At 37.5% G+C, this 144179-nt stretch overlaps 1 long non-coding RNA gene across 1 annotated transcript; it reads right to left on the bottom strand.

Annotated features, from left to right (window-relative positions):
- Nucleotides 1-37606: 37606 nt before the first annotated feature.
- Nucleotides 37607-98918, bottom strand: LOC310880540. Its single transcript, XR_014571753.1, has 4 exons — nucleotides 98781-98918; nucleotides 70747-70832; nucleotides 47506-47862; nucleotides 37607-42898 (listed from the first exon to the last, which is right to left on the bottom strand). It is a non-coding gene; the product is annotated as an uncharacterized lncRNA (long non-coding RNA).
- Nucleotides 98919-144179: the final 45261 nt, after the last annotated feature.

The raw sequence follows: 144179 nt of genomic DNA, 5'->3' as shown, positions 1-144179 counted from the left end.
TTTAATCCCTTTCTGAACCTGCTGATGCTGTCTGCTTTCCTGTGGCAGCATATTCCAGAAATTCACTCCACACTGCGTAACGAAACATTCTTTTATCTGTTTGAAATTGATCTCCTGCTATTTTTATCAAGCACTCCCTGTTCTTGTACTGAGGAATTTAGTGAGTTTAGTTCAGTATTTGTCTTAGCCGCTGCCACCCTGAATTTTGTAAACTTTAATCGTATCTCTTATCTCTCTCCTCTCCAGATTGAAGAGTCCCAGCCTTTTTAGTCTCTTCTTGGGAGGCAGCTGCTTTATTGGCTTACCATTTCATCTGATCTCAAACATTGCTATGTCTTTCTTGACATGCAGAGCAACAGCACAGTATTCAGGATATGGGCACTTCTCAGCTTTATATGACACCAATATGATACTAGCTGTCTTGTTCTCAATATTCTTCCTGGTAACTTGTTGGCTTTTTTGGCTGACATTACATACAGAACTGGTGATTTGAGGGAACTGTTGATGAAACCAACTCCTCTTTCTGGAACTGCAGCTGCCACTTCTGAGGTCAGCATTGTGTAGGTATGGTTTAGATAACTTTTCCCTAGATGTATTTATTATCTTTTGTTCGTCTACACTGAGGATCACCTGATATCACTGTTGCCCACTCACTTTTGTGATTTCCTTCTGTAGTGCCTTTTTACTGCTATCTGACAAAAATGAGCTTAGTAGCATCTGCAGACTCAGAAATTTTGTCAAATCCTGCCTCAAGGAGCATGCAGTCCTCTTCTGCGGTTACACTGCTTAACACAACAGGGAATCTTGATTCTTGGCTGGACTACAGGCACTATTTTAATGATAATAAGTATTTAGGCATGAAGTCTTGAGGCATGAAAGTATGGCTATAATTCTCAGGCTATATGATCTCTCTTGTTCACTTACAGCACAATCTTAATGTGTTTGTGTTTCAGTCTAGTGGCTTGACTGCACCACGTGTAAACATGCCAACACTGTTTTAAAACTAGCTTGCCTAGGGACAGACAGCAATTTAGTCATGATAATTGGGGCTTTCTACTCTCAGCTGGCACCTTACATGTGCCTTTCATAGCTATTGCAGCTGAATCCTTTAGTACTTGATTCTATCTAGAGCAAAACTAGGTAGAATAAATGCAGACAAAGCTGCAGAATAGGCAGAAATACCAAAGAAACAAAATCTGGGTTTACAAGAATATATTTTCACCAATTCTTTAACTCTGTGGAGGCTAATTTCATTCCTAAATTATATTTCAATAGGAATTTAAAGATATGCTTGATACATAATTGATAATACTAAAGGCAGTGGCTTCAATGCATGTAATATGTAACCCGATATTATGTGCTACATGGGGCATCGCAGTGCAAAATTATCTGGCAGTAACAGTGACAGAAGGCAAATAGTCTAACTTTGCTTTAGATAAAAATTACACTAAAAATATAAAGGAAATGCTCCTGAGAAAAAAGTTATGATAGTTTCACCAGCACTTCACATTTAAATACCATAAGTAATAAATTTTAAAAAGAACTAATGTTTTTCTATTAAACTGTCATGACTCCCCTCATCTTTTCACAATGTAATAGTTTGCAAACAGAATACTAAAGACAACTGTGGATCATTGCTAATTCTGTTAACTGGATGATTAAAATGACAAGAACATCTGCAAACAACTGTTGCTAGTATTATTGCTGTGCCTGGAAGCTCTGCTATAGTTAAAGATCTGACAGTGTTTCCATTTTTAAATCTCATTTTAATCCTCATTGGGTTTAAACCTGGCATTCATATTCTCAGTCCAGATGACAGGTTTTGGACAACATTTTGAATTAGCCATATTTAAGTTACAGAATTTTGAGAGAGCCAAGAATGGTTTGTAAGATGCATTTTATGCTTTAGAAGATATTTAACACTCCCCCTGAAATTATTCAAATCGTAAGTTTATTATGATTATTATTTATTCTTGATTATTCTGAATAACAGCAAAATGTTTAAATGATGTGACCATTTGAAGTGGCCAAATACGTGAAGCATGTGGACACAAATTCTGCAAGCACACGTACTTAACTTCATAAACAGGGTTACCACCCCCACCATCTACCCTGAAGTTTTGTAGAGTTGTTCAAGGGCAGAAAATGAAATGAACATCCACATCTTTTTTGGGTGGCCAATAAATTGCCCTGGTGCTTGTACAGAAATATGTTTTAATCTCACTGGAGGCCACACTGTCTGCTAGGATGGAATCATATTTAATTGAAGTTGATGGCACACACTGATTAACTTCAGTATGACCCTGATTTCACTATCTAGGTAATACAAATAATATAATTGGCTTTACCTTCACAGATTGTGCATATACAATTCAGAATTTTACTAGTTATTTTGTCACCCAGCAAGGTGGAATGGAAGTGGCACAAGAGAGACTCCCTGGTAGGTCCCTCTGGGTTTTCCTGCATAAATCCCAGCACTAGGACTTCAAGGAAGGTTCAGCAGTGGGAAATGTGCACTGGAGCTACATGTAGGTCCAAATTATCCCAAAGCTTAAAGCATTGTAAATACTGAAATAAATGTAAGTCTTACTTACTTTTCTCATTAGTAGTAACTGTACATGGTCTGAAAAGTTAGCTGTCTTGCGTTCTTGATTTTCCAGCTGGTAGAATTTTGTAAGCACAGAAATTTCTTTACAAAAAAATGTTGCCAAACATTTCATAATCTGTCTCGTTGAAGTTCAGAAATAGGGTGATGTATTATCAAATTACAGAATGTATTTTAAAATACATTTGTAAAGTGCAATTATCTTTGAATGTCTCCATTTGTGCAAAGTGATCTTGTTGAAAAGAGATTTAGTTTATGATACTGCATGTGTCCTATAAAAATCCAGTAGGGATGAAGCCTGTAAACAAAGTGGTGCCCTTTTTGAATTACATATTTTTAAGTAATGGACTTTCCAGCATAAAGGCATATGAATCTTCTTTTGTTACTTATCAAAATTATCAGTTTCCCAAAGACACTTTTGGGATATATATTGAAATATTAAGCTTCCTTTTTTTTTTTTTTTTGAAAAGAAAAACAATGCAAAACACCACCGCCACCACCAAAAAAAATAGGCCAAGGACATTCCCATCAGTTTCACTAAGCATAGTTGCAGAAATGTAAGTCATCTAAATAAAAAGACTGTATTTTCAGAGCTTCTTAAAACATTAGCCAAAATAAAACTGGAAAAGAGAAAAGACCAATACATTTTCCATTTAATTATTGGCACTATGCAAGAGAAAATAGTTTTTCTTAACTGTTTTCAACTAAACTGCCACATTCTGATATAAAGTATGTACCAATAAGTGATTTTCTGACCACAATATAAACATATGAATTATACTGTAGAACACTTTGTGCTAATAATAGGTTATATGAATCTGAACAGTTTAGACTGGTGTGCAATTCTGTTGCAGGTTTATTTGAAAAATAAGGATTCAAATGGAGGACAATTTGCATTCATTTCAAATGAAAGTTGAGTACAGCTGATATATATACAGAATATATTTGAAAACTATTATTCTAGCCTCATTAACACAGTAACTTAATTCATAAGGGAGTGAAAATATGATTAATGTGTAGTTTTGACTTGCTAAATAATTATGTGCCATAGTTTCATTTTTCAGGCAAATGACCCTCACCTTTTTCTTAAATATAAGCAGCTACTAATGTTTTCTCATGGTGCGACTGTAGCTAATCCCTCTGCTTGCTGATATCATCTAATCCTGATTTTCTTCAATTTTACTATATGCTTCCTAGAAAGATGTTGAGTTTAATCCTTTCTGTTTTAAACTATTAGCAACATCACATAGTGAGGAATCTTTTCAAAAATCTGTAATAAGCAGATTATTCAAATCCAGTTTATTCCAGATGTAATTAGAAAAACAATATTTCAACCATTTTTTTGTTTCTCTACCTCTCTCCAGCTTGATGAATGTAGAATCACACTTCACAGTGGTTGAATTAGGTCCAATTTTGCATTTTATGTTTCAATCAATTTACCTGTTTTCCTTGATGGGATTAAGTAGTATTATAATTGTGGGATTATGAATACTTTTCTGTGAATTTTCTTGATCAAATATTTATAATGAACATTTCTAAAGTTTCATTTTGGCTTTCTTTTATTTCTTCAGCTGGCATAGTTTAGAGAAAGACTAATTTTGTGAGGGAACAATCTAGAAGGAGAAACTAGAACCAATTTTTGACTCTTTTTGGCCACCAACATTTTCTTTACTCTGTGGCTAGCGCTCCAGCACTTCCCTATACAGTGGTTCTTATGTTTTGACCTTGGTCCAGCCTCTCCCACCAGACTTTGTGTAACATGGAACAGCGATTACAAGTATTACTAGTACTTGCATAGGAAAGCAGAAATACATTAATGGTTTTTAAACCTAAAAACAAACAAACAAACAAAATAGGAGTTATCTTCTCTACAGTGAAAAATGTCCCAGGACATTATTCTAAATTGCTTTTTGATAACTAGAATACATGGTAACTAATGTGTTGCAAACAGAATGAAGGTACTTGAAGAAATATAGATTTAAAGGATCTTATTTCATGTAAGTGAGCTACTAAACTGTTTGGCCTTCATTTTGTTATCAGTTGGTAGCAATGAGATGACTTCACAGCAGCTTTGTCATTTAATGTAGTAATATATATTTTTTCTCATTGTTCATATCACTGACTTTGTTCCTAAATGTGAGGAGCTCAGTGTTTATCCACACACAGTCCATCTCCTTGTGTTAGTGGTTGTTCCTGAGAAGAGCAGTAAATGACTGCTATATGTGCTGATGCAGAGGAAAGAGTAGATGGGATAGAAAAAAAAAGGAAAATTACTTAATATATTTTGAAGAATCCAGGATAAACTTGCAGTGTGACAAACCTACACAATCTCTGTAGCACACTGAATTACTGTCAGCAAAGGATTTGCATTGAGGCATCTCAATTCTTTTTCAAGTATTTCATTTTCAAGCAAATTAAAATTTTCAGACACCTGTTTCCAAGTAATGACCTGAAAAACAGAAGTTTTATGAACAGACTTTGTCCATGACAACTATATGAGAAGAGTACACCATACTTCTAATATATAGCTTGGTAGCTTGGTTAACAAATCTCTCACTCTAGGCTTTAGCCCATTTTAGGGAAGTCTTGTTTTATTTATATGCAATTTACTGAGTAGAAAATATGCAAGAATATAGTTTCCAAAATGTAGTCAAATTCATCAAAAAGGCTTCCAGAAGGCTGAGACATATTACAACTGTATTACAGTTTGAATAAAAGTATGCTGGAAACTGCTTGATATCAAATAGAAACTTAAAAAAATTATATATATCTGAAATAGCCTAGTAGAAAAAATCTTAGATAAAGGTGGACATAATTTCAGTCTGTGATCAGGATATGTTTACCAGTGCCAAATACTGTTTTTGGTATTCTGTAAGGACTTTGAAATGGAAGGCATTATTCCAATTTTAAAAATGGTTTGTTTGCTTTGTAACTGCTTTCCTCCACTGTGTAAATTTCTACTGTGTTTTTGTGAATCTGTATGTTTGTTTTCCTATATGTGAAATTTTGTAGTTCAAATTTTATGTATAACTTATCATTACAAGGATCAATATTGCATCAGAAATTGTTATAAAAATATACAGGAGCTTATGGAATTGATAGTTGAAGTTTTATATCTATAATTCTCAAGTGGGAAAAAAAAAGGACCTCAAATATCATCTAAACATGCTAAGTGTTGTATAAATAGTATGACAAACTAACACACAAAACATTTTAGTTTTTGAACAAATACAGAGTTCTTTTTTGAAAAGCAAGTAGAAAACTATTTAATGAACTGTGTATAACTGGATGATCATACTGATTCCCAGTCTCAGCTAAACGATGTTTCCCTGGCTTTGAATATGATGTCTAAAATAAGCGAAGGATGAAACCCACAAAGAAATTCAGACTTAAATTCACACTGATAAATAGAGAGAGTTAGGAGCCTGTATGCCTTTGATCTTGTTTTAATCCACTTTTCTCTGGTCGTCAGATATTAAACATCATGGGGCACATCGTCAGCTGGTGTAATTTGTTCTAGTGCTATTGAAAGTTAATGGAGCTGAAATGCCAGCTGAAGGTCTGCCTCTGTAACACTTCAGCTAATGTACACAAATCTGTAGAGCTGTTACAAGTCTCTTCCTCAGAAATGCCTTTCTCAGACACTTTTCTGCTTGCTTTTCCATTTGTTGTATTGTGTAGGAATTGAGGAAAGAGGGTGGCATCTTCTTCTAATTGTAGCTACCGTACAACCAAACCAAATTGGAATTGAAATGCATAAAAAGTAAATTTCTCCTATTCCTAATCCACCATTCATATTACTCCAATTAATCTCATTTTGCAGACAGTAAGAAGCCAGCTTTAACTTGCAGTGAAGGTCAATGGGAATTGAGCAGGGGGTTGTAGTGAATCAGTAGAGCTCCCCAGTACTTTATGAGTACCTTGTTATGACGTAGAGATTGTGTCACTAGCCCCAGGACTTTGAGAAGAGTAGGAATGCAAAATCTGTTTTAAACTAGCCTCACAGAGTCATGTAAAAGTTGTTTCCCTGGAGGAGCTGGTCATGTAGTTAGATCATGTAACTAGGAACATTGTCTTTTTCCTAAAAACACACTTGGTGTACTATAAGACATCATTTCCTTGTATCTTTTTCTTATATTTTTTATTATACACTTTATACTTGTGAGTGTTAGATTAAAAACCTCTCTGAGTGAAAATAATTTGGTGGTATCCCTCTTTGCATCCCTTTCCTCCTACTTTTCATAAAGTTTAAGATACTCACAGGCCAGAAAAAGTGTGGCTTCTGATCTGATCTTTAGTATCTCATCTTTAAAGTCCATCTTCATTAATGTACAAATGTGTTATTGCTTTGACAGGACCATCATTGCTAAACTTCATGTGTGCTCTTTCATGGAAAAGAATGAATTTTTGATCAGATTATAACTATTGAATCAAAGTAGAGGATTGATTTTTCACATAATGTGTGTGAACACCATTAAAACTTTAAGTATATAAATTTAACACCATGACTGAATAGAGTGATACTAGCAAAGGATTGAGTAAGCTTGTTTTGTGTGTGTCCCATGTTCATTATCTTTAAAGGCATGTGATGTTGATGAAGGCAAAATAGGAAAGAACTAACCTCAAGTGTTTTGTATGTCTTGCTTCTTAGCAGCTCTCAGTATTTTACAGGGAGCTAACACCTTGATAATTAAATTACTTCCACATCTGTGCAGTGGTATCAGCAGGATGCTGCCATATTGCATATGTTTAACAAATTACACCTAATTTGCCTTTATATTTTCATTATGGAAATTGCATTCATATTATTCAACAAGAAGTACCTCCATGTCACAACGAGTCAAGAAAATGCAAAAACAAAACTGGTTTTGAATGTTTGCAAGGTAAATGCATTTTAGAAAAGACAATAAAAATCCTGTATTGGCAAGTTACAAAAGAAATAATGTTGATATTCAGAGGAAACTGATTAATGAGCAAACTATTTACTTCTGTACTGTTGAAAATGTTCATAGCATTAAAAGGTAGAAAGTAAAATCCAAAGGGAATATAAAACTTTAAGCCTTGATGAGGAATGAGACTTGATAGAGCAGCAGTGAACATGCCACAGAGCTTTGGGGCATAATTTGAGTTACTTCAAATTACAGGTTAAATTTAATTGTGATTGTTATCAATTGTTTAGTGAAAACTGTTTTTGATAAGTAAACCTCTATGGGGTTTTTGGATGAATAAGAGAAGTAAACAAATCATCTCAAGAATAATTTTAAACAGTGGTTGGTTTAAAAAAAAAAAAAAGTTGAAAATAAGCTGTCCTCCTGTGGGTATGGTGTAATAAAACTATTTTTCTTCCAGGCAGCCTTACTCAGTACTCTCTGTGTGTAACAGAGGTGCAATTGTTGTTGCTGTTGTTGTTGCTGTTGTTGTTGCTGCTGCTGTTGTCGTCATTATTATTATTATTATTATTGATTATGTTGCTCAGAGTTAATAAATTACATAGATCTGATAAGAACTGCAACACCTTAGAATATAGTTCCTTATAGATTAAGGAATGCTGCTTTGTTTTAGTATTTGTATGACTGCATCCTCTTAATTCTTATTCTATCAATTTGCATCCAATTTAGTGATGCCTCAGGTACTCTTTGATTTCTTTTCCCTGTTACCAGGCCCCATCCTTTCTGGCATTAAATACAAACACAACATAAAAAATGGAGAGTTCCCCACAGGTTTTCCTGGTAAATAATTTTATTACTTGGCATTAATCTACATTTGTAATTAGTGAAGAAATGTACTGATATAGGCAACTGTCTCACAGTAAGGGAAAAAAATGGATAGGTGCCACAGTGAGCACAAGCTAAATTTGAGTGGAGAGAGAGGAATGTCTGATTTTTATGGACTTTCACATTGCTGTGTTGACAGGCTCAAGGCAACAACACAGTTTAACAGCAGCTGAGCAGTGGTAGCTCTTAGAAAGGGAACATAATGGCAAGGATCTTGAGAGAATTTGAGTTAGTATGAGATGGTATCTTAAGAAGTTATATTCTTTTGGAATACAGTGCTTTGTGTCTTAGGCACAGACAATGTCACTGAGATGAGGACTGAATCACAGAATCATAGAATGGCCTGTGCTGCAAGGGACCCAGAAGACCATCTAGTTCCAACCCCCCTGCCATAGGCAGGGATGCCACCCGCTAGATCAGGTTGGCCAAGGCCTCATCCAATCTGGCCTTGAACACCTCCAGGGATGGGGCATCCACAACTTCTCTGAGCAACCAGTGCCTCACTACTCTTACAGTGGAGAATTTCTTCCTAATGTCTAATCTAAATCTATCCTTGTTTAGTTTAAGAGTATTCCCCCTTGTCCTAGCTTTATCTAACCAAGAGTCCTTCTCCATCCTTTTTATAAGACCCCTTTAAGGACAGAAAGGCTGCAGTGAGGTCTCCCCAGAGCCATCTCTTCTCCAGGCTGAACATGCCCCGCTCTCTCAGCCTTTCTTCATAGGAGAGGTGCTCCAGCCTTCTGATCATCTTTGTAGCCCTCGTCTGGACTCACTCTAACAGGTCCACATCCTTTGTGCTGGAAGCCCCAGGCCTGGATGTAGCACTCCAGGTGGGGCCTTACAAGGGCAGAGTAGAGGGGGACAATCCCCTCCCTCGACCTGCTGGCCACTCCTCTTTTGATGCAGCCCAGGATGCAGTTGGTCTTCTGGCCTGCAAGTACACACTGCTGGCTCATATCAAGCCTTTCATCCCCCAGAACCCCCAAGTCTCTCTCCATGGGGCTGATCTCAACAAGTTCTTCTCCCAGTCTGTACACATCTGGGATTGCCCTGAGCCAGGTGTAGCACCTTGCACTTGGACTTGTTGAACCTCATGCGGTTCACATGGGCCCACTTCTCCATCCTGTCCAGGTCCCTCTGAATGTCATCCCTTCCTTCTTTGATATCAACTGCCCCACTCAGCTTAGTGTAATCTGCAAGCCTGCTGAGTGTGCACTTGATCCCATTGTCTAAGTCATTGATGAAGATTTTGAAAAGCGCTGATCACAAGACAGACCCAAGGGACACTGCTCCTCACCAGCCTCTACCTGGACATAGAGCTGTTGTTGACCACTACTTTCTGGGTGCAGCCTTCAAGCCAATTCCTTATCCACCAGATGGTCCACCCTTCAAATCCATTATTTTTCCTATTTAGCGATTAGAATGTCAAGTGGGACCATGTCAAAAGTCTTCCAGAAGTCCAGGTAGATGACACTGGTTGGTTTTCCCTTGTCAGCTGATGCAGTCACTCCATCATAGAAGGCCACCAGATTGCTCAGGCATGATTTTCCCTTGGTGAAGAAACCATGCTAGCTGTCTCAGTTCACCTCCTTGTCCTGTATGTGCCTTAGCATTGCCTCCCGGAGGCTCTGTTCCATGGTCTTCCCAGGCAGAGAGATGAGGATCACTGGTTTGTAGATCCCTGTGTCTCTTTCTGCCCTTTTTAAAAATGGGAGTGATTCCTTTTCTCCAGTCACAGAGGACTTCACATGACTGCCATGTTTTATCAAATGTGATGGAGAGTGGCTTGGCTACTACATTAGGCAATTCCCTCAGGATCTGGGAAGTATGTCATCAGGCCCCATAAATACAAGAATAAAAAGAATGTTACGTGTCTTTCCACTCTTTCTGTATACTTGTATTATTATTATTAATAATAGTATTAATATTGCCGAGCAACTTTACCATCTACCTGGACTTGTGCAAAGTGTTTGACGCTGTCCCACATGATATCCTTGTCTCTAAATTGGAGAGACATGGATGGACCATTCAGTGGGTAAGGAATTAGCTGGATGGTCACAGTCAAAGAGTCATGGTCAACAGCTCAATGTCCAGGTGGAGATCAGTGACAAGTGGTGTTCCTCAGGGGTTAATATTGGGACCAGCGCTGTTCAGCATCTTTATTGGTGACATGGACAATGGGATCGAGAGCACCCTCAAGAAGTTTGCCAATGACACCAAGTTGTGTGGTATGGTCAACATGCTGGAGGGAAGGGATGCCATCCAGAGGGGCCTGGAGAGGCTTGAGAGGTGGGCCTGGGCGAACCTCATGAAGTGCAACAAGGACAAGTGCAAGGTCCTGCATCTGGGCTGGGGCAAACCCAAGCACAAATACAAGTTGAGAGGAGAATGGATTGAGAGCAGCCCTGATGAGAAAGACGTGGGGGTGTTGGCTGATGAGAAGCTGGACATGAGTCAGCAATGTGCACTTACAGTCCAGAAAGCCAACTGTATCCTCAGCTGCATCAAAAGAGTCATGGCCAGCAGGTAAAGAGAGGTGAATGTCCCTGTCTACTCTACTCTGATGAGACTCCACCTGGAGAGAATGTTCAGTTCTGGGGCCCCCAACGCAAGGAGGACATGGAAGTATTAGAATGACTCCAGAGGAGGGCCCCAAAGATGATCAAAGGGCTGAAGCACCTCTCCTATGAAGACAGGCAGAGGGAGTTGGGATTTGTTCAGCCTGGAGAAGAGAAAGCTCCAGGGAGACCTGATAGCAGCCTTCCAGTACCTAAAGGGGGCCTACAAGAAAGCTTGAGAGGGATTCTTTATCAGAGAGTGTAGTGCTAGAACAAGGGTTTTAAACTAAAATACGGTAGATTTAGACTCGATATAAGGAGGAAATTCTTTACTCATAGGGTGGTGAAGCACTGGAACAGGTTGCCCAGAGAAGTTGTGAATGTCCCATCCCTGTAAGTGTTCCAGTCCAGCTTGGATGGGGCTTCAAGAAACTTGGTCTAGTGGACGATGTTTTTGCCCATGTCACGAGGGTTGGAACTAGATGATCTGTAAGGTCCCTTGCAACCCAAACCATTCTATGATTTTAAGAGGACCCCCTGTAGTCATGTCTGGTAGACACTTGACTGCATACTTTTGATTGAGGTATTCCCACTTGAGCCTTGTTTTGTTGCCTGGGTGGTCTCTGTAGCTCTCCCCTTTTCCCACCTTTCCTATTTTAAAGCCCTCTTCACCAGCTTTGCTAGCCCGCTACTGAAGATACTCTTCCCCTTCTCTGACAGGTGAACCCCATCAGCTCCCAGCAGACCAGGTTTCTTAGTGTCCCATGGTCTAAGTAACCAAACCCCTGGCTGTGGCACCAGCTCTATAACCAGTTTTGATTTGCCAGATTCAACTGGCTCTTTCAACCCCCTTCCCTTTGACCAGAAAGACTGACAAAAAAAACTACCTCTGCTCATGAGTGCCTTACTTCTGCTCCCAGGGCTCTCTAATCCCTCTTGATACTCCTTAGGCTGCTCCTGGCTGTATCACTGGTGCCCGTGTGAAACAACAGCAGCGGGTAATAGCAAATGGACTAAACTAGGCGTGGTAGTCTTTTGGTGACATCCCTGATACAAACCCTGAGTAAGCAACACACCTCTGTACAGCGTGGGTCAGGTTGGCATTGGTAAATGGGCACCTTTGTACCTCTCAGAAGAGAGTTGCCTACTACTACCACTCATCGCCTTTTCTTAGTTGTGCTGGTAAACAAAATTTCCTTAAAATGCAACACATTCTGCACAGAAGAATTTGAAAGAATCATAAAATGGGGAAGAAATGATAGTAGTCTGCTGTGAGAGTTATATATTTGAAAATCTTCTGCTGGACCTTTAGTCCTGAAAGATATTCTGATGTATCTTCCTTAGATGCTTAGCTAAACAATTCATCTGCCCCTGTTGAGCCCCACACACCAGTTTTATCACCCTCAGCTCCTCATGATACTTACTATCTCACCACCTCTGCGTTTAGTTTCTTGTGTTCCTCCCAAAGACATCCCTGCTCTCTCCTGTTTTAGCTCTTGCATTCCCTCTATCCTTTTTTTAAAATATGGACTCCAAATTCAGGACCAAACCTTTATCAGAAGGGCATAATATATCCTGCTATGAATTTTGAGAAATGGTGAAGGTAATTATGAGTATTATTAAAATGCTTGTTTTGTGTAGAAAATAGTCTTTTTTTTTTCCTCATTGTTTGAAATTTGTTGAGTTTTGGAAATATCCGGTAACACTAAATTAACCTTTCTTGAAGGTAACTTCTAGAAAAACAGTCCATGAATCATAAAGGAGGTGATCTGGTCTTTGCCCTGTTTTATGGCCCTGGGCCTAAATATTAGGGAAGGTCATCCTCTATGTTTTCCTTTGCTAATGCAAAGTTCTGTTTTATTATCACTGTTCTGTTTTATTAGTATTGTTATTTTCAACTTTCTGCAGGGAAAAAAGTGCATATCTAGATCTTCTTACCCAAATGTGGAGTTCATATGCCAGTGAGGCAGGTAGTCAGAGACTATACAGAATGATCACCCATTTATTCGGCATTGTTGACGCCACATCTGGAGTTCTGTTTCCAGTTCTGGGCTTCAGACTCAGAGGTGTACAGTAAAAAGACAAGAGACAGTGGACACAATCCATCACATGAGAAAATCCCACTCAATGAATAAAAAGAATATACACAAAAAGAAAGGTTAAGCTGTGGAACAGGCTGCTCAAGGCTATGGAATCTCCGTCTCTAGGTATATCCAGAGATTAACTTGACAAAGCACTTAGCAACCTGATGGAACTTTGAAGCTGAAGGATGAGCTGACCTCCAGAGGTCTCCTCCAGCCTAAATTATTCTCTTTGGTGTGGCCATTCTACCTCTTTTCCTATTTTATTATTTAAGGACAGAATAGCAGCTCTGCTACCTACCTCAGAGTAAATTCTTCCTCCCTCCTTCTGGGAACTAGATATTATCCTAAAAAAAGTTCCCCATTGCACCTTGGCAAGAGTTCAGCCATGGAGGTGTATGAAAGGCTATTAAGATATAATTTGAAGCAGATTGTCATCATTATTAATGAACACAACCCAGGGAGGGAAAAAAAACAGAAAAGCAAATTAAATCCAAAATGAACTATAAAAAAACCTTTTTCATTGACTTTGCTCTTTTATCTTTTTTGTGTAAAAAAAAAAGTGAAAACATTGCTATAGCTGTTTGTCCATGTATATTTTTTCCATCATTAGCTACATATGAATTGTGCACAAAGAGAGAAATATGGGACATGCAGCATGATGGTTAACATTTCAAAGAAGGTTATTCATCACTATGGGAGGCGTCAGTCATATTCTGCTCCTCCAGATCCATGAGAGTGAAGATCTGCAGCTCAGAATTCAACTAGAAGCTTTCAGCCTTTGACACTTTGTCTTTATGAAGCAAAATTGAAGGAGTTTAAGTGCTTGTAGTGGATCCCTCTGAGAAGTGGTATAATTGGTATGGCACTGGTCCACTGTCTTCCCTCTGCCTGTAGGGTAACTGCTACATTCTCAGATTTCCCTCAAGATGAAAGGACTTTGGCTGGCAGATGCCCTGTACATGGAATGCATTGCTATAACCCAAGTCTGTATGAAAAGGAAAATTTTCAATTCCCCTGGAGTCTCAAGAGCTGTCAATTGTATATATGAAGAGAAATAAGAATATCTTTCTAGCTACTACTGTAACTCGTTTCCCCTTTCCTTCCATTCACTATCATTGAATCAGTGCCTGACAGAGGTGGAAAGGAAATTGCCAGGAGCTGCATTCCTAAGATGGGTATTCATGTTCATCACCATTTTTATCAATGGTCATCTCTGATTGTCTCCTGCTTTGACCCAAAATATTGTTGTCTGAGTATTGCAGCATTAGGTTGTGAAAGTAGCTGGACAGCGCATGGAATATTTAGCACCTCACTTTGTTAAAAATATTTTATTTTTTCCTGTCCTTCTCTGACTTTTCCTTCCGAACTGTTATGTTTTTATCCAACTGTCCTCCAAAACATACTCTTCATACTAAATCTTACTTACCCACTATTTTCTTTTTAGTTTCACCCATATTTTCCAATCACCTTTTGGTCTTGCTTTTTGCATACTGCAGTCTGATCTCTATTTATTCCTTCTCTTTAGCCCTTTATTCACAGCGTTCTCTTTTTATCTCTATCCATCTTTTTCCCCTTCCTCTCTTTGCCAGTGCTGTGATTATATTTTCCCTTTTTATTTCTAATCTCTTCTCCTATGTGCGAAGCTTCTGCCTAGTGTGACAAGTCTATTTAATATCTTGCCTCCATTTCTCTTAGTTTTGTTTTGCCACAGATCCTTTCTAGAAAGGATGAAAATATTTCAGTTTCCTGCTTTCAGTTACATGTGCTCTGTATGCATCTGTTCACTTCCTATTTTCCAATTCCCTTACTATTAATCTCTCAATATTTCATCTAGCTTGTGATCAATGCAATCTCTAGGTACAGATCAACTATCAGTAAGAATGAAATCTTGATGCTATCATCTTCTGTCTGGTTGGATTCTGTTATATGTGTAGTGAAGTCAAAACATTCAAATAGCAATGCTGAGACATTCAGAGATGATCAAAATGCAGTGCTCTGTTCTGTGCAGCAGTATAGACTGGATCCTGGAATTAAAGTACGGGCAGAGTTTGAATGATGCAAGGAAGCAAATCATCCAATTATCCTGGTATCATTAAAAAAGCTGAGATATGCAAAAAGAAAACCAACTAAAGCAAAGAGGTGCACAAAGTTTGACTTTTTAAATATAATGCTTCTTGCCCTCAAACATTGTTTTATGCAGTCAAATTATATGATCGGTTATTTAAATGAAATGAGGTTTTGTTTGAGTCTAGCTCAGATTAGATCTCTTTCTGATACAGACAAGAAGTTTTCTTTCAAAAATGCCAAGATATACAGAGTACCAGACTGGTAAAAACAGTGATCTCTTTGTGTCCTGGTACTTAATGGAGTGTTAAACAGATCTAATACTGGGAGACCAGCTTCTAAATCTAGTCAAGAACATGTCTCAGATGCACTTCATTGATAATTATTGGATAATTACAGTGGAGATCAAAATGAAAGTGAGAGAAAAAGGAAGATTTGTAGTGACAGGCTCTTTACTGAAGAAAGAAAGAAAGAACAAAGAGTGCATTTCCATATCTTGGAAGGATAGGTCTTACTTTTCTGATTTGTTTTTCCTGAGATAGAAGTCATCTGTTTGTGGTTTAAGTTCCTTTATTTTTTCAGCAGCTTTCTGGAGTGCAGAATTTTTTATTTTTTTATTTTTTTTATTTTTTCCTGAAGTACAGTACACTTTAAGGAATGATTTTCACAGAAGACAATTGGTAAAATTCCATCACTAAAACATTTGCTAGGACAAGCAAAAAAGATCTGGCAGTGATGAAAGTTGCATCATCTATCTACGGAAAGGTATAAGCTGCAGATCTCATGCAAAAAGCTTCCTTCTTATAGTTTCTTTGTTAATTCTAAGGCAATCATTGGATCTTTCATCTGGCTAGTGTGAATAGATAAAGTGAACACAAGCATGTTTTTATGTCTCTGTAGACAGAAGCCACTTTCCATCATACTTGAAAAGTCGTGGCAGTCAGGTAAAGTACCTGGTGTCTAGAAAAAGGGAAACATCACTCCCATTTTTAAAAAGGGTAGAAAGAAAGACACAGAGAACTACTGACTGATAAACCTCACCTCTCTGCCTGGGAAGATCATGGAACAGAGCCCCCTGGAAGCAATGCTAAGGCACATACAGGACAAGGAGGTGAGGCAGCTAGCATGGCTTCTTCCAAGGGCAAATCATGCCTGACCCACCTGGTGGTCTTCTATGATGGAGTGACTGCATCTGGTGATGAGGGAAGACCAACCAATGTCATCTACCTGGACTTCTGGAAGGCCTTTGACATGGTCTCACATAACATTCTTATCTCTAAATTGTAGAGAATTGATTTGAATATGGAATATGGATTTGAACATGGAATATGGATTTCAAGGGTGGACCATTCAGTGGATAAGGAATTAGCTTGAAGGCCACACCCAGAGAGTTGTGGTCAACAGCTCTATGTCCAGGTGGAGGCTGGTGATGAGTGGTTATGGTGCCATCTCACTTACATATACTGAGAAATTGTTAGGCTAGCATTCAGCAAAGGAGCTGAGGCATAATGATGCTCAGCTTAGCATACTAAGAAATTCTTATTCTCCTGCTGTGAGAATGTGACATCTAAGTTCTCTTGAACATGAGACAACATATGATTATAAGAGCATATCACCCAACCTACTCTGAGCTTCTTGCCTTTCTCTCAAAAGCATTTAGAGAACTCAATGAAACTGCAATCCAGAGACTAATGCTACACCTCATACTCAAATCTCAAGATTTTGGTGAGTACATCCAAACTGAATGAAGAGCCCAGAGGCTGCAGACCCCAACTCTAGAACTGATTTCCTTTCTATATAGTCATTGCTAAACATAAAGCGTACACAGTTCTAGGAGGAGGATCAGACCAGTGACATTCATGCTTTCAACTGGGTCCCCGAATTTCTCAATTAAAAAGTCAAGTTCTTCCTGCATGCTTCCAATTTATCCCCATGAGTCTTGCAGCTGGACATACAATGGCCTAGCTACAACAGAAGAGATAGAGAGCATTTCCATTGAAAATCCCACAGCCAGTTTGTTCAGTCAGACTGTGTAACATCTGTATGTTCAAGCAAAAGAGGATCTACCACCCAGATCTCCCCTCTCTAACACTCCTAAGTGCTGGAGTCACCTGGCTGCTAAATAAAAATTTTATGTTCAGAGGGATTCAGAATTTTTCCATGTGTCACAAAGATAGTAATTTATCTCGGAGCATAGGATTAAAGAAGCTTATTCTCTGCTCATTCTTCACACTGTTATGAAAGAGATCTGTTTCTTTGGTAATATCTCCCTTTTTGATCAGTCGACCAGCTGTTCAAAAAGGGAGATACTACCAAAGAATCAGGGTTTAGCCACCACTTTAATTTACCCTTGAAATCTTTTGCCTTTCTGATTCTTTCACCCATCCCACTGGAGGAAACTGAGTGATTGGCTCTGTGTTCCTTAGCTGCCTACTGGGGTTAAAGCACAACAAATACTTTAATCACAATGCACTTTAACTTAAAAATGCAGTTCTCTTATTGAGTGCAAGAGCTTGTAAAACACAAATACGTGATCCTGTCACAATTTAATTAGCGTAACCTTTGTTAAGTGTGGTAAATGGCTGGAATTGCAACAAATGGTTGAGACAAAGGCAGATAAACAACACGGTAGACAAGGAGAAATGAAAAAAAATGCTTAAATATACCAGAAGTGATTTCGGGCTCTTCTCTCTTGTACCTTTGTTTTTCACTCTTTTCATTATCTTTGGTCACTTGTCTAGATCATCGTTCTTAGAGGTGTTGAGGGAACTGGCAGGTCTATTAGTTCCCTGAGTCCATTGATTCCCATTCTTTCTTTAAGGTCACTGTCAGGAAGATATAAGAAATGGTAAAGCTCTTTGGCTTCTGAAATGCTGGTTTAATACATTCTTCTAGAAGATGTCCAATTAGATGCTTTAAATCTACAGCTACAATACCATATCAGAATGGTTTTAAGCCTTTAGCTGGCCATTTTATTTCTTCCTCCCTGAGTGGTAAACAAAAATAACTCTTTGAGAAGAATTGAGAAAAGTACATGTGTACAGTGAAGAACAGTACCACTGATGGCTGTATTTTTCCTGATCACTGTGTCAATAAACTTCTGGAAATGATTTCTATTTCTTCCTCAAACACTCAATGTGCTTAGCAAGGTTTTGTCATGAATCTAGACCTGATTCTTAAGCACAGGATCCTTCAATCATTTCCCAAAGTATTATGTCACACTTTTGAATCATCGTACTGTAAGCTTCTGAGAATATACAGATGTGAAAACATACAGAAAGAACAGTTTTATAGTTTAGGACTCTAATGACAGAATACTGCTGCCCGATCTTCCATTTAAAAATAAAGTTGCAAATGGCTTAGTTACATTGAAGTTTATATTCAAGTGGTCTAAAATATTAATCCTAAAATTAAGAGCTAATTTAATAATTGATTAAATGAGCACATGATCTGCTCCAACACACTAGGAGATCAGTATTTAATACAACGTTGATAATTTTATGTAAAGTCTAGTCACACCCTTCATTAAGATATGTTGACAGAGAAATTCATTTACTTGGAGAGCTACCAGGATTCAAAATGTAACTGTTAAAAATCTTGTATAATACGTTGTAATTTAACAGTGAGTAAGACTGTGGGCAAAGTCATTAACTGGAATTAAGATGTCTGTGCACCTGTAAGACTATCCTACTTTTTATCTGAAAATGAGTACTGCTTTGATGTGAGGCAAAGCATTTATCTGGTAGCTCATGGTGTGTACTGCACACTATAATTAGCAAGATTAATGCTTTGTTTTAATTGCTTCAAGCTTTGCATCAAACTGCAAGGAAAACTACCTGAATGACTGTAACAGGTTTATTTTTCTTGTCATCAATTTATGTTTGGAAAATAGCATCTCACTGAAGAAACCGAAGATGAGAAGAGAAAACAAGGGCCACTTTCTTACCAAATACGTTTGCCTGAGGTAATACTTCAGAAAATACCATGACAGCAACAGTTTTATTCATAGAATCTTATGTAAATGGTAATTTACACAAAGTGAGGTATTCATGTATTAGGCATATCAAGTACATAATTGAATATTTATTTAAAACAGCCACTAATGACTGTTTTTATTTTTATTTTATTTTTATTTATTTTATTATTTTTTGTTTGTTTATTTGACTGGAAATCGTAGTGTTTCGGGAAATCTTGAGTGCTATATATGTGTATATATATATGTTTTGTGTGTTTGTGTGCATGTACAAATTATTATAAGACCTCACAATTGCACAATTGAGGCACTAACTGCAGCTTCACAATTCAAATAAATAACACCTATTATTATGTCCTGCCCCTTTTGGTGATGGCTATCAATTCTTTGGACAAATTGAATATGATCAAAGAGAGTTAAAAGACTGCAATATAATTAGATGAAATTTACATAAGAGCATCCCTCCTCTCACTTAAGCTGCACAAGAATTAAAGAATGAGGAGGCAACAAAAGCTCCAGGAATTTTCCTCAGAAGACTTGTAGATACTTGCTTTTTACAGACCTATGCATTTAAAATAAGGTGAATGGATAAAATCCCCCTGACTAATACAAATCCACCCTGTCTGCTTGGGAGGGAAAAGCTTCCAAGAGGCTTGTCACATCTATTGTGCATTATGTGAAATATTTCACATCTTACTTCTGTGTAATCAAAATAGCTATTGCCTAAATGTAAACCTTGCTTCATTTATACTCTATCACTTTTATTCAAAGCAGTTCTTCTTTATCTTCACTCTATAACAGGAAATAATACAAGAAAATGTAATTTATTCAGGACTGTAACACCAAAGTTTTTAGATCAATAAATTTAGCTTTCATGACTCAATCTAAAAAGGATTTGCTATGTTGCATGCATGAAAAATGCCTTGTTTAATAATCATTCTAATATTATGTTGTTCTAAATGCAAAGCTTGATTTAACTGTGCTATTAAAATCTATTCCAAAGAATATCCCAGGGGTGTCTCTTGTCATTTTTACTGAAGCTTGTGCATAAATTTCCAGCTATAGAGAAACATTCTAAATAGCTGTTGTCTTGAAGCAGCTGAATAGTCCTCATGAGTCCTTCCAAGGTTTATAAAGACAGTTTCAGAAATAACTTTTTTCTAGCAAGCTGTGTGTTATATGAATTCAAACACACAGTTCTACCTATAATTTAGTGAATCTGTACACAGAAGTCCCAAACCCTAGAGTATTTCAATGAAGACCCCATAGATTAGAATGGAATCCTGAGAGCAGTAGAAATAAATTCATTCTTTTTGAGTTTTTATTGTAATTCAAGTTGTATGCAACCTAATTAAATATCCCAAAGGAAACCCCTTTTTATGTACCTAGCTGGGCTTAATCCAGCAAGACACACATCCTTATGAAGTCAAGCAAGATCTCAGCTGACATAAATTTGGAATACGAGTTCTGTCCTAGTATATTTTTAAACAGTTTAAACCACCAAGAATTAACTGTTTATAATTACTTTTCTACATTTTGTGTATGGGATGACACAAATAAGAAACCTATGGTTGTGTTAGCAGTGCTTCATCATCAACGAAAAATGTCAAGCATCCATGCTTACATGCAAGTTACATGCTTTTGACAACAGCGATCGTGAAAACCATTGCCCTCCTGCGGGCAGTGCTGATGCTCCAGCTCCAGCTCCAGGGCTGCCCCTGCCATCCCCGCACCTGCTGCCCAGTGTTGGTGCCAGTGCACAGCCACTGCCAGTGCACAGGCCCTGGCTGTGTGACCCGCACTGCTGAAGTTTGCTTCCCGGGGTCTCTTCCCCCTGATAAATCTTCACATTTCTTTAAGCCTCTTTTCAAGCTGACTCCATTGTTTTGCATTTGCTTGGTTTTTGTTTGTTTATTTTATTTTATTTTTTCCCAAAAATCTATTGGTAATCTCCCTGGTAACTGCTTGATCCACTTGATATTCGTCTTCCTCTTCAACATGACCAGTTTTGTGCAGATCCCCTCCTATGCAGTTTAGTGGATTTGATTCACCCTTGTCTACATCTATATTCTTAACAAATACTATACAAACAGTGCTGTGAATGCACCCCCAATGGGATGTACAAACCATGTTTAGTACAAGGCTTGTCTTCAAGTATAACTTTTAAAACTTTGACCATAATCTCTAGTGACGGTTTTCTCAGAGCCTGCAGGCTTTGCTGAACTCTTGCATATAAGCCTGGCTTCTCACTGCTTACTCCCTAGCCTTCCCTCTCCAAGGAGGCTGGAAATTATGTGGAGCATATTCTTTAAGCAAAAGAAAATTGGTTAGCACAGATTTGTCTGTTTTGAGTAGTATCCCTTTGTGCCTCACTTTTTCTTTCTCCTGTCTATCAGCAGGAGGGAGAGACAGAGAAGTATTTTGTAGACTAATAGCTGGAAAGCTCTGCAAGGAAACTTGGGATGGAACTCACAGTCACACTCAAGAAATAAGATTCACAATATATGTCAATCTGATGTGGTCTAAACAACCATGTGTAGATGTGGCTCATACTGGTTGACCACCTAACGGTTGAGCCTAAATATTATACATCCAAATACATGTAGTTGTAGAAAGATGGAGACACCACTGCTCAGATGAAAGTACTTAACAATGACAATAATGCTAGAAACAGATTGTAAATCAAACAACAAGAAATTGTTAAAAATTTCTGTAAAATAAGAGTTAAAAGGAAACACTTCAGGAAAGGAAAAATAAAGTCCACTGAAATTCAGAGAAAATTTGCAATGCTCATTAAAAAGATCTTGAAGTCACAACTATCCGTTATTTTAACCAAAGTCATGCTTAATTGTCATTAAAAATCGTAGAAACTGAACGATCTAATGGTGATAAAAGCATCTGGTTGTAATTTATGAACCCCATTTCTTAAAATGTCTCACAGTATCTTACTGCTTAGTTAGTCTTTTGGTTAACAAGTTTTCCTGCATTCTCAGGAAACTCTGAATTGACCTGAACTCACAGGTCATTCTGAGTACAAGACAAACGAACAAAAACAAACAAAACAATGCAAAGTGAACAGTTCAAGGTCTCATTTGAAAATAATTATTTTAGACTTCAATCCTGCAAAAAGTTTGTCCATACTTAAACCTGTAAGATTTGAAAGACTCAGAGTTAGTCATCCCTTTTACTCCTTGACCACTAACTGTTCCTATTGTACTTGACCATTTTTAGTGGGAATTTTGTTGTTGCTAGTTTGTTTTTTAATAACATTTTTCTGGGTGGTTGTGACAGTACAGAGTGTTTGTTTAGCTTTTTTATCAGAATGTGCAGATGACAGAGCTAATTCCATTCTGAAACTTTAGTTTGAGGAAAAACACCAGACTCTGAGCATTGACATGCTAAATGCTTGAGAATGATTGGTCACATCCGCAATTTATAAATGCAAGTCATTGCATTTACATTTGGCATTGCCTATCTGTGTTCTGTGCTGTTGTGGAGAGGAATGCAATTTATTTAACTTGTATAAACTTGCAGACCTGCAAGAATAGGACAAATAGCCATAAGATGTAAGGGTAACAAAATGTGTTTTATGCAAACCAATTTAGAATTTGTAAATCTAACTTTAGTTTCTGAAGATGTCAGCATTCTTTTGACACCATTTCAAAGAGATTTGTGTCTTATCAGTTTGTTATGGTAACTTTTACAACTGAATATAACATTATTCTATCTTTGCCCATTTTACGTGGACTGCTCTTTGCAGATACATGTAGTATCTTTCTGATACTTCAGTGGTCTTTCAGTTCTTCCTGAATTACTTAAGACTTTTCATCTTTTTTTTTTCTTTTTAGAAAATATTAGAAAAATATCTACTGAATTTGTGTTTTGGATCTACCTTCTGTGCATTTAGGGACATAGATCACAGCTGTATTTAGAGCAAAGTACTATTTAGCTGAAATAATCTAAAAAATAACTGTGAAGCAACTGCGGGAGGAACTTTTTAAGATGAGAATAATATCCTGGAAGATGTATTGAATGGAGTCTGCAGTAAGATAACACTTGGGTAAGAAATGACATTGAAAAGCTTGTTAAGGCAAACCTATGTGTTAAAGCTTGGGTTGAAAAATGTGGAAAGCAAGAAGATTCAGACAAATGATATACTTTTGACAAAAAGGCAAAAGATCAAGAGGCTGACCAGCCAGGACATGGATAGATGATGTTGTTGATCCTACAAAAGTAGGAAGAATTATTCCAGGTAAATCACACAGAATGGTTTGTCTTTCATAACTTAGCAACCCACAGCATGTAGCAGAAAACATAAAATACAGTACCAAGAGACTAACAGTGTCTCTTGTTTCTTTACATGAGAAATATTTTACTTTCATGGGACCATGCCAAACTGTGCATATAAAGTTCTCTTTTTTTAAGCAAGAACACAAAAAATAATATTCTAACAAAAAATTACTTGGGTAGAGCTGAAATGCTATGTTTTAATAAACAAGGTTTAAGCCTTCATTTTTTATTTTGCTTTTCTTTACATGTGAGTCTGTCTTTAAAAAATAGTTTATCATATAATGTATCATATAATGATTGGATTTCTTCCAATCTTTTAAAATAATAATTGAACACAAAGATAATGAAGATTAAAAATTTATTCGTATGTCTGTTGTACTTTAAAATTTCAAAAAAAAAAGTGAATAAACCATTTGTGTGTAGCACCAAAGGTCATATTATCTGTGAACTGATTGCTGTCCACAGTGCACAAGGGTTTCTAAGGCATGAAGAATAGTTCCTAGAGAAACTTATCATTTTAGTCCTAGCCTAATTCAGGAATCTCTGCACTGTACAACAAAGTTTTTCAAAAGTCTCAGTGCCTGAGGATGATGTTGAGTCTTCCTCAGAAAGAATATTCCTAAGAATATTCTTTGTCTTAGCTGTCCATTGTATTTAGTAGCCCAATTAGTAGTCCATGTATCAATATCTCAGTTAATATCATGATCAATATCTCTCAGTTATGTAGCTGAAAAGAAGATATTTTCAACTGGTGGCTGAACATGAACAGCATATGAACAGACATCTGAAATCCCCAAACTCCAGTGATAAGTATTCTCCAACAGTTGTTGCAACAGAATGATCAGAGTGCAACAGAAAAGTGAATTCATTTGTTTGGTGTTCCAATCCAGAAAATAAGAAGTACATTCTTTATCTTCCATGCTAGGCACATGTAAACTCTGTTTACCTGTGAATAGTCTGGGAATGAATCTTCAGTAATAAGTGGCAAGAATTTTTCAGTGAAAAATTTTCCATTTACCACCTTTTCCTTATTCAGTAGTCCACAGAATGCATGAATGTGTGATTTAGAAAAGTCACACTTGAGGCCTGAAACAGGGACTTGAGCTAAGTCTTGTGTGTTCCAGGAGACTGTTACAATCATCAGTGAAGACTGATGTCTGTAGTGTCTGCATCTAAGACACATTTTACTTTGTATTTTGTGTGATACCAGTCTATTTCTATTTTTAGAGTAGGGCAAAATATTTTTGGAAAAATCCCATTTTTTCCAGATATGAATTCCGAAGTATATGAGCAACAAAAGATAGCAAACCAGGTAATTAATCCCAGCCATCACCCTGACATTAATAAATTTCCAAGTGGAAGGAAGACAGCTACGAAGTTGTTGCTATGCAACCTCTTCCAAATGTGCATAAAGCTGATAGTGCTGCTGTTTGCTTATTTTTGGAGCCAGCTTACTTCAAAGCAAAAAGCAAAAAATGTAGGCCTGGAATGGGTAGGTCTAGTCCACTGCTACCGTTTGACATTATATATATCAAGTTGACGTTTGACATTATGTAGGTGCACTTTGAAGCTGAGTATGCTCCATGTTGAAATTATTTCTCTGGTCAGAAACTGGAGTCCCACTCCAAGTTGTGGCACTGACTTATATGACCTTTGGGTTCAAAGCCTAGTGATTTGAATTCATTTCACAGCAGTTACCCTTTCCCAAAGTGTATACGGGCAGACCCACTCAACTTTTCCAAGCAATTCATTCAAATGCCCTTTATCATTGCAAGGAAACATTTTAGGTTTTGTTTCTTTACTTAAGGGACTCCTCTGTCTCAGCCTGCCTGGTCCAGTATAATAATACCCTTGAACTGTCTCTCACCCTCTTTCAGCCCATCTCTCTCTCTTTTTTTTTTTTTTTTTTCTCATTTCCACAGCACAGTTGTATTGCTTGTGAATTCCCACTACTCGACTTGGCTGAGATCTGTGGTATTTCAGACACTGCAGAGATGGGCACTCAGGAGCATTATACCAGAGTTAATGGCTCTTAGCTGTTGGGAAAATGCAAGTATATATTATTTGTTGGAATACTAACCCAGGGTACACTAGGAGACTTCCATTATCTCACATATGGAGGTGTCATTTGGACTTGGGGCCAGCTCAGAGTCAGCACAGCTGTGAGCAGCCCCTTCCATATGGTGATGCTGGGGACAGGCTCCCAGAAACTGTGGGGCAGTCATAGCCTTGGCTGACCCCCAACCTCAGGGGCTTGCTTTCAGCTGAGGCCCTGCATGATCTACAGATTATGCTGCCCTGCAGCCATGTGCTTGACCATGGACCCACCTGAGCCACAACCACCTGTGGGCTGACAACCAGGCTTGGCCTCAGCGTATCCCCAGCAAGATGTCTTGGCCTCAGCTTATTCCCAGGAAGATGTCCAATGCTCAGGGCTGGAGCAGGGGCTGCCTGCAACTTCCCTGCCAGGGTGGGATGAGTCCTGGCTGCAAAGCCCTGCCCTGCCACTCCCAGGCACTCCCTGCCTCCACAGCTCCCCTCTCCCTGGCGCAATTCTTGCTGTGCTGTAACAAAAAGTAGGACCTCAGATCACAGGATCACAGAATGGCTGAGGTTGGCAGGGACCTCTGGAAATCATCTTGTCCAATTCCCCCTGCTAATGCAGGGCCATGCACATCAAGTTGCCCAGGGCCACATCCTGTGGTGTTTTCAGTCCCTTCAGGGATGGAGATTACACAGCCTCTCTGAGCAGCCTGTTTGACTAAACTTACACTGTTTTTTTTTTTCTTCTTTTCCCTAAATAAATAAATAATGGAATATCCTGTATTTCACTTTGTGCTTATTGCCTCCTCCTAATCTCTCCTCAGATTTTCTTATCTTTCAGGCTTCCACTTGTTGCTGTGACATTCGCTGCTTCATATGCCTGCCTGCTATACCTTGCGGTCTGGAGCCTTTTGCTTGCTTCACAGCAAATAATCTCCTTACACAAAAGGATCTTTATGACCCCGCTCTTAAAAGAACAATCCAAGAGCAACCAAAACAAGTATTTTCCCCTTCATGGGTCAATAACAACAAAATTTGCCTTTTTTTTTTTTTAATGTTCTTGTGGGCAAGAAACACCCATCTTTAAAACGCACCTGCTGGACCAGTTATTTCAGAAAATAAAAGGAGTAAGCCAACCTTAAAAATGCTAACATGGACTGGGGTTTAATACAGGTGCTAAATTGCTGCAAAGCTACCAGGGTAATTCTGTATACTTAGCGTACTTAAAAATTACTAAAATATCTAAAATCTATATCCTACAGATTTTAAATGTTTCTTACTTTCAGATTTAAAGTCTTTAATTCCTTTTTAAAACCTTAAGTCCTTCTATGTCTCTTCCCTTTCCCAAATATAATGCATAAAAAATAATTCTGTGATTATTCATATATATACATGTGTATATAAGTGTCTGTCTGTCTGTTTGTCTGTCTATCTACCTACCTTGTTATTTCTAATTATACTGTAGACTTTTCAGGGTAAGCATTTTGTATGCCTGAGCCAGTAACATTACTTACTAAGCACAGAATTCTGGCAGAAATACTTCTTGTATCCTAAATGAAGGTAGATGTGAAAGTCAAGTGGAAAGGATTGCCCTGGTTTATCTTGATGGTGTTTGTGAATACCTTAAAACAGTAAATTAGCATCAAAAGCTGTGGTTATTGAAAGCAGGTTCCTGTCCAGATAAGGATATAATGCTTTTCTTCCTTTTATTTTCAGAGTTTATAAATCTTAATTTCATATGAAACTATGGTCTTGCAATATAAAAGTTGAAATTAATAACTTCTAGAGAAAGGCTTCTATAGGCCCATCAGTGATAAAAGGAAAACTAGAGAAGTTGTGGGCCCTCTCCATAAGGGAATAGGAGACCTGGTTACCTGGGCTACAGAGGAGAAGGCTGAGGTACTCAATGAGTTTCTTGCCTCAGTCATTATCAGCAAAAGCACTAGCCACATAAACCAAATCCTTTAAAAAGGGGAAAAAAGGAAGACCAGGGAACTACAGGACAGTCAATCTCTCCTGGCAAGATAATGGAGCTGATCCTCCTGGAAACTGTGCTAACACACATGGAAAATAAGGAGGTGATTGGTGACAGCCAGTATGGCTTCACTAAAGGCAGATTGTGCCTGACAACTCTGGTGGCCTTCTACGATGGGGTTACAGCATTGGTGGATAGCGGAAAAGCAACTGACATCATCTACCTGGACTTGTGCAAAGTGTTTGACATTGTCCCACATGATATCCTTGTCTCTAAATTGGAGAGACATGGCTTTGGTGGATGGACCACTCAGTGGGTAAGGAATTAGCTGGATCATTGAACTCAAAGAGTTGTGGTAAACAGCTCAATGTCCAGGTGGAGATCAGTGACAAGTGGTGTTCCTCAGGGGTCAGTATTGGGACTGGCGCTGTTTAACATCTTTATTGGTGACATGGACAATGGGATCGAGAGCACCCTCAAGAAGTTTGCCAATGACACCAAGTTGTGTGGTATGGTCAACATGCTGGAGGGAAGCAATGCCATCCAGAGGGGCCTGGAGAGGCTTGAGAGGTGGGCCTGGGCGAACCTCATGAAGTGCAACAAGAGCAAGTGCAAGGTCCTGCATCTGGGCTGGGGCAATGCCAAGCACAAATACAAGCTGGGTGGAGAATGGATTGAGAGCAGCCCTGATGAGAAAGACGTGGGGGTGTTGGCTGATGAGAAGCTGGACATGAGTCAGCAATGTGCACTTACAGTCCAGAAAGCCAACTGTATCCTCAGCTGCATCAAAAGAGTCATGGCCAGCAGGTAAAGAGAGGTGAATGTCCCTGTCTGCTCTACTCTGATGAGACTCCACCTGGAGAGAATGTTCAGTTCTGGGGCCCCCAACGCAAGAAGGACATGGAAGTATTTGAATGACTCCAGAGGAGGGCCCCAAAGATGATCAAAGGGCTGAAGCACCTCTCCTATGAAGACAGGCAGAGGGAGTTGGGGTTGTTCAGCCTGGAGAAGAGAAAGCTCCAGGGAGACCTGATAGCAGCCTTCCAGTACCTAAAGGGGGCCTACAAGAAAGCTGGGGACTCTTTATTGGGGAGTGTAGTGATAGGACAAGGAGTAACAGTTTTGAACTTAAAGAGGGTAGATTTAGACTCGATATAAGGAGGAAATTCTTTACTCATAGGGTGGTGAGGCACTGGAACATGTTGCCCAAAGAAGCTGTGGATGTCCCATCCCTTGAAATGTTCAAGTCCAGGTTGGATGAGGCTTTGAGCAACCTGATCTGGGAGGTGTCCCAGCCCATGGCAGGGGGGTTGGAATTAGATGATCTTTAAGGTTCCTTCCAATCCAAACCATTTTATGATACTAGTTATTTAAAAAAATAACTTTTAGCAAAGGGAAGAAGTTATGGTGCCTGAAGAAGTCCTATGTAGCCTGAAGCACCAAATGTTGCTCTCTAATCTTCAGGACTCTGGAAAAAGGAAACTATTCTTTCAGGTTACAGAGCAGCTGCTTCATGTCTCTTCCTCACCCAAAAACCTCAAACAGCCCAAAACATCGAGCTGAAGTTAGAGATTATTCTTATCATGTGTGCTGCAGCTATAGGAGAGGAACAGACTTTATCACTAAAAAGCTCCTGGAGATATCACATATGTTTCTGACATAATTTCACTAAAGTCAATGAGAAAGTTTTCCTCTATCTATGGGAACAGTATTTCTTTGAATAATCTCATGAGAATTCAAGATGTGAACAGGTAGGGGAACAAGGTTTTTAACATGATTATCTTATGCACTCACTGTCTATTCCTCCTGAAGAAATAATTTGTACAAGAAAATAATATTTTCAAATATTACTAAACTTTTGACTGTTTGTTACCATCAGCATAAACTATAAAGAAAAATGCTTGTTTGTCATTTCTAGCAGTTCAAGAAACACCAAACAGATTTTTTCCTTCAAATTGCTGGATAATGGCTCAACCAAGATCTTATTTTTAGAGTTTTTTTTTTTTTATTTATTAATTCTTTAAAAGATACCATCAAGACCTTAAATTTTGTTACCAATGTCAAGATATTAACAGTACACAGATTATAAGAACTTAATAAATTTTCAAATTATGCTCTTCAAGTCCCCATTCTTTCTTGCTGTGCAACTGCTTCTGGTTGTTATTTTTCCGTTTATATTAAGGAATATATTTAGCAAAAGAACTGTGTGATATGGTAGCAGGTATTCACTGAGTCAGAAGGATTCTCCCTACAATATATTTCTCTGGTTCAACAGGACATTCCTCTATCTGAGTAGAGGTTTGGTATCTGGTCTTAACCCAGGGTCTGTGAGAAGCTGTTTCTAAAACAAGTTTTCTGAGATATTGGCTAAGTCTATAAAAACTCATATAGTACTAAAGCTGTGAATGCACTAAAGCTGTGAATCTGCTCTTCTTTCTCTGTGGATATTAGCATTTTTAAGATACGGGTTGATATATAACACCTTTGCAGTGTTGCAGTATGCAGAGCATAATTGCATGTTTTTTCTGTGACTGAAACTGATGGTAGGACTAAAAGAAGAGAGAAATCTCTTCCTCCATCCTACATAAGCTCCTTCCCTTGACGTCTTCTCTGAACTTCTTACATTGACTTCAGTGACAAATCTAGCTTGTCATGTGCTTTGAGCTATCTGCTGCAACAGAGTCTTTTCATTGACCAGAATGACACTCACTCTGGTGTTCCCTAATTCATCGTAAGCATTAAGAATAATGTTACATCTGCAAATGACAGTGAATCAGACAAACCTTTTATATACATCACTTATCTACTATTGCAGGCCTTGTTTGAAATGCCCAGTGCTTAACAAAATTCTACCATGCAGACCCGTGTGACATTGAAAAGAGAGTATCAGGATGACTGCACAGATGTTACTGCAAACCCTATACCTTTACCACAGAGGATGGATTTACCTCCTCAATTGATTCTGTGCATAATAAATACAGTTTTGATGATGAATATCTCAAATAACTTAGGGTGATAAGGCTATTTTTCATTATCTTTGTGTTGCCAAAGGAGAAAACTGGGATACATATGGCTTTAAGCTACAGAAGGAAAACTTAAATTCCTATGTTAGTGAAATAGAATCATAGAATCATAGAATCATAGAATATCCCAAGTTGGAACGGACCCATAAGGATCATTGAGTCCAACTCCTGGCACCACACAGGTCTACCCAGAAATTCAGACCATGTGACTAAATGCACAGTCCAAACGCTTCTTAAACTCCAACAGGCTTGGTGCAGTAACTACTTCACTGGGGAGCCTGTTCCAGTGTGCGACAACCCTCTCAGTGAAGAACCTCTTCCTGATGTCTAGCCTAAACCTCCCCTGCCTCAGCTTGACACCATTCCTGCGGGTCCTATCACTGGTGATTAAGGAGAAGAGATCGGTACCTGCCCCTCCACTCCCCCTCGCGAGGAAGCTGTAGACTGCGATGAGGTCCCCCCATCAGCCTCCTCTTTTCCAGGCTGAACAGGCCAAGTGATCTCAGCCGCTCCTCATACGTCTTCCCCTCTAGGCCTTTCACCATCTTTGTAGCCCTCCTCTGGACACTCTCCAACAGTTTTACGTCCTTTTTGTACTGTGGTGTATGTATCTATGGTTTGGTTGCTTTTATAAATACTTTTTAGCACCTGAACATCTATAAAGGCTTGGCAGTCATTCTAAATCACTAGACCTGTTTATGAAGCATGCAAGGAGACAGTGAACATCATTTGATTTTTCTATCCCATTGTGCTATTCCTATCATTAAAGTATCTGACCATCTAAGCATTAGAAAAATGATGTATGGGAAAAATTTGAAATTTGAAAATTCAATTCTGGTGGAAATGCTGAAAATTTTATTCTGGGCTCAGGTAATAGATAAAATAGTTATGTTCGTAATTGGATTAGAAATTGAAGCATTTCTATTGTGATAGAACAATTAAAATATTACTTCAAATTTATTGTATTTTAGGAATGTGATGTCAATAACAGCATATGTCAAAACATGCCAAGGAATATTATGTTATGACATGAGGTGTCATATTCCATTTCATTATGTGACTTTGCCTTGACATAATGCAATAGTTGACATGGTTTAACCATTACATTACATCAAATTAACATAAAAGTTGACATGTTTTGACTTCATTGAACCCAAAATGTTTCATAAGGTCAAAACAAAGTATAGTTACACTACCAGAACTGCTATTTCTGATACCTTTTAAAAAGTAATTAATATACTCTGGTAAAAGCCTTTCATGTCATGAAGTCATCATTTTCATTTTGTTGGAAGACAGCTTTTCCAGCAAAACATTCTCTAACAACTGTTAATATGCATGTGTGAACCAATAAGTGAATGATCACAATCTCCTTTGATTTTATCCAAAATACACCTTTACAACAGCTGAGGATCTGTCCTAGTGTTCCTCTGCCTCCTCTTGTCAGTGGATGTTTTTCCTTTTATCATGATGTAGATAAAGCTAGGTCAAACATCTGAGCTTTACATTTTGTTTGTGGTCACTCTGATCTCCGTCACAGTGAATTTTTTAGTCACAAGCCAGCTGCTGAGAAAACTGTCTGCCATGCTCATGGGTCTTACTTTGATATTTGACATTTCCAGCTCCCCAGAGGAATGCAGTTGTCATGGGAGGTGGTGATCGGGGAGATTGAGGCCATCCTTTAGGTTGCCAAGGCTAGTCACATGCTGGCCTTTCAAGATCAGGACTTAAATGCTGAGCTTCAAATCACAGTCAGCTGGGAGTCAGCTCTGAGAGCAAAGATGAGAGTGATGCACTTTTGATGGTCTGTGCTGCCAAGTGGTTATGGCTTGTTGCATTCTGGACAACATGCAGGTTTGGAAAGAAAAGGTGAAAAGAGGATAAAGAAGGACACTAAACATTTGATTTTTTTTTCTTCTGTTAAGATAGTTGTACTGAGAGGGTACCCTGAGAGCTGAAAGCTCCCTAGGGCTGGGGACCTGGAACCGTGTGGGATGTCCAGGCACTGGGCACCTCCCTGGGGATGGGGACCAGCCAAGGCCACGCTGGGACATGGGCCTGCAGGTGGGCCCAGCTTAGCAGGACTGTGGCTGGACAGGACAGTGGTATGAGGAGCTGGAGACTGACATCCTATGGTGTAGTTGGGGCAGGGACTGATGGCCCTGAGGGAACTGAAACTAGGTCCTGGGCCTTTGGGCCTTGACAGGGTGAGGGGAAGGCCCCAGGGTGGTCTGGGCAGGGACAGTGGCCTATTAGTGGTCTCAGGGCCCTGAAACTACAGTTCAGTAATCTTGGGTTACTGCAGATACCCATCTTATTAATTATAAAGTTGGTATCCCATCTTCACCAACCGACTTTTGGAGGAGAAACCAAAGCTTTCAGTCAACTGAAACACTTTTACTCAAAAACTGACTTGTGTGGAATGACTTGGACAAATTTCAGGGACAACATAAAGAAGGAATTCATTAGTACCCTCTAGATATCCTCAACACTGATATCCAAATACTCTGAGAAAAATCCAAATTTAGTCAAAAACCTTCATGCACCAACATGTACATTATCCTCACAATTTTGATTGGAACACAATTTAATACAACGCAGGAGACAGCTAGAGACCTCTTCATCTGACCCTGTGGCTCACCTGGGGTTCAAAGATCACACTCTGGATGTCACTGCTTCAAAAGAGAAGGTGGAAGTCTAAAGAAATAAGGGTTCCCAGGGTGTGTGACAGACATCAGTAAAGATATTCAGTACTGCAGAAGTCGGGTTTTATTTGTTTATATTTCTAATGAAATATAAATACAATATTTAATATCTCAAAAAGCGTTTCATACAATCTCTCTATTAATGTATTGCAAAATGAAAGGCAGATTTCTGAGAAACTGGACTAAACTGGTTTCTGATTTTAATTGATGGTAGCCATATACAAACTTGTGTCCCATGAAAGTGAATCTTTTTTTACTTATTTACAGCAAAGGTAACTGAGCTTCATGCAGAGAACTTGTGAGGCTGGCAAGATCCTCTTTACAGTGGTACTACACAAGAGACATGTTTTAACATGTTGGATGCAGAATAGCTGTTACTTCTGTGGAAACAAATATGTACTGTTTTCCTGTACAAGTAGGAGCTCTGGAAACTCATTTAAAGTTGCTTTAAAAGTGTAATATTGATCTATTTTTAACTTTCAAAATTAAGTTGACTTTAATGGCAGTGATTTTAGTGCCACATGGAGAAAAAATGACTTTGAACAAGGCATGAATACCACTTTGTTGTCAATAATTCACAGTTTACAACTGAAATTTACTTCTATATCTAATACTCAGAATAAACATAGAATCTTTAGAAAAGAAAAAAGAACAAATTTGAGGAGTGAATACTGCACATTATTAATATGATACAAAGAAACATAGACCTCTGGGAACTATTTTTCAACCCTAAAAATACCAAAAAGGTGGTATGATCTAAGAGTCATAAAAGCAAAATAAATCTAAGAGCTTGGAGCTGACTTTCTAGTGTACAAGAATATAAATTGCTGCTGCTGCTTGAGTTGACATTTATTTACCATTTTCCAGCATGAGAAAGAGACTCAAGATTAGAACAGAGAAAATCAAATTATGTTCTGTTCCTTTGGCTACTGGGAGGACTGTGTTTTAGAGATAGCTTTAAAGGTACATAACTACTAGTAAAGGCCAGTACCCCACCAAACGTAGTTTATTCTTATATGAACTGTTATAGAATCACTGAGACAGAACTAAAGAAATCAACCAATTTTATTTTCTACTAAATAACCAGTAAATAATAAATATAAACAATATGTAGATAATGATGTCACTTTTGGGGCTGATAAGAAACTTCATATTAAAATCCAAAGTCCAGGTAAAGATGTAGCTAAGAAATGAAGCAGTTCCATATTTGAAATAACACAGTTTTAAATTAAGTAAGATTTTCCACAAATAGCACTTTAACGAAGCAAGAATAATTAACGGTGTTTTGAGTAGACTGAATTTCCCAGCTGTAAAGATTCATTGCAACTATTTATAATGTTAATAACTTTAAATGTGTTTTATTAACAGTACTTTAGGTAGATTCTATGTAATATCAAAGTAAATATTCTGACCAAGTATCTTGTGTCTCTGTGAAAATCAGGGGGATGAGAGTGTAATATAAAATGAATAAGGTTATTAAAAGCAAGGCTGCTTCATAGCTTTGATTTCATACTAAGCAGTTAGGTATTAAAACATTTATACCCAGGTTTCTGTCAGACCCATGAGAAATAATAGTTTTCATAGGTGTTTAACTTACAGTCATTTACCCAAAATAGACTGTTTACTTTTATCCTGATGGAAAATATATTTTCCTCCTTACAAGCTTTGCTGAATTTATTAATAGTTTTTTTTCTTTTCTTTTACTTTCTGTCAAGTTCCTATAATCTAAATTGCCCTGAGAGAAGACGGTGTGTGTGAGGGGAATATGTTAAATTTATCAAATAAAGTGTGGAGGTGGAAAATATTAATTAAGTATAAGAGAACTGATGTCATAGAATTAGCATGAAAAATGAATAACATAAAAATGATGTGTAGTATGAAGTAACTAGTGTTTTGAGCAGGGATCAGTGCTAGATAATCCTATTTTCTAGTAATCATATCAGGAAGATTTAGAAAAAAAGCATAACTGAAACTGGGAACCGCAGAAATATATTTCATCCTTTATGCTACCACATGTTGAAAATAAGATGAGTATTATTTAACCGTGGTAAACCTGAATTGGAAGACTGGTTTGTCCCTTAGAAATGTTGTGTCTTAATTTTTTAGCTGATTTTCCTTAGCAACTGCAACTCTTTCTTCTTACTTGCACAATAGGAAGTACCTTTTTGTGCCAGCATGCAGACAGTCACTGCAGCTGAATCAGGATCCTCTGCTTGCATTCAGAGAGACTCACTGACATCACAAGAGCTTTCTACAAGTCTGTATCTTTTTCTATTGGAAACAGTTTCCTGAACTATGTTTTATGTAAAGAGAACAACTTTACAGAGATACACTCTGTAGTGCATCTTAGAAGAGTAACTGTAAAGTCCTGAGAGAGAGCACAATCAATTTTATTGTCTGTATATCAGAAAATATCTTGGTTTTGTGTTTTACAACTCTGCCACATGCAATGCTTATTTAATAGTAGTTTATAAAACATGACAAAAGATAAGCATCCTGGACTGACTTTGCATTTTTTCAGTTGCTGAGGAGAGTTTCTGGGATGCAGTAGCTTCTTTAGTAGCTCTAGCAGAGCAATTACCTTTGAGCAGAAGTCATTCTGATATGGGGCCATATCACTAGATCACTAAACATAGGCAGTTAGTTTAGGCACAGCAATAAGAATTACTACGTCTGGATAAGACTAAATACCCCTTCAGTGCAGAGCCATATCTTTAACAGTAGCCATCTCTAGAAGGATATATATAGAATGATGCTTTCTTAGACATATGCCCTCAGTTTGGAAAAGCTGTAATGCAGATATTTCCTGAGGTGAAAGTTGCTGCATCTTCTGTATAACATTCCCCAGCACACTTTTCTTCAATGATTTTTATAGCTGTCTTTATAAGTATTTGTATCTTTGACATCCATGGCATCTCATCACAATGAGTTCCATGGGTACACTGTATACTGTGTAGTGAAGTATGCTTTCTTTGTTCATTTTGAAGCTTCAGCTTACTTAACAGGAGGTTATGAAGCACTACCACAGGTCGATATAGTAGAGAGATGGCTGAAAATACTGTCATGTAGCAGGGTTTTAGCAGAAGCTGACCTCCAGTGGGCTTTCCTGAGGACTGATAATATGTGCAAGAGTAGGAGGACTAATTCAACAGAATCTATGCTTGTATAAACCTTGCCCATTTATGGAAAAGAAATGAAGGCGAGATCAAAGAAGCTGAGAGAAGGTAGCAAGAAAGTGCGAAAGCAAGACGTGTGAATTTGTATGAAGAGTTTGGCCTCCTTCCACTTCCCTGCTGCTACAATTAAAGCAGAGCACCTGTGTTATGAGGTTGAGTAGCTCTATGCTACTTAGTTTAGGTCAGTATCTACTTCTGTAAGAGCCTTTCTGTGTTCAAAGAAATAGACTTTTCTGTGTTACTAGTAAATAACAATTTTATCAAAAGGATTGTCAAGGTTGCTATAGAAGCAACCAGAAGAGTTCAAATTTTTCAAGTAATCTTTAGCATCAAAAGAAGGCGTATTTTAGAACACCTGGAGTTTCTTAGAGGTTGCTTTCCCATTGTTTTTGAGATAATAATGTATTTATTTGTTTTAGAAAGTTGAAAAAAAAACTTTAACAATACTGAAATTTGGACTTATGCTTTTGATAGCACCAATAGAATAGCACTAGCTACTAGATCTAACTGTACCCCATAAGGAATTTAGAGACAGAATTGCATCCCATGAGTGTTTCACATATATAATGAATTGCAAAACTATTGTCCTGGGTTTCAAGGTGCATGAAATGCTTTGTGATTATTTTATATTCCTTCAGCTCCAGTATTTACAAATTCAGATCTCTCAAGCATTTGTGCCATCTTAAACTTGATAGTCTTCAACACTGTTAAGCACCCAGTACTCTAGGAAATTAGAAATGTAAGCAGCTAAAACATGAAGTCTGAAAATCAGAAATATATGTACAAGCTTATTTACACCTGCTATTGGAATGAGGTGAAAGGGTAAATACTAGAAGTTGGTTCCAGGGTAAAAATAGTTCTGCCCTTTTTGTCTGACATCCAGTGACTGATGGACTTCTAACATTGGCCAGAGCTAACATAGGCTGGAGCTCTGGATAAAGTGAGGAGCAGTAAAGTCACATCTAGGATTCCACTCCTTAGTGTTTCGTTTCTCTTACAGATTTCTTACACAGTAGTTGTTTACCTGAGCTGTGAGCCTGAATTAATAGTTTGTCTCTATTGATATTTTGAGCACCAGGTTTTCGAAAGCTATACAGTGAACTCCATTAAACTCAAGAGGCTGTTCCTTCAGGAGACTGTCAATATTGCAATTCTTGCACTTTAGGCCTAGACTTTTAAATTTAAATGTTTTAGCTTTCTAATGGTATCAGCAACAAAGCAAATCCTGCCACGGGAGTACTAATTTATCCGTTCCTTGGTGTGTGCTCACCCAGCTTCCTCACGTACATCAGTTCACTGAGATTACGTGGGTTTGTATTTTCCAGGTGTGGGAGTAGTGTAGGAACATCTTATCTGATAGCATTAACTGTTTTTTATATTTTATTACAATTTTGATGATTTTCAATGTGTAGAAATATTTATAATGCTCAACTATGTATATTTAAGTTACCAACTTCATTTCTTTTAGGATGTTTCATTAATTTTCATATGCACTTCAGGAAAAATCTGCCTGAGGAGGAGTATAGAAGGGTTAGTTTATGAATTTTAGGGAGGTTCTACATAGTTAAGTTCTGTCTAACTCTCTAAAAGGAGAGGGAAAAGGGGAAGAACAACTTAAAGGAAGTCTGCAAACAGAAATACTTCTGTTGTCCAAGTCTTTACCTTTCTCTACCATATTTAATCTTATTTTATTCCCTAAAAAACTAGCTTGATTCATCTTTATTTTTTTTATTTTTTTTTTCTCTTTTTTCTCCCAGATCATTTACAGTAACGTTACCATGGAATCAGATATTACATTAAATGTAAATAACATTTATGAATTTAAAACCAATGGGTTTTCACATTTATAGATTTAATTTTTGACACATGCTATACACATCTAATACACTGTTTGTATCTGAATTATCTGCATATAGAGAGATTAGAAAAAAGTTTCTTTACAGTTATGAAAAAAATCTGAGATTTTATTTGTCTTTTCTATTTTTTTTCCAAATAAAATTATGTGGAAAAATAGTGTTGTTAACTAAAAAAAGAAAACAAAACAAACAAAAAAAAACCACAAAAAAAGATATGGCTGCTGAAAAACTAATCCCCTTATTTGAACATGTTAATGAAATTGTCTATACTAATTATCCATTGCTAGTACTACTTAACAATCATAAAATACTTTTCATCTTCAAAGCATACTTTATTAAAAGTGTTTGGAAGTGTCTGGAAGCTTTTGCTATTCAAATATAGATTACTATTAAGACACCTTTTAATAATGGGGACAATTAGCTGGTGGTAGAAATTACTTCGGGGTACGATGTATTATCCATCACTTGAAATCTTTAAATCAACGTGGGATGACATTTAAGGAGATACATTATGTCTTACACCAAAACGATGAGCTTGATGCAGAAATTATCACATGATTTGCCTGCTGTAGAGAAGATTAGAATATATTATAGTAATATTTCCTTCTGAGTTTAGATATATAATTTAAAAATAATTAGTAATTGTTTATTTTTAATTTCTAATTAGGGTATTTGTAACAAAGTGTCTAGGATTTTGCTGTGTTGCTGAGAAGAAAGTTCAAGCCAGATTAGGAGTAAATAAAATTCAAGTTTGAGCACTGTTTTCAGAGTTTAAATTTCTACCATATCACTATTAAGGTCAGTGCTTGAAAAAAATTATTTATATTGATTTTTTTTTTGCTCATTATGACACTCTAATGCTTAATATGCTTCTATATTAATTTTGAGTTATTAGGTATATTTTAAAATAATTTTAAAAGTCTCTATCACCACAACATATGTGTATAAAGCAAGTCATTGCTGGTTCTGATGAGTAAGATAGCTTCATTTTTAAGGGCTTGATCAAACTGATCCAACAAATGGCCCAAATCCATGGGGATTCCCAAAAATGGGAAACAATGACACAAGGCTCCTAAGATCATAACTTGGGATTCCAAATACACACAGATGCCAATCAGCTCATTGAAATAAAATAAAATAAAATAATTCTGTTTTCAGAGAGAACACTCACTGTTGACAAAATTCCCATGTGTATCATGATTTATGCTAAAAATGTCTTGTATTCTCATTTTTTCAAAGACTATAAAAACGCAGCAACAGAGCGCTAGCGATTATTCATTCCTGAGACCTAAAAAATATTATTTCTAGCCACATAGATTTCTTCTTAGCTATAAAAAGGAAAAAAAAAATCTGTGTTTTACCTTGTCAGTGGTTTCCCACAAGAATTTACAGGTCAGGTCAGCTGCCAGCTAAAACTAATTACACCTGACATTACTGGTATAGTATTCAAAGTTATATAAATTATATTTCTAAATGAAAGCCAATAAGTCCCACAGGTATGAAAACAAACATTAAAATGTTTACAGTGCCTATTGGAAAGAATGATGATAAAATAACATCCCTGCTTGTGATATTACAGTTATGTTTGCATAGTTTCCAATGTAAGCCTCCTTTTAAAGGTTTATCTTCTGACTGTTAAATCCAAGATAAAAGAGGCAAAGAAAGGCTTCAAACAAACAAATATATATATATATATTACTTTAATCCTGTGTGGGAAGAAGTAAAGAAGAAACAAAATTATATGGGACAAACTTGAGTTATAGAAAAAGCACTTTACTTATGAAGCTGCTTTGAGTTGTTATTTGCTCCCAAATGGCAAGTAGAACTTTCTAAAATGGCTTGAAAATTTATTTTTGCTCTAATATACTTTTAAGTGCCCTTACCCTCTTTTCCTTTATACAATTTTAAAAAGCTTTAGTAAATGACTTCGAAATAAAAGATAACATGTTTTACTCCAAATATAGATATATTTTTAACAGTAGGTTATTTTGTTCCAATTAAATTTTTCCATTTGAGTTCACTTATATACCACAAAAATGTCACTTGTATTCTTACTCCCATTTGCTAATGGACATTCAAACAGTAGTATATTGTGCTGACTTAGAGACTGTCATGATGATTTTAATTGAAGTTCCTGCATAGTACAGACTAGAGAATTTACTTATGTAAAGTTTCTTTGAATGGAAATTTCACCACAACACGCTGGATTGTTACCCTGCTTAATTACACTCAGGCATAACAATCTACATTTTATTAGTACCCTGAAATTTGTTTGGCCTTTCAATCTTGTATTTTGTGAATTGTCAATATTAGATCTGGATCTGGGCTCTGTTTTTCAGACACCTCTAATTGGTATCTTTCTGTTTATTCACCAACATTTTTTTTTCTTTTTTTTTTTTTCTTCATGCCATATTCTTTATTTTAACTGTTTAACTGAATTTTGAAGCAACTTAATCAGTGATTGGAAAGATAGCGTATCCCATTCTGTAAGCAAGGCTTCCATTCTTCCTTTCTCAACTTTAATTTTATTCATACTGGAAATGGCATTGTTTGCAAATGACAAGTTTATCAAGCATTTCAAGCTTCTCTATCTTAATAAGTGGTTCCGTTCACTAGTCTTTGCTTACTTTAAGCATTTTATTCACTTTCAAATAAATCTATAATTATCTTGCATTTTCTTCAGATCAGTGATAAGTACACAGACCACTGCATGATTAGTACCATTTCATCACTGGTTATGCTACAGTACTCTTTACAGCCACCTTTTTTACACCTACAAGTAATTTTTTAACTCAGTTAAGTGTGTCAATTTTCTAAACAACCTATCAAAAGGTTTCATATCTGTTATGTTGCATATGTTTAAATAATTTACATTAAAAAATAACTTACTTTGGATCCAAATTTTGTTAAAATATATTACAGTTTCATTAAAAATGTTGTTTATTTGTCAGAGTATTTTCTGTAAATGTTGATCACTTAATTTCCTATTAAATTATTAAGTAACTATTACTTTTTTTTTTTTTTTAATGCATCTCTGTCAAGTTGTTTGCAAATTCCTGTGCTACAAGACTTAGTGTTGTTAAATGTTAATGTAGAAGGAATTGTTCAGATTGGCTAAACATCAGCAGGTAGATGTTTAGCCATAACCAGCACACCTGGTTAGCTTTATTTATTTTTCCTGCATAAATGGTGTTAGGCAAGGGTGAAACAATTGTAGATCAAGATGGAGAGTGTTGACTTGATACAGTTTTGTCATCATCAATGAAACCAATGGACTGTATGAAAATCCAGTTCTATTCAAATAGCCATATTGGCTGTCAATCAACTCAAGGATATTTGGGGTACATATGGCAGAAACATTTTCCTTTTTGATCAACCCATGCAAAAACCAGATGTAGTTGAAAAGCTTGGACTCAGGATAACAAGGGAACTTCTAATCCCTTAAAGCAAACATACTTTGGTTGTACCATTGTACTGGGTTGGGCTGGGATGTTAACTTTCCCCGCAGCAGCCCATACAGTGCTGTGCTCTGCACTCGTAGCTAAAACCGCAATGGTATCACACCAGTGTCGTGTCTGCTGCTGAGCAGTGCTGGCACAGCATCAGGACTCTCTCTAACCCCCCTAGGGGTGGGCGAAGATGTGAGAAAAGAAACATCACCAGGGCAGCTGACCTAAACCAACCAAAGGGATATTCCATACCATATGATGTCACACTCAGCAATAAAAGGTGGAAAAAGGAGGAAGAGGGGAGGGGTGGGCTCTCATTGTGAAAACGTCTGTCCTCCTCCTGAACACCGGCTTGCGTTGAGGCCCTGCTTCAAGGATGTGGTCAAGCATCGCTCATTTGTGGGAAGTAGAGAGTAATTTCTTTCCTCTGCACTTCCACATAGCCTTCACTTGTTTTGTTTAGTTTTCCCTTTCCCTCCTCCCTTTTCCCCTTTCCTTTTTTTCCCCTTTAGTTAGATTGTTAATTGTTTAGTTAAATTGTTTAGTTAAATTGTTTAATTAATAATAATATTTCCTTAATAATTATTATTTTTTTCCTTCCCTTTAATTAAATCATCCTTATCTCAACCCGTGAGTTGTTCTTTCCTTTACTTCTTCCCCTCCTCATCTAAGGAGGGGGAGTGAGAGAACGGTTGTGGTGTTCTGCTGCCTAACACGGTAAAACCACCACAACCATACTTGGTTTTGCCAATGCCAGGACCGTTATAGAGCCCAGTGTAAATTTAAGACTTGACTGTGGACATCCACAATGTCTGTGTAACAGGCAGGACTGGCAACCTTTAAAAGGAAGTATTCCCAAACCATTGCATTTATCTGTGACTGATCATGTCATACAAAAGTAGATGGGATACGTGGTAGGCTGCACTTGTTTACATTGAAGGCAATCTGTGTATGAAAGCTGATTAAAGCTGAGTGAATCCTTGAGGTATCCATTCCTTGCTCCCCTTTCAGATTTTCAGTTTGTCCTAGCTGTGGGTAGACTTGGAAAACCTGAGATTGACACTTCACTTTATGACAGAGTAGTAAGACAGTCAGAGTGTGCTAAAGGAATAGACGCAATAAAGACATGGCCACAATCTGTTGGGAAGTGGGACTGTAGCAGAGTAAAACAAAAAATGTGAGCATTGAAAAGTGCCATAGTGAATTAAACAAATTCCATCAGTTTGAGTAATTCCTGAAACAAATCTTCTTTTTGGATTTCTCCAGAAGTAATGGGGTTCTGTACACCATTTATATCACCTTGCACTGAATTTGTGTAGTTTCATCCTGTGGAGAAAGAACAGTTCATTTACTGAAAGTAACTTTTATTTTTGCTTGAAAAATGTCTGTGGATATGTCATATTTTTGTGCTCTAGCTTAATATTTACACACACTTATTTAGTCCCAAGCAATGTAAATATAATAAAATGAGATTTCTATTAATATTTTCATCAGTCATACTTGATCAGTTCCTGTTATTGGAATGGGAATCTGGATGGCTTAAATCATTTAATAATCTGATCAATGAGCTGAGGGAAAGATTCTAGATGTAAATAGCTTACAGATTTTCTTTGGCAATATGCTTATGAGTAAGGAAGTCCTTTAGTGCAAAGAAAGGAGGAGGAGTTAGATACATTGCAAGCCAGACAAACCAAAACACCTTATCTATTTGTTCATTTGCAAATTAGTGCCTGCCTCTGATGCTGTACAAACACATACACACAAATGCAGTTGTTTTGAAAAAGTGGGACAGAAATGCACTCCAGAGTGGGGTTTTGGTCAGGAGACTTTTGATCTTGAATATTCCTTAAGAGAGAAACCCACAAACTACCCTTATTTTCCTGGAAGTTTAAGTACAAAAAGGTAGCCTGTATAAAGCTTATAAAGCTTATTGTTTCAATTAAAGTTTTTTGAAGACACTACTTCCAAATAGAAGTATATAAGCTTTGGATGATTCTTTTTTTCCCCACAAGAGAAAAAAAACAAAACGAAACAAAACAAACAAACAAAGCAAACAAACAAACAACAACAACAACAACAACAAAACAAAACAAAACAGGCCTTTTGCAGTTCTTACTGATTTTCCTTAGCTGGAAAAATGAAAATGCAATACAAATATTTATTATGTTTCAGGTAACAGACAATATGCAAGTAGTGTAGTTGAAAAGATATGATTCTCTGTCTCTGTTTTCTATTTTAGTAGTAGAATGATTTTATGACCTTTAAAATCTTCTATGCTTTTTATCAACTAAGAAATACCAAGATTTATACTTTGCAGCTGTGCTTCATGTGATGTTTTAAAAGATCAGAGAATTCAGTTTTTCCAATAATTGCTAATTATATTTTACTATAAAAGTATGAATTTAGTCTCTCATAAAGACCTTTAAATTTAAGGTTTCTGTCCTATGACAAGATTCATGTTGGCAAATCCATTTCTATTCCTCTTGATTCCATTTATAGCATCAATGTCTAAATTAAGAATCAGCCAGTGACAGAGTGAGGTCATCACTAGACATGAATGCCTAGGTGAAGGCAGAGACATAAGATGAATTATGGGGTCCACTGAAACCAACAATAAAAATTCCAGTGCTGTATTTCACTTGGTATGATCATACCATTCTTTTCAAGATGAAATGAATGGCTTTTGCTATTTAATAAACATTTTCAATTAAAGACTTACAAACTTCAGTTATGAAAGGGGAGATTATATAATATTTACTGATTTGTGCTTCAAAGTATATTAATAATTAAATGAATTCTTTCACTTTTCTAAGTGTTTAAGAAAAAAGACCAGGATACAGTTTGTAGCAAATATTTAGCCTAAGTGTACATGAAAATTGAAGCTGAATTTTCCTTCCCTTTTCTAACCGTTTTGTGACTGTCTGTATTGCCAGTTAAATATGTAGTCCATACTAATAATAACACTGTGTCTACTAGTTAGTTAGTTAAAATTCTACTGCTACTGGACCTATCTCTAGGGAAGACACTTTATTCAACAAAATCTGAAGCTAACTCATGTTAAAGAGATAACTCCACTCAATCTATCCACTGTATTTTCCTCAATAAAAAAGAAAATATGCTAATAAGTATCACTTGAGAATAAAAATTGAAATAATCACTTATGAATTTACCCACAGCTGACAGCTTTATTAATCTCTGTAGCTGCTGTCATTTGATAAAGAACAACATATAATAAAAACTCTGCAAATTACCTAATTAGGCATTCTGCAGCAGAAGCTCTGCTATTATAACAACCAGTAATCAAGAGAAAAAAGATATCATTCGTCTTGGAAAGAAACAGCTCTTTGAGAATCTTTCTCATTTATGATGATCTAGCTACAAACCAATGAGAGAATAATGATTCATTGTCAACAGCAATATTCTGGCATGTAGCTTTTGTTACTAAGAGATGAAGAAGAATCCTTGTGCTTGACAGGAAGTTCGTCTTCCAAAAATATTCTGGTGCATGTTTGTTACAGCTTGAACAGAAATATATCCCAAAACCTGTAAGCACTCTATCAGGAAAGCAAGGAGGACTCGGATTACTTTATTCATAGATCTACATGACTTTCTCTGTTCCTTTGTCTTTCTAAGGAGAGATGTATCTAATCTCAAAAGATCTGTATCCAGTGCGAAACAATACCTTCCAAACACTAATCATGTTTGAATCAGACATGTATCTGGGATAATGGGGATGGGTTTTATCTGATCAGTGGTAGACATCTTCATTTGACCTATTCACTACAGGCTAGAGTAGAACAGGATTTTGTTCATCTCATCCTGAAAAGAATAAAATAAAAAAGTTAAAATAGGTCCTTGGGGACCTGTGATTAAAAATATCTACTTCTTTCACCTGACAGGAAAGGGAGCTAAGTAGCTAACACTGCAAACACCTGAAGCCAAGTGTGGATGCTTCTAAAATGTTTTCTTCCAGTGTGTTTACTGGTGGTATGTGTAACTTTATCTCATTATCGGAGTCACAGATTCTGTAGTCCTTTAATCTTGTGAAATATTATTAAATACTGTGGGAATGGAAAAGTAATAAGCTTTTGAAACTTCAGTAAGCCTGCTTGCTCAGTCTGGCTTTTGAGTAATGTGTCTTCTGCAGATGGAAGTAAAAACTTTTTAACCTCCCCCTTTCTTTCTTTAAAAGGCCTAAAGGGAAAAAGAGGTGAAAGAGGGAGGGGAGAACAGAAATTTTCCTGGGTCTGGTTGGGATCAAGTTAACTTTCCTTTTAACAGTCATGTAGCGCTGAACTTTGCACTCGTGGCTAGAACAGTGTTGATAATGCACTACTGTTTTGTATATTGCTGAGCAGTGCTGGCACAGCACCAAGGTTGTCTCCCCACCTTCCCCAGAACAGACCAGTAGGCTAGGGGTGGGCAAGAAGCTGGGAGGGGACATAGCCAGGACAGCTGACACAAACTGACCAAATGGATTTTCCATACCATTTGATGTTGTGCTTGGCAATAAAAGCTGGGTGAAATGAGGAGTGGAGGGACATTTGTGGTTATGCAGTTTGTCTTCAGATGCAACCACTATGCATGCTTTCCAGGCTCTGCTTTCCAGGAAGTTACTGAACAATTCTTGCTGATGGGAAGGAATGAATAAATTTCCTTTGTCTTTTCTTTCCGTCCAACCTGTACTTTTATTATTGAACTGCTTTTATCTCTATCCATGAGATTTTTAATCTTATTTTCTCCCTCTGTCCTGTCATACAGGGAGAGTGACAGAGTGGCTGGGTAGCCACTTGGTCTGGAAAACAGCCAGCATTAACCACACCCAAACTAAAAACTGTGTGAGAACATTTTCTTTCTAGAGATGCTTGTTTGTCTTGAAGGTATGAACAAAGCACTTCTTTTCCTCTGGAAATAATTAAAGAAGTTGCAAGAAAATTATGTAACAAAGGCTAGAGACACATTTATTTATTTATTTGTTGTGAATTTGAACTGTTCAAATAAGAAGGTATATACTCACTTTCTAATATCTTCAAGAAGTCTCAGCCCCGTATTTTATTTTATTCTTTCTCTGAAGTATTTCCTGTACATTGCATAGTGTAATTTTATCAGCTAACTGTTGTAGGTTATCATGATGCTTTTTCCTGTCCTAAAGCTTATGGCAGCATTGAATTTTTGTTAGGTTTAGACTTGTACAGAGCATCCAGTGACTGATGGATGTATAAATTTTCAAATTCTAAATTGAGATGAAATTTAAGATTAATTTTTAAGCTTAACAAAGAAAATACAAAATTAATTTTACTTTACCAGAATGTTTTTAATATGTGATTTACTTTCACTAATGTGATTTAATTTCACTAATGCAAGGCTTTAATTGCTTCCAGTCTATATATTCAAAGCAGGGGTTGGCTCTTAATGACAATAGCATTCAAAGCCCAAATATAGAATATGGGCAATCAAATGGTTAATTGTTCAAAAAGAAGTAGATCATGCAATTTATTCTTCTCACAAACCTAAAACAAAACATAGTTCTTGGAAGTGCATTAGTTAAGAAAACATTCTATATATTTTATATGTCCAGTCTATTTTATGCTTTGGACCATACCTTAAAAATATTCATCTTCATGTCTTGAGGGACTGACATGATTGATTCAAAAAACTGGGGGGCAACTCTTAACAACCAGATTTCTACAGAGATTCCTGTCTGAAAGGAATCTGTGTAAAACACATGAAAGAGAAAGACATGCTATTGCAGGCACAGCCAGCTCTCATTGAAGAGAAGTTGTCATTCAAAAGTGTATCATTTCCCATACAAATGGCTTCTCAGTGGTTGTTACTAGATATGCACATATTTATGCTTATTTCCAGGCAAAAATCCAGCCTTTTACACCTATTTTTGCAAGCACATACATTGATAAAAATTTGACATTTATTACCTGAGTCTGCCTGATACTTGACTACTCATCAGTCTTTCTGATAAGAAGTCTTTGGTTCTTCCTTTGTTCTCAATGATCTTATTAAATCTCTTCAAGCAGAAGACAAACAGAAATGCTGGAAAAATATGAAAAAGACATCATGGGATGGCTCTATGTGCTGTAGCACCATTTTCACATGTAAGGTATTTATTCATTCACAGAATCACAGAATGGACGAGGTTGGAAGGAACCTCTGAAGATCATCTAGTCCAAACCCCCTGCCGAGCAGGATCACCTAGGATCATCCTCATTGCACAGGAGATGCACAGTCATTCTGCTTGAGATGCTTCATTCACTTTTGGTCATCTCACAAAGCTTCTAGTAAAGAAACTTTCAGTATTAGTAAAGCTTGTAACTGTGATATTTATAAACATTAACTTTACATAACATTCAGTAAAACATACAAGCATAATTTAAAAATAAATTAAAAGACCCAGATGGTATACAGTATTACTTTCTCTCATTATTTCTATTTTTTTTTTCTTCATTTTTGATAATTTCATCTGTCCAGGGTTCTTTGTCTTTTCATATATTTAATCTAAATAGGTTTGTATCCAAAATATTTCTGATCAAATATAATGCAAAATACATTATGAGAAATAGAATGTGCAATGTAATATTAAAAAATATAATATTAAAATATTAATTTAGGAAGATTTTATTATATTATATTTATGCTGTGAAAAAAAAGTACTTAAACATGACTTTTCTTTTTCATACTGTAATGCATTGGTAAATTTTTGGAACAAAAATGAGTGATAAATGGGTGATACTTTTTTTCCCCTTTTCCTGTTCCTTTCCTTTTCCCTTTTCCTTTTCCTTTTTTATTCCCTCTCCTCTCCTCTCCTCTCCTCTCCTCTCCTCTCCTCTCCTCTCCTCTCCTCTCCTCTCCTCTCCTCTCCTCTCCTCTCCTCTCCTCTCCTCTCCTCTCCTCTCCTCTCCTCTCCTCTCCTCTCCTCTCCTCTCCTCTCCTCTCCTCTCCTCTCCTCTCCTCTCCTCTCCTCTCCTCCCCTCTCCTCTCCTCCCCTCCCCTCCCCTCCCCTCCCCTCCCCTCCCCTCCCCTCCCCTCCCCTCCCCTCCCCTCCCCTCCCCTCTCCTCTCCTCTCCTCTCCTCTCCTCTCCTCTCCTCTCCTCTCCTCTCCTCTCCTCTCCTCTCCTCTCCTCTCCTCTCCTCTCCTCTCCTCTCCTCTCCTCTCCTTTTTTCTCTTTCCAAATCTGTTTCCACACTTGTTCATGCATTTATCTTTGATATAACTGTAGACCTCTATTTCAAGCTTAGTTTAGTTAAAATCTTAAATGTATTGGATGATTGATTGGCTTGCTGGACTTAAGTCTACCATGAAAATTGCCATGACCTAACCTTGTAATGTTTCATCTCTCTGCCCTGTCATAGGAATTTGAATGAGACCCATATTTTAATAGCCCTTTACACTGCTACCAAATGCCAAATCCAGTAAGCTTGACTATGTCCTTTACAATTATGAGTTGAATTGCTTCCTTCTGCTGAGGAATAGCTTTTATGTTACGCCATAACCTGATACAATTTTTGCTGTATTTCCTTGCCTTTCAGACTAAGAGGGAGTAAAACACATATCATCTCGATTATAACTTTATTCTTCTCATTTCTCCTTTCTTACAGTCTTATGGATTGATCTTTTCACTGTTGGTGTCTGGACTGCTAGAAAAGTTAAACGTTCTGGATTCTCCTTCTCCCTGTGTTGTGCATAGCAGTAACATGAACTTCCATTGCTCCAGTGTCTTCCAAAAAGGTTTTACACCAAAATGAAATAGCCAGCTGAGAAGCAAGTTATGTTTTTGCTTTTGGAAGCATTGAAAGAAAGAGCTTGAATAAAAGTTTTAATTCCTGTTCCTTCTTATCAAGAAATTCCATATTACCCATAAGAAAGCTGTTCTGTTAATATATCCCACATGACTTTTTTTTTTTTTTTTTTTTTACTTTTTTATTTCTTTCCTGCAGAGATATAGATTTGGAGTAGAGGTTGTTACTTCTTGTGAATGCATTGAGTATTCACATGACGGGATAAGCAATCCTCCAGCTCCTTTGGTCACTTCCAGTTGAACTGTTTAGGGAGAGGCTCCTTCCTCTGGACTTTTCTTCCCTTGGGTACATCTATGTGGAACTGAAACCCCTCTGTGATGTTCTACATCAGGCAGTGTAAGTCTTTTCTCCAGTCTTTGTCTGTGACTGCATATGATTACAGCACACTGAAAAATGCAAAAACCTGCGGCAGCAGCCAGAAGACAGGGTAAAAGATGATTCCTGAATCTTGGACCTTAGCCAGGGTTAACCCACCAAAAATGACCATGGGACCTAATCTGTGTCTCCCAAGTGAACCTTCGCTGGTCAAACGAGAATCACACTCACACCAGCTCTCTCTTTTCCTCTTTTTTTTTTCTTCCCCCTCTAAAGGACTTTGTAATACACATCGTGGCATGTTTTACATGGGAGACGGCCTGCTTTACAGTAAGACACCTTTCCAATGCATGGAGTTGAATTTTGTGATTAGATTAAGACACTATTATTTATCCAGTTATCTTTTATGACAACATAGTGGCACAGGTCAACTTAAAGTATTTTAGTATCCACATATGGTTAATGAAAAGGATTGAAAATCATGAGAAATAATGGAAAGTTTGTGGGATCTGAAAGAAACATGTTTTTCAAAGTGAGAAGGGGCAATTCTCAGTGCTCACAGACACAAAGGTAATGGAGTGAAATAGTACTTCTTGTATCATACAATCATTATCAGCTCTATGTGAGTGATGTGTGAGCCTCCAGGAAGTAGCATCCCTTCTGAAAACTCTAGACATGCTGAGACAGTGTCCACACAACAGGTTGTTTTTGTACAGGGTGAATTAGTTCATCAGCAGGAGCTGTATCATGCACAGAGTGAACAAGGAAGAGACTCAACTGTCTCAACTGTATTTCTGGAAAAAATTTATTCTTGAAAATGCTCTCACTGTTTCTATGTAATACTCACTCACCTGTTACTGACCTTCTAGGTATCCACATATTTGTCCTCTGACTTGTGTTTGAGCTGACTACTGGAAAAAAGGGTGGCTATTTGTACAGCTTCTGATTTAGGATAAGTAAAACTTTGACCTCTACTGAAATAATACATACATTTGAGTACTCCCTCTTTTCCACTCTGCCACAGTACAATGTTTTTTTTTTTTTTTTATTTCTCTCCAGGTCACATTAGAATGAAATGTGTTTTCATTAGAAGCCATGAAGTACATCATAAAATGCCACATGTTGATTCTAGCAGAAATAGAGGCAACTCCAGAATTTCAGTAGAGTTGTCCTTGTTCAGACTAGAATCAGAATTTGAACCCTTCAAAAATTACAAAAAAAAAATGAAAAAAAAAAACAAACACAACAAACAACCAAACAAAAAATTCTCATAAACAATTAGAGCAAATGGGAAAACAACTGAAAGAAAAACATCAAGTATGAGGATAGAATAAAAGGTAGTGTTCCAGTAAGCATCTCTGTAATACCTCTGAACCAAGATGTCCATTTCCTGATATATGTTAAAACAAACAAACAAAAATAAACAAAAAAACTATAAGAAGAACCTGAACTGTTTGCTTCAGTGAAATTAAATGCAGCTCAGATGTGTATGTGTATGCAGATGTAAAAGTAAAAATTGGGACTTTATAACAAAATAAGATGGAGGTAGGAAATATTTAAAAAAACAAGTCTATTACTAAATTGCAGACTAAAGCTACAGACATGGATATAAAAATTAAAATAAGACACAGAAAGAATTGAAATTATACAATTTAATTGAAAGTTATGTGCACAAATATATGAGCCAAAAATTTGGAAATTATTTCAAGACCTTATCTGTGCCTCCAAAATATTTAAGAAAAATACTGAAACTGCAAAGATTTTAGCAGAATTTACTTCTGCAAAGATGTGGTCCTCGTGCATACTGATGAGAGAAGCCCTGTTCTCAGGGGTTGTGACTAATTTTTGCCAACATAAGTTTACATCAGTAAACATACATTAAATCAATCTAGACAATAAACCATATATAGAAGTAGTTCTTTAAGGGTTGTTAGTAGAAGTTGTCTACTAATCTGTCAAGGTTTTACATAGATGGCATAGGTTTACAGGATGTAGAGAAATATATTTTTTGTTGTTGTTGTTTTCAGAATTTTTGCCTGGGCTTTCTTGTCAAGCATCACGAAGTGGGAGATCTAAAATGTAGTAGTGAGAATTCGTTTCATCACAGAACCACATTCTGGTGTAACATAGTCCAGTGTAAAGTGCTATGACACCACTACTATCAATTAAGAAGTTAGAGCAAAAGTTCCACAAGAACATGGGGAAACATTATTATTAATAAACTGAAGTAAATCAGGTGGTGAGAATGGCTTCTTTGGTTCTAACAATATGAAATATTGATCGAGATCTGAGGACAGACATTATAGAAACATATATGATGGGTTTTCTACATAGAATTATCAGTAGTGTTTTATGAAGCAGGATATTGTCAGCGATGACATTGCGTGCTTTTCCCTTCATAAAAATGGACATTTTAGACAAGTTAATGAATGAATGATCACAGCATCTATTCAAGTAACAAAGCATATTATTAACAGTACTTTTCTTAACCTCTTTGTTACACAAATAAGGCAACAAGCTTAGATGTAGAAAAAAAAGTTTTATTTGTTAGAAAACGTGACTCTATTACCAGAAATCATAACATTTTAGAGGGAGGATAATATCCCACTTGCTTTACAACCATCATCAAATATTTAAACCTTGAGCCTTATTCTGTTAATGTAAATGTAAAAGCTTACATTAGAAAAAAATACAATAAGAGCAGAATTTTTAAAAGTGCAATCTCTTTAAATCCACTATGTCAGCACTGTACTGCATTTATGAGCTGTGTCCACCTATGGTACTGAGAAAGCAGCAAATGTCCTATAACATCAACTCTTTCTAACCACATATAACATCTCCAACAGAAGTGGAAATGTTCCCATCACATATTTGATGGGAATATGCTTCTGCTATAAGTAAAAGCAAGAATTCAAGCTGACTAAAAATTCAAGAACAGGAAAAAAATTACAGCGTATTCATGCTCTGCTGTGGAAAATAAAAAAGTATAAACAAAAGAAGGAACAAATAACTCATATATTCATCTTAGAGAGAAAAAGTTTATAGAAAACCCTTGTCAGACTTTAAATACACTTCATACTCTGCTCTGGGACTGTTCTTCATACTCTGTTTCTGGCACTGACATACTGGCCTTTTCCCTGAAGGCCGAGAGAGCTACCATTCCTCTAATGCAGTGCACCTGCAGCACTGGGCTCATCCTCCTTGCAGCACAGCCCTGCTGGTACTGCTGCACCTTGGCATGCAGCTTGGACAAGGGCTGGGGCCCGCAGCCAGGGGTGTCTGATAGAGCATCCCAGGTGAATGCGGTCAAGGCAGTTATGGTCTGTTGGCATGTTCAGGCACCTGACACCTGGTAAACCAGGCTATATATTTTCTGCCCCACATCAGAGGATAAGCTTACCAATTCAAAAATATGAGATGCTAATTTTCAAAGAGGTGAGACACTGCTTCATCAACAATCAGCTGCTAACTAACTAACAAAAAAGAAAAACACACACATACAAATAAAACAAACAAACAAAAAAAACTAACAAAACAACCTCACCTCACCACCCCCACCCCAAAAATCAATTTGAAGACTAAACCACAGTTTCTGATGCCCGTGGAAATGCTGATATAGACATATATACACACACAAATTCTTTTTGACTGTAGTTAGCTTTGAATGTGACCCATATCCCACAGAGAGCAATATTTCATGATGTATGAATTACAGCAAGCTGAAAATAAACCAAATACTTTCACAGAAAATACTTTCTATAAACTGTAATAATCAAAAGGTTTCCTCTCACTTGCTATGTAATGAATTGAAACAAAATTTAAATTTAACTGAACTGTTGGCTCTATTACACATGGAAGATTTTTCCCCCTCTTTGTCTTAAAGCATGAGCCCATATTCTGAGATTGCTTTTATACAGTATTAAGACTCTACATAGTATAGCTTAAAATGGGAAATAAGTTTACAGGAATGCTGTTATCTCAACTACATTATATAAACATAGGAATTTCTTGTTCTTTGCCAATAAAGGCATTTCTGTAACTGTTATTTTACAGGATATATATATATTTATTCCTGGATAGCAATTTTTATCTTATCATACATGATTATATTGGAAAATATCAAAGCTGTATGCAACAGCTGAGGCTATCTTTCTTTTGAAGTTTTAACGTCTGCATTTCAGAGTAGCTTGTATATTGTTGAGACATAGAGTTTACCCACTGAATTAGGCTTAAATTGTTGCATTCCTTCCCCCCCCCCCTCCCCCAACAAAGTCTAATGAATTTGCTCTTTCAAAATGCATAATTCTGAAGTGCTGTGCACATTCAAGTCCTAAAACAGACAATGATAGTCTTTGCAGGTCATTTTAACTTTTCTCTGAATTAGAGCCTGTGGCTGTGTCAAAATGAAGCCTTAAACAAAACAAAGAACAGTAGTATGTGTCTGATTAAATTTACTCTAGTCTCCTTTGTGTCCTTGCTGTTCTCTAGAAAGGCCAATTACCTATATGAGAAAGTGAACATTTCACTGCTGAAGGGCAATATAAGGTCTTATTTCTCCAACTTAGTCATGGTGAAATACATATGCTACGGTTTTGGCTGCCAGAAATTGTTCTTTTCAAAACAAACGATGAATATTGCGGTTATTTTAGGGGATCTGTAGTCTCCACTGATGATTAAGAATTTGTTCTGAAAATGTCCTGTACTGGAGGCAGCTTTCTGTATAAAGCCTAGTCCAGTGAGCTGCTGACGGTCCTCAGTTGCTGCTGAATTAATTACCTCTTAGGAGTATTGAATAAGTCCCTCACTGCACTTACAGTCATGAATCACTTGGGAAATATCTTTATGAATAGCCAGCAACTGCTTAATTTACCAAAACCACTTGGACACCCTGTTAATTTTATTTAACACACACTGGTAGAGCAAGGAGAGTGACTGAATTCTGTGGGTTGCTCAAGTTTTCTCATTTGTATGTTATCCAACCTGTGTTCATTTATCTTGCTTGGGCTCTACATTTCAATGAGCAAAGTCTTTTCTTATGAGGTCTTTTTCTTTCCTATGTACTTCTCTGTATTTCCTTCTTCTTTTCCTGATATCTTTCCTTGTCATTTTACACAGTGCACCCTGGCAGCCAAGAGGTCATTTTTGGGTGCATTAAGCACAGCTTAGGCAGCTGGTAAAAAGAGGTAATTAAAGCCACTCCTATGGGGAGAGGCTGAGAGAGCTGGGACTGTTCAGCCTGGAGACGGGAAAGCTTAGAGGGAATCTTATCAATGTATGTAAATACCTGACAGGAGTGTGCAAAGAAAATGGAGCTAGGCTCTTTTCAGTGGTGCCAAGTGCCAGGCAATGGGCACAAACTAGAACACAGGATGTGCCATCTAACCATTAGGAAGCACTTTACTGTGTGGGTGATGGGGCAATGGCACAGGTTGCCCAGAGAGGTTCTGGAATTTCCCTCCTTACAGATCTTTAAAAGCTGTGTGGACGTGGTCCTGGGCAACACCTGTAGGTGTCCCTGCTTGCGAAGGGGGTTTGGACCAGATGACCTCCAGACATCCCTTCTAACTACAACCATTCTGTGATTATCCCTCTATATTTAGAGTTGTTGCAACCTTACCTTTTATATTATGTACAGTTCTGGGCTCCACAATATAAGAAGGATGTTAAGGTGCTTGAATGCATCCAGAAGAGGTCAACAATGCTGGTAAGAGGGCTGGAAGGCATGTCCCGTGGCGAGAGGCTGAGGACACTTGGTTTATCTAGTTTGGAGAAAAGGAGGCTGAGGGGTGAACTCATTGCTTTCTGCAACTTCCTGAGGAGGAGAGGTGCCAGTCTCTTCTCCGTAGTAACCAATGACAGGACATGCAGAAATGGCACAAAGCTGCACCAGGGAAGGTTCATACTGGACATCAGGAAAAAATCCTTTACTGTGAGGGTGGTCAAATACAGGAACAAACTTCCTAGTGAGGTGGTTGATCTCCCATGCGTGTCGATGTTCAGGAGGCATTTTAACTTTCGGTTAACTCCAAGGTGGTCAGGCAGTCAGACTTGATCTTTGTAGGCCTCTCCTCTCCTCTCCTCTCCTCTCCTCTCCTCTCCTCTCCTCTCCTCTCCTCTCCTCTCCTCTCCTCTCCTCTCCTCTCCTCTCCTCTCCTCTCCTCTCCTCTCCTCTCCTCTCCTCTCCTCTCCTCTCCTCTCCTCTCCTCTCCTCTCCTCTCCTCTCCTCTCCTCTCCTCTCCTCTCCTCTCCTCTCCTCTCCTCTCCTCTCCTCTCCTCTCCTCTCCTCTCCTCTCCATCCTTATCCTATCCTATCCTTTTGCTTTTTTTTTTTTTTTTAATTTTCTTCCTTGTTCTATGCATCCATTCATCAAAAAAGGAAGTTTCGTGTCCAGTTTCTTGTCTTCTCCATTCTTTCCAGTTTCTCAGTTATGGATTTCCACAGTATCTTTCTCCTACTCTAAAACTAAAAAAAAAATATTTTTTTTTCATTCTTTCTTTTGCTCTTTGTATTTATCACATCCTTTTGCTACTGACACCTCCACAGACTGTCTTGCATGGGATCATCTAGTCATGTTTTCATGCAGCTCATCTTTCTACCACTTTAAACCTACAGACTTTCTGGCTTTTTTTTTTTTTTTTTTTTTATACACACCCTGAGATTCACTTCAGTATCACTTTATGTGCAAGATAAGCTACAAAGTTGTTGCCAAATTATATATATATATATATATATGTAGAACAAACAAACAAACAAACAAACCAAAGAGCAACACTGATGTTTTGACAGATGTTCCAACATGTCAGGATCCCATCTTATGCATTGCTACCATTAATATCCTTTTCTGAACAGTAAAGAAAACCTCACATGAAACCATTATGGAGACTTCAACAAATACTCTGAAAAAAGGACTAATTAGTGGCATAGAGATAAAAGAGAAATGTAAGCCAGCTTTAATAACTAATTGGGTAGCTTTATGGAGAAGATAACTGATTAGATAAGGATAATATGTCAAATTTAATCTATTTGGAATTCAGTGAAATTATAGAAATTTTGTCATGAGGGAATGACTAGCAACAGTGAAAAGGAGAAATAGAAGAGAAAGGCAGGAAAAATTGGCTGAACTGGCATAGGCATAGTGGATTGCCTTATTTATGATTACAAACAGGATTAGGATGTTATGCCAGTTATGCTAATAATAATTATTTTTGTATGTCACATTTTGAATATAGTATTGTATTAGACGATCAGAATATGAAAGTAAGCATGGCAATTTGATGCATTTATCAAAAAAGTTCAAATCCAATATTTGTGGTGTTCCAAGTATTCCAAGGAATATTACCCAAATACTTACTATATGTAGGAAAGAATTAATAGCAAGGAGCTACCTTAGCAAATCATTGTGCTCGAATCTGATTAGAAAAATTGAAGAAAGCTTAATTAAAAGATAGAATCAATCTGGCTCGGCTGATACGGTGGGAAGCATCTCTCTTGCTAGAACACACTGAAAGGGCTTGGTCTGCTGGAATTCAGTGAAGGCTGAAATAAAATGTGATCACTTTCTTCTTTTTTTCCATAACAATTTTAAGGGCCATATATCTGGGGTATAAGAGTAGGAGAGAGAAATAAAAGAGACATGTTTGTATGAAAACAATCACATACTGAGCACATATGAATCAAGAATATACATATGGTAGAAGAATTATGGTTTAATTAACACTATGAAAAGAAATAGGATTAGAAACCATTGGTTTTAAGAAGAAATTTGTTGCATTCTGCACAGGCTTTTGTAACATGATAGGGAACAGTATTTGCTGACCTGAGAGGTCCTGTCTAGTTCAATATCCTCATGTGTATTGCAAGCTAATACAATACTTTTCCCAAAAGCTGTAGATTTATTTTTCTTACTGCAGATCAGAGCCATGATAGATTAGTTCATATTGTTCATCCTGTTTGTATTGCATCACCAATTTTACAGAGGCAAAAACTGAAGTGTGAGCTTACCTTTGAACAAAGCCTGGTGTTCAAAGTGCTTTATACCTTAAATACGATGTCCACTGTGCCTTAGGAGCAAAGTAGCATATTACCACTGGCCTGTATATGCAGTGTATTTCCATAAATCATATAATCATGGAACGGCTTGGGTTGGAAAAGACCTTAAAAAATCTTCAAGTTCTAACACCCATGCCATGGGCTGGGATGCCCCACACTAGTTCAGGTTGCCCAAAGCTCCATCCAACCTGTTCTTGAACACCTCCAGGGATGGGGCATCCACAGCTTCACTGTATTCAACTTGTTCTAGTGCCTTACTGCCCTCTGAGTGAAAAATAATTTTGACATTTTTTCTGTCCTTGTTCTTTACAGAGAACTGTCAAGGGAGAAAAGTAACATGAAAACAAAGTCTTAGAGGCTAAATGTTTTGATCATTTTACTCTACATAGATATCAAATCCAAATGATATCCTCAGAAAATCCAGTGATGGAAACATTGCATAACTCTAAAATTCATTGCTCAGCTATCTTTTGTTATATAGTTTCAGGCATGAAAATGAAAAGCTATTTCAAAGCAATATAACTATATATATGAACATATTAAAATAAATATGTCAGGATAAATAATTGTATATTCTTAAACATGTGCATCAGCCATACACTCAATTCTTCTGTATAAACTCCTGCCTTCTGAGAACTCTGAAAAATCATGAAAGATCCTCAAAACCTACAAAAGGATGATAAAGATCTGCATTATTTTCTTATAATACCATTTTGACAATGGGTTCAAAATAAAAACTCCTTCTTAGCTCCACAATATAAACAAGATGTTCCCAAGTAGGAGAGGTGATGATGGATAGAAAGAATTTCTATGGAAATGAAAACAAATACTCATAATCAGGTAATTTTTTTTAGAGATTTTTTTTTTTTGACTACAGCCTTCTGAGATTTGAGTTCAAAATGTTTCTATCTCCAAAAAAGTGATATTACTGAATGCATGATTTCTTACAACAGTACAAATAGGAATGTATGAATTTTTGTAAAGGAAGGGAAACAGGTTGCTTCTGTAACTCTTGTACTCAGCTGCTTCTTTATATGTTATCCAGGTATGGATGGTGTGAAAGGATTGATTCAGACCTTTGGCCTTGCTACTCTATTCTAGAGCTAACACAATTTACATTCCTAAAATATTCTGGTATTCAGAAGTATTCTGGTCCTTTTTGTTCCAGATTTGGTGTAGGGAGTCAGGGAGTCAGAAAAGAGCTACAAAGCTGCTTTGGAAATACAAACAATGTCAATGTGGTGGAAAGACAGGGTGAGATGGAGATAGAAGGAGATTTAAATTGTTTTTTGCTCCCTATTATATTCACACCAGAACACCAGTTTCTTTGATGACTCATGCTCTGTGTAAAATTACTTGCAAAAGGAAGAAATCCACTAAGTTGTGTTTACATACATCTCACATTAATCCTCATCTCATTGGCGTTCTGAGAAAGTACGTTCTTGCTCAGGCTCAATCCACGGTTAATTCTCATTGTTCTAGATGGTTCATCATTCTTCCTAAAATTGTTTTAGCAAGAAAAATGAAAGTCTGAAGACTCTCAGCAATAGGTTTTCCTACATTCCCATGCACTTCCAAAAATTGTGTATGTTTACACAAAACATGCTAGAGCTCTTTAAAAATACCTTAGTTTATTCAAATGAGCTACCCCAGGAATAAGAAGTTTTGTAAGCACATTAGCATGTTATGAGGCCTAGGGTCATTTCTGTTGCTTGGATCCTCTTCTGAAGCAAAGTCTCTGGCTATAACATGATGATAACCACAGTTTCCTAGTTGCAGTTATGCTTCTGTAGCTGAATCTAGTAGGGATTTTGAGGTTATTAGATATTTTCATGCTGAGGCCAAGTGAGTGCTAAGGAAAAATGTGTTCTTTATTTCTGTTATGAGACTTTCTAAAGATTCCAATGGCAGAAAGGTCCAATATGTTGTGAGCTGTATAAGCACTTCATAGAAGGCTAGATCAAAGACTATTTAGACCATATATTTGCATAAAGGGAATTTGTTATGACTTTTGTGTACTGACCTTTCTGCAATTTCTTTCTGGACATAAGCTGAGAAAGTCTATTCCTTTTCAGAACCACTCACTGTTTCTGGTTATTTTGTAAGCTTATAGAGATGTGTCTTTTGCTAAGGTGACCTGATTTGCATCCTCACTAAAAATTGCATTCAAGCAGCGTCACCTCAGAGGAGAATAGGGAAAGGCATATTATCACCTCTACAGTTGTGTATTATCAGGTCAAGGTTGAAGCAAGCCAGAGGGAAAATGTATTTGACTGCTGCTTGCACTTTGTTTTCTTTGTGACTGCATAAAAGGACTTCAGCCTCCAGAGATATAATTATAGCGACTTTCACAGGCACTAAATCTGTGCACACAAAGATGGCATACAGAACAAAAAGCTACAAAGAGAAAAAGACAAACCTTGGGATTTTGGTCTGATTTCTTGACCCTAGTGGGAAGACCTCTATCCTAAAAGGTTATGAAAAAACTTCAGGTTCTGTATACCTTTCACTTTTGTCAGACATAATTGGCATTTGGGAGGATACGCAGCACAGTAGTTAGAAACCATTTGCCAATAAGTGCATTTATAACCAAAGCTTACACCATGCAGGCCAGTAGTTGGTCTCTATTGAAAAGTATCAAACTAGAATTAGCAGACTGGAACTGAAATGTTAATCTTTCCGTTCTAAATATCCTAGGACTTCTCACTCTGTATTACAACTTAAATTAATATAAAAGTTGTTAAAATGAACACAACAACATATCAGTGAGCTAAGAGCTTTTATTCAACTGTCTAAAATAATAGATGAGGAAACCTCGCTGAAAGATGTGGCTTTCGCCTCTGACAATATTTACTGTCAAAAAAAAAAGAAACACCACTGTACATTCATATCATAGTAATAAATGTACAACAAATTAAAAGAGAACACAGCTCATTAGAAAGCATGCAGATGCCATTTTAAATGCTTTCAACAATAACAATATGATTCCTAGACTTTTAGCAACTTGAAGACAACGGGTAATCTATTTTGTAATAACAATGTTGAAATGCCATATTCATTCCTGTACATTCACCATGATAAAGCTTTCAGTACAAAGGCTTCCAGCTAAGAAAAAGCAAATCCTCTCAGTGTAGAGAAGATATGGACTTTTATGTTAAGATTAGTATTATCTTTAAGAGGCAAACAACATTACCAAGGATCTGCCTTTGATATGTAATTCATCATACATTTTAAAGAACTCGTGTTCATTATTTAGCTGTTTTATTCTGCTGATGAAAAATATAATTAGGCAAAGATGCTGCATAAATGGTAACAACTATCTGCTTTTGTAATGTTTACCACAATATATAAACATATATATTTGTAGAAAAGTTATTTACCTGAAAATCATCCCCCTGCTTGAAGCATCAGCATTAACAAGACTGGCAATAAATATTAGAACAATGCTAAACTTTTCAAAGCCTTTGGTGACCTGTTTTCTTTATATGTGAGAAAGCTGTGGCAACTGTCCACTGCTAAGGTAATTTAAATAAAATTTAGATAAACTAAAATAGATCCTAAGAATGTCATATTGAATAAGCTTACTGGATTACTCAGTTATAGTATTCAGCCTTCATCAGCACAGACTACCAGATGCAAAAAAATATATAACTGGACAATTACAGAAGAATGTGTTTAGAATGATATTCTTTTCCTATCATATTTAATTAGTCATCAGTTTATGCCCTGAGGTATGAAGGCTTGAATTCTTATTATTGTATCCTACTTAATATTCACAGTTGTGAATATTTCTCAATCTTCATATCAAAATTGAAGCTAAAATACCTCTTTAGCCATCTGTCTTGTGTTGACTATTAATTTTTGACAATGAGTATCATTGCTGGATAATGCACACTATAACAAAGCATTTTAATTTATTGCTTTTAGATATGATTTTAGTTTAACTAAATATCCCTTTTTCTTGAATTAGGAAAGGACAATACCAACCTTCCTTCATACCTTTATGAAGACCCTCGTAGTTCATTTGCAGCTATGCCTGAGTGAAATAGATTTTTCAGTTTGTCTTGGATTTTAACATTTCTCCTATTTAAGCTTTTCCATCAGATGGCTATTATCACTATCTATGTCCTAACTTTTCTATGTCTGTCACATTTCTTTCCCCCTGAAATCCCAATATTAGAACAGAATATTCTACAGGTGAATGTTCTCTGATTTAGTTTATGCTTTGAAAATTAAATGATGAGATGACATCTCCGTTTTGTATTTCCAAACATTTTGTTTTAGTCCCTGACATGGGCTGATGAATCCCATAGGCCTGAAAAAGGCAAGGATGCTGTAGCTCCCTTCCTTTAGGTCTAACCAGTATCAAGGCCAAGCACATTTCCAAATAGGCACACACACTGTCTACTACATGTATACATATATACATGACTGGCCATGCAGATCTGTCTAGACAGAAACCACTCAGCATTCACAGAAACAATAAACGACACCAAGAGTTTCATTCTGGTCCCCTCTCTGGCTGGTTAGGATTAAGTTATGTTAGTGGGAAATATAAAAATGTATGTGTATAATGTACAATACGCACAATGACTGGCTTTAGACATTCAGTCTACCTAGTAGCTGGTCCCTCGATCCTTGCTCTCCACAGTTGCCTCACACCCAGAGAAAAACACACATGCATAAATGGGTGTTCCAGCCAATTTCTCAATCCCCAATGTCCCCACCAGTACTGAATTCTTGCTGTCTCACTCCAATTGAGACAAACACACCCCTGGCTTCCAGGTCACTTAACCTACTTACTGGCTAGCCAAGCTTGATATTTGCTAGTGATCACACATTGGTGCACACATCCTTAACTTTCTCCACTTGCTGGAACCACAGACACACAACCCTGTGATGCATGGTCTGACTACATCTGCTAGACCTCCATTCACACAAGCACCTGCATAAAGAGCCCCTTCAACCAGAAAACAAACCAAGCAACCAACCAAACAAAAACAGTTAGAAATGGAATTTAATGAGAAGACAGGACAGACCACTCATCAGGTGCAGGGCAGGTACAGGGCATGGCTAGATTAACACATTGTCCAGTACATGTGACTGGCCCCTTTTATCTCTTTAACCCCCTATTTTCCTATGCTTGTTCATCCTTCAACCACATAGATCCCTCTCTTTCCCCACTTGTGGTTACTTCCCATAACATGCCTTGTGTAATCCCAAAATGTTCATCCCTCCAACCCATAGTAAGTATTACACTTAAGTAAGTACTACATTATTTGGGTTCCCTCACCTGCTCCTTTGTATGTGTGGACATTCGATTTATATCTCATAACCAGTAACTGCTACTTTACATGGACCAGGGGCATTGTTGGAGCTGTCAGCAATGATACCTAAGTGTCTTTCCTAAGTTCTTTCCATTATTTAAAATATAGCCATGTACATAAGTAAAGTCATTAATTTCTGAAAATCTGCGAGTCAGAAATTGAATTGCTAATACATATGGCCAGAATTAGCCGTAGATTCAAAATAACTGGTAATAATCCAAACGTCTGATAAGTCATCTACCAGGTAGATTTGATTCTGGAGTGTGTATTTTAGCTCGGTGTGCTAGAACATTAATTCATATTAAAATGTATTACAGAGCTGTGTTTTAGTTCTCCTGTAACACTTTGACAATTTATTCCAGATACTTAAAAATAAGAGAGAGAGTTTAAATATAACTCCTCTAACTCTGGTAAGAGTACCAATCATTCTACATTTTATCTTGTTGCAAAAGATATATATATATCATTTAAGTATATAAATACACACACATGTATACACATATGTATACAAATTATGTATACAGATACATAATTTATACATAAAAAGGTCAAATTTTCAGGTCCAGTTTACATTCATCATTTAACATTTGCTTGGGGTTAATAATGCTTTTGATTGTGTAAGGCAGTAGTTGACTTTAGACCAGCTTCTTTATCTGAAAACCAGTATGCCCTTCTGGTAATAACAATTATGTTGGGAAGTTTGGAACATTTGTATGTACATGACAAGGAATCTTTTTTGTTTCTTTGTTTGTGTTTATATCCTAAGAACACACTGAAAGAAAGGTCCTTGCTTTGCACTTAATCCACTGCAGGTATCAGATATCACACAATAGCCACTGAGAAGCTTAGTGTTTTTGAATTGATAGTTGGTGTTGTCATAGCTGACTAGTCTGATGAAGTGATGGGATTTTCAGAGTCTAAATTTAATTTTTCATGACCTTGGGATGGGACAGTTGTAAGGGTTGTGAAAATAGAAAACCCTAGTTTTAGGCTGTGGAAATTTCTCTTTTCTGAGATTAGAGATTATTTTCTGAAAATAAATGTTTTTCAGTTTTAGCTTGGCATGTGTTTTTTTTTCTATAGCATTTTTTTTTTCAAGCAGCTTTCTGGAATTTATCAGTTAATACATTATGTTATAATTTAGCTGGTCACTCATGGTCATTTTTAAAATTATCAGCCTGGGAGGGTTCCACTTTGAGAGATGCAGTTATTGATTAAAAACCTTATGCAATAATATTTTTAAATAGCCACTTTTCCAGCCCCTGGACACACTTATGACACGGCATAGTGCCCACAGTGGACCTTTTATTTCTTGTTTCTATTTATTTGTTTCTAGTCAATAGCTAGCTCTTTTCTTCAGAGCATATAACAGTAGTGAAGTTGTATTGCTAACTAGCTTTATGTCGGAGTTAGTTGGAGTTACTTTAAAGACCATACGGCCTTCTCCCGGAAAGCTGTTTAGTAGAAAATTGCAGTTAACAGCATAAGGAAAAGTTTTCAAGATGGACAACAACAGGCAATCCGTCACTTTTAAATGTGTTTCTTGAAAATGTATTTTCCCAGGTTCTACATATTAGTAGTAGAGGGATCTAGTGCTTGCTTGATTTCGTAACAAAGATATTTATCAACATTTGTTATCAAGAGAAGCTGTCATATGTTCTGCTAATTCTCCTCCTTGTTCCATGGTAAAAGTGGTCCCCTTAAGCAAGTTGCCAGTCCTATATGCTTCAGAAAGTAGCAAAAAAGTGATTCTTGTCTGCCATGAGATTTAAACAGGTGGCTGTTTGCCTTTGCTCATCCCTTGCTGTAGAAAATACCTTAGAATGATTCTATAACAGATTGTTTCACTGAAGGATGTGACTTACATTTCTAGTTACTAGTGTGTGAGTTTTGGTGCAGTGAGAAGGACATAGTGGAGTTTAAAATCCCTCAGCCTAAAAACTTCAAATGTGATCATCGACTTATGAAAAATGACTGAAACCAATGATATGAACAAGTTCATTAGCAAATTCATTGACACATTTTTGGATCTAAATATATTAATTTTCTTTGCCAAACTTGTTAAAAAAATAATATAGCAACATGGACAGCAAAGTAGATCCTCTCAGATGTGCCTTAGACTTTCCAGCATTATCTGTTGTGCTGTTTACAGAGGTTTGTTTGCTCATGCTTAGAAGACATTATTTGTACAGTTAATGTCAAAGGAAATAAGCTGGAAGAAATACACTGTCTGCAGAGTACTTGAATGTATATTTCATCTTTTTCTACTGATTTGAAACAGTTGTAGATATAAAGCATGTTTATTTTATATTCTCTGATTAATCAGATGATAAGTTCATTTGTCAGGAATGCTGAATGAAATGAAATGAATGCCAAAAAGATATGTTAACATCACTAGTGATAATGAAAAAGAAAACAGTAGTAATGAAAAAAAAACCAACTAACTGCTGTATTATTCTTTCATATTATACTAGACTATTTTTTTTACTGAGGTCAGTCTTGCCACCACTGAATTCCATGGACAAGTCTTCAGCTGATCTCAATGGGAGAAGGGTGAGAACTTAGCTACTCAGAACAATGTCGTTTTAGAGGTTTACTGATATTATTATTATTATTATTATTATTATTGTTATTATTATTTTGCAAATGAAAGATAGTTTAAGGAACAAACAGCAAAGGCTTTTGCAGTACCAAATAAATACAAGCTGGGAAGAGATATTTGCGGTAATTTGATAGGAGATGTCTCAGGATGGGGTGAGGAGTGTGTCTGAGGTCTGCTAAGCTTTTTGGTAGGAATGGTTTTGTGTACATATTTGGAAAGACTGAGAGTATTATTCAATGACAGATTTAAGGGAATAAATGAAAGTGCAGTGTCTGAGGAATTAAGGATTGTTCTGGGAGTGATGTCACAAGTAGGAGAGTAGAACAGGAACAGAATGAGAAAAGAAAGGGAAGAGAACGTATAGCTATGAAAGGTTAAAGATATATAAATAACAAAGAGACCAAGTGAAGAGACAGCAGAAAATGTGAAAAAACATGACAGAATGGGAAAAAATGCAATCTAAGGAAAAAAAAAATAAAAGAAGGAGCACAAGAATCCAGATATATTTTAGCGGATGGCTCATTGACACAGTTTGCTTGCTGGTACACTTCTGCATTGCTTTAAAGAGATAGAGAACATCTTGGATGCAGTGCAGAAGCTTCTCTTTTGCCTTGCATCACCAGATTATGGAATCCAAATCAGTAATGTGGCTGCAGCCCTACCATGGAAGTGTTTGAGACAAGAGCACCATGGCAGGAGAACACGAAACATAGACCCCTGGGTGAATTTCATGCTCTGGTCAATGACCTGGTCAGATGTGAACACTGAAGTTATTAAATAGCAATTCAATAAAATAAATTTTGCAACATGTTTAAGCTGCTCATACTTAAAGTTTAAGATAACCATCCAGTAGGACAGCATGAATGGTGGTGTTATATGTCAAATCCCTTCATAAATCAGAGTACCAAGCAGTATCTCCACTGAGAAATAAAATGGCCAAGACCTGAATTTTGGCACTGAACCTAACTACAAGGGCTATGCTTATTCCATGGCTGCCTTTTCCAGATGGGTGGCTAAATCTAAATCGCCTGCTGGAAATGCTTTTGTGCCAGTAACACTTGGAGAGCGCTGGTTGGCTTCAGCAATGCAGAGACTGCCTAAACAGTTAAGATAATTATAGGACCATGCCCATGCTCTGGCACTGTTTCGTTTGCTTGGGCAGGCCTCTGATCCCAAGTTCATTCCAAGCTAGAGCAGGAACAATGGTTATTGTGTCATGGTGCTACCATGCATCAGACTCAGAAACCTGTCTAGCAAATCTGGCAGCAATATTAATATACAGCTTGTTTAGATGTTGCTTACATTGTGATTTTTTTATCTTTGTTTTCAAATACACTTGGCTTTATTTTACCCTGAATTGAAACTTCAAGTCTTTTCAGGGAAGATAGACATTGTCAGGTATTTCATCTGGGAAGAAGCTGATGTTTAGCCCTAGGGGAGCACAATGCAACTGAAACACAGTAAGGAAAGGATCTGACCAGACAAGAGGGAGCAGTCAGTCCAAGAGAAAGTGCTTTGAGAGCCTGGGCAGACATTTTTTGATACCTCAGAGAATCTAGACCAATGTTTCATTTCTTAGCAGTTTTACTCCAACTCTTTTCTTGACTCACAAAGGCAAGTGGTACTGAAAATCACTAGCACTCCGCTAAATCTTTCCCCACTTTGTACGTGTGGGCATGAAAAGTACAGAGCATACTGAAATATACATTTTTTTTTAAAAGATGTATTCTTAGCTCTTGTAAAATCTGGGAAGTTTACTCAGTAATAAGTGTAAGGTATCTGAGAGCATCCCAGCTCCCAGAGGTTTGGCTGATGTGGTTTGGGGCCAGCTCAGAGCCAGCAGATTTGAGGGTGGCCCCTTTTGTGTGGTGGCCTGGGGGACAGGCTCTCAAGTGCTGTGGGGCAGCCATGGCCAAGGCCAAACCCTGGACCAGCTTTCAGTCTGAGCTCCTGTGCGCCCCAGCAGTGTGCCACCAAGCTAGGCCCACCCATGGACCAACATCCCGGCCTGTCCTGTCCTTGGGGACTTGCCTGATGGATGGGGCTGGGGCTGCCCCTGGCTGCCCTGCTCTTGACTGGGGCCAGGGGCAAGGCCCTGGCTTCCAGATCCATTCTGGCTGCCCCCAGGGTGAGGTCCTGCTGCTCAGGAGTGCTCCGACCTCAGAGAGATGCCAGCCCTCATAGCACACTTACAGTAAGTCTGACATTTTCACTCCTGAGCATGTGAGAAGCTGTTTTCATTGCCACATTGCTCCCAGTGCTATATATGTGATGCCCTGAAAGGCTTTGCAAACAGGCAGTTATACCAGGAGGCCTATTGGAATAGCTTGGTATTTTTATCTTTTTTTTTTTTTTTTCCCCTCCCTCCTTTCTACTATTTCCTTTTCAGAATTAAAATTTAAAAGTCTCCTGGGGAGATTAATCCGTTATAACATCTGATCTAGACTCCAGAGGGATATTTTTTTGTATCCAAATATTGCTAAAATTTAAACTTCAAACATAAATGAAGAAGAGAGAAGGGTGTGTGTGTGTGGAGGGGGCCACTTTATGGGAGCATGACCTGAGTTTGTGAGTGTAACTATTTCTGGAACCTGAATGGTAAAAGGTTTGTAGGATCTGAGATATTTTTACTGTGATTCAAAAAATGTAACCTTTTCACTGTTTCTCAGTTTGGTTAATGTGATATTTTCCCTTTCATAATGAATAAATGTAACAAATGACCTTTAGATTTAACTTGATTAACTTGATTATTCATCATTAAAATGTTGTCTGTCACCTTCCATATGGAAAGTATGTAAATTTACCCAGAGAGTGGGGATGTGCTGTTCATGCTGAAACAGATAACATTTATATTACCATTATGTTATTTCTCAGTTTACCTCTACATTGGTTACACAAAAAATATTTCCTTAGGAATTATAATAAGATTTTGCAAATCACTAATTGAGGGCTTCATACTGAAATTTACCATCACTGAAATTTGTTGAAGAGGTTATTGAGCTCGCTAAATGCCTTCATAAATACAAGTTAAAATGTAATTTTATATTTTACAGTTGGTACGTATTCATTTTTTTGCATCCAAGTCATACTTTGTTCTCACAACACTTGACCTATTTATAGTAATTTCATTAAATTTTTACAGAGCAACTAATAAACTTGAGCAATTTACCTTCAGTCAGGAAATTTCTCATCAGACGTATGCTGTTCCTGACAACTCTTCTAAAGTTTTAAAGTTCATTTTTAATACTTCTAGAAATATTAACATGGATTTTAATGTTTGGACTTCTGCGTGGCATTTTGAAATTAGGAGATGTCTTTAATATGTTAACAGACTAGTAATAAATAATGGATGAGTATAGTTGCACTTTGAAGTTCAGTGGAAAAATAGTTAAATTTAGTGAGGAATAAGTTTGCTGTTGTCAGAAATACAAGGGTGTCAGCAAAAGATGGGCACCTGTTTTTCTGATACTGAAATGAAACCTAGTAAAAGAGAAATTCTTCCTTCAGACCATAAAGTGACCATGTAATTAAAACTCTGTGGTAGTTTCTATAGGCAGCTAACTTTGGTGACACTGTTATTCATGCACAGCTTGAAACAACAAATAACTATAGAATTCACATTTATCTCAATGCCCCTTTCACAACCCTTCCATCCAGCTCCCGGGGGGCACTCTGTGCTCAGAGATGTGGTCCCTCAGGCTTGTCCTCTGTCTTCGGAGAAATCAGTGGGCCCAGCTGATCTCTCCTCAGAGTACACATCTAATTGGAAATTAGGAATGCAGGAATCCACATTTTAGGGTGGAGTGAATTGCTGTGTCTCTGTATAGATCATCGAGGAAATCTGAATGATGAGATGCCTCTGTGTGTATTGTCTGTTGATAATACTAGAAGCTTTGAAGGAAGGTATAGTAATGTAATTGAGACTACTGGGTTTATATGTCCACTGTCTTGAAGTTAGACAAAAAATTAGTACTTTCTGTTAACAGTTGACTTTAGTGGCCCTTTTTCTGTGATAATTCCTCTAAACTGTAGTGAGACCATTAGATTATGCCATTAAATTGCTGAAGTAACTTCAGATATCTTTCATATAATGTGCCCAGTGTGTGTAATGAAAAATGTAATAGACCTTAATTTAATATGTTTATTCACCAGTAGAGTTCATCTGTGATGGTTTGTAGAGGTGTACATGCAAAAAAATGATTGCATGTCTTTCACAAGTAACTGCAGGCTGTTTCAGATTGCTTAAAGTGATTATTAGTGATCTGATACATTTTGCTGTCAGTAAGAAGTTTCCAAAAGCCATTGCATACAAGGTGTCACTGACTAAATCAAGAGTGTCCTACTGAGCACAGCAGTTTAGAAAGAAAGATTCAGTCTGAGAGAACATACTGCAGAAAAACATCACCTGAATTTAAATGACTGGGCAATGGGGAACAAAATTCTTTTGTATTTTTTTTTTATAGTTCTAGCTAGCAGTGTATTTGCATGACTTTGTAAAGCAAGCACACATATGGCTGAATGATTCCACTTCCTCCTGAAAGAACTAAATACTATAAAGTACATGTTACTATGTATAAAATGTTTCAGAGGAGATAAGCATAAATACATAACTTGATATAATACAGTGCTTATAGTCTGGAATTTTTATTCTGTTTTATTTGCTTTCCCCCTCTTCCTTTTTGTTCCCTTCATCAGATTTTATAAGCCTGAAATATTTACCTTCTGCCTCTGCAGGCTGCAGTCTGTGGCCCATTGAAACATGATACATCAGAACATTCTTTGTGAAATGACTTCCAGTTCCTAAAATCTCTTCATGTTTGCTAGCATCTATATTCAGATGACTCTGGTTTTAACCATTGTTTTGAATTAAAATATTTGTAATTCTAATAACAAAATTATATTTTATAAAGCAATAGCATTTTGGTTACTTACATGCTATTTACTTATCTGTCTTTTCTTCCCTCTAGAGAGCTTTTTCTCTGGCATGAATGATGGCCTGTATATATATATTATATGGTTCAAATAGACTTTTTAAAATAAAAAATAAAACAGAAATCAAGTTACTTACCAGGTGACACTTTTCTTTGAGACCTTGAGTAGAAAGACTGAATTCTTACTCAACACTCTCCTGTAGTTCCATTGTTTTCAGATTACCTGTAAAACCAAGTAATTAATTCCTAGCAGTGGTACTATGATCGGTGGCAGAGGTCTTGTATCAGGTGACCTTGAACATACATTTCTCAGTGGACAATATTAGCTGGAACTACAGTATGTTTATCCCTTCCACTTTCACAACTGTTTTCATCCTTTCTCTCTCCACACCAGCAATGCTTCTGTTTCCCTCTGTGTAAATCTATGAATGCTTTGAGAAGACAGATCACTATACTTACGACAAAATTCCAGAGTAATACAGGAAAAGGCTACAGTTATTCAAACCAAGATCATCTAGGTAGTGATGACCATCAGAGAGGATGGTCAAGGAAAAATAATGGGGTAAGCACATATGCTCTTTCCCTGAAAGATGCTTTCCAGTATCTGACTACGTTCATGTCAGAGTAATTCGTAAGCCTGATGTGATTTCTCTTTGCTAGCTTCTCAGCTGATCTTTCTTTCAAGTTCTTTTTCAGCCTCTCCTTGAATGTATGTACATTTTTTTGTACTCAGCAGGGATTTTGGCACACTGCTCCACTGGTCTGATACCCATTCAGAGAACACTTTTATTTGTTTTGAATTTGATTCCTGCTAGCTTCACATGATGGCTCATAATTCTTTTGCTGTAAGAGACAATGAATACTTGATCCCTATCCACCTTCTTTATGGTGCTCCTATTTTGTAGACCTCTATTACATCTCTGTAAGCCTCATCTTGCCCGGGTTGAAGTATCACAGACTAAGCCATTTTTCATATGGAATGGTGTGGTCATATGGAAGTTATGCCATGTCTCTGGAAAGCCTTGCTGCCTGTCTCTGAATCTTTTCCAGTTCTAAAATAACATCCCTCTTTTTGTTACTTACCTATCCATCATTTCAGTGTTCTATGGCCAATTCTTTAATACTATATTCTGTTAATGTTTTCATTACAAGCTTTTTTCCATCCTTCAACCTTGGTTGATTAACCCTGATTTATCTGAGGAAGCAGGTGACAGCAATGAAACTGTGGTTGCTCAGAAGGATGCAGCAAATCTTCAGGTTCAAAGAAGGGCAATGAAGCTGGTGGAGGGGCTAGAAAACAAGTCTTACGAGGAGCAGCTGAGGTACCTGGGGCTGTTTAGCCTAGAGAAAAGGAGGCCCAGGGGAGACCTTATTATGCTCTACAATTACCTTAAAGGAGGCTATAGTGAGGTGGGGATTGGTCTCTACTCCCAGCCACCAAGTGACAAGATGAGGGGAAGTGGCCTCAAGTTGCACCAGGGGAGGTTTAGGTTGGATGTTAAGAGAAATTTCTTTACTGAAAGAGTTGTGCAGCATTGGAATAGGCTGCCCAGGGAAGTGGTTGAGTCAACATCCCCCAAGGGCTTCAAGAAACATGTAGATGTAGAACTTAGTGACACGGTTTAATGGAGGAGTTTAGTACCTGATAGCAGGTAGTTGCAGGGGTGACCTCTGTGAGAAGTGCCTAGAAGCTGCCCCATGTCAGATAAGAGCCAGTTCCAACTAGTTCCAAAGGGACCCACTGCTGCCCAGAGCCAAGCCAGTGAGCAATGCTCGTTGGGCCTCTGGGAGGGCAGATTTAAGAAAGGGAAAAAACCTGCTGTGTCACAGCACCTAGGAGAGTGAGGAGTGAGAACCAGCCCAGCCGACACCGAGGTGGAAGAGGGCAGGAGGTGCTCCAGGCATGCAGCAGAAGCTCCCCTGCAGCCTGTGGAGAGGCCCCTGGTGGAGCAGGCTGTCCCCCTGCAGCCCATGGGTCTCACATGGAGCAGATCTCCACACTGCAGCTAAATAGAGCTGGACCCAATATTGACCTCTAGTGTACAGCACTAGTTACTGGCCTCCAACTAGACTTTGTACCACTAACCACCACCTTCTGGGCCCAGATGTTCAGCCAGTTTTAAATCCACATCTACTAGCATGTGAATTTTCTTGGTCGATCTGTGGTTTAGAGATCTGCAGCATGTACATGATGGTTTTGATTATCACAGTGCCATAACTGACCCAGGCTGCCCGTCACCCTCTTGGGCACTGTCCTCCAACCTGACCTGCTCCTGCTCCCTGCCTGGGTACAGTAGGATGGACACCCCTGGTGAGGCTCCTAGTCTGACATATCCCTTGCATCTCTGTATGCCTGGCCCCAGGGAGCTGCCAACCCTTTCCAAGCCTTCACATAACCCTTCTGATGGATTCTGCAAGACTCACTGGAGGGATTTTTGCTGCTGTCATGTTAGATGAAGGCTTTAAAAAAGTTTTCATTCATTTCACTATTTGCTCTTCAAACCCTTTCTTGGCCTGCATAGTTGTACTTTTATATCTAAGCTGTCAAAATTTATGAGGCTTTTATCTATTTTTGTACAATATTTTGATAATTACTTTCTGTTTTCTAATAATATCTTTTTTTCTAGGCTGAGTAGCCATGCTGGCTTAATATATTTTCCTTTTTCAAATCTTGTTCAGCAGATGACATGCACTGTTGTTGTGTTTGCTATATGATATCTTTCAGAAATCTGCATGCTGCTGGGAAGGGTTTAATTGTCTTAGCTATCTCTTTTGGTTTCATTTTAAGAAGCTTCATCTTTTTTACATAGCTTTCTTCTCTGAAGTAGAACACAATGGTAGTACATCTTTAGGTCTTTGTTGTTTCTGTCTTGATGTTGAAACTAAGTATATTCAGATCAATGTTACACAATGCTACTTCTGCTTCACAAGATTTTGCTGTGGTTTAACCCGGCTGGCAGCTAAACACCACACAGCCATTCGCTCACCCTCCCCCCTCCCTCTCTGGGATGGGGGAGAGAAACAGGAAAGCGAAGCCTGTGAGTTGAGATAAAGACAGTTTATTAAGACAGGAAAATAGTTAATAGTAATAATAATAATAGTACTACTACTAATAACGTGTACGAAACAAGTGATGCACAACGCAATTGCTCACCACCGGCTGACCGATGCCCAGCCTATCCCCGAGCAGCCGGCCCCCCACCCCGGCCAGCCACCCCTATATATTGTTTAGCATGACGTCAGATGGTATGGAATACCCCTTTGGCCAGTTTGGGTCAGCTGTCCTGGGTCTGTCCCCTCCCAGCTCCTGCTGCACCCCCAGCCTGCTCGCTGGCAGGACAGAGCGAGAAGCCGAAAAGTCCTTGGCCTGGTGTAAACACTGCTCTGCAACAATTAAAACATCAGCATGTTATCAGCGCTCTTCTCATCCTAATCCAAAACATAGCACCCTGCCAGCTACTAGGAGGAAAATTAACTCTGTCCTAACTGAAACCAGGACAGATTTCATAAGATTTCATAAGCTTTCTTCTGTAAGATTTTGAGCCATTCTATATATTACTCACTAACAAGATTATTACAGCCTTCAGTTCTTTCGGTAATTCTTTGGGGAAATAGCATGTTAGTTTGAATGCCCTTAGGTTGAGAAGAAAACTGAACTCAACACTCCAATGTATGCACAAATTTACTAACAATCAAGCTATTATAGAAAGATATGTAGCAATTCCCTCTCCAGCTGTCTATAAAATGAAAAGAATGATCTTTGTTGCATCCTTTTGAAAAAAAGAATGTGGAACATCCCTTCCAGAAGAGCATTGTGGGTGGAGTGTACTGGGGAAAAAAGATGCTTTTGTGAAGCTCTGCCCTAGCATCTGCAGTGTAACAGTGTTTTGTGTGCATCTGTGTGCTCATTGTTTCCTCCCAGTTTGCTCTAAGTGCTTTCGTGCTCCTTGCACTAGCTACTTCAAATAGCCATTTAAGTAGCCCATAGCTGCTTCAAATAGCCATTCCTAGCTTTCTCAATACACTGAGCAGACATTTTAATATGGATATTGAACTCTGGGTTCTGGAATCTGTGCGGAGGTCCCAGTACCTAAAAATCAGGCACTTTTGCACCTGAATTGTAAGCAGCCAAGTCTTTCAGGGTACAGCTTTTAACTTTAAACTCCAGTTTAGTCAAGCAGTAATTTAAGTATATTTTTGTTCTCAAGGCAAACATAACTCAGCTCCATTATGAACATTTTAGACAAGTTTTCACACTCAGATATTTTCATTTGTGGAATGTGACTGCTATAACATTTGAATCAGGATGATTAGTAAGTATCTTCTACCCTTACCTTCCTGAAAGTTGTATATATTAAACATTGCTAATGGCAATAGTTAAATAGAAAATAGGTTTCTAGGATCTCAGAAATGCATACCATGGTGTACAAACTGGATTTCATTTCCTGGCAAAGATTTAGTTGTAATATTTCAGATCAACATCACATTTGTATCAACAGCACAAAAATGCTGCTGCAATAGTATATTCATACCATGAAACAGATTTATCAAGAAAAATCATGCTGTGGCAGTGTGGTGATTTTGATTTGAATTAGTGACCTTATGAGCCACAGTCCAAAATCAAGGCATTAGTTTTAAATGCTGATGGCCTTATGTAAAAATCCAAATGTAATTTTACATGTATAAAACTGTTAGTGTAGCTATAAACCCAGCTACAAACTTCCCTCAGTCTTGGACAGCTATATTTTCGAATTAAAATCTGAAGCATGAGACTTACCAGAGGAAAAACCCCAAAGCAAGCAGACTTTTTTTCCTACACACAGTATTCCTAACTATGAAATACAGAATTAAAATACAAAAGACATTCCTAGCATTAATGACTCTGACAGCAAGGGAATGTGATTTAAAAGCTTCTGAAATGTGTTCTCATTAACAAGAGCCTGAAGTTATTTACTGTAATTTAGTGTACACCAAATTTTGGATAAGGCTATGTTTGAGGGTAGAAACTGCAATAAAATGTTTAATAGCTTTTGAATTTCAGGAAGTGCAGCAGAGTATTATCTACTTACACTGTGTTTTCCTTCAGTGGCTTCTTTCAGTCCAATCACCACCATCAAAATTCACACCTATCATGATCAATTTGTGTTTTTGTTTATTGATATTTTCCTCTTTCAATACTCTTGTTTTTATATTCTCATCTAAGCATATATTTGGAAGCATTTATTGGATACAGTGTTCTGAACTGTGAAATATTATCTTACAGTTCTTCATTCAGTCTATGTGGAAGTATTTATTTGCTTGAATTCTAAAGCCTTTTTTTGCAACTTTATAAAATCAGTAAAAATGCAATGTCTCATTTCATTCAAAATGTATTAATGTCTTTGCTTCAAAGATCATCACAGAAACCTTTGTAATGATCTGAGTACACTTCCCTGCAACTGAAGTATTCCATACTCTGTCTTAATAACTACAATAAAATTTACACTTTTAACTGCTGTATTTTCAAACATTTTACAAAGAAAAAAGGACAGACTCCTCTGCTCTAATTTATGCTTAATGATCTGAAATATCATCTACCCATAAATGAAGTAGTGTTTGAAATGGAGAGAAGCAACCTAAATATTTAGTAAACATTCCTTTTGCAAGAGGGAAAATAAAATGCAGAGAATTTAAATGATGTTCTCCAAAGCATGTAGAGTCAGCTTCCAGTTATGGCTGGAAAACATACTACTATGCCTCTTAAATCAGTGTTCAGTCCATTGGCTTTTTTTTTTTTTTTTTTTCTCCTTTGTCAGGAGTGGTAAATCCCTGTTGTTTTGCCTTCTGGTTATGAAGTACTTCACAAGACTTGAGAACCCTCTGAAATGACTACCCAGTGAAGAAATTGCTCTGCTAATAGATTGCAGTTTTGGTTCAGCAAGGCTAGTCTTTGAATCGGTTCTGTCCATACTTGAATCATCATTTCTTGGCTCTGTTACGCTAACAAAAAGCACTTTCTCTTCCAATAGTTGTCTCTCACAGTGATGTGTTGTTGCTCATAATCCCTGCACTTTAACTTGTTAAAGTCCATCCTGCTTTACAGGGAAAGAGGATTGCTTTGCATGAGCACATGCCCAGAACGTTCTCAGTTACAGGGAGATCTGGCGAATCCAGATCCCCAAATCTGCGAGTGGTAGAGCTGGTCCACAGACTGCCAAAACACTTACAGCATTTCTAACAGATTCAATTATCTTTATGCCCTTAGTCTGGTAAGAACCAGAATGTTCTGAATTCTTTCAAATAAACTGTCCCTTTGGTAGTTTTATTTATTCTAAATTGAACAGGCAAAATCCTCTTTCAACTGCTGCAGTTGCTTGGTAGTGTGTAGACTATAATTCTTTATCAAGAAATGAATATGGAATATGCAAACATTAGGAAAGCCCCAGAAGACGGGTAATGTAACAGCTGAACTCCCAAATCAGGAATATTGTGTGAGATCCTCACATTGAAGCTGATGCTCTGTGTCATTCACAGAGAGCCATATCTGCTGTAGTCTGCTGTTCCTTATTGGCCACCTCTGGGCAGTTTATTACGCAGCCTAAGCACTAGTTTACCTAAGTACCTCAAGAATCTCCACAAGCATCTAGTTTTCTCTGGGCTGAAGACCTGTGAAGGAATTTAGGCTGTGCAGATGCCTCTCTCAGTATCAGTTGAATGTCTATACTGCTCGCTTCATTCTTGATGCTAAGGAGCTCCTACTAAAGAGACCACTTCTCTACTAATATAATGAATTATTGTTCTGTGAATAATCTTTCAAAATAGGTTATTACGTTCAAAAGCAATGGAGTATGAAAGTATGAAAAGGAAAAGACAGAAGACAGAATTTGTCAAATAGCTGATATGTGGCAGAAGTTTACATGTGTAGGAGAAAGAAATGTCTGTATTTCCTGTTTAGTGCTCTGGAATACAAAAAGTCCTATTACATAGGATTAAAAATGCAGTGTACATAATAACACAGACTGGGAGCACTTTTTAATAACAATTAAGAACTACAAAGTATTCTGATTCAGCAATGCTCAATTTATGATTATGCAAGGGTGAAATAAATGTTGAAAACTTGCCAAAAAAAAAAAAAAAAGTAGGAAATTGACAGTAATGAAATTGCATGATTACCAGTCAAATCTCTCAAATATATTCTCACTACCACTCTGGTGTTTCTTTCACTGGAACAGTGTAGGGGGGTTACCAGATTCTGTGATCAGCGTGTGATAAGCATTTATATTCTTGCAAAACACAGATTAAAACCTAGCTGAAAAATAGCTAGAGCTTTAAAATTCAGTGATGGAAACCATGCACAGCATAGGCAGGAAATGTGTCTGACAAGGAAGAGAGGTTATTTTGCCTGCAGAAAGGAATGACACACGTAGCTGAGCTACTACCATCAAGACACCTTTGAGCACAGTGAAAGATGCAAGAAAGGTATAATCAGAGAAAAGAACTATAATTTTCCAGAACAAGATGGGGAGATTGAGAAAAGACTATTTAACAAGACAAAGGAGCACTCCATTTAAGTGCCAGGCATACATGTTCATGCACAGATGTTGTCTACCTGGGGGAGGGCTTCTCCTGACAGGTCTGTCCTGCCAGTCAGGGGAAGAGGGAAACATCTTTGAACAGAGCAGGCTTGCAGCCCCCATGCTGCCACATTGCAGCCTTGAGCAGTGCCCATGATTGGGAGAGCATACACACTGCTTGTCTCCTCACTCCTTCCCATACATCTGTTCCCACTGATGCTGGAAGATCCTCCCATCAGGTCAGAACAAGTTCTCATTACCCTCTTTTTTTGGCAGACCATTAGATCCTCCCCTGTGCTGCTAAGCTCTGTGCAACCCTTTTGATGCTACTCACCCCAGGAGTATTGTGTCTGACCCGATCTTCTCATTGGCTACCTACTTGCCCTCCTATTCCTTCTGTTATCTGCCATGCTGCCTGAAGAGGTGAGGTACTACATTCTTTGCTTGTCCCACTGTGCAAATATGTTTATTTTCAGGAAGTCAACATGCTTGTGTATCAGTTTCTTCCAGTTTCTCCTTTGGAACCCTCTAAGCGTATACATTTATTAAGTGCCAGCCTGTGGTGAGATGGTTTGTCTGCTTTGTTCTGATACATTTCTCTTAACAGGAATAACAAGGGGATTAAGATAGTCTTGTGTATTTTAGTAGACTGTAAAGGAACAGAAATGCACACATCATGACAGACCTTTTAGAATGCACAGGGGCATAGATAAAATAAAATTTCTGACACTGACCTTGGCTATGACAATATTGATAGAATTAGAAGAGAGTTGATATTTATGAAAAACATTGCAAAACCAGAGCTCTTTTGGTAATGTAAATGGGAAGAGAAAAGGATGGAGATGGAAGATGAGACAAAAAAGCGCTAGATCAAAGCTGTTTGTAAATGCTTTTTTAGATGGGCAAAATTCATTATTTTTTCATAGTGACTTAATTAACTTTCTGTTAGCAAAATGCAGTGAATTTTCACACAGTGAGTCAATTATAGGGCTCTGAAAACGCACATCTGAAAAATCAAATCCACATTTAATTGTATAGAGTGGTCTTGTACAAGATCTTTTTTAGCAGTCAAAGGGAGGCAAGTGCAGACTGAAGGGAATGGAAATGAATAAAATCAATCATATTGCAACAGCTTATGAACTTGTCATGTATTACCTCATGTTATGAGCATATATTTTGCATCCTATTTAATAAGTAGATCATACCTGTGGCTGTAAGCTAATGCTTTCTGTTTTTCAGTTTGGGTAAGGAAAATGGGTAAATGGGTAAAAACCATCTGGATAGGCTGGAGCGATGGGCTGAGGTCAACTGCATGAAGTTCAACAAGGCCAAGTGCCGGGTCCTGCACCTGGGCTGCAACAACCCCAAGCAGAGCTACAGGCTGGGAGATGAGTGGCTGGAAAGCTGCCTGGCCGAGAAGGACCTGGGAGTATTGGTGGATAGTCGGCTGAATATGAGCCAGCAGTGTGCTCAGGTGGCCAAGAAGGCCAACGGCATCCTGGCCTGTATAAGAAGCAGTGTGGCCAGCAGATCGAGGGAAGTGATTGTGCCCCTGTACTCGGCTCTGGTGAGGCCGCACCTCGAGTACTGTGTTCAGTTTTGGGCCCCTCGCTACAGGAAGGACATGGACGTGCTCGAGCGAGTCCAGAGAAGGGCGACCAAGCTGGTGAGGGGTCTGGAGAACAAGTCTTACGAGGAGCGGCTGAGGGAGCCTGGCTTGTTCAGCCTGGAGAAGAGGAGGCTCAGGGGCGACCTCATCGCTCTCTACAGTTACCTGAAAGGAGGCTGTAGAGAGGTGGGGGTTGGTCTATTCTCCCACGTGCCTAGTGACAGGACGAGGGGGAATGGGCTAAAGTTGCGACAGGGGAGTTTTAGGTTGGATGTTAGGAAGTACTTCTTTACCGAAAGGGTTATTAAGCATTGGAACGGGCTGCCCAGGGAGGTGGTGGAGTCACCATCCCTGGAGGTCTTTAAAAGACGTTTAGATGTAGAGCTTAGGGATATGGTTTAGTGGAGTACTTAGTGTTAGGTCGGAGGTTGGACTCGATGATCTTGAGGTCTCTTCCAACCTAGAGAAATCTGTGAATCTGTGAATCTGTGAACCCAAAGTGGTCCATTAGTGTGACTCATGAAATGAGATTAGTTTGGTGAACTATCTTTTCTGCTTTTTGGTCCATAACCCAGGAGTTCCACATTTAAATAGTGACCTCTATTTCACTTTGACAATATCATATTTTTCTTTTCTCAAGGCTTGTTGCTGTCATTCTTTCTTATTGCTAGTTGGAAAGACTTAAAAATAGTATTCCAGTTACATCCGTCTTTTTTTTTTTTTGTTTGTTTGGCAAAAATTTCCTAATTAATTGTATTCCAAGTTCCTTATGAACATACTTTTTTATATTTCCCAGTATAGTAACACCAAAATATTTCATTGTCAGATTACTTGCCAAAGAATATCTAATTAACTTCAGATTCTAGAAATAAAATTCAGCACTTTTTAATGGTATTGTGGATGCCTAATTTTGTTATTTTCCACTCCTCAATCTGGTATAAGGAGCAGATTTTCCCCCTTAAAAATAGTTAGATCTCAAAAAATCTATTGGATCAACTTGACTCGTGACAATCCAGTTCAATGTTTATTTAATGTTCCTTGTGCTATAGTGAGTTTTCAAATGCCATCTTTGGAAGACCCAGATGAATCAGACTGGCAAAAGGCGTGCTGAACTGATCTATTACAAAGGTGAAATGTCCGGTACTGTACACACAGTGAACTGTAAATAGTGCACCAAAATAACAATTAGGGGGCTACCTTCGGGTAGCAAACTGTTCTTAGACACTCATGCATGTCCATGGTGTCCACATCTCACTACTTTTGCTCATTATTTGGATGACTGTAACTGGAATGGGGAAGTAGGAGGACAAAGGCAATATGAAAAGTCTGAATCATAAATGTTTTGAAGAAAAAAAGGATATCCACTACTCTCTGTCATGATCTTGTACAAAGTTATAAATAATCCTAGTATTTTAGGATGAGATGCAGAGGTTAGTTTCTGATAAACCCATCTCTCTGCTCTCCATCTGCCCTTTTTGTCTTCCAACTAGCAATCATTCCACCACGATTACTCTTGGCCCTCAGTTATGAGTTACCTGTGCTGTCTTTGAACCATTGGATGTGCCAATAAAACAGATATTCCTTCCCTGAAATTTTCTTCCATCTCCCAAATCTAACCCATGCCCACTTCAAGCCTGAACACCTCAGTTCCTGTAGCGAGCACTGAAAGATGCTTTACTCCTTCTGTGAAACCTTTCCTGTTGCACTACAATCACTCTGTGACCTGACAGTGTCAGAGAGCCATCTACCTGGCTTCCCTAGAGGAGCCTGAAAATTTCTTCTCTCCCCCAAGGTTACATTCTCTGCTTAACTCATTGACCTTCTATTTATTGCAAGGTCAGAAGCAGCAGCAACAACCTGGAAAAGACAGCAACTTGCAGGGAGCTCAATATTCAGCTTTTGTGGGGTTAATGAAAAGGAGTTCTAGAGAAACCGCATCCTTCTTGGCATAGTCAGCATGTCTTGCAGAGTGGTGGCACTGAAATATTCTAAAAGATGCCCAGGTAAAAACAGACCAAATTATTTGTTGGCACAGGGGATTCTTCAAGTTATCATACATCAGGCATGTTGTTCTCTGTTTGCAGTGCAGCTGACATAGGAGGGTTACGAATAACACTAAGCCTTACTTATTCCTTGCATTCTGCTCAGTCCTTTCACTTGATTGCTGGTGACAATATCAAATGATTTCATTTTTTTTCTTATCAAGGGTACTAAACAAGTGTCAATCCTTTCCTGCTGGTGGTCAACAGTGCATTTATACATTTTTTTGCCTTTTATTTTCCCACATTGTACAATGTTCTCAAGGGGTGTGCAAATGGAAAATCTGGGGCAGGATGCAAAGCCAATATTCTGTCATTAAATTAAAAATATGGATAAGCAAAAAAACAACAACAACAAAAGAAAGTGGGCAAATGTAATTCAAATTCAAATGTAGCCTTTAGATTTCTGTTCTTATCTAAAAAGTCAAGGAATTAGTTTTATTTTTCAAGGTAATTATTAAAAAATATGGCTCAAATGAATAAATAATTTAATATGAATTTAATTCTACTGAATTTAATCCCATAGACTTTCCTGGTTGGTTTGAATTGCACAGGCTTACAGTCAGAATGTTTTTAGGATAGTTATATTCTTCCAGGCCTGAATATTGTCTAAAGGGTTATTGCACTGGTAAGATAACTACTTTTTGCTCAGTACTCACATTTTTGTAGCTCATGCTCTAAAATGTCTCTGTTGCATGAAACATACACCAGTCTCACATTAAGATCTGACTATATTTACCATAATTTCTTGATTTGTTGCCTTAAATTCTTGTTGCAAATACAGTGCTTGCTTATCTCACTGCTTTTTCTGATCAAGTGTGAGGGTTTATTCCTAACCCTTGATGAACACTTATTCACGTGAGTAGCATCAATGGCACCAGTGTAAGAGCACACAAAATGCAAAATACTGAATGTTTTCAGGGATTAATATTCTAACAAAACCCTCCTTTTCTTCAAAACATTTCCGAGCTATGAAGTTTAACACCATGAAACAAAAATATTTTGGGATTTTGGATATACTAGCATGCATTTTTTAAAGATCTCTAAAAAAAGATAGCATATCTTTTACTTGTCAGATCAGTTAAAGCTAGTTTTATGATTAATTTTAAGTATGAAACAATGCATTTATTTAAAGCTAGTAGCTGTAAATTTGTAATAGTAGAACACAGATGAAAAAATACAATCTATTAATGTTGTACCTAATGTGTGCCTTTATTGGTTATTTCAGCATCTCTTATATATATATATATATATTTTGTATATACATGAAGCTGACTTCTTTTATTGATTTGCCATGATGATTATGTTTCTGTTATGACTGTTATGATCCCCGTCCCCATAGTGCTTATCAGAAAGTTAGTGTCACAGATCAAAAGCTATGACCTGCCTATATCATGTCAGGTTAGAATGCTGTCATCTTGCATAATTCCTTATAACAGCTTCCACCTGCATTTACTGTCACTGGGTAATGAAACATCAAATGGTGATGTGAAGGATGAACCTTCTATTCATTTTCTAAGGTTGGTTGAGTAACTTTTTGCTTGTATACCTTATGAAGAACATTCCTGTCTAAGTCCCTCTGCATAATGTTTTCTCTGCTAAAGACACTTTCTGAGATATGTTGGTAAAATGACTTACACCTTGTTACGAAAAACACAAGATATCTAATTTTCCAACTAGGGGAATGAGGATTCTTTCCACATGATGACTGTATATGATTCAACCTCAAATGTAACTGAAAGTGCTCAAGATGAATGACATTCTTCACTCTTTTCACCCAAATCTGGGATGGTGTACTCGCAACATTAAATTTAAATCTTTATATAATATTGTAATACTTGGGCAGTATTGAAATCACAATTCCACAGGAAGGCAATTCCTTTTTTTGAAGTAACTCTTGGATATGGGAGATACTTCAAGTTTTGGCTGGAATTAAACTGAAGAGTTATTACTGGTAAATATTTTTATTATCTATGTTACCAAACTTGCAGTATTCCAGACTGAAGGTTGCAGCTGGGAATCCATGCAGACATTAAAACAAAACAAAACAAAACAAAACAAAACAAAACAACAACAACAAAACACACAACACTATCTGAGCTATTTGCTCTTTTGTAAGAGGAAATTATATGGAGGGTACTTATCACCAGTCTTTTCAGGGCTCATTTATAAAGCTCCACGACAAAATTTGGAATTTTTCTCTTGTCTAAGTAGGAAATCAGTGGCTGTCACTTTTATCTTTCTGCCATTTTAGGTACTGCACATCAGCAAATCTCTCTCTCTACTGCTTGGTGTTAATTTTCCATGCCAAGAAATAAGGGAACTGGTTTTCAACCTTATGTTAGTACTTCTGTACTTCTGTACTTCTGTATCACAACTCAGCTATGAACATGAAAGGCACTTTTTGTTCATGTTCAATTCTAAAGTTAAGGAGGATTCAGATAAGTTATACTGATCCCACCCCCTCTCCCCTGAATTGATTCATCTATTTTTAGTTCATGTGTTTTCTCACTGATAGAGGCTCCTCTCTGATAGTTTGGGTTTTACTTTCAATTAGAGTATATCTTGTTATCTAGAAGAAAGTTTACTAAAAGCATGGCCTTGAGATTAGTTTAAAAGTGGTATTCATTGAACACACTTAATCTTCTAAATTCCTGACTATTGATTTGCAGAGAGAAGCTTATGTCTGTAGATGGAGATTTATTTCTGTAGTCCAAATTGATGATGACCCTCATTCTATCATATTGTTGACCAATTTTCTCCCCTCCTTTCAGGGACAATACATCATCTTGATAAATTTTACATTACTAAGTTTCAAAATAAACTTTGCCATTGCAAAATACTGCCTATTGCTAGTATGGCAGCATATGTAGCTTCCAGTTATAAAAACAAGCAAATAAACAGAACATATGGATTATCTGTTGTTGTTCACAGGCCAAGGTTTAGGATTGTTTTCAGAAAGTGTTATTGTGTTTTGATAAGTATTTACCTACCACAAGTACCTTCATTTTGCAAAGTGGAACAAAATGTTTGCTTCTCATCAAAAAACACAAGGGGGCAGTTTAGGATAACAAACCAACAAAAGTATAGCTATATATATATATAAGATAAAGAGTTCAGTTTTAGAAAAGTAGCTTTTCTAAATCTTCAAATTTGGGTTGCATAGATGCAGAGATTACCCTTAGCACCCAGAGACTTCTGGACTAGATTTACAGACAAGAAACATAATAACACAGAATGTATTTTAGTACAAAACAGGCCTTAACTCAATGAAAGGAAAAGAGGGAAGAAAAAACTCATACCAACTGGGTACGTTGGAAAGATCTTTCTCAGAAGTTTTCCTTTTATTCAATAACCTACATACATCAATTAACAGAACAGATTAGACAATGTTTCAGTTCACAGTTTTAAAGTGATAAACATTAGTGCCGCAGCTGCAGCTGCACCATAGCACTGAGATTTTGGATTCGTTTATAATTTACCTTGTTTCCTTCAGAAAGTCTAAAGCAAGCTTTTGCAACATAGGCTAAATTTCTGTACTGGAGAAAGAGTACCAGGAATAAAAGCTGTGCAAAGAATAACTAGATGTGCCAGTTCAAAGTTTTGTCTTGCCATGAAAAAATGAAAACAGCCTCTCCGGATGTATGGAAAGCTCCTAACATTTTTATTCTTGCATATTCTAACTACTATACTGCAGTACCATATTGACCGCCATAACACTGCTTAACCAGGAGCATCCCATAATGATTCACAATTCAGTAAAAACTTGCAGATCACTTGTAATGTGCTCTTGCTTCACATTAATTTTATGTCTACAGGTAAACTTACAGGAAGGTGAGGATTTTTGTCACGGTAGGAAGACTCTTGGGAAATTGAGGTAGGAGGTGGGAAAGTTAACATTTGAAAGTATATCCACAGGCCTGCTTATGTAACCCTAACCCTAACCCATCACCCTCCAGTGTGTTGGAAAAATTGAGGGATATGAGAACCAGGAGAAATTCAGACTGACTTGATCAGAACTTATTTTACATGCTCTTGTTGCAGTACTTACGGAGCAGGCAGCTATAGCACCACAGGAGAACATACAGCACTTTCCTTTCTACAGGCCAGATTGGCTTCAGCAAAGTTGTTTCACCATGAATGCTCTCGCTGAACCATTCTGTCCTGGCAGTCCGTGGACAGAGGCTGGAGCAGCAGCAGAGTCTGGAGCCTGAACTTTTTGCCTGCTTAATGCATAGCTCTTGCATGGTGGAGTGTAGGGAAGGAAAAATGCTTAATTAACTCCAGGAACGTCTTTGTACCATCAAGCTAGGAGACTGGATAAAAGTGAAAAGCTTAAATATTGCACTCTTTCCAAAGAGTTCTGGGACTGGATTCCCCTCCTGTAACAAGGAGCTTCTCCACACTTCTGAGGGTGGCCTAAATGTGTTGCAGGGAAAATGAAACTGAGAGTACACAAAAGTAGCTCTGTGTGCCTGAACTAATTACAGTGTGACTGCATCGTTTGGAACAATTTTGGTGGTCCTCTAGCTGCTTTTGGAACTACTTAGAAGAGAAAAAAAAAAAATTGTAACATAACCATGGGATTTTTACTGACTAGAATTTTTCCTGTGTTGATTACAGAAGGTGCAGAGCACTGTGAGCATATCCAATAGCAGGACACTCCCACTCTTAAATCCTTTACTAAATCAGAGTTGGCACTAGGTAGAATTAAACCATGATACTTTCTTCACAGTACTGTAGTCTAGGTAGCTACCCCATGATTTAGTCAAGGTATCATTTAGTAGGAATCCATGTAGGAATCCATTCTAAAGTAAAAGCTCTTAAAATGAATATTCAGATTAGCAGTAGATTCAGATTAGATTAGAACATTTGGCAACAATACATAGGGATATATTTTCTGTACAGTATGTTCTTCTGTCAAATTTAATGGTCATAGGGTCCTCAATCCCTCATATTTATTTCCTGAAGAGAATTTAATCTAATCAGCTTTTCCTTTTGGAAGGTAGAATTGTCTCTGTATGATATTTTGCAAAACAGGATAAGTATCTGTCAAATGAATGAATAAAAGTAAACTAAAAAGAACATGATATTGAGGAGCAGCTGGTAATTGTTGTCAATAACAGGGTACTTTCAATGCACTTGGATTATTTTATTTTATAACTAAGAATGGGAGGAACATTAAAAAGGTTCACTTTGGCAGTTTTTGCATTTCTTCCAAAGCATAACGTCCTCTTCAGATTTGCTGCCACCTACTCACAGCTTATTCCCTATCTGACACTTGAGTAATTGTTATAAACCATTTCCATCTGTGATTTACTTTCTGTTTCCTATTGCAGTTGACAGTTAATGTATCTTGTCTGCTGTTATGAAATTAAAAAAAATGGTCTGAAAATGTTAAGAACAAACATTTGTAAAGACGAAGGCATGAAGAAAAAAGCTTTTAAACTTTCAAAATTCACACATTTTTAAATCTCTCAGCCCACGATATTATCAGTGCTAGGATGCCTAAGTATTTCTTTAAAAAAACAATAACAAAAACAACAACAACAAACAACACTGAGAATAGGATAGCACTACTTAAAAATTTATATTTCCAGGTTAAATTCATCTAGCTACAAAAGTGACATAGCAATGATTTGGTGTTACAGATTTCCACAGGCTTGCTAAGCTTGCTATGCATTTTGCTTCAGACTACCTTCAGCTGAATCTACTGACATCAGACGAGTTATAGCATGTGTGAGTTGTTTCATGTAAAACAACAGCAAAATCTTAAGCTAACAAAACTTGATTGCCACTCTAAGGACAAAGTTATAACAAACAAAGCAAGGGTAGGTGTTGTTAGTTCTGGAGATACCTGTTGAGTAGAACTTCGCAGCTGGAAGTGGTACAGATCAGGAAGTCACACACCTCACTCAGAGAGTGGAGAAAATATTGAGCAAACAAGCTATCTTGGAGAAAACTATAAGTTATTGCTATTTCGTGCCTACCATAATATATACAACGTCTTAATTTCCAAAAGAGCTGCCTTTGAAAGAGAATGAAATATCTATGCAACTGTTTCACTTTCCAAACACTGACAGTTTGGTAATATTAGGAATGAATTTTACCTGTCTCTCAGCTAGTTTAATTAGATACATTTTCTAGTACAAAGGGTATTTTTAATTTCACCATGACAACTTCTGCTGCACAGAAAAGAAGTACAGCTCACTCATACCTAGATACATCCATAATCATTGTAGTTCAAATTAGTGATTCAGAAAACATGGTCCACAACAGGAAAATCACAGTGGCTGCAGTTTTGATAGATAACAACAAAATTAAATTGTGTTGAATGAACATAGTTTCAGATGGCAATAAAACACAAAGTATCTGGGGTAGATACAGATGCCATGAGTGTACATGGGAATTGTGAGCCTAAACTTATTTATAGTAGAAAATACATATTATATTAATATCATTCTTTTAGGTGATTCCATGTTTAAGCACCTAGCTAAATCAAAATTTTATGAAGAGTATTTCTGGTGGAAAGCCCTTAGCTCTGTACATTTTAAAATGGCTTTTTAATGCACTTGAACACTCTGTAACATGCAGTAAATTATGTTCTCTTTAGGAAAAGAAGTAACATTTGCAGCTGTGCCAAACTCATGCTGTCTTTCGTAAATCACTCTTTTTTCCTTCTTTCTTTATGTTTATATATATTATAGATAATTTTGGATTATTATGTAGATTATTGAGGATAACTTTAAAAAATGAGTAGGCAGCTAATCACCACACAGCCACTCACTCACCCCTTTCAGCGTAATGGAGAAGAGAATTAGAAGGGTAAAAATGAGGAAACTTGTGAGTTGGGATAAAGACGGTTCAATAGGTAAAGAATAACCTGAATGTGCAGGCAAAGCAAGCTAAAGAATTCATTCACTGCTTCTCATTGGCAGGCAGATGTTTAGCCATTTGCAGGAAAGTGGGATCCATCATGCGTAACTCCCAATGTCTGCTCTGCCCCTTCTCCCCACCCTTTTTCTCCTTCTTTCCTTCAGTTTGAATTACTGAGCATGAAATCATCTGTTATGAAACATATGGAACTGTTGGGCACTTGGATCAGCCATCTTTGGCTGCGTCCCCCCCAGCTTCTTGTGCACCCTCACCCTACTCGCTGACAGGGCAGTAGTGTAAGAAACAGAAAAAAAACTTGAGGTTGTGTAAGCACTGCTCAGCAACAGCTAAAATACTATTTTGTAGATACTAGGTTTGTCACAAATACAAACCATATCACTCTAAGAGCTAATATGAAGAAAATTAACTTTATCCCAGCTAAAACCACTGCAATGAGAAAGTGTGATTTAGTTCTGTTTTTTGAGAGGGAGACTGATTAAGTACTTTGTCAAGTCAAACATCAGTGGAAAGTGTGTGGAAAAGGCTAGTGGAGAAGTGACAGGACTATGCACATAACTCTTTAGACATGAAGCTTCTTCTTGGTGTTCTAGGACTTAAAACTACTAGATAGTGCTGAGCAGTTCCCAAAGACATCAAAAGGAATTTAGGGTATGCAACAGGTCACAGTAGGTCCATAACACCTGTCTGGCTTCTGCCTTAACATTCAGAAAAACTTTCAGGTTTTTGTGACTAATGTGCTTAGTTTTATTATTTGCTCATCTTTTCATCCCCTCCATATCAAATTTTCATCAATCCTCTAAATAAAGCCTCAGCTATAATGTGATAGTCACACACCTTCACTGCACTTGGATTATTTTATTTTATAACTGAGAATGGGAGGAATGTTAAAAAGGTTCACTTTGGCAGTTTTTGCATTTCTTCCAAAGCATAACGTCCTCTTTAGATTTGCTACTGCCTGCTCATGGTGGTGGTTAAACCAAGGTTGTAGTAAAACCACAACATTCAGCTTGATGATAACTCCTTTTCTGCCAACCAGAATATGTAACAATAAATTTATCTAGGCTTTATTTTTCTGACTTTCACAATTGTGGAGAGATAGCTGCTCCATAGGTTCTTCTGAGATTAATTTAATTAGGCTTTTTAAAGACACAGAAAGAAAGTACAAGAAAAGACCAAAGACCTCTGAAAACATCAAATAATATGTTTAACACATTAAATTTTGATGCATGGAATTTTCTGTTTAAGAGAAATGTTGCTTAGATGACTCAAAGACATCAGACTTAGGAGTGCAATTGTTCTAAGTTCCCTGATGTTGAGAAAGAAGAGACAAAGACAGGCACTTTTAGAAGATGAATCAGTCCACCTGTGCTCTGTATGTCTTTGTGTAAACATGAATCTCTTTCCACTGATATAAGTGTCACTTAATTCCTAGCTTTGACCCCTAAATTAAGCTCCTGAAAGTTTGGTAGGATAAGTCCAGACTTCTGCCCTATCTGGCATGTCTAAACACTTTCTCTGTTACCTAAACTGATTTCATTCACTCTTTGTCAAAGCAAACTTTTGCTGATCTTCCATTAAGTGCCTAAAATTAGGATACATGAATCCAGTAAAATCCTTTATTTGAGAGCACAGTAGAAACCACAACCATAGTTCTGGAACTGTCTGTCATGACAGTAAAGTGATCAAAAGAGAGACAATGATAGCTGCAGGATAACCATTTTTATTAGAAGAGTTGCTGTAATTATTCTTAGATAAAACCCTTGAGGTAGTTTTCTTCATCCTGTTTAAAGTATGAATCCCTCTTTAATATCTAGTGGTGAAGACAGTTACTATAATGCAGATTTTTCTTTCAAATAAGACAGAGAATAAACTTCTTAGAAACTATCCAAACACCAAAATGCAAAGCTGATGAAACTGAACCTTAATCCCAGTTATGAACCTGCAAGGATTTAGCCCATAATAAAGTTAGCAATCATTAATTAACAAAACAGGACACATAAGCTATAATGAACAATATCCTCAACACTGGAGTTCACTAAACATGATGCATTTCAAACTAACTATTTTGGCAGTAACTAGGATATATCAAGTCAGCAGTGCCTCAAACCAACATCAGAAAAGACTATAAAAGCAAGCATACTGAAAGCACAGAACACAGGAAGAATATACTCATTAACAACTCCAAAATTTTGTAGCTGCATGGTATCTACAAAACAAAAACAAAGCTAAAAAAAAATAAAGACTTAAAAATTCAAAAGACCAAACTTCATGGGAAAGTATTAATTGAAAATGATATCTGCAAAGTATAAGCAAGACAATTAAAATATTTAGTGGTGATTTGGGCATCATTTCTGTAACAGTAGCAGATTATCAAAAATTAATATTGTATGGCTATAGAAACTTATTTGAAAATGTCTTGTTAGATGTCAACATTTTGTTTGAGATGAAAGGAGATTTGCTTGCCGATTTTTCATAGGACTTGGAAAAGAAAGAAATATATATACAGATAGTGTCTCTGCTTCTCTGTATCTTTTTTTAAATTATTGCTGTCCTGAAGAAAGGGAAGGACACTGAGAAGAGACAATCTTGAAACAGATAAATTTAAGGGTAGAAGAAGTTCAATATTTTGATAGCAATGAAGTGCCACAAATAATACTCCTAGTTTTTCTGGTTACTCACTGAATTTTAGGCTAATCCCTCATCAGTCCCAAATAAAAGAAAAACCTCAATAGTTATGTGCAGCCTTAGTGAATTGCTATATTTGACAATGGTTTACTTGCTTTCATTCTGAGTCAATAGCTGAGAAGGAAAGGGGAAGAGGAGGAAGGAAGAGTGAAATTCTGGTCATTATGAAGAGCTAAAACTCCTCATGGTGTTAAAAAAGAGTTAGGCTTGTGCTTTGCATGTGTGATTTAAAAGAGAAATCAGCCTGTTCCTGGAAGTAAAAATGCAATTTTGAAAAAGAAGGCTTATAAAAGAAGGTTTATAACTAGTTGTCTGTGTAGAAATGTGTTTTTCCTCTCCCCTAAGAGAACAATAATCATTCTGAGCACTAGTAGGTCCAGTGACCCCATATTTATGTGAACTTTTCAAGGTTGCATGTAATTCTTATCCAAGAGGGTCAGGAATTACAAATCTAAGCTTTTCTCTCTAATATTCTTCCTGACATTCTCAGTTGCACATTTGCAACCTTTATGGAACAAAACAGAATGAAATTCAATAAAAATAAAAATAAAAAAGTATTTTAAAAATAATGATTTGTTACATCTAAGCTGGTAGTATTGGCTCAAATCAGCATCTTGAAAAAGACAACAAACCTGTCACTTTTTTTGCATGATGATTTGAATTATGGTTAAGAATTTCAAAGTTTGCTCTGTATACTTGGATCAATTCTCTCAAATGGACTCAATAGTATTTTTTCAGGTGTCACATCAGTGGAAGGAGCTGAAAACTAAACAATGCTTCACTCAGCTATGATTTTATTAGCCTCAGTGCTGTACTTTGATTTCCCAAAAGCCACAGCATTTAGCATATTTCATGACTGAATCATCTAACTGAATGTCAGGCAGGTGATAGTTTTAAGTCTCAGCAGTGTTGAAAGGGGTTAATTATGGCTTAGTTCGAAGTTTTTTGAATGGGTCATAGTACCATGAGATGAAACTTTCATTGCTAATAAGTACTTGCACATGTGGTATCATGATGTCTCTCATATTATTTTATCTCTTGATTGCGTGGTGTCAATATTTTATGTCCAGGAGTACTTAAAAGGGTAATATGCTTTGGGAATATGATCTTATTCCACAGAACAGGATATCATATTCATAAATACATACACATCATGACAATCATATCTTACTCCAAATATTTTCCTGCATCCAGGCATTAATGACTACTTGAATTCACAAGTGCAATGATAAAGGTCTTGTCCCAGCTCCTCAAACCTACGTTTAGTAATACTTAATCACTAAGTCTACTACATTATTATTGAATATCACTGAGATGGCTATTTTAAAAGTCACAAACTTATGACTGGTTTCTCTATATACTCTTGTTAGAAACTACTAGTGAATGACATTTCTGCTTTTTCAGGTCATAGTTTATTTATGAGAACAATTAATTTAGAAATACATAGCAGCATCAAACTTTAAATAGATTACATGGTCCATGTTTCATAAATCACATTGGTCACACAGTCTTAACTTTCCAGAAAGCTGATTTTTTTTTTTTTTTCCGCTAAGAACAGTGGATGCCCCTGTAAAAATTACATTAAAAAACAATTACTTAACTTTTGTAGATTATTAAAAAACAATTACTTAGCTTTTGGAGATTATCTATGGACAGATTTTAAAGGTAAATTTGTATTTAGAAATTTTTCTTTCCCTAAATGTGCTTGAAGTATATCAGCAGCATTTCACACCAGGAAACACTACTCTTTTTACAGCAGTACTGTTTTCACAACAGTACTTTGTAATCTGCAAATCAATGTGTTTGTGTTCTTCACATATTATCTGTTGTAGATGATGTACTGAATGCAATATGTTATATATTTATTCACACTTCATTTTGGGGCTGACAATTTTAGCATATACTTCTCTTCTCATACTTCAACAATTACTTTAACCCTGACCTCCATGAATAAAATTTTCTGCATTAATGAGAAGTAGCTGTCTCAATGAAGAGCCTGAACTGAGTAAACACTCTGAGCTGTGTCAAATAGTGGTGATAAACAGCTTTCACTATTTATGCTTTTCACATATTTATGGCTGCTGGTGCTGAAAGGAAAATTCACACCTTTTTGAGTATCTGTTTATTTGTAAGCAAAAGTCTACTGTGAAGACCTGAATAGTGAGGGAATATGTATTCTAAAAATTGTTTCATTTTGGGGTTAGACTGTGATGTATTTACATGAATTTTGTATTGTTGAAAACTTGCAGTTGTTATGCTCAGGTTCTGGTTCTGAATGGGCACTGTGGAATAATAACAAATTTACAAGTACAATAGAACTTGACAAGCATCTAACGTTGCATTTAACCCAGACATTAGAACTGGTCAATACTCAAAACTTCTTTATCAATTCTGCTTCAAACATTATCAATGAAAACGTAAAAATCTTTAGAACTCCTCATAGAACAGAAATTCTGACAGTTTACCTCATTTGTACGTCTAATTTTTGAGATAAATAATCTGTAAAGGAAAATGATACATTGCCTGTGATGAGCCCCAAGGAGTTTCTTAATGCTTTTGCAGAGTTTCAGGCATCTGCACACTTCAGGGAGAACAATCTACCACCAAATGTACACGTAACCTTGTACCAACTGGAGATATCAGTCAAAATCAGACAAAAGAAAGTATTCAGTGCCTGATGAGTTTGTGTAACATGTTGTGATGGGAGTCAGCATTAGCTGCTTTAAAAAGAACAAATTCTTGTCCAGTACGTCCATTAATTTGTAGTGGGAAGAATTAATATCAAGGATGCAATTTCTAATATCCCTAACACAAAGAACATGGGGAATGGAGCACAAAAAGGGGTTAGGCTCATGTATTGTCCCTGGATACTTGGTTCTCCTGTCACTTTCAAAGACAGAATACTGGGCTGGATGGACCATCATTATGACTAAATTGGGCATTTCTTGATACCTTTAATGACAAACTTGAATTAATTCTATCAGTTCCTTCTTCTGAGGACTGAGAATTGTATAAAATACTAAAGCAAAAAGCATCGTGCCTATAAAAGGACAGTAAGGAAAAAAATATAATAAGAGAATATGGTATCTAAAAATCATGTTTGAATATTCCTTGAATAACCTGTAAGGTCTCGCTGACATATGCAGCCAGAAATACTTTCAGAAAATTAACCGAGAACAGAAATACTAATTTATGACTTGGATGGCAAATCGGGTTAAAAGCTTGTTATGTAATACTTATCTATTTATATTATTTTATGTTGGGCAGTGTTCAAGATAAACTCCAGAAGAAATCTGTGTAAAAATTTCTTTGTTGTACTTTAACATTAAAATTGTTAGCCAGTGTAGTATTTTTCTTAAGTCTACCATCATTTGAAATTCTCCTTTTGATCAGGCCTTACATAGAAGAGTTAAATTGCTTGCTGCAAAACAGGTAAATTTGGGCTGCATGTGTACTGGAGTATTGAAACAACATTCTCATGCGTATTCCCATGCAAGTAATTTGCATGAAAACATTGACTAAAAAGAGGCTGTTCTGAGAAATCAACAAAAAGTGGTCCAATGACTTGGCTCAAAAGGCAAAAAGAAATGTGTTCAGCCTGGCTAAACAATATTTTTTTCCTTCCTTCCTTCCTTCCTTCCTTCCTTCCTTCCTTCCTTCCTTCCTTCCTTCCTTCCTTCCTTCCTTCCTTCCTTCCTTCCTTCCTTCCTTTTTCTTTCTTTTTCTTTCTTTCTTTCTTTCTTTCTTTCTTTCTTTCTTTCTTTCTTTCTTTCTTTCTTTCTTTCTTTCTTTCTTTCTCTCTCTCTCTCTCTTTCTCTCTTTCTCTCTTTCTCTCTTTTTCTTTTTCTTTTTCTTTCTTTTTCTTTTTCTTTCTTTCTCTTTCTTTCTTTCTTTCTTTCTTTCTTTCTTTCTTTCTTTCTTTCTTTCTTTCTTTCTCTCTCTCTCTCTCTCTCTCTTTTTTCCCTTCCTTCCTTCCTTCCTTCCTTCCTTCCTTCCTTCCTTCCTTCCTTCCTTCCTTCCTTCCTTCCTTCCTTCCTTCCTTCCTTCCTTCCTTCCTTTCTTTTCTTTTCTTTTCTTTTCCTTTTTAATCCCCAATAATATATGTATATATATATATATGTATATACATTTTTTTTTTAATTCCTGGATAAAATGTATAAATGAAAGAGCAATTAGCAATTGTAAGCTGAGCCTTTCACCATTTGGCCTCCTGTTACCACTACTTGATTAAAAAATCAACTTCTAATTTTTGTCATCTCCTTCCTACTCTTCTAATTTGTATGCATAGAAACCCAGCATTAATGGAAAAGGTAGGAATTTCTCCTAGATGGGCTACTCTGTTGAGGATGTCACATATGCCTCAAAGTGGGATCTGTGACTTTGAATTTGTCTAGTCCCAAGAGGGAATTGACCTGAAATGTTTTTGATTTCTTATCTCTCATAGACAAGCTCCATCAGCTCCATCTCAGTATCAACTAACACTGGTGTTATCCAGAAAAATACCTAAAATATGAAATTATGAGATCTCTTAATACGATGGAAATGCAAAAAGAAAGTGTAAAAGTCCAAATGTTTTGTGCTGGGCATTTTTGTTGGCTATCTCCTCATCCCCTTTGGTTTATGATGGGAACTCATTCTTTCTGACATCTTTAGTTAGCTATCATTGGAGGGATATATCTTTACATGCCAGTTAGATATAGAACTCTCACTGTAGCCAATGGTGATTCTGGAACTGAAATGCTTATGACTCATAATGATTGACACTCTTGGGGGTTGCCTGTTTAGCTTGTGCATGTAAAGGTATATCATAGCATTCAGAGCCCTTGGAAATGTTTTAGACAAATGTATAATTGTTGTTAACTTTGGCTCTAATCATTTCATTGTATTAAGCTTCTGAAATACCTTGACTTGGTTACTTAACGAGTTTAAAGCAGCAGGCAGATGGCTTTTCATCTATTGTTAAATTTAAAGGTCTTACTAGAACTAATTATTTTGAAATGGATTCCTATGGTATTATGCATTATATCAATGAATAATGCAGGACTGGCAATTTATTGGCAGAACATTCACATGAGTGCCATAAATCTAGAAACAACATAAAAGCAGAGTGGATACATATTTTAAAAGCACAGCTTGGGGAATCACATTAGTGCAAATCTACAACCCTTTTTATAATGGTGCATATTTTTAAATATGATCAGATCAGGAGATTTTTGATGAGAGGTTGGGGTTTATTCTATGTATTGTCATGACAGCTAAGATACTTAGTTTCTGAAGTGTATTGAATCTTGTACTAGGTTCTGTACAAACTCAGGAGAAAAATACAGTCTCTTCTCTCAAGCACTTGCAAACCAGATATATACCCAAATGCAGCACCTGGGTAAAGTCACCCCACAGGTGACAGAATAAGAAACAAGACATGTATGGCTAGTGGGATAGGATCAGGGTGGCAGCAGCCTGCATTTTTTTTTTAAGCACCTCTCCAAAGAAAGGTGTAAGAATTAAAATGAAAACAGTCAATGGTCAATGAAATAGCTCTGCAGTAGTTTCCAAGCAAGCTGTTTCCAAGTTTGAAGAGCAGTTAGAAAATTGAACAGCAGAGAAATCCCCTGCTAAATACAAGGAGAGACAATAAAATTTGAAACAAACAAACAAACAAACACAAAAAGTGCATTTTTTTAGACCAAAATATGGCTTTGTATAAGACTTCTTAGTGTAGGGCTAGTGACACTCATGAAGATGCATCTGTACAGTCTTTTTGTATTTAACCCTCTGACAACTTAAAGGAGCATTGGTTATATCTGGTATGTACTGCATTTGGTTGAGTTGTGGATTTAGACAGCTGTTTTTACAGCTGCAATAACATTTAAAGACATGTAAATTATCTGCTAATGGCCACTACTGGAGGAAAGGTACTGAGCTAGATAAACCTTTAGTGTGCTGCAGCATGACAACTCCTGTGCTCTGTTCATTAGATTTGTCTGTAGTATTGATATAAATCTTTTAGTACTGATTCTTGATAACCTTTACTGTAAGGCAAATCTTATCATACAGTAGGAAATATACACAACAGGAAATACTTCTAAAAATGATGATACTATAGAGCAAATACAATTGGCAAGATAATAAAGCAATCCTTGCTGTGTATAACAAATCAGAGGAATCAGGTTGTCTTTGGTTGTAGAAATATGCTGAGACGTTTGTAAAAGAAATTGAATATCTTATAGCTAATTTAAGAAAGTGAAACACTACACTCTTTTGAGATTACCAATTACTATATTGTATACTTAATAAATTCACAGTAAGGTTCAGAGTAATATTCAGCACATGAATTCACAATGAGCATGAAGAACCCATACAGCTGCTATGTATTGCAGCAGTTCAATCAGATTAACAATTCATAAACCAAAGAGTGTGCAAATAGGACTCGACATTATGGCCGATTTTTGGAAACCAATAATAGCTGAAAAGTAAAGAATGAGCATTTAAAATATACTGGCATATAAAAGTTCGGTATGCTAAAGAATATAAATTTAAGTATAGAAGTAGTGTATAGTAGATATAATCACAATATAAAATTAGGGAGTCATAGCTCTGAGAACATTTCAGTATATTATTTTATTCTTAGGTACAAAGCTTTCTTTTATTTATTTATTTAATTATGGTGAAAATGTCCTGAAAAATCAAATTGAAAAGCCAGCCCAGTCTTCACCTTCTTGCTGAAATAAATACATTTCTAGAAATGAAGTATTTATGAGAAACTATACTTATCCAGGGTGACTTTGTGGAAAGGGTTAGTATAAAAAGACTCCTAAAATAACATTTGATAAAAAAGAATCCAATAATAATTTATTTAAAGATCATTTTACATCTCACAGTGTAAAGGATCTTTTGGACTTGTGTCTAAAGACCTTGGACAAAAACATGGGTCACAGATGCAGTTTATACGTATACAGCAAGCTTCTACCAAAAATTATTGAAATATATTGACAAAAGATTTTAGAAAATAAGCAGTATCATCACTTCCACCTTAAGAGAGAGCAAGGGAACTCTGTTCCAATTTTAGAATATATTAAATTTCCTAAGTTCATTTTTAGGCAGTAAAATAAGACTGTTTTCCTTATACACCAAAGACCCATTCAGTCCCATTATTTGTTATGGAATTGTATAAGTTATTCTATGTTAACCATTATGCAGATGTTGAACGTGGCAAGTATGCTAAGAAAATGTAGCACTGTCATATACACTAGGGTTTTCCATGTTTGTTTGGAGGAAATGCTAGACTGCAAGAATAGTGGTAATAGCACTTAAACTACTTTAAAACTTTAACCCTATGAAAAGAAAAAGAAAATAAGAATACTCAAAAAACTGAAGCACCAAAGTCTTACCTTATTTACCATGAGGTAAATGTGCTGCTCTCATTGGTTTTTGTTTTGTTAGTTTTTGTTTTGAGGATCAGTTCGGTCTAAATCATTCTAAGAAAGCCATATTATGAGCTGATTTAATTTAGTTGTCTTAACTTCCTTGGAAAAAAATTGTTGCTCCACCTCCAGAGATATTTATACTAACCTGATAACTTGCCTCGCATGTCCGGGCACTTAAAGTGACTATACTATGAGTTTTGGGTATTACTGTTTTATATCAAGAGTAGGGCTTTGTTTATTGCAACAGGTTTAATCTATTAAGTTCCTTAAACAATAGACAAGTCTCTCAGTAGTGTGACCAATTGAAATCAGTGTACTGAAAAATATCATTTGAAGAAAAGTGTAAAAATTTTTCCATAGAGTAGCACAAAGCCTGTGGCCTCCCCAAGGGATAATACAGTAGTTGGTGAGGCAGAATATTATCAGCATAAGGTAGAAACAAAGAAAATATGGAATTATAAGAGTATTTTATTTTTTTTTAGGAATTAAAGTATTCATGTTTGGTTGATGACAGTTTACATAGCTCAGATAGCTGAAGCAGTGTATCTGATTTTAATTAGCTGAACTATATAGTCTACACACTAGTAAATAGAAACTGGCTGAGAAAAAAAAAAAGATAGAAATTTTACTTGTCTTTTCATAATTTTCTGTGGGTTTTGCTTTTCTGTAAATAACCTCATTCAGTGCCAAAAGGTGCTACAATTTCAGAATGTCTTGCCTATAATGTGTGTTTATATTCAGGACTATTGCTTTGCCCTGATCTATACAAGGTGCTTTTGGAAAATCTAGCACAATTAATTTGTATGCATTTTCCTAATGTCTAGCAAGCCTGAGGGTTTTGGGGGTAATTGTTGCAAATATTTCAAAAGCAGTTTTGAGATCGACAGACATAAGACTTTATCATTTATTACATTTGGGCAACTCCTTTCAGCTGCTAAAGAAAAAAAAAATAGAAATTCAGGGCTGCTAGATTTATCTTCAGGTGGAAAATGAGGGATAATTTACAGCAGAGAATTTTTCTATCCTTAAGGTATATGAAAAGTTAGATTGTATAATAGTGACTGATTCACTCACTTATAAAGAGGTAAATGCTTAATCCTAGTGTCAGTTGAACTATCAAGTTAGCCACATCCACTCTAAATAAATTATGAAACCAGTTTTGAACTCTCTTGATCAATATATTATTATTATTATTATTAATTTTGTTATCCTGAACATATATATGGATATACAAGACTTCTTTAGTTTACCTAGAATATAAAGGAAATTATTGGATTCATTTCTTCCGCATTCTTATTTTCTTGACTTTCCCTGAAATTAACCTTTACTCTACTGCTTTTTCCTGATCTTTCTTTCCAGCTGAGTTTCTTTATAGACCTGACAGTCTAAAGCCTCTTGGAAAGCCTGCTATGTACTGGATGTCCTCATTCAGCATACAGGATAGTGACTGTCATGATCATAATTCTAGTAACATAGTCATATCAACCCTGACAACACTGCCACCTCCCTTTTTGGTGGTGCCACAAATCTCTGGAGATGTCAGCTCGCAGATAAGCAAGATCAACCCAAGTTTGTCTTGTTGACTCTATTTCCACTCTTAATGAAAAGACAGTAATAAGCTGGGTTCAAGAACCACATTTATGTTGTGGTAAAATGATTGTTGATTTGCAAAGAGTGTGATAACACTCCACTTAACAAGGGATAGTGTTTCAGACTATGCTTATGCTCTCAAAAGTTAGTGTTATGTCAGTGTTCATTAATAAGAGTTTTTTAAATAGGTATGCTGACTGAAATAAATTGTCAAGACTGAGTGTTGTAGGAAACTCCATGAGGTACATTTAAACCTGAGAACTTCCTGAGAGTTGGAAATGCAGAGGGAGGTGCCAGTCTCTTCTCCTGGGTAACCAATGACAGGACATGTGGGAATGACATAAAGCTACACCAGGGGAGGTTCAGACTGCACATTAGGAAAAATGCCATTACTGAGAGGATGGTCAAACACTGGAACAGGTTTCCTAGAGATATGGTGGATACCCCATGCCTGTCAGTGTTCAGGAGGCATTTGGATAATTCCCTCATTAATATTCTTTAACTTTTGATTAGTTCTGGAGTGGTCAGGCAGTTGGACTAGCTGTTCTTTGAAGGTTCCTTCCAACTGACCTGAACTATTCTATTCTATTTTTAGAATTGACAGGTTAGGTTTATACAGATAATCAAAGTACAGATTTGGAAGTATTTTATTTTATTTTTTTTTTCAGCTAGGGGTGAAAAAACAGATTCAGTAGCTTGTAACTACAACATATTCATGTAGAAAGGTTGAGCCTTCCTTTCAGCAGCTCTGGGAAATGGAGAACTGCTGGAACCAAAACCAATCTTGAGACTCGGTGAAATTCCAAAGTGCCAAGAAGAGCTTGGATAGAGTCCCAACAGGGAAAGCTGCCTTAATTCTGAAACAAAGCCCAGGACCTGGGAGAGCAGGTTGGTCTTACTCTCACATTCTTGGTTTCTCAGCTTCCTAGGTTTACAGGGACAAAGCACCAAAGATTTCAGACAGATACACATTATCTTTCTGTCTTCTCAGGTTTCCACTAAGCTGCAAAGGGGTTGCTGAGGTCCCAGTGTTGTTATGTCATAAGAAGCTCAGCACATGGTGTGACCAAATGACTGTAGACTTCCTGCTTCTTTGGCAGCTAACATGACGAGCTGTCTGGAAACTTTGGCTTGTTCTTTCATCAGGAGTTCTCTAGTTCCCACTCCTCTGCTTTTTATTCACAGAATTCCTGTCTGAACCCTTTTTTAAAGTCAATATTCTGTCTTTAGCCCAGGAGTTTCTTTCTCCTGTAAGGCTGTGGAGAGCAAGATACAGTAGCTACTGTCCTGTAAACTCCCAGACTGCAGTATTTGCTTTCTTAAAAACTATGATTCAAGATTTTGCTTCCAATTGAGACAAAATAAAAATCTCAAACAGATGATGTTTCCCAGAGATAGTTCAAGGTAGCAACTCAGCAACTCGTGTGGGTTGTCTAAAAGTTAACAAAGCAAATTGCACACTGCTGGTCTCAAAAATCTGAGTGCTACAGCACTTTACATCCTATGAGATCTTCTACTTATATAATATCTTTGACAGTTCTAAAGCCTCAAATGCAGAGACAGAAATGAACTACATCTTCTGAGCTGTCAACTGCATGAAAGTTGTCCTACCAGTAGCAAAGCGAATTAAGCAGGTAGTAGTAATGGATACTAACATTTTATAACATAGACAGCAATACAAAGGGGCACAGCATGGGAATGAATAATAAGAAAAACAGTTTTACTGTAAGTATTGCTGCAATTGAACAATGTTTTATATTGTTTTAAATTACATTGAAAAAAATCACATGTACTAACTGATAGGAATATGCATGTTGAAAAGTGTCTAGTTCTAAGTCACCATAAAAATTTGGAAATTCTATAAGGTGCTGTGCTATGGGAAATGCTTTAATTCTCTCTTATGTTCACGTTACCTGATTTGTGGGAGCATCAAAATCAGTATAGAGAATTCCACTGTTAGATATCAAAAGGTTTAATAACCTATTTATCTCTTCTTATTAACATTCCACATGGTGCAGTTTTTTAATAAGCATTCACTGCTAGGACCAAGCAACCTACAGATTTCATCTAAATTAACTAAAGTTTTCTGTAAGAAGCCTGTATAAATTACTGCTTAGACATAATTTGTTTGTATCCATAATTGACAGACTTTTATTCATTTCTTATGTCCATACATTCTCGGATTTTTTTCCCCCTTAATTCCTGGAATGTGTCTCTATTTGTAAAGATGTTCTTTCCACTTCATTAGAAATAGTCACGTAGTTCATGAAGGAAATAAAGTTTTTCCCAGTTTGTCCAGTTACGACCCCTGTCCCAAGTTTGTCTTTAATTCAAACTATCAGACAAAGCTTGTTGTAGAAGTCCTGAAAAATATTGGTTGTATTTTCTTCTAACAAACAAACAGCTTTACAGTTTCTGTCAATATTTTCTACACGTACATTTGTATATGTCAATTTTTCAGTTTTAACTTTTTAGTTTGCCCTGAGGTTTATAAGAAAATTGTTTTTACCATTACGTGCTATTTTAGAGTTCTGACTTTGAACAGTATATAAAACGCAGATCTCTAAACAAATGTTTTAATAGTGTTCATGTGACCAATGGAAAGAATAGTTATTGATACTTATTGCGTGCAGTCACATATGAACGCTTAGTGTGTACTAAAGGAAGTACTCACAGGATCACAGAATCACAGAATTACTGAATGACTGAGGTTGGAAGGGACCTCCAGAGATCATCTAATCCAACCCCCCTGCTCAAGCAGGATCACCTAGAGCATGTTACACAGGATCACACTTGGGCAGGTTTTGATAAACACAGGATCACATTGGGGTGGGTTTTGTCCTTTCCAGAGAAGGACACTCCACACCTCTCTGAGCAGCCTGTTCCAGTGCTCTGTCACCCAAACCGTAAAGTTCTCCCTCATATGGCGATGAAACCTCCTGTGGTTCAATTTATACCCATTACCCCTTGTCCTATCTGGCCACCACTGAGAAGAGTTTGGTCCCGTCCTCTACATGGTCCCCTAAGGTATTTGAAGAGATCGATGAGATCCCCTCTCAATCTCCTCTTCTTTAGGCTAAACAGGCCCAGCTCTCTTAGTCTTTCCTCATAGGACAGATGCTCCAATCCCTTAATCAACTTTGTGGGTCTACACTGGACCTTTTCTAGAAGTACTACAACCGTCTTGTACTGGTGAGGCCAGAACTGCACACAATATTCCAGGTGTGGCCTCTCCAGAGCTGAGTAGAGGGGGAGGATCACTTCTCTCAACCTGCTGTCCACACTCGTCCTGATGCAGGCTAGGATCCCATTGGCCTTCTTGGCCACAAGGGCACACTGTTGGCTCATGGTTAACTTGTTTTCCACCACAACTACCAGGTCCCTCTCCGTGGAGCTGCTCTCCAGCAGGTAAACCCCCAACATATACCGGTGTCTGGGTGTTGCTCCTCCGCAGGTACAGGACCCTGCACTTGCCGCTATTGAACCACATGAGGTTCCTCTCTGCCCAACTCTCCAGCCTGTTCAGGTCCCTCTGAATAGCTTCACAAGCCTCTGATATGTCAGCTACTCTGCCAAGCTTTGTATCATCTGCAAACTTGCTGAGGGTGCACTTTGTTCCTTCTAAACATTTCTAAATTTGGTATTTTTTTCCCCACTATTAACAATTTAAATTTAAATATAATTTAAATAATGATTAAATGATTAAATAAATTTAAATATGATACATACTTTCCTTTTTTTTACTTAGCCTTCAGAAGGGTTGTGGAGAATTAGGACTAGATATTTTTTCCATTCTCTTTAGCCCCATCATCTACTAAGATGATGAACAATTTAAGGAACAGCATTGCATATAGGTCCAATATCTAGTTCTCCATTAGGTTAGCTTCATCAAGTTCATAACATTTTCTCCTTCAATTTTTCACTTTTTTTTTTTTTTCCTCAGATAACTTTTCTATTTCCAGTGATGGTTTTGCAGTCCCAGAAAGTTGAGTTAGGCTAGAGGCCACTGTTATAACCACTGCCAGACATACAATTAGCATGGAAGAATTCCAATGACGTGGAGTTATGGTTTTTTGGGTCTTGTTGTGCCGTTGTGCCATCAGAAGGCAAAAAGGCCTTACTGAATTTTGTTTTGTAGCTTAATCTTGTGACAGAGCTCAGTGATCCGTCTCCAAATTATATCCTCAAGTGTTAAAAATCCTTAATGATCCCTTGTATCCTTGTATATGTATTATTCCATGTATACATCTTTGTACTGAGAAAAGGGAAAAGGAACAAGTAGGAAGAAGTATTTCAAATTTTTATCTTTAAGGTTGGAATTGAAAGATTTCCTTATAATTGAATAAATACTGTGATTGTTACACAATCATTTCTTACCAGCAGTAGAATTTGAAATTGTAAGTAACATAAAAAATACTGTGAAATTCAAGACTAAGTCAGTGAAGCATAAAGCAGGAAAAATTGGTAACATAGGTGCAGATTTGTGGAGAGGTTTCAAACAAATGGAAGAAAGCTTAAGGTTGATATAGAAGTTTAAAAATTGTGTCCTAACAAAGAAGTTGGACCATGGCCAAAATAACCACCAGGAGAAAGAAAGAGGTAAATTGATTTGGTCAACATGATAAAATGTAGTCTGCAAATAAAGTATACCAACACGGGTGGGAGTCATTTCACGTAACTACAACTGCCTAGGAAAGAGATACTTAGTCAAAACCAGTGAACTGGGGTCTTTCAGTAATTAGCACAAAAGAACAAAAGCTTAAAAAAAAAAAAAAAGAAAAAACAAAAACTAATTCATCCTGCTTATTTTCACAGAAAATCAGAATCACAGAATCGTCTAGGTCCAAGATCACCCAGTCCAACCTCTGACCTAACACTAACAAGTCCTCCACTAAACCATATCACTAAGTTCAACATCTAAACGTCTCTTAAAGACCTCCAGGGATGGTGACTCAACCACTTCCCTGGGCAGCCCATTCCAATGCCTAACAACCTTTTCAGTAAAGAATTTCTTCCTAATATCCAACCTAAACCTCCCCTCGCACAACTTTAGCCCATTCCCCCTCATCCTATCACCAGGCATGTGAGAGAATAGACCAACCCCCACCTCGCTACAGCCTCCTTTAAGGTAACTGTAGAGAGCGATAAGGTCGCCCCTGAGCCTCCTCTTCTCCGGGATAAACAATCCCAGCTCCCTCAGCCGCTCCTCATAAGACTTGTTCTCTAGACCCCTCACCAGCTTCGTTGCCCTTCTCTGGACTCTCTCGAGCAACTCCATGTCCTTCTTGTAGCGAGGGGCCCAAAACTGAACACAGTACTCCAGGTGCGGCCTCACCAGAGCCGAGTACAGGGGGACAATCACTTTCCTAGCCCTGCTGGCCATGCTGCTTCTTATGCAAGCCAGGATGCTGTTGGCCTTCTTGGCCACCTGGGCACACTGCTGGCTCATATTCAGCCGACTATCAACCAGTACTCCCAGGTCCTTCTCTGCCAGGCAGCTTTCCAACCACTCATCTCCCAGCCTGTAGCGCTGCTTGGGGTTGTTGCGCCCCAGGTGCAGGACCTGGCACTTGGCCTTGTTGAACTTCATACAGTTGACCTCAGCCCATCGGTCCAGCCTATCCAGATCCTCCTGCAGAGCCTTCCTACCCTCGAGCAGATCGACACACGCACCGAAATTGGTGTCGTCTGCAAACTTACTGAGGGTGCACTCAATCCTGTCACCCAGATCATTGATAAAGATATTGAAGAGGACTGGCCCTAGTACTGAGCCCTGGGGGATGCCACTAGTGACCGGCCTCCAACTGGATTTGACTCCATTCACCACAACTCTTTGGGCCTGGCCATCCAGCCAGTTTTTAACCTAACAAAGCGTACGCCAGTCCAAGCCACGAGCAGCCAGTTTTTTGAGGAGAATGTTGTGGGAAATGGTGTCAATAGCCTTACTGAAATCAAGGTAGACCACATCCACAGCCTTTCCCTCATCCACTAAGCGTGTCACTTTGTCATAGGAGATCAGGTTCATCAAGCAGGACCTGCCCTTCATAAACCCATGCTGACTGGGCCTGATCGCCTGGTTGCCCTGTAAGTGCCGCGTGATGACACTCAAGATAATCTGCTCCATGAGCTTCCCTGGCACTGAGGTCAAACTAACAGGCCTATAGTTCCCCGGGCCTGCCCTCTGGCCCTTCTTGTAGATGGGCATCATGTTTGCTAGCCGCCAGTCGACTGGGACCTCCCCTGATAGCCAGGACTGTCGATAAATGATGGAAAGCGGCTTGGCCAGCTGCTTCGCCAGTTCTCTCAGTACCCTTGGGTGGATCCCATCTGGCCCCATCAACTTGCATACATCCAAGTGCTGTAGCAGGTCACCAACCATTTCCTCGTGGATTGTGAGGGCCACATCCTGCTCCCCATCCCCTTCCACCAGCTCTGGGTACTGGGTATCCAGAGAACAAGTGTTTTTGCCGCTAAAGACTGAGGCAAAGAAGGCATTAAGCACCTCAGCTTTTTCCTCATCCCTTGTAACTAAGTTTCCCCCCTCATCCAGTAAAGGATGGAGATTCTCCTTAGTCCTCCTTTTTGTGTTGGTGTATTTGTAAAAATGTTTTTTGTTATCTTTAACGGCAGTAGCCAGATTGAGCTCCAGATGAGCTTTGGCCCTTCTAATTTTGTCCCTGCACAGCCTCGCAACATCCTTATAGTCCTCGTGAGTGGCCCGCCCTCTTTTCCAAAGTTTATAAACCCTCCTTTTTCTCCTAAGCTTGAGCCAAAACTCTCTGTTCAGCCAGGCCGGTCTTCTTCCGCGCCAGCTCGTCTTTGGGCACGTGGGAACAGACCGCTCATGAGCCATTAAGATTTCCTTCTTGAAGAGTGCCCGGCCTTCCTGGACAACTCTGCCCTTCAGAACCGCCTCCCAAGAGACTGCCAACCAGTGTCCTGAACAGCTCAAAGTCAGCCCTCCGGAAGTCCAAGACAGCGGTCTTACTGGTCCCCTTCCTGGCTTTGCCAAGAATAGAGAATTCTACCATTTCGTGGTCACTCTGCCCAAGACAGCTCTCAACCACCACATCTCCCACCAGTCTGTCACTGCTTGTGAACAGAAGGTGTATCGGATCACCTCCCCTGGTAGGCTCTCTAACCAGCTGCGTCAGGAAGCTATCTTCCACTTTCTCCAGAAACCTCCTTGACTGCTTTCTCTGGGCTATGTTGTGCTTCCAGGATATGTCTGGGAAGTTGAAGTCCCCCATGAGAACAAGCGCCAACGATTTTGCAACTTCTGCCAGCTGCCTGTAGAACTCCTCATCCGTTTCCTCATCCTGGTTTGGCGGTCTATAACAGACCCCGACCAGGATGCTTGCCTTGTTGGCCTTCCCACTGATCCTAACCCACAGAGACTCAACCTTATCAGTCCCAGCCTGGAGTTCCACAACATCAAAAGATTCTCTAATATAGAGAGCCACACCACCACCCCTTCTGTGCTGCCTGTCCCTTCTGAAGAGCCTATAGCCAGACATTGCAGCACTCCAGTCATGAGAGTGGTCCCACCACGTTTCCTTGATGGCAACCAAGTCATAGCCTGCCTGCTGCACGATGGCTTCCAGTTCCTATTGTTTGTTACCCATGCTGCGTGCATTAGTGTAGATGCACTTCAGTTGGGCCATTGCCTTCTCCCCCGGCCTTGCCATTATTCCCCCTGGCACAGTTCCAACAAGCCTAATTTCAGCCCCGTCCCCCTTCTTGCCTAGTTTAAAGCCCTCTCAATGAGCCCTGCCAGCTCCTGGGCTAGGATCCATTTTCCCCTTAGAGATAGGGACCCGTCTGTGGCCATCAGGCTGGGTGCCGAATAAAGCGCCCCATGGTCAAAAAAAACAAAATTTCTGTGTTGGCACCAGCCTCTGAGCCACGTGTTAATCAGGTGGGCTTTCTGTGTCCACTCTGTACCCCTCCCTTCCCCCGTAGGGATGGACGAAAACACCACCTGTACTCCCGCTCCATCCACTAACTGTCCCAGCCCCCTAAAGTCCCTTTTGATAGCCTTCAGGCTTCTTTCTTCAATATTATCACTGCCAGCCTGGACTATCAAAAGCGGATAGTAGTCAGAGGGGCGAGCCAGGTTGGGAAGCTTTCTGGCAACATCCCTGACCCCAGCCCCAGGGAGGCAGCAGACTTCCCTATGGGTAGGGTCAAGCCAACTAATAGGGCCTTCTGTCCCCCTGAGAAGGGAGTCGCCTACAACAATTACCCTTCTGTCTTTCTTGGTGGAGGCAGTCTTGAGGCATGGAGTCGGCCTCCTCGCCCTAGGTATCCTCCTGGGTAGACTTTCTACCTCATCTTCACCCACCGGTCTCTCAAGCTCTAGGGCCTCAAACCTGTTATGTAAGGGCACCTGGGAAGGTGGGGGCAGTAGGGGGGGGGGGCGTTGCCTGCGAGATTGAGCAGGGACCTGTCTCCATTCCTCCTCAACTCCTAGGTCCCCTCCCTCTGCCCGACAGGGCAGGGGGTCCACCCCCATTTGGGGTGTCTCACCCCGGTACCTCTCCTTCAGGCCCTGCAGGGAGTTGCTCCACCAGTCTATCTCCCGCTCACACTCCCTGATAGCCCTCAACCTTTCCACCTCCTCCCTGAGCTCCGACACCAGGCGGACCAGGTCGTCCACCTGCTCGCACCTCACACACACAGTCCTTCTGCCTCCCTCAGATGGCAGCAACAGGCTCAGACACTCCCTGCATCCAGAGACCTGAACTGCTACATTTTTGAGCCGGCAGTCAGTCTGGGTGGTTACAGACTTTCTATTTTGGGCAACTATTTTGGGCAACTATTTTGTTAACTGAACAGCCCTGTGGAACTGTTAATCTCCCTTTGCTGAGGACAGAGGTATTCTTCATGACTGGCTCACAACATACAAATATTTTATGTGTGTAAATCTAGCTAAAGTTGTAATCACTCAAATACTCATCTCACTTTAAAATTATCCACTTTTAAGAGGCTCCCACTGTTGTAATTCCTTGCTGAAACACTATGACTCAGTTCAGCCTTCCTGCACATTCAGAAATTCCAGACCACAAGTCCAAAATATGGAATCTGAGACCTGTTAGACCCTTCTGTGACGGTAGGTTTGGCAAAAGGCAAGAACTGACTTCCTATTTATAATGATGGAATAGGTAATGAATTTCAAATATCCATCAAAATTTATTGCCAAAGAAGATTGTGGAGATGTTACTCCTACAGCTAAGGAGATGCTTAACAGCTGGTTCTGTAAGCAAAAAAATAACTTCTCATATGAAAAAAAAAAAAAGAATCATATGAATGAAATACTGAGCTATGAAACAGTGACTTGGAAATTCATTAATATTTCAGATAAGCACTCGGGATTCAATTGGTTATAAACTCATGGCTCTAGGTCCAGCCCATCAGTCTATTTTCCACAATGTGCCATAGTTAATTCTAAACATACTATTAACATTTATCCTTTCTGTTAAGAGAAGGATTGTACTCTGTATACATATGCACAGTTTCCAAAAGGAATTTCTTGAATAAATTTTATGACTACAGTTGAGGGAGTATTCTGGGTATTTGAGAGTTGCTAATCATTTTAAAGTAAAATAAAATCACTTATCAAACATCGTATTCTGTCTTACACTGGGAGTATCTCCTGCTCTGCATGCTGCAGATTGATTAAAAGAGGAGGAAGTAATATTATTCCAAAGACCTAAGAACTGTCAGAGAAATGTGAACAGAGCCAATAGTGACAGAGCCATCCTTAACCTCAGATTCTTCTACACATTCAAGTATACTTTTTAGTCCATTTCATAGTGATTATTTTTATGCTGGCAAAAGGATGGATATCTTTGAAGAAAGGGCCATGTTTTGAGATAGTATTTTAGACTGTATTCTTTGCCAGTCACTATGCATGGGTAAAACTATTTTGTGCCTATAACAAATTCTGGTGACAACTCTTTAAGTCACTGGGTTGCCCGTTGGTGCTTTCCGTCAGGTAACATGATCTTGTTATCCAGCCACCAAGAAAAATACATTTTATTTTTGCAAACAATTTCCACAGAGACTTTGTAAAAACATAGTTCTCCTGCTGACCACATCTCTGCATCTGCAAATGGACTTTTTGATATGACATATTGTCTAGTTATCACACGTGCTTTCTGTCTGATCAGAAAGTGTAGCTTTACCACATGGTGTAATGGTGTACCTGCAATGGTCCAGGCAGTTTTACCACCTGGTGCAATGTCAGGTCTCAGGTGCAAGGCAAGTTGGACTGAAGCAGTCTGTAGGTGGTAGGTTGTCACTGAATGGGCTGGAATTTCATAATTTGGCATTTTTCCTACACATTGGTCCAAATATAAGTCCATGTCTAGAGACAAGGGAGGTAAAGAGTCCGGGAACTGGTACTGCACTCAAGGCAAGAATAAGAATATAGATAATGAACAATGTATTGAATATGACCTGTGGAGATGTGTTCTGTGTTCCTGCAACTACTGAACAACTTCAAGGAAGACACTATGCTTCTGTTGGTTATCTGTAAAATAGAGGTGATGTTTTGATATTTTTTAAGAAAAAGTACTGAATAAAATAAATCTACCACTATAAAAAATTAGATAAATTATGAACCCTGACCATGTACATTTTCATGTCAGTTATTTTAAGAAATGCTGAACACAGCATCTTAGCCAATTTTCTAGTCTTATGTTTACGTTCTGCTTTCAGAAATGTGCCCTTTATTTTTCTCCAATTTATTTCACCTTTTTATGTTTTTCAATGTTGTTGTGTTGTTCAGTACTTCAAGCAGCTGCTGTATTCATCCCTAAATGTGGTTGTATTTCAGAGGCAAATAAGTAAGCCATATATATGCCTAACTGAATTCACAGTTGAGCTGTGAGACTTAATTAAGAGTTCCTTTGTGCCCAGCCCAGGAACAAGAGGCAATGAAAAAGATCTTTCCAGGATGTTATTGTGTATGTACTCCCTCCTATTTTGTCTTAAATTAAATCCCAAGTCATTTTAAGTCTACTGTTCTCACAAAAGATTTTAACTGATATTTAACAAATTCAATCCAAATAATAACAAAAACTTCTCCACTCCCCACTGAAACATAACCCTGTTACATAGATATTAAGTAGATAGATCACATACTTCCATATAATCTCTTCTCTCATCTTCCCTCCGTTATATGTTCACATTTAATCCCATTTGCTGTGAGTGGATCCATTAGCTTTAGCTTTCCTTTACAATTACAAAGCTTCTTCACATGTTTCTTGTGAAAGAATGTAAGGTTCTCTGTAAAGTAGGCACTCAGCTGCACGTCTCATCTCTCAAGGGTACCTTTCTTTGTGCAGTACAGATCAATGTACCAGCATTCATAGCCTGACAACTCTATTTACCCTACACTGATAGTGACAGCTGTCCTCAAATATGAGTTTAAAATTTCAGTAAAAAAGCCACATAAAACCAATGATATTACAGTATCAAGGCTCCTACTCATGAAAGTCATACTGCAGCACAAGCCTGTCCATAAACTTCTGAATGTTGTACCTGTGCAGATAGCTAAGGTTATTACCTAACATCTTTTGTATATTATGTATTCATTATCATTACTGTATATACACTGAATGGGCTAGACACATTCCAAATGAGGTAGGGGACAACATCTTGGTCCAAAAGAAAATAATCAGAGACTTTCTTGGACATTTCAAAACAGAACCAAAAACACAACACTGTTTTTACATACAGGCCTTGCAGCTGGATATGTCTAGATTCCAGCTTTTATTGTATATTGTATATTTTATTGTATATTGTATGTTCTAGCAGTAAATGCCTTCTTGGAGAAACCAAATGAGGGACTGTGTTTTTGTAAAAGCTAATTACTTCAACAATTAATTATACACCTGTAAGTTAAAGTATGAAACATGTTAGTTTCCTTGCTAGATGGGTACAAATCAAGAACATGGTTGGATGTATTTTGTGAAGGTCAGGATAATCCATACGTGCTATATTTTAGCTTACTGAAGACATGAATATGATTATCTCTAATAAACTGAGGCTATCATTAGCTGAGACATCCACAGGTAATAAATCTAGGGTAACTGAGTCAAGCAAAACAAATCGTATTAATCGAAAGTACGTTTTCAAGTGGAGTATTCAAGAGTACTCTGACAGCTGAAAACTATGGGAAAATCTACTTATTTGTTCTTTGTAAAACAGTAGTCTTTACAGGAAGAAGAGAGGATAGTTAAGAAATCAGAGAAAACAAAAGTCTTCAAAGCACCAGTTTCTCAGCAAGTTTAGTTGGACCCTGTTTTGGGGGCAACTATAAATTCATCACAATGTAACAGTTTTTATGCAGAGGCAATTGATAAATTAAGACAAAAAATCATTTAATCATTTTCTGATTGACTCTTTTTTTGATTTTCCTCAAGCTATATAAACCGCTGGAAGTTCTGAGCATTCACATTTTTGTGGCATTCAATAGTTGTCCAAAAAAAAAATAAATATTATTGTTTTCTTCAATAGTTATGGAATATTTTACATTAGGTATTTTAGAGGTAGGCATACCATCCAAGAATTGGAGATTTTAGATATAAATCCAAACAATCTTTGTGTCAATATGAAACAATTATTTCCAATCCAGGCTGTATTTTTTAGACTGACTGTATTATATAAAGAGCTGGTGGAAATGCTCAACTTACTAATTCTTGTGTGGCCTATGTGGTTCAAAGCTATGGAGAACTAGGAAGACTAAACTGGAAGAAAAGAAAAAAAAAATACTGGGAAAACTACAAGTAGTTTTCTAAATACTCTGTTCCTTTCCCTTTCATGTCTTTCAGTATCTGGACATTCTTCTTACCTTGCCCACCCTAGAAGTTACAAAGGTGTCTTTGGTTTATTATTTATTTATTATTATTATTATTATTTTTAACTCAACTGTGCATCCTGTCATTCTGACATATGCTTTTCTTCCAAACTATTTTTTAAAAAATTATTATTATTTTTGAACAATTGGTTCTAAAAGTGAGTAGTCACTTGGAAAATTGAAAATTTCACTTGGAAAATTTCACTTCAGGTCAGAATTTAGACTATTCATTCACAGTCACAATACTTTGTGGAATTTTTATTCTATTCTTCATTTCCCAAATTTCCTTTTCAAGTTCTGTAATCTAGGACTTGATTACTCAGGATGCATGATGTTATCTCTCTGTTATCAAACTTATGGGTGCCAAATGGGTGGGAACTGGGCACCAGAACTGATCCTCCTATAAAAAAATTTGATTTCCATGGAACACTGTTCTCTGATGGGACATGGATTGCCATGGTATCTCTGATGACATTTAAAACTTTGGAACTCAGAAGAACATAGAAATAATTTGTCTAGAGATAACACTTTAACTCTCAAATTTTGTCTCTTAGCATCTGATTTTAATTTTAGATTAGTATCTGGTGTTTTCTTTTAATGGATCATTTGTTGCATTCCTAGGGATGCATGTTAGTGGCATTCTTCGGTTGCCTCACAGATATTAAAACCAGGTATTAAAAGGCAAATTCATGTAATTCCTGCTGAAGTTAATTGGATTTCTATTAATGCAAATGAAAATAGAAGTATATTCTAAATGTCTTGATAGACAGAATTACACAGAATGGTTGAGATCGGAATGGACCTCTGGAAGTCATCTGGTCCAAACTTTCTGTTCAAGTGAGGTCACATAGAGTTAGCTGCCTAGCACTATTCCTAGAAGGTTTTTCACAGGATATGTTTCAGCCACTGCTCAGACACCATTATGATGGTGCCTTGGGTGTACTGCATTCACTCCAGTGAATTTTTAATTCTATCCATTTTCTTTTATGTTTATTTCTTGGTTTGTACAGTACAGGTGCACCCTTTATGACATATATGACACCTATATGACATAGAGGTGTATCAAGCTTTTGACACAGCAAACCAAGACTGTTAAAGGTACACTTCATTATTTCATTCATATTAAACACTTGTTGGATTTCAGGAGGAAGGCCTATATAGCCAGTGTGAAATCTCATTCCAAGGAGTCATGTGGAGATGCAACGTTGAAATTATACAGAATTAAGAAAGAACAAATGGAAAACACAAAACAAAGAAAAAAGACAACCTTCATTGTTTTGGTAACATGTATAAGAGAAATATTCAAGATTGTGTGTAGGGCTTAAGATAGCAGGAAAATAAAACTGATTTCATTTTAATACGTGAAAGAATTGCATATGAAGCACAGAGGAAGAAAATGAGATGGAAACTAGTAAAAAGACTTGCTACCATTAAGGTCAAAAAGAAGAATTAAAGGCAAAAGGCAAGGGATGTAAGTAAGTATTGTAAGACGAGAAGAAGAAACTTGCATAGAGCATGTAACGCAAGCGAAAATTAATGAACAGATTAAAATAGGTGACTGCCATAATAAGAGCAGAGGGTGAAGTGCCCTTTTTTGCTACAATCTTTTTGGGTGACTGGATGGAGGAGTTAAATGAGGTGCTAGTAAAATGAGTTAAATGAGGTGCTAATTTAAGTATTTAATTTTCTGTAACTCTTCTGAAATTGTTCTTAAACACCTATTGCCTTCGCAATTTCTGAAATGACATTAAATATATCATTGCATCAAATTCTTAAACATGTCATTAAAAACTGTTCTGACAAACAAATTCTGAATTCCTTATCATTACAACTGTAGTTAACATGAGTGACATGATGCTTTAACTCTTATCATTTTATCGGATAAATAAAATTGGGCTGTGTTTACAGATATTGGAATTCACAGTATCACAGTATCACAGATTTCTAGGTTGGAAGAGACCTCAAGATCATCGAGTCCAACCTTCGACCTAACACTAAGTACTCCACTAAACCATATCGCTAAGCTCTACATCTAAACGTCTTTTGAAGACCTCCAGAGATGGTGACTCCACCACCTCCCTGGGCAGCCCGTTCCAATGCTTAATAACCCTTTCGGTAAAGAAGTACTTCCTAACATCCAACCTAAAACTCCCCTGTCGCAACTTACGCCCATTCCCCCTCGTCCTGTCACCAGGCACGTAGGAGAACAGACCAACCCCCACCTCTCTACAGCATCCTTTAAGGTAACTGTAGAGAGCGATAAGGTCGTCCCTGAGCCTCCTCTTCTCCAGGCTGAACAAGCCAGGCTCCCTCAGCCGCTCCTCGTAAGACTTGTTCTCCAGACCCCTCACCAGCTTGGTCGCCCTTCTCTGGACTCGCTCGAGCACGTCCATGTCCTTCTTGTAGCGAGGGGCCCAAAACTGAACACAGTACTCAAGGTGCGGCCTCACCAGAGCCGAGTACAGGGGCACAATCACTTCCCTAGACCTGCTGGCCACACTGCTTCTTATACAGGCCAGGATGCTGTTGGCCTTCTTGGCCACCTGGGCACACTGCTGGCTCATATTCAGCCGACTATCAACCAATACTCCCAGGTCCTTCTCGGCCAGGCAGCTTTCCAGCCACTCATCTCCCAGCCTGTAGCTCTGCTTGGGGTTGTTACGCCCCAGGTGCAGGACCCGGCACTTGGCCTTGTTGAACTTCATACAGTTGACCTCAGCCCATCGCTCCAGCCTATCCAGATTGGGCCTTCCTGCCCTCGAGCAGATCGACACACGGACTTAGCTTGGTGTCATCTGCAAACTTACTGAGGGTGCACTGGACGCCCTCATCCAGATCATCGATAAAGATATTAAAGAGGGCCGGCCCCAGTACCGAGCCCTGGGGGACACCACTAGTGACCGGCCTCCAACCAGATTTGACTCCATTCACCACAACTCTCTGGGCCCGGCTATCCAGCCAGTTTCTAACCCAGCGAAGAGTACGCCAGTCCAAGCCCCGAGCAGCCAGTTTCTTGAGGAGAATGTTGTGGGGAACTGTGTCAAAAGCCTTACTGAGGTCAAGGTAAACAACATCCACAGCCTTTCCCTCATCCACCAAGCGTGTCACTTGGTCATAGAAGGAGATCAAGTTCGTCAAGCAGGACCTGCCTTTCATAAACCCATGCTGACTGGGCCTGATCGCCTGGTTGCCCTGCAAGTGCCGCGTGATGACCCTCAAGATAATCTGCTCCATGAGCTTCCCTGGCACTGAGGTCAAACTGACAGGCCTATAGTTCCCCGGGTCTGCCCTGTGGCCCTTCTTATAGATGGGCGTCACATTGGCTAGCCGCCAGTCAACTGGGACCTCCCCCGATAGCCAGGACTGTCGATAAATGATGGAAAGTGGCTCGGCCAACTCCTCCGCCAGTTCTTTCAGTACCCTCGGGTGCATCCCATCCGGCCCCATCGACTTGCGCACATCCAAGCTCCGTAGCAGGTCGCCAACCATTTCCTCATGGATAGCGAAGGCCATGTCCTGCTCCCCATCCCCTTCCACCAGCTCAAGGCACTGGGTATCCAGAGAACAACCGGTATTGCCGCTAAAGACTGAGGCAAAGAAGGCATTAAGCACCTCATCTTTTCCTCATCCTTAGTAACTAGGTTTCCCCTCGCATCCAGTAAAGGATGGAGATTCTCCTTAGTCCTCCGTTTCGTGTTGATATATTTGTAAAAGGATTTTTTGTTGTCTTTAACGGCAGTAGCCAGGTTGAGCTCCAGATGAGCTTTGGCCTTTCTAATTTTCTCCCTGCACAGCCTCGCTACATCCTTGTAGTCCTCCTCAGTGGCCTGCCCTTTTTTCCAAAGATTATAAACCCTCTTTTTTCTGCTAAGCACAAGCCGCAACTCTCTGTTGAGCCAGGCCGGTCTTCTTCCACGCCGGCTCGTCTTTGGACACGTGGGGACGGACCGCTCCTGTGCCATCACGATTTCCTTCTTGAGGAGCGCCCAGCCTTCCTGGACTCCTCTGCCCTTCAGAACCGCCTCCCAAGGGACTCGGCCAACCAGCGTCCTGAGCAGCTCAAAGTCAGCCCTCCGGAAGTCCAATACAGCAGTTTTACTGGTCCCCTTCCTGGCCTCGCCAAGAATAGAGAACTCTACCATTTCGTGGTCACTCTGCCCAAGACAGTTTCCGACCACCACATCTCCCACCAGTCCTTCTCTGTTTGTGAAGAGAAGGTCTAGCGGGGCACCACCCCTGGTAGGTTCACTGACCAGCTGCGTCAGGAAGCTATCTCCCACGCTCTCCAGAAACCTCCTAGACTGCTTTCTCTGTGCCGTGTTGTGTTTCCAGGATATGTCCGGGAAGTTGAAGTCCCCCACGAGGACAAGCGCCGACGATTTTGCAACTTCTGTCAGTTGCCTATAAAACTCCTCATCCGTCTCCTCATCCTGGTTCGGCGGTCTATAACAGACCCCGACCAGGAAGCTAGCCTTGCCGGCCTTCCCGCGGATCCTAACCCACAGGGATTCAACCTTATCATTCCCAGCCTGGAGTTCCACAACATCAACATCAAAAGATTCTCTAATGTAGAGAGCCACGCCACCACCCCCTCTGTGCTGCCTGTCCCTCCTGAAGAGCCGATAGCCAGGCATTGCAGCACTCCAGTCGTGGGAGCGGTCCCACCACGTCTCCGTGATGGCAACCAAGTCGTAGCCTGCCTGCTGCACGATGGCTTCCAGCTCCTCCTGTTTGTTACCCATGCTGCGTGCATTAGTGTAGATGCACTTCAGTTGGGCCATCGCCTTCTTCCCCGGCCTAGCCATTGTTTCCCCCGGCACAGCTCCAACAAGCCTTGTTTGAGCCCCGTCCCCCTTCTTACCTAGTTTAAAGCGCTCTCTATGAGTCACGCCAGCTCCTGGCCTAGGATCCGTTTTCCCCTTGGAGATAGGGACCCGTCTGTGGCCATCAGGCCGGGTGCCGAGTAAAGCTCCCCATGGTGAAAAAACCCAAAATTTCTGTGCTGGCACCAGCCTCTGAGCCACCTATTAACCACGCGAGCTTTCCATGTCCTCTCCGTGCCTCTCCCTTCCCCCGTAGGGATGGATGAAAACACCACCTGCACTCCCGCTCCCTCCACCAATCGTCCCAGCCCCCTATAGTCCTGTTTGATAGCCTTGAGCCTTCTCTTTTCAACATCGTCACTGCCAGCCTGGACTATCAAAAGCGAGTAATAGTCAGAGGGGCGAACCAGGTTTGGAAGCTTCCTGGTAATGTCTCTGACCCTGGCCCCAGGGAGGCAGCAATTCCATATCTAATTGCTAAATGTTCCCATCTGATTTCAGCACGAGTTAAGATCCCAGAATGCAAAACAACTATACTACCTTTTGAATATATACTGGTTACCCAAACTATTCTCAGCTGTTTAAACTCTTCCTACAGTGTATTTTAATACAACTCTATTTGTTGTTTCTAATCTATGAACAAAACATATTTATTTCTATCCTTTAAAATTAAATTCTTCATAGTTTCAGGGACAAAGAATGTTTCTGTGATAAAATAAATAGCTTGTTATTTATGCTCATTTCAATCTCCATTTCCTCAGGTTAACTTCACAAAAGATTACAGCCAGGATGAGGACATTTGTCCAGGAACTACTGTAATAAGGCACCAATTTATAGGGCACTGGACAGCTATCAAAGAGTAGACAATATTATTTATGCTAACATAACCTAGGTTGGAGCCATGAACCTGATGTGAACTGCTTTTCAATCTGTCAGTTCTCTCAGCCACCTTGTCATCGTGTGTTGTCTCCTGCCTGCTTTCAGTTCATTTCCCGAATTGATAAGTGTCCAGGAGAACCTTTAATTTACTTGAAAATGTTTTTCTTCATGTCTTGAAAGGATGTGTTTACACTTACCTTTACAAAGTAGAGTCACTTCTGATGTACCACAGTTTGAATGGCTTTCCTTTAGTGTCAGGTATCCTGTTCCTATATCCTGAAGTGTCAGGTACTGTTGAGAAAACTCTTAAGTGCAATTGCCAAAAATTGGCCTCTTTTGACTTTCCCATATGGCCCTCTAACTGTCACTTCTCCAGATACTTAATTTTAGGGAAGAAATAAACAATTATCCTTTACAAATATTCTCAGGGTATATAGCCACTACGTTGACTGATTTTGATCACATTGTCAATCAGATCAAATAAATGCATGTAAAAATATACATAACTTATAGGATATTTTCTTATTTGTGTGATGCACTCCAGGGGAGAAACTGCCTGTATGGTCCAACAAAACACACTCAGCCCATCTTAAGGGCATTACAGGAAGAGTACTGTGAAGGACCTCCTTCATCAATAAGACATTCAGATGACTAACTTCAGTCCTCTAATATCAGATTCTAAGTCTAAATCAATCATCTAAGCTCTCTAAAATTGTTGGAGAGATGTAGACATCAAAGTTGGGGTAAATGAATTATCTATGGAATTTTGTCTCTCCATAAAGTACGCAAGAACCTTTGTAAATAATTTCTGTTTTCCTCCAAAATTCCAAACTTTCATAAAACTCAGAAGGTACAATGAATCTAATCCTTTATGCAAAAACCTTTGATACTGTTGAATTAGTATATGGGTTCTTATCCCAGCTTCATTTTCTCTTTCATGTTACAGAAAGGAGCTCAGTTCTCTGGTTTAATAGTTTTGTCTTTGTGACCTGCTGGAATCTTCCAGTATTAGATATTACAGACACACATTGATTTTTAGGGAATAATATCAGGCCACTATCACTTATTGCAGAAGACAGCACTCACAGAGTCACAGAGTAGTTGAGACTGCTGAGGACCTCTGGAGCTCTTCTTGTCCAACCCCTCTACTCAACCAGCAGGGCCACTGGCAGCCAGCAAGTAGGTCCTTTTTAATCTCAACCATTCTTCAAGCAAGGACACCTATAGCAGGCTGGACAGATGGCTTTTGAATATCTCCAGGGATGGAGACTCCACAAACTCTCTGAGCAACCTGTACCAGTGCTCACTCACCCTCACAGTGAAAAGGTGATTCCTGATGTTCAGCTTGAACCTCCTGTGTTTTAGTTTGCACTCATTGCCTCTTATGCTCCTAATGGGCACCACTCAAAAGAACCTGGCTTCATCTTCTTTACACCCATCCTTCAGACATTGATATACATTGATAAGATCCACCCACTAGTAAGAAGTGCCTCAGAACTGGAAGTTGCATGAAGATGACAGAGAGCTTTCTACGTCAAGCTACCTCTCATATAGCAGACAGGAAGATGAATCTAATTTGGAAGAAAAATACATACAGTTATAAAGGGAGAAGCCTCATGGAACCACTTTGAAATAAAGCTCTACTGGCAAGTTAATTTTGATGTTCATTTTTGCTATCACATCCCTCTACATAAAGTACAACTATATTTCTCTCTGTCATAGAATGTTTTTTGACATGCCTTACCTATGGTACTTCTAAAGATTTGATTTCCTTTCCAATGCTAAGTATATAAGGAGACTAGAACAAAATTTTAATAGAATTTACACTTCTAAAAAATACAGTATGGTTCTGTTCTGCTTTGCTGTGAACAAGATATATGTGTGCAAAATTTTTATTTTGATTCATGTGTGGCTTCAGCCCAGTGTAAACTCAGCTATTATACGATATATTTTCCAAATATTGCATGAGATTTACATATGCAGTGACCACAATATTTATTTTTAAAATTTGTGGTAAATTTAAAGTAAATATATATATATATGTTATAGTGCTTATTGAAAATTATCTTCCCTTAAAAACTATATTTTTTTATATTTTATATTCCTTCTTTCCCTCTGGATGAAATTCTGATCTTACCTACATTAAAAGAACTTCAAAGAAATCACTAAATATTTCCAATTTTTTAAGTGCATCCTCATCATTCAGATAATGTTTTTTTTTCCCTCTCTCTTCTTAGCTTTTTATACAATATATATAATTTCTCATATCATTTTAGGGCTGCTTGAAATGAAGAGAAATCAGTCACAAACAGCACAAAAGAGTCCTACTCCTACAGAAAACTCTTCATGAGAACATTATGCCATGGGTTTTATTGTTCTGTGGTTTGAAAACATTAAGTGAAATGCAGGTAGCCAAAAATCAAGCAACTTTTTTTTTTTTTAAATAAAATAAAATTACAATTTAAACTATGTACAGCAATTTTCAGAAATACTGCAGTAGTTTTTGTGGATATGCACATACCCTGAAATTTAAATAAAAACACAAGTTAACAAAAAGCATGTTTTTAATATATAGAGTTTTCTTTAATATTTGAAATAAAATTAATAACACTGTCAATGACTACAGTTCCTTGTGCATCTCAAGTAAAAATTGAAAAGACATCTTTCACCTGCTGATCTGCACTTCCTATCAGCAGTGCCTTATTAAACTCTGCCAGTTGAATTTGCAGGGGAAGTTTTCTGCAGCTGTAGATGGTCAAAATAATTTCAGCAAAAGTTAAAGGAACTCTTTTTGCCTACTTTCTCTTACTTTCTCCTAGTCTTGAAATAAAGGTGAAAAAAATTACCTAAAATATTTATTTAACCATTGAGACTGAAGATGTAGTATTGAAACATACTGTGACAATCTGCAATAATTTTAAAACTATTTCCATATTGAATGTCAAAGTCAGAGAAGAATTGAGAAATACAGTGTATATTTCTAATGTCCGTTCCACTCAATGTCATTGTTAAAATTTTGGCTTTCAGAGGTACGGATGCAACTTCTACTAGAATAAATAAGTCTACTTGCAGAAGTTAAACCATTACTTGTACTGTGGAAAGAGAAGAAAACTAGCCATTACAGAGGTTAAATCTAGGTACGTTTTATCTTGCTATGTTTCATCATCCCCTTGATGTGTATGAAAACTTTGGTATCTGGACTACTTGGTACTGTTTTAGTATCCATTTTGACTAAAGGTTTAACCTAAGATTGATTTTATGGGCAAAATCAAAAGTATGGACAGTAAGGAAAACAATCTAGAACCTGTAAATATTGCATCCCACTGGGGATTTTACTGATAATAATCTGTCCACAGAAAGAATATTTTACAGAGTGGAAAAGATATTTAGCTCTAAGGAAGTGTTTGTAGACTCTTCCTTAAAAATATTTTTTTTCTGAATATGTATAGTATTTATAAATCATATTTTACCAGAGTAATTTTATTACTATTATTTAAAATTTTGGTTGAATGACTAGTTATTAAATATGAAGAATACTTTTACACATGAATTGCAGGGCTTTTTTTTTTTTTTCTGCTTATTACAGTTGCTTATCCTTTAATGCAATAACAAATTTGTTTTCATTTGCACACAGCAGATAATTTCAGTTCTTGATATGTGAACTAAATCATTGTTGCTGTATTGTAAGATTAGATTTACTGTATATAAGAAATTAATATTAATCTGTATCATTTTCAACCTTGGGAGAATCAACTCTAGGGTAAAAAAGACTATTTTGAAGCTTAAGTTCCTGGTTTTATTTTTAAATGAAATGACAGGATCTTGCAGAAAAAGAATAGAGGTGGCAAATTCAGAAAGTAGAGAGAGAATAGAGTTCTTCTCAGTTCATCTTTGAGGAGGGAGGCAACAAAACAATTTCTCATTCTGAAATGGCAGATATCCTTTCCAGCTATATCTGTGAATGCCCTTTTTATCTGATTTCTTTTCTTTCCTGTTGCTTGTTAGATGAATTATATTTCAGTTTGCCAAGTGACTATGTTGACTCTGCAAATTATTTGTGTTGCCTCCCAAAGCAAGAGGAAAAAAAAACAGTCCTATGTTAATTTCTGTAGGCTCAACATACAGTCATTTCTCATCTCACAAGTGTTTTGTAAGGGCAACGTTACTGCTTGCAACGCCAGGGAAACAAAAAAACAAACCAAAAGTTTTGATCTTTGGTTTGCCTTTCTCCACCTCCAAGAACAGTGGTTGATTGCCACTGGAAGTTCATTAGAGAACAACAGATTTGGACTAAGTTACCTTTGCATAGAGAATGATTTTTGATGGAACCTCCTCATAAATAATGACAACTCTCAAGAAGATGTATTCAGTTTTCTTTATGGATACATTTTAAAACAATGACTTCTTAGCACATCAGTGTCAATTAAGTATTGCATCATTTCATTTGATTTTATAAAATTAATTTTCTTCATATTCTGACAAGAAATAAATGTTCTGTAGTGTTCTTCTCATTTGACTATAGATGTATAATGCAACTGTCTCCACTTAAACTAGTTTCTTAAGCTCCTTTTTTAGCAACAGAGAATTGTAGGACACAGTTCATTCAATCTATTTTAGAAAATTAGCGTGATGAGCCATGTTATAGAAGTACCTTTTCCTTTCATTCCCAGAAAAGGAAACTATTAGGCTGACTTCAATATTTTTTATAAAATAAATTCTCTCTATGACATGTAAAGTTTTAAAGGAAATTAAAGACAAGAACTAAGAACTGTAGAGCATCTCCCATTAAATTCTTTGTGTCTTGGAAAGAGCAGTAGATGTTATGATGATCAGTTTTGTCTGATTCTCAATATCTCAAGAAAAAGTGTACAATATGATGTAGGGGGACCCTGTACATTTAGGCAAACAATATCATATTTAACCTCCCAAAAGTCCATGTTGTTTGTTGGTCAGGAGCTTCCTCAAACACTTTTCTGGTTTTGGAGTAAGGTGTTCTTGTACACTATTCAAGCATATGCAAATATCTTAATTTTCATTTCTGTATTATAACATTTATTGTATTGCTGGATGTATATATTTGATTCTTCTTCAGCTAAGTGAATATTTTTTTTCAGTTATTTTCTAAATGCATGATAGCTGTAGTAATGCAGCCATTAAATTGAAGCATATGAAAAAAGGAGCTCATTCTATTCATTATGTCACATACTAATGGAAGCAAGCTGCCTCTTCTTGTTTGTCTCACATCTCTAAAATTTCTCTGTAAATTTCGCAACATGATAAATTCAGTGAAGAGAAAAACACTTTTCCCATTAAGTCCAAGGTCTAGGATCTTGGTCTTAATAATCATAATTTGTTATGTTTAACTCTATAATTATAAACCCACTTAAGAATGTACTAAAGTGTAGGCTCCATTAACGGCCAGTAAGCCTAACATGAATCTCATGAAGATTAATTAAAATAAAGATCATTAACTAAAATTAAATATTTTTATGAAATATTTATAAATACTGCAACTGCAGTTCTGCATAAGACAGAAAATTTACTAGGGTTAGCAGATAAAAGAAACACAATTCAATATATTAAGCTGAGAGCTATATAAATACATAATCACATAAATACATAGGATGAAAATGTTGATGACCTGTACTGTAAGCTAATAAAAGCAAAGCCTTTTCAATACACTATATTGTATTGAAATATTTTAATTTCTGTTTCCTTGTTTCTCCCTCTTCCTTAGTTGCACTAGAAATAATTTTATGATTACTTTTCATATGTAAATTTTAATTATATGTCTCCCTATTTAAACTAGAATGTGGTCTTAAGAAATACCCCTAATTATAATAAAGATCTTTTTATCAACCGTAATAGCAGAATTGACCTAAAAATAGCTTCTGCTGTTCTGATGCTAAAAAAATAATATTATATCACGAAATAACAGAAAATTCCATCTCTTGCAGTCCCCAAATTAAACGATGATAAAGTTATCTTCATTATGCTGGAATCTCTTGTATTCCTTTCAATATATGTAAAGTATTTTTGTTCTTGGAAGTTTTTTTCTTGAAATTCAATGGCACAATGAAAAATTAATGCCAAATACTAGATTAATAAGGCAAAATATTGACATAATAAACTGTATTTTTCTAGATCCACACATAGAGACATCAGCAAGCAGATGCTTGGTAAAGTGTATCATAATTGTACTGAAAAAATTAAGACTGCATATTAGGTCCATCCATAACATGAAGTTATTAAAAAGTTAATATAGATAAACCTTCTAATCCAGGATATGTAGAGAAAATCTGCAGAGGCAAGGCAGCTAATTTTTAAATGCTAACTCAAATATTATGTTGGCAAAATTTCATTAAAGAAATAAATAAGGCTAGACTGTGCAATCATGTCAATGAACATTGTTGTTCACTCATGTAAATAACCTCCTTTTTTATCACAATGTCATCACCAAAGCAACAGCAAACAATTCTGGAACAAAAGTGTTCTGTAAAATATATATTAAAATAAATAGGTTTTGACTTGATTTAGAAATCAAGTTTCCACTACAGCAATACACTCAGCAAAATGATAATAGTGGGAAGGATACTTTCACTTTTGAGGTCTTCCACTACATTTTTCTGTACAAAAAACTAATTCAGTACCTGTAGGCACACAAAATGTGTCAGCAGAAATAACTGATAGAACAGGTAAATGGCTAAGAGTTAGATAACTAATGATAGATAATATGTTAGACATCATTATTATTATTATTGTTATTATTATTTTGTGTAGCATTGAAAATGACATGGGTAAATAATTATATCAGCTTTGTATCAAGGTACCAATTAGTCTTTTAAGGAAGTCTAATTATCTATATCAGTCTATTATCAGTTCAGCAGTAAGGTGTTTCTAGCTTTTAATTCCAGTTACATTCCAGACATAGAAGTTATATAAAATATTTCTGTTAAAGAGAGAAAGATTATGAAATAAAAATAAATACATAATTCTTTCGAAGGAAAAGTGCTCCACAAAAACATATGTAGTATAACAGAATGTTCATAAGGAGTCATCTGAGGGCTTAAGCACTTTTGTTACCCCTAAACTGAATAACACATCAGAGTTGTACGTGTCTAAGGTAGTCAGTGTGCCAAGATGGGAAATAATGCTTAGTAATATAGATGATTTACCTTCCCCAAACACAGGTTGGTACTTCCAAGGTCAGAAATAGGGACCATCTGAATACTAAAAAGTCTGACATAGCAGTACTTTTCTTTTTATTTATGTAGGATACCATAGTTGAACAAATGGTATTTTAACAAAAAGTCAATTCAGCCCTTATTGCATTCTTGAATAATGTTCTAGTCATAATCAAGTGTGAGAAATACTACAGAAATACGTAAGAGAAGAAATAATGCGTCAGGTATAGTTCATCTATTCACAGGTAGTTTGTGTACTTTAATGGGTATTTTGTCAGAGATGTATATAACTAAATGTTTTACACCTAAAATCCCTTCAAGTCATTTTTGCAGGTTCTTTATTATTGAGTAATGACACCAGGAAAAAATAATCTCAGCACATGATACTGTAAAATTGTGTACGGATCTGAATATTCATTAGTCCGGTTGAAGTCAATGGGAATATGACTGTTGGTACGCTAAAACACTGAACTGCAAGAGCGACAAGAGTCAGGCCAAGAAAGGAATTGGGCAGATGTGTCCAGTATTCTGATCTTCAAAATCTCACACTGCACATGCAGTTAGTATGGTTGGGCTGAGATGTGATAACTTGTCACTTGGTACTTTTTAGTTTATAGTAAGAAAAACAGAAGACCATTCTCTTTCTCAGATGGTGAAAACCAAAAGCAGGTGCTGGACAGCAAAGCATGGTTGCGGGCTGTGAATAGGGTGAGGGTAACCCCAGGAAGATTCCTAAATCTAGGAGATAGTTAAGATATAAAGTACATCTTTCCCAATATGCCCTGTAAATTTGTTTCTGGTTCCTGCTTAGTGTAACTGATGATACAAACCCATTCTTAGGTGACTACATTTTCCCATACTTCCCATAGAAAACCATATGCCTTAGCAGTATTTGCTGTGTTCATTAGGCAGATATGTGCTGTAACAACGGTGGCCCATCTTTTAAGCTGATGAGTGTCTTGCCCTCTGAACAAGGGTTACTGTACAGGGCCAGAGTAGATCAGATCCTGGTTTATATTTAATTTGGCAATATACTGTGATGCTGTGTTTGTTGTTGGCATGTACACCAGCCTCATTCACACCTGTTGAGAAAAAGATAACTTGGAAAATCTTTAATGAGGTGACCCTTGATAAAGCTCTTATGAGAACATACTCCATTTTCCACCATGGAAGTCACCTCTGCCTCTGGAGTAGTAGTATGGTAGAATCTAGGGATTTCCATTAGTCAAGGTATAAACAAATAGTCCTGGAGTTATGCCACTTTAGAATAACTACAGTAGGGATCACGTTAAAACAGATATGCTAATTAGTTTATTTTCTAAACCAATGGTACTTTGATAGGACAAGGGAGAATGGTCTTAAACTAAAAGAGGATAGATTTAGACTAAACATTAGGGGAAAATTATTCACTGTAAGGGTAGTGAGGCACTAGAACAGGTTGCCCAGCACAGCTGTGGATGCTCTATCCCTAGAGGCAGGTTACTGGCAGGTTAGACAGGTTCATCAATTTCTCTTTTTCCACCAAAGAAAAGAAATTATAGATTCTGCCTAGAAATGCATATCACAGTGCTTTCAAGCCTGTCATATCAAGTTCCAAAAGTACTGAATATGACTTCAGGCACCTATAATAACTACCTTATTTGCAATGTTTGAGCCCTGTCTTGCAGATTCTTGCACTTTAAGCTAGGGACGTGACTAAACCTGGAAGGTAGTCAGCAACAGAATTCTGTTTTTCAGATGGGCACCATAATTCACCCTAGTTTGCTTTTTGTCTTGTTGCTGTAGGTGACTAGGTTTAGAAACTAGGGTTTAGAAGAAATTAAATATGATGTACAGCCTTACTAAGCTGTGAAGATTCTTAGAATTGTAAATAACTTTTCTCATTGGTTTAACATTGGTTTGCATACTCTGTAAATTCTTGCATTCTGATTAAATCTTGAGAAAAAAATGTGGAAAAGAAATTATCAGTAGAACTCCATTAGAGAAAGGTGAGACTTCATCAGCAACAGACACACAGGACATCCTGAACAGAATGAACCTGTGGTTTGACAGATGTAGAATAAATACAGTGAAATTTTATCTACGTAATATGAAGACACAAGGCCCAAATGCACTTCTGAGACCAATAAATATGTATCATCTAACACACTCATGGCAAATATTTATTCCCTAACATTAGATTACAGACTCTGTAAATAGGCAATATCTTCAAGTTTTGTAAACTGAGATGAAATGAAGGAGACATTCAGGCAGACTCAGATTCCTGAAGTTAAGAAGAATTATCATAGGAAGCCAGATTCATCTCTCTTTCACTCACTTGAAGCTAGTGGATCATAGAATATGGAGAGTAGGATTTCATTCCTCATCTCAGTTGTATCTTCTATAAGACAAAATTCCTATCGACTTTTCTGAGGGCATAATCTGTTTGGTGACTTCAGAAATAACACTGCATTCTTGAATCATTATTTTGGTCTAAAAACTTACATTTTTTTGTTCTAAAAATATACTATTGGTTCCAACCTCCCTGGAAAGTGTTTACTGATGAAAGGAATTCAGCTTTGTTGAGACATTTTAGAATTTAGCTGTGCAATCTCATATCATTTTGTGTTTACTTGCCATTTTCAAATCAATTTTAGATGGTAAGAGAAAACTGTTTTTCACCTAATTTCAGTAATAAAAGAAATAGTTCCCTAGTAGATGATATAAGTTCAATGGCTTAAAATATTCATTTTTTGATTGTAGTGTGTATGATTGTGTCAGATCAACAGTTATGAAAATGAAAAACAGGTACACTGCATTATTTTCTCTCTGAGTATAATACTACTTTTCATGGAATTTTCTGCAGAAAGTGTTTTTTGTGGGACATGAGAGCACTAAGAGAGAAAAAATCAACTTACTTTATAATATTTTCCATTTAGTTTATGACATATAAGAAGTGGAGAATGCAATAATCAAATGAAATTTATCAACTTTAAAATTATGGGTCACACATAATAGTTGTGTAAATCATAGATAAATCCTTCATCAGTTACTCTGGGTTTATGGCAGTACAATGATAATGGGTCGTACTGGTTAACCAACCCGATCAAATACTAGCATTATAATTATTTTACACGCATCTTTTAGTAAAGGCTCACTTTCTTAAATTTGTTTTTCACTTTACTTGTTGCTCTTGAAGCTGTGAAAATGGAAATCATATATGACCTTTTTTACGTGTTTAATTTTTGTACTTCAAATGCATGAGTCTGACATCAGTTTACTCATACAGTGTTTCAAAAATCCATTTATCATTACAACCTTAAATGAGCAGAAATTTGGTATTAAAAAGTGCTGCTATGTCTTCAGAGATACAGTGGTCATTATCAAAATGGTTGGTAATTATCAAAAAAAAAAGTCAAGTAAGAAAAAAGCTCTGAGTGCACCAAATACACAAACCACATTGTCTCTCCACTAAATAATAAATTTTAAGAGGATATGGAAGATTTGCTTCCGTTTAGAAATCTATAATCATATGTCAATTACTGACAAGTGTGGGTGGGAAGGAATAGTAGTACATAGTGTGGTCCTTCTCTGACAAACAGACTTTGAGGGCTGCAGATGTGATCCCTCAGTGTAAGAGAAAATTAAATCCCTGAATGAAAACCTGTATCATGTATTATGATACCCAGGGTCTAATGGTTTTAAGTACTAAAATGAACTACGTACCTGAATGTAGCATGTTCACAGAATCACCAAATCACAGAAGGTGCCTCTAGACATTGTCTAGTCCTACCTTACCACTCAGAGCAGGGTCAACAAGAGCAGGTTGTCTCAGGACTTTGTTCAGTTGGTTCCTATCTGCAAGGGTGGAGGCTCCGCAAATTCTCTGGGCAGCCCAATCCAATGTTTCATGATTCTCACAGTAAAAATTCTTTTTTCTTATTTAATTTTACATATTTCAACTTGTTCCTGTTGCTTCATGTCCTTTCACTGGTTATCACTGAGAAATGTCTGGCTTCATCTACATCTTTACTCTCTCATCACAGATACATCTTTACTCTTATACACAGACTTTATTCAGGGGACAGATACTGTAACAAAAGCAAGGACTGAAGTGAACTTACAAATACTCTTTCATTATATAACTCTTAGGCTTGAACCTCTTTGTAGAATTGTTTGTATTGTGATATTAGAATAAAATAATATAATTAACACTATACATCATTAATGTTTCATTTTATGGTAGTCAGCATTTCTGTTCAAACTTATTTTTTCTCACACTTTTCACACACCACACATCTGCATCAAACTGGCACTTCCCTCCTGTCCTCCATTTTTGCATTTTTGATTTCACTTTGCCAAGGAGTCTGAGGTCTCCTCAATGATTTGGGATAGTGAGAATCCCCCAATGTGTCTGCAGCCTAGTTCTTCACAGCAGTTGCATTAGATCATACTCTCATTACAGAAGGCAGCTTCTGCTCATCCAGTTTTGTTTTACTAGTGCCTGGCCTGAGAAACTGAATTTCCATTAGTCATATTAACTCTCCTTTGTAAGGAGTGGTCTGGGCCAGCAGCTGACAGATAATCGGAGTTGATGACCATTACTGCTCTGTGGTGTGATCAGCCTTCAGGGAGGTGACAGACACTTATCCTCAGCAAGGATAGTGTTTTGGAGTACATCAAATAGGTTTACTTAGGGCTACTTAAAGACCTCTGAGTCACACATGGAAGGGAACAGCTGTGGTTTGTGAAGCATTGCAGCCTCAAGCTGCTCATCCTGCCCCTTTGATGAAGGTTACTGCCATCACAGAAGAAGCTGTCAGAAGTGAATCTAAATTCATATTTCAGCAGTTCCACTCACAGGCTGATTTATGAGAGCAAACTCTACAGCTGAGGTATGGATTGACATCCTGAGTGGCTGAGATATTGACTGTTAGGATCAGCAACACTTCAAACTATTGAAGCTAAATCCAGGAGTGACTTAACTTCATAAAGCTTACAACTATGATTTTGAAATTTATTATACACTGTACCCCTGAAATTGTCTTATGAAACTAGAATAATGTGAAACTAGGCATTCATACAATGCCAGGTTTCCAAATTAAAAGGATTTCAACTTTTAAAATTCATCATCTTAACATTGTATTACCATAAAACAGTGCTTATAAGAGAAATTACGGAAAAGAACAAGAAAAATGAGCAGAGTTCTTGAAAACATGACCTCTGAAGAAAGGATAAGGTTTGAAGAAAAAGAATATGACTGGAAAGGATATAAAATAGCACTCTTTGATATGCAGAAGATAGTTACAAAGAGGAAAGGAATAATCTGTTCACTGTGTCAGCCTTGGATAGAACAAGAAGTAATGGTCTTAAATTAGAGCAGGGGAAATTTAGATTATGTATTAGGAAAAGATTTTGAACCATAAATCATGGGAAAGGACTGTCTAGGGAGACTGTGGAACTATCTTTACTGGAAGTTTTTGAGAACAGACTGACAACTTTCAAGGCTGAATAAGGTGGAAGTGATCCTGTCCTGGGACAGCACAACTATTGAAGTTCTTTTTGACACCTATTTTTGAATGTCTAATACTTCACATGAACATAAGTACAATTTAATTGAAAAAAAGGCAAACCTGTGACCAAGTTGTGAAGAATGATGATGGCTGCACCCAGAGAGAATTGGTCAATGGTTTTATGTACAGGTGGAGGCCGGTGATGAGAGGTGTCCCTCAGGGGCCTGTCTTGGGACTAGTGTTTTTCAATATCTTCATCAATGACATAGACAGTGGGATTGAGTGCACCCTCTGCAAGTTTGCAGACAACACCAAGCTGAGTGGTGCAGCTGATGCAACAGAAAGAAGGGGTGCTATTGAGAGGGACCTGAACAGGCTAGAGAAGTGGGTCCATGTGAGCTGAATGAGGTTCAATAAGTCCAAGTGCAAGGTGCTGCACCTCGGTCGGGACAATCCCAGACATGAGTACAGACTGGGAGAAGAACTCATTGAGAGCAGTCCTGTGGGCAGAGACCTGGGGGGTTCTCGTGGACGAAACGTTCAATGTGAGCCAGCAGTGTGTGCTTGCAGGCCAGAAGACCAACTGCATCCTGGGTTGCATCAAAAGAGGAGTGGCCAGCAGGTCGAGGGAGGGGATTGTCCCCCTCTACTCTGCCCTTATGAGTCTCCACCTGGAGTACTGCGTCCAGGTCTGGGGCCCCCAGAATAAGAATGATGTGGAGCTGTTAAAGTGAGTCCAGAGGACAGCCACAAAGATGATCAGAGGGCTGCAGCACCTCTCCTATGAAGAAAGGCTGATAGAACTGGAGATGTTCAGCCTGGAGAAGAGATGGCTCTGGGGAGACCTCATTGCAGCCTTTCTGTCCTTAAAGGGGTCTTATAAAAAGGATGGAGAACGACTCTTTACTTGGGTAGATAATGATAGGACAAGGGGGGATGGTCTTAAACTAAAAGAGGATAGACTTAGATTAGACATTAGGAAGAAATTATTTACTGTAAGGGTAGTGAGGCACTAGTTGCCAAGAGAAGCTGTGAATGCCCTCTCACTGGAGGTGTTCAAGGCCAGGTTGGATGGAGCTCTGGCCAACCTGATCTGGTGGGTGTCACCCCTGCCTATGGCAGGGGTTGTTGGAGTTAGATGATCTCTAAGGTCCCTTCCAACCCAGGCCATTCTCTGATTCTATGGTTTATGGTTCTGATAGTGGTTTATCAACTAACATTACACTGTGACTGGCTTACTACAATGCTGTGAAATGAATGGCATATTAAGTGATTTAGCATAGCCAGTTGGTGAACACACAATCAGAAATGACCAAAGTCCCCTCCTTCTTCTCTTCTTTTGCCTTTAAAAATATTTTAAATTCTTTTCTGTACTGATTTGATTGTGATTGTGATGGCTAATGAAAAAAACGTTCTCTCCACTCCCCTTTCTGCTCAGGCCTTAAGTATCAGCAGATTATATACAAGGATGATCCTTGGTATCCAAGTAATTTTTGAATGGTATGTAACTGCTATGTAAACTGCCCAGCTGGTCTTATGTATATGAGCACGGAGCCAGTATCAGATCTATCAATGCTGTTAAGCAAATTGAGATTGAGAATTTGTGGTTTCATTCACAAAACAGACCTAGGAACATTAAAAAAAATCTATTTACATTATGCAGGTAGTCCTTTTTGGAAGGGGATCATCATTAGCCTCATGAGAACTTACTCTGAAAGGGCGCTTTCTCTGTGGTATTTCGTCAGTTTATAGCAATCTTGTGTTGTATACCAGATCCATCTGGTGAAGTGAAATCTAAGATATGACTGGCCAGCAATAACAGCTGCCCTTTGCAAGGTATTCCAGGGGAGGCTCTCATTGTGGTAATACTTAACACTGCATATTTCACTATGAGGTTAGAAATATAACTGAAATATCTTTAGTGTAATTTAGCTGAAATATTTCACAGTTTATTAGTTTATTAGGATAATTAGCTCCACAAAAAGTCATATCAGGTAAACTTAGAAAAGTAAATTAGAAAAGTATGCATCTTGAGATTAAATCACAGAATTACAGGAACATTGTGGTCAGAAGGAGCCTTTGAAGATCATCTGGTCCAACATCCTTGCTCAACGCAAGGTCAGCCAGAGGAGGTGTCACAGGACTGTCCCCATTCAGGTTTTGAATATTGTTATGAGTGGAGGTTCCACAGCCACACTGAGCAAATATTCCTATGTTGTGTGTTCAACAGCAGAATAAAGAAGTTTTCTCTTCCCCGGTGTTTCATAGGATTTTAGTTTGCCATTTTCTATCTACCTTTTCATTATCACTATTTTGTCTCTCTCCTGCAAAGCATTTTATATAGAAGTTGCTACTGAAAACAAAACCAAAGCTGCATGGAACTAGTAAGGTTAGGTACAAAGATCTTTGGAGTAAAATGCACAGAAAACTGAAATAAATTTTAATGGAAAAACAGATCTTTTTTTTTATGTCATACCTCTCTTCAAGCTCCCTAACAGGAATTAGTTATTTTATAGAACTATTATGGATGTAGGAAGTAAATACGGAGAATATTACCTTCAAGAAAAACAAAGTTACTTTGAAATTCTATTCCACAGACACACACATTTTGAAAAGGTTGACATGAAAACCAGGAAGCTGTGGGAGCACTCAACAACATAAGACATTCCATAATTTTTGGGCTGGTCTCTCAGCTATGTCGGACTCTGAAAAAAATGGGAAAGTCTCTCAAGACTAAGACACTGATGTCTTAGTTGTTGCAGTGCAGTGCTTACGCAGAGCCAAGGACTTTTCTGCTTCTTGTGCTGCCCTGCTCTGCTGTAATTCTAGCAAGTGGCAATGACCAATATTTAATATTTTTCTTATAATGTCCTATTTATTTATATGCATTGAGTGAAGATACAATCTGAAACAAGGTTTCAGTGGCTAACATTAGTTTCTAAGACAACAACACTACAAGGGGAAGCTAGGGACAGATGATGAAAATAATAAAAAAGATGTTTGATGTTTTCTTTCATAAGCACAGTAATGGATAATATTGCTAACAAATGTAGTTAGACCAATGGACCAATCTGGCTTTTGCATACTTAAAAAAAAATTCTCTGAAATATATACTCTAAGCAAAAAGTTTTAACTATGATATAAGTAACATACCAAATGTTAAAGTAATGGGTCTAGAATATGTATTTTGCCAGATTTTCAAATATGGTTTAGTACTGCAAATAAGAAAGACATTTTGAACATTAAGAGGAGTTAATGTTCTGGAATTTTGGCATTTAAAACAAGCTCCCTTAACCTTTGTTGATGTTTTTACCAAATGTAGGAGCAGCTTTCATTACCGTCGCAATGCAGACAGTGAAGCTTTAAAGAAAATGTCAGACATTAAGAAAGTGTCTGGTAGGTTCTGTACTTTTTAGTAGCTCTTTTCCCAACAGTATTTGCAAGCCTGACTATGTCCAAATTCATTTTGCTAAGGAAGATAAGAAAGAGGCATATAATATGTCAGCTTCAACTGCTGATGTGAGTTATTTCCCTTTCTTCTCCCCTTTAGTACGAAAAGAGTAAGGTATATAAAGTAAAGAGTAAGTGACACCTTGGAGAAAATCCAGATTATTTTTTCTCTATGGTGAAACCTTAAGTGACACTTAATTTGAAATAGCAAGAGTTGCATTTCCTATTCCTTTCAAATTAAAAACAGCAACAACAACACCACACTGAACGTGTAAAAGGAGAAAAAAATTCTTTAAGATGATTAAAATACTAAATGTTGGAACCTTAATGTCTTTGAACTCCCCCCATACTCTCCTCTTCAAGTCCTTGATTGGATGTCTAGCTTCAAATTGGTACAGTTTTAGCAAAGAGACTGCACAGTGTCTCACTTCTAAATTATTCTGTAATCTTGTGATGATGGTAAGCTCTCCTGGTGAAGAAGGTTCAAATCTCTTTCAGCTACTTAGATGTTTTTGTTGTTGTTGTTGTTGTTGTTTTTAACCAACCAACCAACAACAAGAACACAAAACCAACCAACCAAACAAACAAAAAAAAACACAAACCAACCAACCAACCAACCAAACAAACAACAGTGGTTTATATTGCTTTCAGTATCATAATCAAGCCATCTCATAAGAGATCTCCATCTCAGAGGTGAGCTGAAAACATGTGTAACAGCTATTGTCTGCTAGACCTTCTATGAGCAGGGCTGCTGCCAGCAGCAGAAATAGCTGTAGACACTGCTTGGGTAAAGAAAAGGTGAACAGGGAAGCCACCTTTGGAATCTGTGTGACTGATATGGGTGAATGATTCAGCCTAAGGACATAACAATAGAGGTTTATGTAGCTGAAGATTTTGATTGGTGGGAAGCAAGTCTCTCTACAGTCTAAGCTCTCCTTTTCCTCTCCCAATCCATATAGTTTCTGGATAATTTAAGCAGCTTCCCACTCAAATCCTCTATCAACTAGTGAAAAGTTCTCTCTCTACCTTTCATACTCCAAGGGAAACATGGAAATCTGATGGAAAATACCCCTTAACAGTAAGCTGTGTACTGAAGCTTTATTTCAGTGCTTTTCAGGGAAATGCACAAACATTTCTGAGGGTACAGACCTTTGAGACTGTTGTATTTGCCACCTTTTGTATTCTTTTCACTTGTATGTACAAATATCTCACAGGTAAAGATTTGTCTCTCTCCTTCCTCTGCTCTCATCTCCTTTATGTCCTTTAATGTCAATATCAAACACATATGCAGGTGACATAATTTTATGTTTCTCATTGGTAGTAATGGATCAGCAAATGAGTTTCTGTCATCAGCACCCATAGCTACTTATCCTGGAAACATCTGTGGGATGTTCTCTTGTGTTCATCCTTGTGGGCAAGGTCAAGTGCAAAGCTACGGGCTGTGAAGTGCCAGCCCTGGGTAAGTTCTTTACATAGCACTTTCAGCCATGGATCACCGTTGTGCTTGCTGCGGTACACAAGATAAATAGGCAAACAAAGCATAAGAAATTATATAAATAAAATGGATCTTCATGGCCTTGGTGTGAAATACAACAAAGAGTCTGTAAAACTAATTGAATCACTAGAGAAATATTTCTTCACTCCTAATAATATCTCCGTATCAGTGTTACCTTTCCTTTTCTTTAAGTGCTTGTAATTCAGACTCAGTCAAGTTCTTTAAACATAAGGACAAATGCTCATGTAAATTATTTTGTGCCTGAAAAGCAGCTATTGCACATAAACAATCATCTAAAAAAATCACAAGGAACTTAGTATATGGATTTAGTTTGTCTATATGGCAGCACAATGACATGATAGATTGTAATGTTCTATGGTAAATAATGCAGTTTAAAATTAGACTTTAAAAACAGTGTAGCTGCCTCAGTTCACTGAGTGTTTAAAATTATCTCATCTCTCATTTACTTCCATCAAATATATTTTTCTTCTTTTGAATTTAGCATTCCGAGGCAGGGAAATCCAGAATTATTTCACAGTAAAATGACATTAAGAATCTTCATTAAAGTGACACATCAATCTATTTATACCCCGCTCATCAATATGATTCCTTAATTCTAATTACATAAATTCATCAGGAATTCTAGTCTTGTATTTGCTTATGTTTTTTTTTTTTCTTTTTCCACTCATAAAAGCAACCTTAAACACTAGGTGTTTTATTTCATCCACGAGATAGCAAAAAATTAAAACTGTTGTGGGTGTCTGTGGATTCACAGCAAAGACCAATGGGAAAGAAAGTGCTGGGCTGTCTTTTGGTGACTTTAAATTTTGTGGTGCTCCACCTCTATTACCCTTATATACTTTGTGCAACCAAATACCTGCTGCTAGTACTCACTTTCCTACTGAATATACTATCTGAACACTGATTCTTTTGCCAATAAAAATAACTTATGTTTCAAAAAAGTAACAAATAGTTAAAAAGCTCCCAGACTTTACATTAGATCTGAAAAAATAGTAAAAAGATCTAACCCTAGATCAAAGCCCTTATCAACCCTATAGGAATAAGAAATCTTATTTCAAGTTTTCAAGACTTCTTGAGTCAGATCTGTAAACTGAATCTTTGTTTTTCACATTATAATCTTAGGTTATTCAAAGTGATGCTTTTGGAATTGTTTATACAAGCAATAAAATATTTATGGGACCAGAAAATAAAACACTTAATTTTGTTTCTTTTAGTGAGTTTGAGTGCCTTTCATATTGGTGTATGGCTATTTCCATGCTTGATTTTGATCAGAATTTATATACTGAATCTGTAAATCTGTTGTAGTTTTACCTTGCTAAGCAGCTGAACTCCACAGCAACCGGTCTCTCAATCCCCCTCATCAGAAGAGGAGGGGAAGAAGAAAAGAAAAAAAAACAATTAATGGGTTGAGATAAGGATAGTTTGATTAAAGGAAAAATAATTATTAAGGTAAAATTATTATTAAGGGAAAATTAAATAATTTAACTGAAAGGAAAAGGAAAAAGAAAAGCGCAGAGAGAGAAGACAGACATTTTCATAACAAGAGCCTGTCCCTCCCCTCTCCTTTCCTTCTCCCACCTTTTATTGCTGAGCATGATATCATATGTTATGGAATATCCCTTTGGCTGGTTTAGGTCAGCTGCCCTAGTGGAGTCCCCTTCCCACCTCTTACCCACCCCTAGCCTGCTGGCTCTTGGAGGGGTTGGAGGGAGTCCTCATGCAATAGACACAACACTGGTGTGATACCAATGCTGTTCTATCTACAAGTGCAGAGCATAGCACTGTATGGGCTGCTGTTAGGAAAGTTAACTCCATCCCAGCCAGACCCAGTACAAAAATATTTTCTGATACTCAGTTAATGAATATGCATGTAAAACTGTGAAGATTTAGAAAAATTACAGAGGAATTTTCTGTCCAAAAAAAAAATAATCAGAAAATTCCAACCTATTTCTGTTTAGTACCACACTGTGTTTCCAGTGAGACCAGCTGTATCCAGTGGACAGAATTAAGCTACTTATGGTGACCCTGTTAGATAAACATTATGAGAGTTTGTGTACAAATATGTTCCATAACGAATTGTGGCCCCGTTATCTACTTCACTCCCAGAGGTGAAGAATTATTTCTACATTTGTTAATACAGCTGATGAGGCTGGTCCTGCTTATGTTGCTGCTCAACCATACATGTGAATGTGTCCTGTAACACACTTCTGAGATCTCAGGAAAGAGCCTTTTTTCTGTCAGAATTCCTTGCAGATAGTGGATACTGTTCCTATTCCAGGCAGGGGAAGTGGAACATTTACTGCAGATGAGTTATTACTTGTTACTTACTAAAGAAAAGAGAAGCTTTTAGAGTTCCTGCTGGAACAAAGAGTCCTAGAGTATGCTGTCCTGTTGAAAGTCCTCTCTCGGGCTCCTGTTTTCTCGATTGCCATCTTTTACCATATGGAGGTTTCTTGTAGCAAGAGTTTGAGTTTTTAGTTGCAAAGAAAGACATTTACAGAGTTCTACCATGTTTTATGTATTTATGTATGTGTGCATTTATTTATTTATTGCCATTTGCAAGACTTACTCTTTGTAAACTATAAATATTTTTTGAGCTCAGACACAAAATGAGTATTTACTGGTCTGATTAGACATTTTAAAAAAAAGAATTCCAGTAAATTTATTTTGTATGTGTGTGTGTTATAAAGTTAAAAGGCCGTAGGATGTATTGCTGGTCAAGGGTAAAATGTGAGTTGATGTTATAAGTTTTATTTTCTAACATTTTTTTCATATATATAATACTCTTGCTCATTAGAAGTTGTTTATGGTTAAACCAACCACATTTCTACAAGATTAATTCAAAAAATAAAATCAGTCTCTACTTTTATGGTAAATCAATGCTTGCAACAGTAAATAAAAACAAATCACCATAGTAATGCCTGTTCTTCTAACAATCCATTCTTCCTCTCCATTGTGAATCTTTAGAATTAAACCCTCTCATATTGGTTAAATATTTATGTTCACAATCAATTCATTTTGGTCTTACAGCCTTCCTTTTTAACTTCTGTATTATGAGTAAAACGATGTACAAGCCCAGAGATTCACCAGCAAGCAAAACTTTGAGCTCAAAGTACACTACTAAAGTAGAACTGCTGTAATAAATTTATTTAATAGTACCAAGATGTATTTATTATTGGTAAACTCACAGGTTCTAACACACTCCAGGCTGTGTGATCATTCTGCTACAGACAAATTTTTTAAGGTGTTATAGCTCAGCTATAAAGCTATTCTGGTCTCAGATTTGACTTAAAAATCTTAGACTAACTCCAGCTTAGAAAAATTCCATGTTAAAATCTTAGAACAATGCAAACTTTAAAAATGTCTGTGTTGGGTGGTTTGGTTTAATAGTTTTTTGATTTTATTTTTGTTTGGAAGACAAAACGGTGCAATCATTAAAAAAAAATCTATGGTGATAAATATTTGTCTTTAAAGCATTAAAAGAAGTTTGGCACGAACAAATGAAACTTAATATCATTTAGGTTTCTAATAGAGACAATTGTAAATGGGACATATAAGTTAATGTCTCAGCCTTTGTTATCTTTATTACTGCATTCTGCCATTTTTCAAACAATATACAGAAGACTGATGAAAAACTTTTGCTACTGCATCTTGCTTTTCTTTTAGTTACATTTGAACAACATTGCCACAAGACAATTTTTAGTGCTATCACATTGCATGTTTTGGAAAATTTATAATGGGATACCTCATAAAGAACAGTGTACTCAAAGCAATTAAGTCCGAAGCCTCCTCAAATGTGGTCCACTAACACAAGTGTTGAGGCATTTTTCACACTTCTGAGACAAACATTTTGAATCTTGATTTTTTCTTAATTCCATGCTAATAAAGTGATTATAATTTTTCCTTCTGTTGTTTTGTTTTGCCATGTAATCTCCCCCTCTCTCCCCAAGAAACAAATATTTTTGTTTCTTGATCATGCAGTAATTATGTTTCCAGTTATTTTACTCTCTACAGTTTTTCCCCCCCAGTTCTTTGTGATTCACTGTGTCTTCTACATGTCTTCTACAACACAACTGGCAGCACTAGTGAAAGCTACTGTCTTGCCTGCTAACTAGCACAACACATTTGTTTAGGTTGGGATTTGCTGTCAGTCTGGCCTATTTGCTTATCTTTGAGACATGCTTCTCTCACACAATCCCTTCTTTTCAGTAGAAACAATTTATTTAGAGTTGTTACTATGTGATGGGCAGCTGCCTTTTCTTTTTCTTATGAACTGGTGAAGCTCCCCTTTCTCTCTGTACAGCGAAATGATGTCTCTCATTCAGAATCAGGGTGACAAAGACTGCAGCAGTATATGCTGGACAGATGAGAAGTACTCATACATTTAACACTGCTTTTCTGTCTGCATCATGGGTCCCTTTTGATAGAGAGGACAAGTCCCTGCAAATTAGAGATGTAAATATCCACATTGGAGTAACTTGTTTTGCATTATTTTTCTGTTGAAAAATGATTTTCTCTGTAACACCTAGTAAGCTAGCCTACAATGCCATGACTACTTCCATGAAAATAAAAAAAGAGGATAAGAAAAATTTAACCGGCATAAAATATATATATATATATATTTTAGATTAGAGTAAGCTACACACTATAAAATAAAAGCTAGGAGAAAGGTATTCAGTTTGATATCATGTTGGATACCAAACATAATAAAGCCATCAGTGATGAGAAAAGAGGCAGCTGTATGCAGACCTGTGGAGTTTTTTTCATATCTAAAAATATTGTCTCCAGTAAAATAATGAAAAATAATGTCTCTGTAAAATAATGAAAATTTATAGCTAGATCCAAAACAGAATAAAATCAGCAACAGAGTTTCTATTTACTTCAATGAGTAATCATTTGTGTAGATACCCTTTTTCTGAAGGATGAAGAAAAGAGCCAGCGACAACTAATGGAAACTTGATGTTAACACTTATGGGATGGGTTGGAAACAGTTGCTGAAATCAGAGCTAAAAATCAGCTGTGAAGATACAGCCTCTGAACAGGTTTGTAGAAACCATCCAAGAAAAAGCTTAATTGAATGTTAAATATGTTTTCACACATTGAAATTCAGACTTTGGGCTGTGCTTAAAGAATTTCAGTCCATTTTCAAGCAGCTGGTACATTCACAGCTGTTTTATGAAACATCTGTTAAAGATGAATACTGAAATGAGTGTTAAAAACTGCTTTGGAAAGCTTCAGTTCTTCCTACGGCTTTGCTTGTCCCTGGAGCTACATACACATCCTTAGCTTGAAGGTGGCCTTTCTTCTACATCCTATACCTTTGCCCACTGCCATACTACTATATCCTGCTTCTTAAGTGGGTCGTTGCTAATCTAGTTAAACCATTCTCATCCACAGCTAGTCCAGAGGGAATGATATCAGGAAACCTCATGGAGAAGGAGGTGCCAATGAAATCAATAAAAACAAACTTCCTTCTTAAATAAATAAATAAACAGATAAAAATCAGAAGAACATGTAAATCTGAGGAGTTAAGAGGGACATATATACCTAGAGAGTTCAGATTCTTGATATTCAGGAATCTTTACATGCAGATTTTTATTTTAAATGGATGTATGAAAAGTGTCCATGTGTTCGTGTTTGCAAGGAAAGTATTCCTTAACAGGCTGCAGAAGAGTGAATGTCTTTGTCTAGATTTTTTCCTTATTTTATTTCATGTAATTGAGACACCTGTTTTACGAGTGACCTTTCACACCAACAAAGCTTTATGGTTAAAGAAGAAAAGCAGAATAAATTATTACAAGACTGAACAAGAAAAGCTTGAATGGTGGACTCTGACCTTGTCAGATACTGTCAAGCTCTCAGGCTCAATATCTGTTTGTCAGGTTGTCCATCAAATTAGATTCTATACGGAGGAGGATTGAAAGGAGGCTCTTCAAAATAACACAATAGATTTTTTTTTTCTATTCAGAAAATGATGCAAAATAAAAGTAAAATTCCAAAGCATGTTTTGAGTAAATAATAGAGTTTCAATTTTCAAAAGATTTTTATAAAATGAATCGACTTTGTACTTATATGAAAATAGTCTGTCTTTGGCATTTTTTTAATACTGCAAAACCGCATGAGAAAATACATTAAATATTAGAGGTAACAGAGGCTAAAATCCAAAAATTTCTAAAGAAAACCAAACTAGAGAACTGTAAATGAAAGAAAAAATATTAATCAATGTTTAAAAGAATCTGTAACATTTTTTTCCTGAGGACTCTCAGGGAAATTTAGGGGCACACATTCATACAGAAAAAGATTTTTTTTTTCATATTTTTTCTCACTTTGCTGAGAGAATTGAAGTGACAGTTTACCAGGACTCAGTAGTTGTAGGATTATTAACAAATTATCTAATGATAAAAATAGTTATGAAAATATATATCAAGGCATTAAATAACATGTAAGAAAATCAGAGAGTCTCCCTGTGGTTAGTTCCATCTGTAATGGTCCATGCAGGAGACTTTTTCACTTTGCTCTGGGGACCAGTTACTGACCAGAGACAGAGGCATGATTCTGGATGTCCTGGAGCCTGACTGCCATGCTCCAAAATTGCAGTTAGTCAGCTCTGCGCACCAATGAGAGAGGAAGATGGTGACTGTGATATTCAGGAAAAAAGAGTATGGCTAGAACACGGGTACTTAAAGTACAATCCAATGTGCAGAACTGATATGCACAGTAGCTAGGTAAAATATTTTCATTTGATCCTGATACCAGCTAAAAGCAGTGGCTTATTCAAGTGTACTTGAGAAATGCATTCAGGGTAAACAAACAAACAAGCAAACAAACAAAAACAACAACAACAAAAAACAGAAATACATGAAACTCGGCTACACACAGAACAGGCTTAGAAGGTTTCCATGAAATATTAACTCTCATATCCAACAGTTTAGCCTCACATGACATGTAATCAGCACACTGTTCTCTATTGCAAACCAAACTGCAGCACCTAGTCTGCTCACCTTCCTATCATGTTTAACAACACATCCACCTCAGTATCCTGCTGGCAGCTCTGCTCATCTCTTACTGCGGCTTTTCACACTCCTGCAGAAATGAACCAATAAAATAGCTTCTTCCACCAGGAACAGTCATGCTGTCATAAGTTTAATGAAATAATTTTCACTCCATTCTATAAAGATCTGTCTTTTGGCCAAATTAATTCCTGGTCTAGCTAGCTTCCATTTTTTGGGATATCCTTGAAATAAATAAATAACTAAAAATAACATATATGCTAAAATGAGTAAATAGTTCCATATAAAGGAATCGGCTATTTTGAAAGAGGTGAAGAGATTAAAGTAGGTGAGTACATATATGCTCTTTTGAGTACTGCTAATGCAGGAGTCTCTTTGTATTTTCAATATTAGTTGAAAATTAGTCAATTCACAAAGTTTACTTATTAAGGTTTTTTATCCCAAGTAAAAATAGATACATAAAACCTCATAGATAGATTTTTAAACCACAGCTTTCACCCTGAGGATGGCAATTCCCATGGGGTGACCTTAATCACATGACAGTGATGTACTGT

Source organism: Anser anser, assembly GCF_964211835.1.
Source record: "Anser anser genome assembly, chromosome: 1".
Taxonomy (NCBI): Eukaryota; Metazoa; Chordata; class Aves; order Anseriformes; family Anatidae; genus Anser; species Anser anser.
Note: the sequence above shows the minus strand (reverse complement) of the source record. Positions and strands in the feature narration are given on the sequence as shown.